Raw genomic sequence first — 122,847 nt, 5'->3', positions numbered from 1 at the left:
AAAACAAGGAGCTATTCCTTGCTAATTTACTTGCGCAATTTTCTACTAATAATAAACAGTTGGAGGAAATCCGTAAACGACGTTTACTGAAGTTGCAAAAAATTATGGCAGCAATATGCATGGGAAATTCTGTATTTTATGATAAGTAATAAGAGGACAAAACGTTTATGGGCTCACGCTTTTTTCTGTAAACTGAATTCATAATGAATAATATGTATTTAACATAAATTTTATTAGAATTATTTTTACAGACCTCTTTTCTTTGCCGGTGTCCATTTCATTTAGTTTTTATTTTGATGTTTCTCTTTGCATTCGTAATAATAATTATCGATATATCAAGGCGAATCTATTAACTCAGGTGACGCCATTAAAAAGCAGTTACTTTATTTCTCGCGATTTTAACAAGTTTGACGTCAGCTGCGGTCGCAATAAAAAACAAACGGACAAAACAAACCAAAGTAGGAGAACTTACATGTTTGTGAAAATTCAGTGAATGGCTTAGTAATATAGTGATTTGTGAGACTTAAACTAATCAAACTAATGAAAACGAAATTCTGTGTGTTAAATTGTGAAAGCAAAAATTAATATAAAGCCTTCAAATGCAGGTTTTCTGCGTTCATTAATTTGCTTAGTTTAAATTCTACAAATAACACTGCTACCAAGCCATTCACTGGATTTTCACAAACAAGCAAGATTTCTTCTTCTTGTATTGGTAAGAGACCTGACGTTAAACTTATAGTTCTCAGTTCGCGTTGTTGTTTCTTGTATTAGGGTTTATTGGGTTTACTTTTTTTCTTCTTTGGATTTGTTTATTCACAATACCGACAATACGACAAATTGAGTAAGCGCAATCATGGGGAAAAGATATGTAAAGGTGTACCACCTAGCAGACCGTTATTTTGAGTGAATTTGACAGATATACTGACGTCATTCGGTTTGTGTTTCACAAAATTCAGGTTTGTGTAATGACAAAAGATAAAAATCATTACAGCCAATGCTCATACCATTGGTTTGTTTACGAATGCCGTGAATACAAATGTGCAAAGTTGCAAATGGTTTTAATTCAAAATGTAATATAGCTTAATAGTTCCAATATAGCTAAATTTAATTAAAAACACTCAACTTTTCACAATTGGCTAACCACGCAGCAGCATTTGCACTTCATTTCGCAGATTTGCTCATTTGTATTCACCGTATTGGTCAACAAACCAATGGTATGAGCGATGGCTGTGATGGTTTTTATCTTTTGTCATTACACAAAGTTGAATTTTGTGAAACACAAACCAAATGACATAGAATCCAAAGTTCCCCTAAACAAATTTTTCTTTCATCATACCTAACGATCAAACTTGGTATCTATCACGAATTAGAGAGAAACAGATTGCGCTTGGATGCAATCTTGTATTCAAGGCGAATCTATTAACACGCTGAGTGCCATGTGAGTCCAGGTTGGTCTCACAGTGCGAAGGGACTTTCAGGCCTCGTGGTGACACTTGGTCTCACGGTATAATGTGTGAGATTTCGGTTTGTGCTGATGCAGCTATTAGTAGTAGTGAATTCACGCCATACTAGAGCCATTGCATTGTTTATGCTGCTTGGCCTATCGGTATGAGACCAATGTGGCATCATATGGCCTATTCAAAAATTCAAATATTCCATTGTATTATGTAAAAAAAAATCGTGGCCGGACGAACCCCATTTTTTTTGTTGTATGGTGGCACTCAACGTGTTAAAGGTGGGGTTGCTAAATCAGCGGAGTTTTTTTTCTTTCGCCGTGTCCATTTGGCTGTCAGCTCAGAATGAAACAAGGCGAATTCATTATTCGTTTTCTAGTTTCGCAATACTTTGCTTTGACAATCAAACTTACAAAACATTGTTATTGATCTAGTGCCACCATCTTTAATGAATGCGCCTTGCTTGTATTCTTGTGTTTTTAGCAGCGAACGAGTTCAGTCATGGGCTTTTAGTAATTGTAAGACTCCTAAATTTGTAAATATTCATCTATATATTGAGAACAGTCACCTCTCTTTAATTGTGCGTGTTTGCGGAATATAATTCTCTAAATTTTGTATATTTTTGCTCTTCCCTTTATTTGTTTATTCACAACACTGACGTTACGGCAAATTGGGTAGGCGCAATCTTGTATTTTATCATTCTTAAGTTTTTAGCAACGAATGAGTTCAGTCATGGGTTTTTAGTAATTGTGGGATTCCTAAATTTGTAAATATTCATCTACACATTATCTATGATCTACACATTGTGAACAGTCATCGCTCTATAATCGTGCGTGTTTGCGGAATATAATTCATTAAATACACAAATATTCTATTTGTCAAAGAATTTAAAAACGTTTGTTAAATAAAACATGGCTGAGTTACCAACGCAGGATTATGTGAGTGCTGCAATATTATATTAAAAATTAAATTAAACTTCATATTTCCTACAGTTGCATCCTTTAACGTTGGAGTCGCAACTATTCATCAACTCTTTGGAAACGTATAGTGGTGTGTACAATCAAATTGATCCTAATCTCTGTAATTCATTGAAAAACGTTGTGCTCGGAATTGAAAAATTTTTGGATCAAAATCCTGTACTTATTGTGTCCACGCATAAAACAAAGTTTGTGCAACTTACACAACTATCTACAATACAAAACATTTATCATTGCACGTTCTGCAAAAAGGATTTGGGCAAATCGGCTGACAAGGCGGCGATTCATTTGGCCGAGCGGCATCGGATGAACACCACCAAAGAAGTAATTACAGAGAGGAGACTTGGAGAAAAGGCACGATCCGAACCTAAGCTGATCAGATTACCCAAGAGTAAGCAAGTTTAAACACATATTACATAAATATTGTTTACTTTTCAATTTGTGTTTATAACATTTTTTAACGGATGCTTTTGTTTATAATTTTTGGATGCGATGTAGAAGCGAAGGCTATTGTTAGGACCGATTTCGCAACATTTTTCGCCAATCAATTACAAGTGGCCGAAAAATTAAAACAAATTCCTGAATATTCTGTTATAGAAGATTCGTTAAGTAATATATTGAAGAAACTGTTTCCAGATAAAACTATCAAACTATATAAATTCGGATCTCGAATAACTGGCATTGGCTCCCGGAACTCAGACTTGGATATCTATGTTGACATCGGTACGTATATTTTCTATCTAGCCTGTTTGTAAATATATATTTTTATTAAATGTTATTCGCAATAGGCGGACGCTTTAATTGTTTTGAGCAAAGTGCTTCGCCCGAAACTCTTAACATATTCGATCAAGTTCATGAAATTGTTAAGAAAAATGCCATCGATTGGCGTCTGAATCGTCCGATACGAGGCGCGCGTGTACCCATACTGCGGATGACTAGTACGAAGACTAATATTGAATGCGATGTTGGATTTTCCAACGGTATAAGTTATTGCAATACAAGACTGCTTGAATATATTTTCCTACAACAACCAATAGGTTTGGTCACCCTTTACTGTAATTTGAAATTAATCATATTTATTTATTGAATTTTTGTTAGCCCGACGGCTGTGTATATTTATGAAGAAATGGTTAGAGCGCACAAGATTGAATAAACATATTACCACGTACTGCATGTCGTTGATGGTAATCTACTTTTTGCAGGTCAAAAATGTCCTGCCATCAATTGAGTTACTTCAGAAAAATATGCTGACCAATGTTTTGATTGGCCGTAAGTAAATCTCACGTTAACTTTTATACTTTTCAAAAACAAACTTATTCTTTGGTTTCGTCGCCTAAAAAATTACTGTTTACTGCACATTGTCTATATTACAGCCTGGATTGGTAACTTCACCGAAATATCCTTGGCTGAATTAAACATGCAAGTTCTTAACGTCACACCACAATACTGCAAACAACACATTAAAGAGTTTTGCGAATTTTACGCAAATTTTAATTATAAATTATATGTAGTTTGTCCCTATTTCGGACGTAAGGATATAGAAATAAAAAATTTTGAAGCCTTGTTGCCGGAACGGTAAATATGATATACCATAGTTTATGAGAGGTAACGAACAATAATTGTTATATACCTTTTCTTGCAGTTATACCAACTTTGTACTGAAAAGTGAGACAAAAAATTGTGGAATACAGTTAAATACACCCATGGTCGTACAAGATCCATTGCAAATGAATCACAACGTCGCAGAGCGTTGCAGTATGACGGATTTTAAGGAGTGGAGAGACTATTTAAAACAGTCAGTCGACATTTTATCTGAACTGAAATAAAATCCATTTCTTTTATTTTATTTTATGACTACATTAATTTTTTTTACGTTTTTATTTGATAATCTTCCGCTACTAGCATGAATTTCATAACGCGGAACCGAAGTGTAGAAAATATTAATTTTTTCACATTAATTTAATACGCTTGGATCATGTATTTAATTCTTATTTGCTGTTATTGTACTCAATAGTAATAAAATAAACATAAAACGAAATAACAAATTTTCCACGAAACGTACTTAAATAACACATTAAAAAATATGAGTACAATATTAATATACATAATAATAGTGCATTACAAATATGATTTATCTTAATTTTCGGTTTGGCATAGGGATCCAATATATAAAACTCTCCGCACTCCAAACACTTATTGGTATTTAGTTTTTTAATTTTTTTTTTGTTTAACCACAATCTTCACAGTAAAAGATTCTTAATTAGTTTTGAAAATATCTACGCGTTTCAATTGCATCAATTGAACCATCATTTCTCGTTGCATTATCAGACATAAAGTAATTGAAGTAACTTTGCAAAGTGGCGTGAAATTAATTATCATTATATTTTGTTTAATAAAATATAAAAACGTATAAATATGACTGATGATGGCGCTATTTGCGAAAATTTAAATCTTCCGTGGGGTGATTAATTTTGCGCCATAATCCAGAATTACAACAGTTATAACTCTTGCATCAAAGCATAAATTTTAAGTTCACCTGAAGTTATAAGTTACACATCGGTCTCACGGACCGAATCGTTGAAAAAGGAATAAAGTACTGGTAGCTGCGATCCATTCACACCGGCAGCAACAAGAGCACTAGTCCTGTTTCCACGACAGCCGGTTCTACAACCCTTATATTCGGCCGAGGAATGTCGCTTCAGCAGCATTCCTCAAACGTTTATGGAGAATGTTTATTCTGTTACATAAACAAGAGCACTAACCAACCGAAAGGTATAAAATAGTGAAAGCTGAACTCTGGCATACAGAAAGCTTTAAGCGTTCAGTCTATGAGATCACATGCTCGTACCGGAAGGTTATCATACATATATGTTATGGTTGTTATATGCAATATCATATTCGTGAAAAATATTTGGTACATCTTTTAATTATGAAGTAAACTTCAAATATTAAAAAAGTACAAATCAGTTTCGTTAAATATTAAATACACATTTGTAAATCGTAAATAAATCGGAATGTTGCTCGCAATAAGTGCTTTATAGGTTTAGTATTTATAATAAAACGTTTAAAAGCAACGTTTTTACAGCTATTATAAGGTAATTCTAATAAAAGTAGTACAAATCTCTCATGTGACTTCCAATTGCACTGCTCTCTTTCGTCAAGAATAAACTGCAGTAAGGAAAACCAAAAAAGTTGTTTTTATTAAGAAATTGAATTTGGAGCCATTTGAAGCAAACATTTTTTCTTTTTAATTAAGACAGCGCGATGAACATCCGCAAAACGCCAGGGTAGGACGTAAAACTACTGTATAGACTACCGTTATTACGGCAGTTTCTAGTTTTTTATGATTTCTATAGTCTTATTTTTTAAATTGCGTTGAATCATTTTTGCTTTGAATCGATGGTTTTATTATTCTTTTAGTGTATTTCGTTTTCATTTGTTAATTTAATTAGTTTGATTTTGCGTATGCTTTTATGTTGTTTTGGAAGTACCTATATTAATGTCATCGGCATTTTCTTGTCATTTCATTTATTTTTGAATTCGTTGCAGTTTCTTTAGATGTATGTATGTATATGTGGTTGTTTATTTTTATTGTACCCGATAGGTCTATGCAACCTTCTAATCGGGGAGCCATTTTGTAACTGCGAAGTAAACATGAAAAAACTTTATGAAATAATAGCAATAGTAAGGCTAAAGCTAACAGTTTTCCTAACAAAAGTAGTCAGAAAGTTGTTATAGCTCGCAAAATTAGACTTCGTTCCAATGACAATTTGGACTATATTTTCGGAACGACTCCAACAAGGACTAAACAGAAGAAACAGCGACAACGACAACAACTCAACTTTTGCTCAATTGTAGTAGGTTAAACTCTTACTTATCCAAAAGTATTCAATATAAGTTCAGCATGTGAAGGCACACCGCACCAGTATTTGCATGCCCTCTGAAACCTACTCACCTAACGCCCCTCTCTCTCTCTGGACCTAACCTTTCGAAACAGCATATTTGCTGGGCCTTCCGTAAGATGAATTAGACGAAGACCTTCGGTGACTATACCGCACCAGCAGGGTTTAGTAAACTGATAAAACAACAAGTCAAAGGTTTTGGAAATTCTGACGGAGCCATAATACTTGTTGGGGCATAGATTCTTGTCCTTCCGGTTTCAAGGACTTTAATTGCTTCTCCAAAGCTAACGTGGATAATCTTTTATTTTCGTTTTAGTTCTTGGCTTTGCAAGGCTTAGGCCAAACCCGATCTTTCATTACTGGCCATTAATTCAAATCAAGAGCGTCAGCAAAAACTCTCTTCCGAACATAAAATTGGGCATCCCTTGCAAAAATCGGTAGAAGAAGATATGGTATATCAGCTGAAATTGTTTAAATAAAAGGCTAAGCTTCTTCAGTACAGAATGAGCGCCTCTTATGTACCCCGGTGTTTCAATTTTTGAGTGTTTGTTATCGAAGACGACCGGTATTATCTATATGCCCATACTATACGCCAATACAACCTTCTCTCTGAACCAACTAAATGATTAACAACATGTTTCTATGTACATAAGTTGTTTACTAAGTAAGGGACATGCACCGCTATAATTGGTGTCTGACATATTCCTCCTTTCCTCGTAAAACTCATTAATAGATTAATGCTTAGTTGGAAATCCCTTATTTTCAATGTCACATCATATGCTTTATGGAGTTTTGTATGTAGAGGCCAAACATACCTTTTTCCATAAGATCCGAAACGGCAGAACTTCGGTTTATTACTCCACCTAAATTTTTTGATTAAATCGTCTACAAATTGTTTTTTTGTGCTCTGGGGCGCGTACCATTTGTCTTAATATGTATCCATGCCCAACAAACTTTGTACTTCTTTGATATTTTCCGGTCTGGTCATTTCGGCTACGGGTTTCACTTTTTCGTGATCTGCTTTAATCCTTTTGACGTTAGCAGGTGCTCGCCTCAGCTCCACTCTTACTTTTTTTTTATTTAGCTAAGTCCTGCTTTTTCTAATGTCTGCAGTGTATTGCGTAGTTTCTTATTGGGGTCTTTTATGACCTCCTCAACTGTTTTCCCTCTACCAAACAGTATACCCTGTAAGACTTCGATTTTACGGTTTTGGTAAATTTCGAAATCGACCGATTATAGTCCGATGTCGTAAGATGACTTGATGGCTCAACTAGTTTTAGCTGCAAAAAGCCCGTTTTTTGCGTCCGAAGATTTAAATATTTTGGTATCTTTGGGCTCGGGCAGTATTTCCACAATGATTGGTACCGGCAAGGGCAGCCCTTTAAGAACTCGAACCTGCGCGTTTCCGTTCCATACCCTGGACATTTATTTTGATTCGCTTTGATGCATGCATACCTCACCAATACTGATATTTAAATTTACTCACAATATTGATGTTTTCTTCCAAATGCAAACTGTCTTTGATTGTTCCTATCTGTACTTTAGCATGCCCTGCGACTTCAAAAATGCTTATCGCTCCCGATAACGTTAGATCTTTAGTGGTAAGCAACTGTTTTCTTACATAATGATATCGTTTTCCATCGCCTCGAATTCGCAAGTCCCTGTGAGTTACTATAAACGGTGAATGAAACGCTCGATTGTCTCGCCTTATTCCTGTTTGTTGTATTTGAAAATAAATCGATCGTAGATAATATTTCTCTAACGGAGCAATGTGAGACTACAGCACGCACAATATGCCTACCAGCTTACAACTTCAACTAATTTAAATTCGAATGGGCCAGTTATTACCAATAGATTGGCGGTTCTCTGCCTTACCTTCTTATCCTCTAGTCCTCATGCAACGTCATAGTTTTCAGAGGTTGGTCTGAAAAATTTTCACTCGACGGCTATATTTGCCACAGTAAGGTTAAGATCGATTGCACACCGTATGTGCAATGCTAAAGCAGCCGTGAGGATAAGAACGTATGAAAATAAAAATTATCTTAGAACCAGGACAATCAGGATTCCAGAAAATGAGCAGTGATAGTGAAAGCGATGATTTGTTGTTTGCAGAAAAGAAAAAAAATAATCGAAATTTTGTTATAATGTATAGTCACACTGATTCGGAATATGAGAAAGACATATGTATGTAAATATGAATATAGAACAGTTAGATGAAACACTTGATGATATTTTTGAGAATATTTGACAATTGACGAACGTGAAACTGACGTTCCCACGACAGTTGGTTTTACGTAACCGGAACGACCCGGATTTATATCCGGCCAAGGACTGTCACTTCAGCAGCATTCCCTGTATATGTATGGGAAATGCTTATGCGACAACGACAACAATAACAACCTGAAACTAAAGTTAGTGAAGTTACTGAGAGATAGGCAGTGATGACGGTAATTACAAAAAATCGCTTTTGTGGGCAAGCCGGATTTCCAAAAGGTATCTAAAATAGGTGACTTTTTTGAACTCTTATTTGATGATACATTTTTCTCTCAAGATATTTTTGTAGTAGTATGTAGTAAACGGGCACTATAAAATGTCCAAGAACTTAAAACAATTGGAGCACAAGCAAACAATTTTAATTTGATTAATTTACCCGTCATATGAGTAGACTAAAATTTCCAAATATCTTAAGACGCTTTCATTTTTCTTTTAATTACGAAAATAATAATCGCCTATGGCAAATAATTCCCGCTATAAATTATTTCAATGTCAAAATGAAAGAGAGACGTCAATAGACGAATCCTTAGTTCCATGGCGAGGAAGATTAATGTTTAGCCAATATAATACTAATAAAAAGCATAAACACAGTATGAAATTATATATTTTATCCGAAAGTTCGGGAACTGTATTGCGTATAAAAGTATATACTGGAAGAGGTGATATTATTACATAAGTTTTAGTTAGTATGAACATTGATTGATTGTAAAACTTACTGTACAGATGTAGGCAGGTAGGAGAAATGGTAGAAGTACTATTTTGGCACACCCGTGTAGCACTAAACCGCCGTTTTGATATCATTATGAGACCTCCAACAGACAGATATCTACAGCCAGCCTGAGCTGTTGATGTAATGGAGAAAATTGATGGGATTTATGTTGGCGCATTGTCCCAGATTGTCGAAGAAAGGAGAATCTAGTGTCCTTAATCGACCAACTGCCAAACCTGGACATATACACAGAAAGTGCTCAACAGTATCCTTCTTTGAAAGGTACTGTACAGAGTCTCTGAGAAAAACAAGGAAGGCAAACAACTGTTAAGTAATAAAAATGAAACTTTTGAAAAATTAAGCGATTTTTCGGAACAAAACTAATGTCATAAAAGGTAAATTTAAAGATAAAAGAGACGTTTTATTCATTTTAAGTGAGTATTAAGCGACTTTGGAAGAATATAAAAGTAAAAGAAAAACAAAAGCTCTAAAACCAATGGCATTACATCGCTACAACGAGTACATGAATGGGATAGATCACAAAGATCAAATCTTATCTTATTATTCATGCACAAGACAACATTAAATGCTTAGTAGACATTTTTAGAGGTCCAGAAGGTTCCAGCAATGTACAACAAGAGTTCTGATGAGATTTGAGTGATGTTTATTGTGTGAAAATTCGTACAGGATTATAACTATTATAATGTGATCAGACAATTTCCCCTGAATGAAAATTTCCTACATTTATACAAACGAATATATGTACAACAAAAAACACATATATAAGTACATTTCAGCAATGCTTGCATCTGTTACATTGACTATTTTTAGAAGGAGTGTTGGAGTGTTGTTGTTATTTTTTTGTACATATGCTTTACTATGCACAGTCCTTCTCAAAATATCCTTTGTAACAGCTGCAAGAATGGAAAACGGCGATTGTTTATTTTGTCCACTGTCCACTATCATTGGTTCATCTACCTCAAGCTCTGCGTAGAGGTAAGAATAGGAAGATGCAAAGAAAGATTTGTCGACAATGCTCTAATGTAGAGTATACACGCTCCAACCATTGTTGTACAACCGAATTAGTGGTTGTACAATGAGTTGGAACATGTATACGCAGATTGTACAACCAATGTTGTTCACATTTTTCTTTTTAGTTATTAACGCAGAAATAAAATTTAAAAAATATAAAAAAAATATGAAAAAGGAAAAAAAAAATAAAAAAAAAAATAAAAAATTTAAAAAATAATAATAAATAATAATAAATAAAATAAAACTTTATCAATTATTCTTATTGAACAAATTTTACATGATTCCTACAAGTTGCGAAATGTTCAACACCACGAATATGAGAATAATGAAGTTGGACAACGCGTTGTAATCATTTTGGAATGGGTATACTAAACAGCCGTCCAACTCATTGTACTCATACAACGTGTTGATACAACGGTTGGAGCGTGTATACTTTGCATAAAGGCGGTAAATAGACGCGCTAATTACTTTTCCATTGCTTGTGTTGGTAACCCTGGATTATATCTGGGAGATTGTTTCAAGCGGTATCATTATGTACAACAAAAGTACGGACCGTCTTACCAGGAAAATTTCTCACCTTGTACAGCTTCTGAAAAATCTATTTTTATTTAGATTTATGGATTATGATTATGCACTACCAAAAATAAAGAAAACGTTTTTTTCTAATAGCGGTCGCCCTTCGGCAGTCAATGGCAAATATTTGCCATTGAAATCATTCGCTTTGTATTTTTTTGTACAAATAGGACCATTGTACACCGTGTGTGTAGGTAGCTTCTCTGAATATTTTTATTACGATGGTCGGATTTAACACTAAGTGTGCAATGTAAAATAAAAATACTTACTAAATTGCATAAAATTTATCCCAATAATTTCGAGGTAACTGAGATTCTTATTTTCAATTCAGTAATGAAGAAATTTATATATATATTATATACATAAACATAGGTATGTATAATTGGCACTTGCACCCTTTTTTCGTGTTTGGCCGAGCTCTTCCTCCTATTTGTGGCGTGGGTCAAATGTAGGGACCTACAGTTTTAAGTCTACTCCGATATTGTTTATGAGGTTTTTAATGGCGGAAATACACTCGGATGTTCGCTGTTGCTTGCCGAGGGGCGACTGCTATTAGAAAACACGTTTTCGTCTTTTCGGTGTTTCACGGCGATTCGAACCTACGTTTTCCGAATGGTAGTCATACACCAACCCATTCAGCTACGGCGATCCCTGACATAGGTACATATATATTTTTTTCCGAATATTGTGCGTATCTATTTAAATGTCGCTACGTTCAGTCCACTTTAGCTGTTGTTGCTATTTAAGTAGCAAAGAGATTCCGCCTACATCCATGCACACACATACATACATACATACATATTATATTATATAATATTTCCGTCAAGCTACCTTCGCAGAGACATGCACTTAAATATCGCAGCAATTGCATTAAGAGAAAAGTGGACGATTGTTAATTAATTTCGTTTCAATTAACACGCGAAACTGTGACACACATGTGACCAACCCTGCCCATATGGTTCTTAAATAGCGGCTAATATAAATTGCCTCCGGAAAACTTTTTACAATCACTGCATTTGGTGTACTGCAGTTTCGGATATTGTTTTATTGTCGCAAAACTAATTTGTCCAGCGCGTGTTTGTGTATGTAAATGCGCATAGTGACGTGGACACTCGCGAGACCAGTTAAGCGGTGTACATGCAGACATATATACTATATTTGTATGCCATTAGGCAGCTGCTAACTTTGCGCTCAAGAGGTATTCCAAAGAATTAAATTGCCGAATATGTACATATGTATATACAGATGTACACGAGTATATACATATGTATATACATATATACTTACTAGGGACCCCAATATTAGCAAAACATTTTTATTAGGGTTAATTTTAAATTCATGCCGGGTTCAGGGAGTAGTTCTGGGACTAACTTTTTTAATATGAGTAAAAATTCACTAACCGAAAGCATTTAAACACCTAAAGCACATAAACTCATTTAGAATTCATATCATAAATAGGAGTGCATATAATTGAAGTCATATTTAACATTTCACGAGTAATCTTCGACGATTCAAGGAACATTGTCCTCTACATTCGCTTGTCACATTGGACTCTCTTTTCTTTTCAGGTAAGGTTTATTATTATTGAAAGCAGGGTGGCAAGATTTTACCTGTGCTACATTTTTATTTAAAAAATCGAAAATAAAAACGACTACGTCGCTATGACGAACTTTTTATTTTTATCTTTAAAATATGCAGAATAAAGCTACCCTTTAAGGGGTACAAACTAAAAAATTTGTATTAATATTGCGCTTAAAATGGGTAAGCAAGAACAGCAATGCATTAAAAGTAGAGTATTCTAATATTGAGTGCAAGCTGTTATAGCATGGACAGACGGCCACATTAATTCGGATTAACGAGGCAGTTGAGCTGATTAAAATCGCAGTGTAACAGACGATTGTTATGTGGATTAGTGAACAGCTGATTTGTTTATTGGATAGTTTTGTCAGTAAGAGATGGAGCACAGACAACAAATACGAGTATTAGCTGCACTGATACGAAGAAATAATTATTTATTTAAAATTGCTAAGGAATATCAAAACAATTAATGTAATTTCGAACGTGTTAGTGCAAATAGTCTTTCTTGTTCTTATTTTTTAAAGTTTGAATTTTTTTTACATTCACCATAGATAATAACTGTTGTTTTTCGGCAGTGTTGCCAGCGAAAATGCTCCTAGTCCGCTTAACCCCTTGAACAGAATTGCAGCGGATCGCGGGTAACAGGTTGACGGGTATCCGCTGTTAAAATTAGTATACATTTATTAGCATGAAAATGCGCAGAATTGCCGCGGAACGGATTCCTTGCCATTGGTTATTTTTACGGCAGCAAAACAATTAGATTAATTTGTATTTTCCCCGACGGGTTAAATACTAAGAATTGCTTTTCTATTTACTTGATGACTATTTGTTTTTTTACAAGCAACAACAGGTAAATAACAAGCAACTAATGTTCGATTTGCACAAGAAAAGCCGCAAAGTATCCATAATTTAGAAATAAGTTGTTCTTTTGTAACAATGAGCTTCAACGAGATGCTTCACAAATATAAAAAACGAAAAGATTTCACTACAAATACAAAATCTCAACTGAAAACCATCCCGTCGCAATAATGTTTTCCGTCCCCGTCGTAATTGTGTTTACCCCAACGAATTTTCTGACAGAAGTAGATCAGCTGATCACCACCACCCGTTAACCGCTGTCCCGCTAAAATTCTGCTTCGACCCTAAATTATGTGAATTAAGTCTAGTCTGCTACGGGAGTAGTTCAACCGGGTCATAAACTAATTTCTGACTCAAATCTCCAGTATATTCTTCGAAATGCGAGTCAATTGCACGGACTGGATTCTACATCTTACAGAAAACATTATGCAGGACTCTGAGCCTGGCAGGTATACAGCCAATTGTCTAGTGCCCCGTTAGTGTTCCCATGAAAAGCAGACGTTTGATTTAGAGAGGCTCAGCAAGCATGCAGTGTTTCTTGTTCTTTGAGCGATAACCAATGTGAGTGTGGTCATATTGGTTCACCTGTTGTTACTGGTAGCTTTAGCCTACTCCGCAACATGTGAAATCATCCTATTGATGCTTGTTTGCTTAGAGTTGGTTTCATAAGCCCAAGCAGGCAAGTGCAAGAGCAAAAGGTCTGAAGCTCTTGCACTTGCCTGCATCCTCATTCCCCAGATTATGATTACGTCCTGCGACCTAGTATAGATTGATAATATGGCAGGCCTGTTCCCATAAAATTTCCCAGAAAATTAAGGCTCTCACCACAAAGTGGAGGAAAGAACGAACAAAAAAGGTACGCACCAGTTATATAACAAAACCGAATAGTCAGCAGAAACGAGGAAGTGAGTCGGTCGATTTGACTTTATTATAGGTTTTTTGTAGGTACCTTTAAGGATATATTGGAGGGACTGAAAAGTAATGCCGTTTCTGTGCATGCCAATGTTTCTTTACCGTTTACGAGTTCATTGCGTAGTTGAAAGTCATGCCAAAAACATTTAAAGTTAAGATTACTTGTTTAGTTGTGAAAACTTAAACCTGCAATTTTCTTCGCCATGTTGAGTGAAATGACTAGCCAAATATCAGAAAAGATTCCTATCTCCTTTGCCCACTTTCAGAGTTTGACAACAGTGGCAGTGCAACAGTTGCTACCAAAAACATTTGCGATGTTTACCCAAGTGCCTTGGATGTTCGTAAATGCCAAAGGTGGTTTTCTCAGTTCAGATCTAGTAATTTCAATCTTTCCGACTCATATCGATCAGGAAGATTAACTTATGAGAGAGATTAAACCATGTCAGTTAATCGAGGATCTGTCAAATACTCTTAACGAACCTTGCTCGACCATTCAAGATTATTTGCAACAAATTGGTAAAACAAACCCAGCAGCTGCTTGAGTTTCGCACAATCTGGATGGAGAAAACACAGCTTATCGATCTACGACATGTAAACTGTTAGTGCAGACCTTTACTGTGAACAATTAGATCGAGTAAATCAATCATTAATTGAAAAGTATCCGGCGATTATCAATAAAAAGGCGTTATTTTGCAACACGATAATGCAAATCCGCACTGCGCTAGAAAATTACTCCAAAAATTTAATAGATTGGAGTGGGAGGTATTTTCTCACCCGCCTTACTCGCCTGGCATTCCGCCATCGCATTTCCATTTATTCCGTTCACTGCAACACCTTTTAACAAATAAAAAATTTCGAAATTTGGTTGATATGAAAAATGCCACTTCCAGATATTTTACTGAAAAACCAATTGATTTTTATCGATCTGGCATCGTTGACTAATAAGAAAAACTTGTGAGAAATTTATTTTTTTCGAATTTACTGTAAAAACAACATTATTTTCCGGTCCACAGTTGTCACTTGGATGATCGACAGGAAACTATTGTAGTTAGGATTTCTAGAGTGAGTAAATTTCCCAGTTTAAGTAAATTTTTACAAGAACCAAAGCGGTTTGACTAACTGGGCTACGGCGGAATTCGGGTATTATCCACGAGAAGTGCAAAGTGATAACAATTTTTTTTCTAATAGCGGGCGCTCCTCGGCAGGCAATGGCAAACGTCCCAGTGTATTTTTGCCATGAAAAAGCTTCTCTTAAAAAACCATTTGCCGTTCGGAGATGGCTTAAAACTGTAGGTTCCTCCATTTGTGGAACAACATCAAGACGCACGCCACAAACAGGAGGAGGCGCTCTACCAAACACCTAACAGAAGTGTACGCGCCAATTTCAATAAATAGTATTACTTACCAAACTTACAGCCCTGAAATTGCTCTACCAAAAATTGAAGATATTTCTAAAAATATGACAGATTTGGTTTTAGATGCATTTATTTTCTTTTTATTTATAATTTTGGTCGTTCGATAATTTATTAATAAATAATTAATAATTTTACAATAATTGCACGCATATAAGGTATGTATGTATTGTACATATTTATTTATATTATAATTACAATAAATTGCACTATTTACAAGACATATAATATTAATGCATGGATGAATGCAGGTTGCGTTTTTTCCTTGTATATGTTAAGTTAAATTGATTTTATTTTAAATTAAGAAAAGAAATAATAAACACACTGGTTTTTTATGCACACGGAATAATAAAATCAATATACACATTATTATTTCTTTAATATTTATAGGCTTTCTTGCAATTAATTTGCATTGTATGCATTTTCTGTTGCTATGGATTTTTTATTATTATAATACTAATGCATACAATTGCTGAATTTTTTTACCATTTCGACTTAATAGTATTTGCACACATTTCCATAAATAACCTTCATTTTATACTTGTAATAGATTTTATTTATTTTATACTTATAAACACCTAGTCTTTTGTTAGTATTGATGTGATTGTTTTTAAAAACAGTTAAAAAAATTAACAACAGATGAATTCAAGTGTTTGCGCATCAACAATCCCAGCCCACGATTGTTCAAGGCATACACCTTAGCTGACACCAATACAAGAGACAACTTTGAAATGAAAAATGAAAAAAAGAGATAAGTTGAATCTGTGTATTACAATAAAGGTACTCACAAGTTAGATTTAAAGTTTAAGTCAGGTTTTTTTTAGTTTTAATCAAGTTTTAACCAAAACATTAAATATTTCTTAGTTTTTTGTGTTTATAGATTTAGTTGTAAATAATTTACATTTTCGCCATGCACCATGGAGTGAATATCCTTATTGAACTTGCCTGTCCAATGTTGGCTCATTGCTGAAATTGTTAGCCTCTTATGCCTTATATGTATTACTTGTGTGTATGTATTGTATACAAATTTAAATGGTGGTGTTGAAAGGAACTTTTATTTTTTGCTTGCTTGCATGAAAACTTAATTTAAGAAAGAAAACTTTTTTGCCGCTAATAGCCTGTTGAAAAAATGTGTAGACCTTTTGAATTTAATTGTGGAAGGCGCTCAAGTCGTTGACAGCTAAAAGTGAAAGAAAAATATGATGCAAAAGAATTTTAGTTATAATTATTATGTACATATAAAAAATAGAAAATCATTTTAAGTATACAAGTACATATTTTAAACGCTTAATCAGCAAGGCGGAATAGAAAATAAAACGCCAGTAACAATAGGCCGAGTGCGACACTTGAGTGAATCTATGAAAAAGGTTAAGCGTCACTCAAACAACGACTGGCTCGCTCACTTAAGACGAGGCTCAAGTGTCAACTCTGTGCTGCGTCCCTCTACATTATTCCGTTTGCTTCTGCTTCTAAATGTAGATATGAATACGTACATACATATGTACGCATATATATTACAATGGGGAGGTATGTGCTAAAATTTTTCCCTCTCTCCGCTAATCCTGCTGTCTATTTGCTTCTAGAAAAAAGTTCAACTCTTTCTATAAATGGAATGCATCAGCCTAGAGTTACATCTGCTACATCTGTATGTATGTGTGTATGTAATTGCAGCTTACGGCATTGATGCAGTTGTTACTGTTACTGGCAGGTATTTGCTCATTATGTACATAAAGCCGGAAGACATTTATTTTCTTCTTTCTTTCTAAGTGAAGTGCCCTTCACAATGGCACACTGTAACTATATTTGTATTTCTGTGCTAAGTATATCTTCGTACATATATAAGTACCTATGTTGCAAATTTACATGCATACATGCGTATGGATGTGCTTGTATGTGTGTGTGTTGTATAATTTGTCGTCGTACATACGTGTCGTATACGTACCCAACTCATACGTCGCGTCTTCCGCTTCCGCCGGCATGGCAATGGCTCGCTTGTCGCGTATGCCGAGCATCGGCATTAAGGACATATTGTTGACATAGTATCTTTGGTGTGTCTCATCGGCGAAAGTGTTGCTATCGCTGTTGGAATCGGCCTTTTTGCCCCGCACCGCAACAAATTTGTTGCTAAAATCGACAAAACGAGACTTGCTGCGCCGATTAACAGACTGGGTGAATATATAATAATACGAAAACATATTAAAATGGCGAAATCACAAATCTTCATTTATTCGTTGTATATGTAAAATTGGTACACAAATTTGAAGAAATGCTACAAAGGCTGTAAGTCAGGGACTTATAGAAAAGGTCGTTGGTATTGTTGAGTGGAAAACTAAGATTTGTACTCTTGCTAAGGGAAGACAATTTTTATTGGGAACTGCTTTCTCATGCGAGTATGTTTTTTAATCGAATGAAATAATATTTCTTGTACGAAAGAAATATGCAGGTTAGTATGAGTTCCTTTCTCCTCCGTTGGGTGACGCGATTGTCCGAATTAGTTTGCATTCGGAATACATATATGAATATTACGTACTACGTAGATGGCGCAGGTATATGTATGTATATATACATTCTGTTAAAAAATATCGGGAATTGTGCTCTGCGATATTTACTATGGATAAAAATATCCAACAAAAAATTTGTCTTAAATTTGGTGTTTTAAACGGGATTTCGTGTGCTGAAAAACTAGGGTCTACGAGTGAATAAGGATTTTGCAAAGGGCCGAGAAGTCGTGGAAGTCTTCAACGGATGAAAACGTCGACAAAGTCAAGGAAATGGTGCTGGAAAATCATAATTTAAGTTTGAGGAGGTAGCTCGTAGCCTTAGCGTGTCTCACGAATCAATTCGCAATATTTTACACCCTCAGTTGGGCATGAAATGCGTGGCTGCTCGACTAGTTCCAAGACAGTTGAATTTCTTTCAAAAAACTCATGCTTGAGCAAGTGATTTCGCACCCAACGTTTATCCAGCGCATCATAACAGGTAATGAGACGTGGGTATATGAGTTTGATATGCAAACCAGTCAACAGGCGACTGAACAGCGCTATCCACATGAACCACGTCAAAGTCGGTCAGAAGTGAAAGTCATGCTACTCGTTTTCTTTGATGATCACTCTTTGATGTGCACTCGGAATTCGTTCCAAATGGTTCTACGGTAATTAAATAATATTATTTGGAAGTTATTCGACGTTTCGGAGAGAATGTGCGTAGGAAACGGCCCAATTTGTGGAAAGAAAACTCATGGATAACGCACCGTCTCACAAGCCTCATATTGCGAACGCTTTTTTGATCAAAACTCGACAAATATCATCGAACAACCACCGTATTCACCGGATTTAGCCGCCTGTGACTTTTTCCTTTCTACAAACCTAAATCGCCACTCCGCGGACGCCGCTTTGAGTCGATAGGGGCCATTTAGGAGAATTCGCTAAAGGAGCTGAAGAAGATCTCTTCAAACGCGTTTTAAAGGTGTTTTGTTGACTATACTAATTGTTGGCATATATGTATTGCTTCGAATGGAGCCTATTTTGAAGTCGACAAAATAAATTTTAATGATTAAACAATTATTTTGCGTTTTATTGAATAATTCCCGGTACTTTTTTGACAGAATACATAAGTGACATGAGAAAAAGAGTTTTATTTCGAGTTTGATAACTTGAGTTTTGTGTTGTACAGTGTAACTAATGTTATAATTTCATTAAGTTTAAGTTCCCTCAATAAAATTATGTGAGTAAATGCTCATAAAGTCAAAGGACTGTCCACTCATGCAGTACACCGACAAGTAATTCTTGTCCCTGTCACTGAGGGTAAGATGTTATATCCTTTGTTAGGTGATGTGGGAGCTCCCCGAATGACAAGTAGTTATGATGAAAAGAAAATATATTCGGAGGTTTTCCATTGGATCCTCCGTAGGGGCAGCTATTGCAAGCAACTTTTTCTATGATTTAATGTTCCATTCCCACAGGGTTTTTCGAACTCGGTGAAACCGAATGATCGTCATGCGAGACAATAAAAACATTATCTTTATTGTAGAGTAAACCAACAAAGCTTCTGTAAAGTTTCCCGCCATCAGTAGAAGATGCATCAAGTGTACTAAAACAGTTATAGGTTTGTACACCTGTAAATACAGTATAGGATTTGAGCGAAATATGTCATTGAAAGACATGCAAAATAATTTCTTCAAGATATTTGTAGAATTGTTTAAGGAAACGAAAGAAGGTCGCTGAAGATAGAATTTCGAAATTTCAGAATTAGATACAAGAAGCGGATCGTGGTTTCATTTCTTTTTCATGTTATTTCGACAGCTAACTTGCGCTGAAAAAAGTGAAAGAATTTCAATACCACGTATCTTACCACGTTTCGCTTTGCGTTTAAACAATATTCCGAAATATTTAAAACTTACGCGGATGTTGTGTTGCCGAAATAGTGCAACAATTAAAAAGGAAGTTGCGATAATATAAAGCGTTTTTCAGTAAGAGCGCTTCAACTTTTTTTTTTGAATAAAACACAAACGGATTGACTTTTTTAACTAATTTTTTTTATTATCGAGTTTGAACATATACATTTAAGGGGTTATATACCTTGTGGTCCGGTGAAATTAGCGAAAGTTGGGTTTTTTTTAAATAATAATTTTATAATATAAAAGTTTTTATTATTGGATATTACAATGTTTAAAGAAAAAAAAAAGGCTTTGTTTGTGTAAAAATATTTAAAAATGGCGGAGTTATGGCGTTTTCCCCCAAGACCCTTTTTTTGGAAGAGGCTTGCGGTGGACGCGATTCAAGTCCACCAAGTCAACTGAAATCAAAAAATCGAAAAGATTTCATTAGTATAGGGTTATATCTTCTTAGTGAACGATCAATATATTAAATATTTTGATTTTTGTGAAAATAGGAACATGTTTTTAAAAAACTCCACTTCTACAGTCCTAAAATTGGCATTAAAAAATTCATATCTGCAAAATAAAAATTTATACATAAAAAGTTGATCGTTCACTAAGAGGCGACATCAATTACGAACAATTTAAAAAAAAATTATAAAAATCGGTTGAATACTTTTTTTGCAATCGCGTCCACCGCAAAAGCATTTTTGGAAAAACACGTTTTTGAGATAATCGCGTTTAAAGTTTCAAGCGCCGCATGAGGCCGTACGCTCAGGACGTGACGACGCACAATTTAAAACGCTGTAACTTTCGATCTATTGCTCAGATCTCTATGAAATTTTTGGAAAATGTTCTCAAGGGATTGTACTTTACGATAAAGAAATAAAATTTATTTTGATTTTTTTGAAAAACACAAGGTATATAACCCCTTAAGTATGAAATTCGATTTTTTTTGCATGACCACCGCGTGCACGTTTTACGAAGTCCAATCGTTGAACCCAATTTTCGACCACTCTTTTGCATAAATCGGCCGAAATTCCAGCAATTTCGCGATCAATATTGGCTCTGAGCTCACAAATCGTCGCCAGCTTGTTACTGTAGACCAATGACTTCACATAACCCCAAAGAAAATAGTCTAGAGGCGTCAAATCACACGAGCGCGGCGGCCATTCGACCGGTCCATTTCTGGAAATAATGTGCTCATCGAACTTACTCTTCAACAAATCAATTGTAGCGTGTGCTGTGTGGCTTGTGGCCCCGTCCTGTTGAAACCACATGTCGTCTAAGTCCATACCATTCAATTGCGGCCAAAAATTATCGATTATCATGTCGCGGTATCGATTTCCATTCACAGTAACGTGGCGATCGTTCTCGTCAACGAAAAAATATGGGCCAATTACGCCGCCGGCATGTAAACCGCACCAAACAGTGATTTTTTCGGGATGCAACGGTGCCTCATGAATCACGTGTGGATTACTTTCTGCCCAGTAACGCATATTTTGCTTGTTGACAAAGCCATTGAGCCAAAAGTGAGCTTCATCACTGAAGATGATTTTTTGGCCGTAATGCTCTTAAAGTAGCAGCAACAGAACGATTATTTTCATAAAAAATTTGCACGATTTGCAATCGTTATTCAAGTGTGTAGCGTTCCATGATGAAATGTATAGTAATGAAGTTTACAAATGACAAGCGAAAAATAAAAAATATTGCGTCGTTCGCCCTCCCTATAGGAAAAAAGTTGAAGCGCACCTATTGAAAAACGCTATACTAATGTGGTCGCCGTAGCCAAATGGACTGGTGCGTGACTACCAGTCGGAATTCACAGAGAGAACGTAGGTTCGAATCTCGGTGAAACACCACAATAAAGAACAAGTTTTTTCTAATAGCGGTCGCCCCTTGGCAGGCAATGGCAAACCTCCGAGTGTATTTCTGCCATGAAAAAGCTCCTCATAAAAAATATCTACCATTCGAAGTCGGCTTGAAACTGTAGGTCCCTCCATTTGTGGAACAACATGAAGACGCACGCCAGAAATAGGAGGAGGAGTTCGGCCAAACACCCAAAAATGATGTACGCGACAATTATATATACATAATGTACCAACTGCACTTGTATGTATAAACAAAATTAGTGAGAAAAGTTCGAGAAATTGGTTTGTTAATTGCCAAGACAAACTGTCCTCGTGTTTGTCAAGTCCGCTCAACCGCTGATGTTGCTACTTTTCCGATGCAAAGAAAAATTCGCTTCCATAACGCTTCTCCACATGATTTTTGAGGCCGCTGGAAACTGACAGCTCAAAAAGTAATTTTAACCATTTTCATCTCGCCGCAAGCAAATTGAAGTATTTGGGGTACGGAAAACTCTGCAATGCACTCTGAGCGCGTGAAATTTTTGTGTGGCTTATGAAATTATGATACATGTAAAAAATTTTCGGAAATTTTTCTTCGAAAACAAAGACGAAAACAACCTTACGGTTAACGAAGAGTGCTACAAAGACGTGATCCTAATTTTTGTTTGGCAGCACAATCGAGGATTGAAGGTTTGGGTATGGGCGAGCTCATCAAGAGGGAACGGCATGCCAAACAGGTCGTCCAAAAACCGAACTTTTGCCCATCAAGTTCGATAATCGCCTCCACGAAGTTAACAAAGTTAGTATTTTTGTATAAACATAACGACATTTTAAGAATTATTCGGCGTTTAAACACAATATGGCTCACTTCCTAACTACTGCATGACCAGCTGCAGTGGATCTTTGAATGAATTTACATTCCATAAGTAATTATGTTGCATAGCAGGTATTGTTCCTTCTAATTCCTCAGTTTTGCGCATTGTTTCATATAGTTGTATAAGTAGTACTTGCGCAAATTAACTCATTGACAATAATAAAGAATGAAGCTTTTAACATCAGGCAGACGGACGGAAATTAAGATCTAACATATAACAAGTGAACATGGTTTTTGCCCGAACTCAAGTTTAAGTCGAGATTTACTATGTCGTTATAGAGATACACGGAATTACCCAAAAACTAGTGGCCCATTTTCCAAAATAATTATTTTAGCATATTTATTTTTTTGTGCTTAACACTTTTACCAAATTTGAATAATTTTCAAGTGAAATTTTTTTTTTTCTTTAAAAACTACCGTTATATTGGAAGTGAGCATGGGTATCGACCGATTTTGGTCTATTTTAACACGAATCCACTTTCGACAATGAGTAATATGAGTACCAAGTTTCATTTAAAAAAATTAATTTTTGCTCGACTTATCGTGCGCAAGGACGACGGACAGACGATTGGACAGACATGGCTAAAGCGACTCCTCTCATCATTCTCTTGCATTATACGCAAATATATGCCTCTATCTATCTCGATTTCCTTGGGCTGTTACCTGTGCTGTTACACAAGTCCGCTGGTATAAAAATATGTGTTCCACTCACCTCTGCCGGCGATCGCTTGAATGTCTGATGGTCTACATCCTTCTTTCCCCGCACACCCACAAACGCATTCACCGGCCCACGTTTCTCATCCAACATATTCAACGGCAGCGTACCATCCTCATCATTATACAAGTAGTTCATTACCCCAGCAGCTGGTCGCTTTCCTCGCATTCCAGTGAAACCAGTTGGCGCTCGTTTTGTGACATCATTCTGTGGTAATGTTTTGCGATTTATCAAGTTATTGAAAAAGTTCTGCATCAGAGCTTCACGCAAATGATCCTCTTCCAGCCGTTGCAAAAGTGAGTCAATGCGATTAAAATCGCTGCCGGAATACTTTTTGCCTCGCACTCCATAAAAAGTACTGGACGCTTTTTTGAAGCGTGGGTCCAGTGTCAACAATCGATCGTATGCATTATTCAGCTCATTTTCATAGGCCACCTGTTGTGTGGGGTCAATGCTCCAATCGGCGTAGTTATCACCATCCACTGCTAGACTATTGGCGTTGCTGTAATCGGTGAACTCATATTCCTTTTTGCCGCGCATACCAATGAAGCCATTCGGTGTACGCTTGACTATGTTCAGTGCTCGCAGCGGATTGCTGAAGAGAATGCGGGAAGGAGAAAAGGGGATAAGATATGAGAGGAAAATTACACTTTAATTGTATTGTAATTAAATTATTAGCTTAGGAACCCGTTGTTTAAATTTAACTTTCGATACACGTTATTCAATAATTAGTTAATTTTACGAAAATAGTACCTGAGAAAATGAAATTGGCGAATAACGGTACACTTAAAACACTTAAAAATATTTGATTAAGGTAGAAAATTCAAAATTTGTTTAAAATTTTCCTTGCCCTGCGCTCTTTTAAATGCCACACTTAATTTAACCTCGCGATGACATTTACTGTTACTTTTTAGGCGAAAATTCAAACCTAGAAGTTTAGGATATGACGGTTTGAGATGTCCTTGCCCGCCTTCAAAAATACTCCATTCTAACACCAGAATATAGGAAATTTATCTATTTCTATCGTGGACTAAAAATAAACAGAATATTTATTTTTTAAATTATATTATCCGATAAAGAATCTCTAATAGCTATTAATTAAAAAAAATTAAAATATTTAAAGCTATAATTTTTTACGCCATGCCCATATTTTTACGCCCTCCACTGTATAATTCAATTGCCTCACGACAAATTGCAATCAAAATATTCTTCGAAATGTAAAAAAAGCACAAAATAATATAATTAAATTTGTTCTGTTTGCGTTCATTGCCGTTAGCACCCATTGCTCATTAATTATTTTCAAACACTTTTCACTCCACTAAAAACGCAAGTTTTCAATTCTCCAGCTTCTCTTAATCATACGCATCTACCCATTCAGTTTTATGCCACTCAATAATTTTCTTTGTATTTCTTACCCGAGATGAAATGGCAAATTATGCTTGTCCTTATCATTGGGTGTATCTTTGTTTTCATTGTTGTAGTTGTCCGCTGGTGTAGTGGTGTCGCCTAATGTTGAAACATCACGTTTGCCCCGTTCGTTTATGACCTTTTAATGTTTGAAGGCATCAAGAAAGCAGCGCGGGAAAATAAAATTTTAGAAAATTGTTCATATTTTTGGCTTAAAGTTACAAAGTCACGTTTAATTTACATACATACATGCATATATTCATATAGTGTGTACTAATACGTTGCAGTGTTTAAATTAGGAACTATCTATTTCACTATTTTGTTTTGAGAGCGGCATTAATATGAGTCAGTTTAATAAAAAGAAGGCAAAAACGGCCAAAATTTGACGGAAACATACATAATTGAAAAAGTGGGCCATTTCGGGCAAAGAGCTCACCTTAAAACCGTGTAATATTCATTTGAGTAAGGAGCTAGAGCTACCTGACCTTGCTAGGCGTCGAGGTTTCTCAAATTTGAGAAAATATAAAATAAAATCCGCCGCTGAAAAAATATTTTTGATTCGGTAGGAGTAATCAGCAGCAGTTAACCCTCTATATTTAGATATATTGTGGCACTGCTAGATCCGACTTTTTTCCAGTTTAATCTATAAATATATATATATTTATATATATATAAATAAATCTTCCTATTTGTGACGTGAGCTTTGATGTTGTTCCACAAATGGAGGGACCTGCACTTTTAAGCTGACTCCGAACGGCAAATGGTTTTTATGAGAGCTTTTTTGTGACAAAAATACACTCGGAGGTTTGCCATTACCTACCGAGGGTCGACCGCTATTAGAAAATATTTTTTCTTCATTTTGATGTTTCACGGATATTTGAACCTACGTCTTCCGCACCAACCCATTCGGCTGTGGCGGCCGAATAGCTAAGATAAATATTTTTGTTAATCTCTCAATGAAATGTTTTCAAAGATATTGCGTCCGAACATTGCAGAACTCTGAGGAGTAGTAGAGAAGGTGCAGAATACACTTTCAATCTTGCCCTGTAATAACTTTGATACTAAGCAGTGTGCTGATAGGATATACCAGGTTGTTGAATAAGTTTTGCGGTTCGATAAGAGAGGGCATTGCTACTAGCCTAAATTTGTTTTTGTTATGTTGGTACACTCTTCATATGAAAGCATGTGTAGTGTGGTTAGCTGCATAACTGGGGTCATGACATTGGTTTATTTCAATTGTGTTGGTGGTATACGAAATACATTAACACAATTTCCGTTCATATTACTTCATTGCCGTGTGAATAACGGCTGATTAGACAAGTGTGTGAATTTGTGTGCGGGCAGAATTATGCTGCCGAGTACCCAGTGACGTGGCAGTCCAAGTTTCTCTCACAATTTTTCTTCGCGTGGTCTAACCTGGTTATTATCATTCTTGACATCTGGTTTGCTTCTAGAGGTATTCTGATTTTATTTAGTCTTATCTCATCTGAGAAACTCTTTCGCTTTGCAGTTTCCGCCTATATATCTGTGACCAGTGACTATTTAGATATTATATAGGGTGGGCACCGAATCTACGAAATCAAGCCCCAAGCTTTTTTAATTTGCACTTTTACATTTGGGTTTCGTATGCCGTATTTATCACAAGAATAGGATTTAGCGCAGTTGGTGACTACCATGACCTAGTGTGATTACGCATAATACACGAGCAGCAGATTCATGCTTCAAACCCGGAACATCAACACGTTTGATCGCACTATGAATATATAAGTATGTACTTATGTCTTATTTTAATGAATTAATTCGGTGTTCGGAGAAAGCTTAAAATTGTCGCATTTGTAAAACAACGTCAAGACGCACACAACAAACTGGATAAGCTTGGCCAAAAATCTAATAAAGGACATATTGGCCCATTTATTATTATTATTGCTATTACTATTACTGCTTAGCTGTAAGTAAGCCCAGATATGATTCCAGAGACGAGACCTTATACCGAAAAGATGGTTGTTTGATGGTGATTCCATGCCGACCTTGTGGTTTCTTTGCTTACGTTAACTAATATTTTACTGTAAAGGGCACCAGTTAACAATAACGTCACCGTATTTTTTCTTTCCAATTGCGTGGGTTCAAAATTTGTGAAATATGGTTCCAGAAAGATGGATCTACATGCTTCAACGCTTATGCACTGCCAACATGTTTTTTACAAAAACGGGCCGGCCAAGTGACTCCTTCGGTTGTATGATTTGAGAGTTTTGGCCTGTTTTTGTTACTGCTATAAGTCACTTTGTCTCTGTTAACAAGCAAGTAACATTAAAATAGCTCCAAGCTAGTGGGTCTTTGCTCCTCCCTGGAACGAAAATTTGCAGTAGTACCCATCGATACATGAGGGTAGAGTAATCGAAGATTAGCTTCGATCGCATTGAGCGCATCCATGAGATGGTATTACACTAAAAAGAAGTGTATAGTTCTTAATGCAAAACCCTTTTCATAAAAACATATGTACATATACAGATGTAAGTATCCCATATATTATATAAAGCAATATTTCCAGACATTTTAGGCAATCTTATTTACTGAACTACTCACATACGTCCATTGCGCAAAGTCGCTATAAAAAGCTTTTTAATTTTCAAGATGTGCCTTTGCACAAACTTTAAAATAACATTTTCTCTTTGAGTCGGTGCTACTTTGTATTTGTCCCATAGATAGTTTCGAGTTTTGTTGTTGTTGTAAGGCATTTCTTGTGATCAACTTACCTTTGGGTAATTAAGCTCCTCATGCGTCGGCGACACATTTCCGGTGCCATTTGCCGCTACTACCGCATTCCAAAGTAAAAACAATAGCAACAGCTTGCAGCAGTACACAGTGGTGTATTTCAGAATTTGCACAGCCATTTAAAGTTTGTTTGAAAAGAGGAGAATGCGGCGATTATAGTGGTAATGGAAAGGATATCTGAAATGGGAAAAATTGAGAAAATTTGCATATGGGTAAAGTATTTTATGTTATAACATTTACTTATGTCAAGGAAATTTTCAATGAAAAATGCCATGATCCATTCAAAGGGATGTCACTGGAGCAGTTTATTTTGTTATTTTGTGTCTTGATTGTCGAAGTTTGCTTCCCGTATATTTTTCTTATTTTTGTTGAAACTCAGATAGTCGGTCTCAGTTCCAACTCACCGAAAAAATTCCGTAGGCATTTCAACATTTTATATTTTTATTTGATTTTGATTTTTATTTTATATTTTAGGCCCCTCATTTGGAAATGCTGGCTCCTTCATGGAAACATCTTGTAACGCTTCAAGAAAAGTTTTTTATACCTAATCAAATGGAAACAATGGACCGTTTAACGTCCATGAGAACTCAGAAGTCAATATTTTCAATGGCATTTCGCACACAAAGAGCAATGTTGAACTACTAAGCGGAAATTAAATACTTACGCAGCCTAAAGAAGACCTATCAAAGAACGATAGGATTATATGTCGCTACAGTTGACACCAGCTGAGACCTCTAAGCAAGAAAGATGGGTTTTAGAATACTCAATGAGAAAACTCTGTGGCCAAATGAAAAACTGGAGCACTTTGAAGAACTCTAGAACTCTAGCTTACTGAAAATGCGTTCAATCGCGGCAGACGGCGGAGCAGATGAAGATGTCAACTGCAGGCTAAACAAAGCATGGGTGGCATTCGGACGAATGCATACAGTATGGTCGAGCTAGCAAATCTCCAGGCGCTCTAAACTGCGAATATTCAGGTAATGTGTGAAGACAGTACTGTTGCATGCAAGTGAACCATTGCTGGTCTCTAACACCATCGCACAGAGGCTCCAGAAATGCCTCCAAATCTTCTATAGAATATTCCATCAACAACGACGCGGTGTGGGGATCAACGAATGAGGAGCTCATCCTATGGCAAATCAAACGTAGATAGTGGCGATGGATAGGCTACATCCGCAAGGGCGCAACACCACATGGCACGGGGCAAAAACAAACAGCCCAGAACCGTATGATGTAAGAGTCTTGTCGATACTCTTTGTTCCCGAATGGAGTGAACAAGGGGGTAAAAATAAATAAATAGAATTTGCGCGTAGGTTTTTCTTATCTTCGAATGGCAGATGTTTTTATGAAAAATATTTTCATTGCGAAAATACATTCAGAGGATTATTATTGTCTGTCGAGGGGCAACCGCTTTTAGAAAAAACGTTTACTTGCACCCACTATAAGATGGTCTCGCACAAAACTCATTCCGATCCGGCGGCCTGTGGCCTTAGTTGGTCTTCTTATAAATAACACTATGCAAGATCAAAGTTTGGCGAAAGGCTTTGGTAGTTCATCTGACTTCTTTAATACTTTCTAAATTCAATTATCTTCGTCAATTTAGTTTCAGTTTACGAGATAATGGTGTTTGAGAATTTCTCTCGCGCTCGTTGAGAGCTATACATTCTGTCAAAAAAGTAACGGGAATTGTTCATTAAAACGCCAAATAATTGTTGAATCATCAAATTTGTCGCTTTCAAAATAGGCTCGAAAAAATACACATATGCCATCGATTAGTTCAGTCATCAAAGCATCTTTTAAATGCGTTTGAAGATATCTTCTTCAGCTCCTTCAGCGAATTCTCCTTAATGTAAAAGCCTTATTCCTCTCATAGAGCCGTGTTTTTCACTCGCCCTATGGCTTTCTGCAACATTTTCAACGATTCGACACACAAAATCCCGTTCAAAACACCAAATTTAAGACACATTCTTTGTTCGATATTTTTTCCATAGTGAAAATCGCAGAGCACACCTGCGATTGACTGATATAATTAATTGCTAAAAACAAGTAATTGACTGACCACGCTCAAACTCTGCTACACTATAGAGGACATTTGTACCACCGTTCTAGCAAAAAAATGTAGACATATGTGCAACGCGCGCTTTTTAAATGAACAACTCCTGATATTTTTTTGACAGAATGTATTTGAAAGCGTATGGATGCCTGGTTTGGTGGGAAGCTCTTCGGAAGGGCTATAATATCACTAAACTGGGGAGGGTGCAAAGGACTGCATGCATTGGCGTTACTGGAGCATGTAAAACTTGCCCCAGTGCTGCCCTGAATGTCCTTTTGCACGTTATTTCCATCGCAGCGCAAAGTGCAATTACGCTAAAGGAGGTTGGCCTCTGGAGGCAATCTCTCAAGGGACATGGTAGCATTTTCGGACAGTTAAGACTGTGATTTCTCCGAACTTCGAACAGATCTCTTTATCCGCAAACTAGAGTTTGAGGGTCGTGTTAGGGCAATCTTTCCAAATAGGCAAGATTGGATCGAGGGGAAAATCTGCACCGAAGCTTGCCCCTCTGTCTTCCCTTGCCCTTCTGTCTTCGGAAAGTCCTTTGGACTCTTCGCCATTCAATTTCCAAACTCGTAGCTGTGGAAAGGAGGAAGGGAGTTGGGTTCAAAGCGTCTCAGACAGACAAATCTCAATAGCTATCTCTCTGACATGAATGGTATTAATTTGAGGCACAATATCAAGATGCATAGCGGAAATTGGCGAAGAATCTCGATAAATCACCTAACAAAGGCTGTTACACAGGGAAAGAAGTAGATGTATCATCTTTTTAGGTTAGACTGCCACATGCAACAAATTTAGCGGAGGAGGAGTGCGAATTGATACGGAGCTTAAATGAAGATGGTACAAAAATTAGCGATATAGCTGCTAGAGTGAATCAACAAAGAAATAATTGTTATAAATCGCTATACTTTTTAGAAAATCAAGCACCTATGTAGTTCGTCTAAATTAGACGAATGGCATAAGCTTAAAATCCGGGGTCTAGCTGTGCGGTCTAAAGACCAAGACTCATTTAGATCTCAACATATCCAGAAGAAAAGTCCATCAAATCTTAACCGAAAGTAAATTAATTAGTTGTATGAGTTCCGAGAGGCTGTACCCAATTTATTGTAACGCCACATAAATAAATGTTTAGCATTTGCTGAAAAACTTAAACTTTGGATCGACTAGTCTTGTTGTAAGTATTAGCGCGAAGTGCGAAAATCCCGCCAAATGTGCGGCAATGGAGATTCTTTTATTATGTGTGCAATACAAAGAAGCTTCTTTCACCCAGAAAGGAACTAAACAAAATTGAAAACTTCCTATTGATTTTTGACAATTTTTTTCCTTGACAGGGTTGCGCAAAACATAAACATGTCGTACATTTGTTATATGGGGCAAATGTGCAACTCAGCAAAGGAAATAAATTATCAAAAATCAATGAGAATGTTGATCTACTTCACACTTACACTTTGGTACACAAAAATTGAATGGACTATAAACTGCATACCATACAAAAATTTCTCAATTTCTTCCTTTATAAGTTTACTCAATGCATTATCGCCCTACGCTCTTCGATTAAGTGCCAGGTATCAGACGAGAGCTACTGTTTGCGTCGAGTGTGACCAAGAGTTTCTGAGCATATAGTATATCATGCAATTGGCGTTTAATACTGCTCCAGATGGCGTTTGTATTTTTATTGTTATCAGGACTTTGGACTCTATCCAATCTATTGCATATGGTAACACGGGTACTTTTGCTTGCTATTTTGCAGACGTGGAATTTTTTACGTCTATTTATTTTAGTATTACATATCGCAAACAAATCGAGTTTAGCTTCGGCAACTAACAGGTGGTGATCGCGGCCGATATCCATGCTGCATTTATTTCGAACGTCATGATGGCATTCAAAATTATCCATTTACTCATTATCATTATGTCACTCGTTTTATATCAATCGTATACCCCGCACCTATTCTGTTGTAAAAAGCATTGCACCCAACGGAAGGTTAATAAATTGAACTCAAAACTCATTGCTTTGACATCTGTTAGTTACCAGGCAGATAAATACGTCATAGGTTTAAATTTATGGGCAAACTCTCTTCTAAGTGCATACATATTCATAAAAACTAAAGACTGGTTTATTTTTGTAGTGATAATTTTCCGCAAACGATAAAAAGACTAACAAGAATATTAACAATAACAATAGCAATCAGATTACAAATAAAATTAAATCAATAATCAGAAACCGAATAAAATAAAAAAGGCCATCTGCTGTTATAGAAAGAAAATATGTCGATCGTGCGAGTGAACTCACTGACGTGCCATTGTCCAACCGCCAAATTACTTAATCGATTTTAACAAGCCAGAACGAGTTTCTATGCATTTCTTTAATAGTGGAAACAGGTATTTAGTTTTTTAGATAGCACACCAATTTTATTCAAATTATTTATAGTTAAACAATTTTTTAATATATCTTTTTGTATACATACATTAACCCTCCGTTGGGTACCTGGGTCTGCTCAGAATTTTTCGACTTTGGACGTGAATTTAACATATTTTTATTATAGCCAACTATGGTTTATAACTATGTTTGTATATTCAGATTTAACTTTCCAGCACTTTTGCTTTAATTTGATTCTTATACGAGTATATAAGAGTGACATTCTTATCTGAGTATTTTTTATAATTAGTTGCATTTTGTTCTATTTTATACACTCATCATTGTTCTAACTCAACTCAATTGACTACCATTTGGGAGTGCGTTCGAATCTTCATGCATGACACAGCAAAATGAACGAAAAAGTTTCTTCTAATACCGGTCGCCCCTCAGCAGGCAATGGCAAGCCTCCGAGTGTATTTCTGCCATGAAAAAGCTCCTCATAAAAAATATCTGCCGTTCGGAGTCGGCTTGAAACTGTAGGTCGCTCTATTTGTGGAACAACATCAAAACGCACACCACAAATAGGAGAAGGAGTTCGGTCAAATACCTAATAGAAGTGTACGCGCCAATTATTTATTTATTTTATTTTTGTTTTATATATTTGTACGAACATATACGCAAATACAAAAATCGCTCTCCATATATACGTTTCTTGGCATGCGTTTGGGTTTGATAGAATATTTATGTCTTGCCTGAGGCAATAATGCATGGACGAATAAATAAATTGAGCTTTCAACAACGATATGCACACAGAAATTTACATACATTTTTATGAAATTATATTTATCATGTCGGCATACGTATAACCACAAAACCAAGACTGGGCAAAGTTGGTTGAAAGCGAGGCTTACACCAAAGCCAATCGAACTTTAAGAGTGCATTAAAAAATGGAAATGATTGCGTATGTACATACTCAATGAAATGTAATGGAACGAGGATAGACTATATGGATAGGATACGTATGAGTGTGTGAAAAAATTCAAAACATACGCATATAAGTAAAAATTAAATCATCTCGTGAAGTAAAAAGTTCGTATGCGGTGTGCCCAAATGAGAATATTTAATGCTAAATAAATATAAGTAGAGGGTGAGCCGTGGGCTCATCGGTAAGAATACCGTACTGGAAGATATATATACAAGTATACATATAATTGGCGCGTATACCTTTTTTGGGTGTTTGGCCGAGCTCCTCCTCCTATTTGTGGCGTGCGTCTTGATGTTGTTCCACAAATGGAGGGACCTACAGTTTCAAGCCGTCTCCAACTGCAAATATTTTTTATGAAAAGCTTTTTCATGGCAGAAATACACTCGAAGGTTTGCCATTGCCTGCGAAGGGGCGACCGCTATTAGAAAAATCTTTTTCTTAATTTTGGTGTTTCACCGCGATGTGAACCTACGTTCTCTCTGAATTCCGAATGGTAGTCACATACCAAGATATTCGGCTACAGCCGATTTCACCGAATCGGCCCCACAAATGCAGAATATAACCTTTGCCAGGGTTCGCTTCAAGAGCGCTCCTACTACTCACGAAAAGTTCTTTTGCTAATTAGGAATTCACTGTAAGTCTCGGACTTCAGCCACATTTTTCTTCGCAAGGAAGCAGGAAAATCAAAACTTTCCGCAAGTAGAGAGAATTTAACACAAAAACAGAATGAGAATATGACTACCATGTTTCCGACCTCGGCGAAGTCGATCAGCCTCTGTCCGTTACCGGATGTTTCGTTGTGCAGGCTGAATTTTCCGACTTTGGAACCAAACATTCCCTCCTTGCCCACCCAAGCACGATTTTTATATCGTGGCGGGGGCAGCGCTCAAAGGAACGTTCCAAGCGCTCATAGAAGGAATCGTTGGTCGCATCGTCCTTCTCTTCCATCGGGGCATGGGCGCAAATTAGCGATATGTTAAAGAAACGGGCTTTGATGCAGATTGTTGCGAGACGCTCGTCCACCGCAGTGAACGAAAGTACTTGGCGGCGAAGCCTCTCTCCCACAACAAATCCGACACCGAATTTGCGCTCCTTTACATGGCAGCTGTAGTAGACGTCGCTCCTATGGTTTTCTTTCCTTGCCCCGTCCATCGCATCTCTTGGATGGCAGTGATGTCAGCCTTTACTCTCACGAGGACATCAACCAGCCGGCAGAGGCACCTTCCCCATTAAGAGACCGGACATTCCAGGTGCATGCCCTCAAATCATAGTCCTTAGTTCGATGGCAGGGGTCGTCATCAGTGTTGGAAGTTCTCATCCGAGGCTTTGTGTATATTTCCATGGGGGGCTTTAAGTGGCGGGTCCCAAACCCAGCGCACAACCAGCTATCCTGGAATGTTTCGCCGTCTCACTTTAGCTCATTTCCGAACGGGTGTTCGGAAGCTACCCAGAGGATACTTGGGCTAATCGCGGGAGTTGTGAGCTGCTGGAATCATATGCAGAAGAATCGTCCTGGCCACTCCCAAGTGAATGGCGATCAGTAACTTTCCCCACTTGCGTGGACTTCTACATATCGAACCATCCTCCAGATAGATATTGCTTATTGTAAAAACAGACTGCAATAACTAAAATAAATTGAAAACAAAAATATTTACTTATATTTACAAACAAGTCATCATTCTTGATTTAGCTCAGTTAACAACGTAAGGGTATACGGTTTTTTCTCAAAACATATTTATTTATTCATCAATTTCTATTTTATTTCCTTCAAGGTAGTGCCCCTCAGATATAATACACATGTGCAGTTCTGATATGCACTGTTTGGAATGTCCTTGAGCTCTCTCCGCGATTTGGTTTTTATCTCCTCAATCGTCGTAAAACGCCGTCCTTTCATGGGTCTCTTCAATCTTGGGAACAGTAAAAAGTCGCCGGGGGCCAAATCTAGTGAAAACGGTGGCTCAGGCACGATAACGGTGTTGTTTTTGGCCAAATAATCTCTCACAAGCAAAAATGAGTAAGAAGGTGCATTATTATGATGCAAAAGTCATGATATTTTTTTCAAAATTCCGGGCGTTTTTTTCACGGCGCATAACTTCCAGGTTATACTTCTTATTTACCGTACGACCTTGTGGTAAGAACTCCTGATGCACTACGCCATGGTAATCGATGAAAACAGTAAGCAAAATCTTGACATTTGATCAACTTGGCGTGATTTTTTTCGTCTTGGCTCTCCTGGACTCTTTTATTGTAACGATTGGGCTTTGGTTTCGATGTCATAACTATATACCCATGATTCGGCACCAGTTATGACCCTTTTAAGCAAATCTGGATGAACATTGACGTCATTCAACAATTCCTGAACGATGCTCATGCGACGTTGTTTTTGGTCAAAATTCAGCAATTTTGGAACGAACTTCGCTCATGCCCAAAATTTCCGTTAAGATTGTATGGAATGAGCCAACCGACATGCCGACATCCTCAGCAACATCTCTAATTATTATTCGACGATTCTCCATAACAATTTTTTTCACTTTTTCAACATTTTCATCAGTTGTTGATGTGCTGAGGCGTCTTGAGCGAGCGTCGTCATTCACCTTCTGTGAAAAGCTTGTACCACTTGTTAACATTTTCTTTCCTCAGAGTACTCTCACCGTATGCCATTGTCAACATTTCAAGTGTTTTTGAGGACTTAATTCCATTTTTTACACAAAATTGATCCAACTTCTTTGATCCTTTTTTTGATAGCAGAAAATCGTCGAACACGCAAAACACTTGTATTATTTATGCCTTTCACAAACAAACTAAACATGCTACTTTGCTAAAACCGTGAACATATCTTCGAGACGAGTGTACCAACAAAAAAATAATAATAATCGAAAATCGAATGTACGTAGCCCGCGAAATTTGAAAAGTCACCTTATTTTCTGAACAAACCTGGTATGTGGTTATTACAAATAACTAGTTACGCCTACTTCTGAGATTAAATCGTATTTTTAAAAGAAATAGTGTACGATAATCCTCAGTGAGATTACCTGCTCTTTAACGCCTTAGGACCACTTAAACGTATTTAGCTTTAAGAAAGCTTTAGAAAAATCACTCATACAATCAAAACAAACTCATGCGCATAAGTAAATATATATATACATATGTAGGACACTATCCAAAACAATGCAAATGCCATTTTTCACGAACATCTCATTTGCAAATATGTAAAACACACCATCTGGATATCCGCAAGCTATCACCAACAGAGAATTCTAATTGCTTGAATGGCGGCGTTATAGTTAATAATTTTATTGAGTCAATAAATATGCGAGTAAATATGCTTGAAAATGCCGCTTAAGGATATGTACATCCCTGCATACATACATATTTATATATATGAATGCGTTGGGATTCCTTTATATGTATGTGCCCGGATATGCGCCACTTAAACGCTTGTGCTTGCTTGAATATCCCTCAATCCGCACTCCAATTCCCATACCCATTGTTCTTATTATTTCTGTCGGCTCAATTGCGAACATCGACCCTTTAGTGTAGTTTGTGCGAAAGTCCCGCATACATACACACATATACCCTACCCACTAGTGCATGAATGTGTTGGTTTGTGCGGCCTCCGGTAACGGAATTCAAATCAAGTCAATTTGATCAATCAACACAACTAACAAACAGTCGTGGCTAGAAAAGTCACATTGCTGCGGGTCAAAGAAAAAGTCGGTTGTGGTTTGTGTGCGAAAATCAACCTTTTGAGGCAGCGACGATGGTGCGAATATACAAATGCAGATACTAAAGCGTTTTTCAATAGGTGCGCTTCAACTTTTTTCCGATAGGGAGGGCGAACGACGCAATATTTTTTATTTTTCGCTTGTCATTTGTAAACTTCATTAGTATACATTTCATCATGGAACGCTAAACACTTGAGCAACGATTGCAAATTGTGCAAATTTTTTATGAAAATAATCGTTCAAATTTTTTATGAAAATTTATAAATTTTCCAAAAAATCATCTTCAGTGATGAAGCTCACTTTTGGCTCAATGGCTTTGTCAACAAGCAAAATATGCGTTACTGGGCAGAAAGCAATCCACACGTGATTCATGAGGCACCGTTGCATCCCGAAAAAATCACTGTTTGGTGCGGTTTACATGTCGGCGACGTAATTGGCCCATATTTTTTCGTTGACGAGAACGATCGCCATGTTACTGTGAATGGAAATCGATACCGCGACATGATAAACGATTATTTTTGGCCGCAATTGAATGGTATAGACTTAGACGACATGTGGTTTCAACAGGACGGGGCCACAAACCACACAGCACTCGCTACAATTGATTTGTTGAAGAGTAAGTTCGATGAGCGCATTATTTCCAGAAATGGACCGGTCGAATGGCCGCCGCGCTCGTGTGATTTGACGCCTCTAGACTATTTTCTTTGGGGTTATGTGAAGTCATTGGTCTACAGTAACAAGCTGGCGACGATTTGTGAGCTCAGAGCCAATATTGAACGCGAAATTGCTGGAATTTCGGCCGATTTATGCAAAAGAGTGGTCGAAAATTGGGTTCAACGATTGGATTTCGTAAAACGTGCACGCGGTGGTCATGCTAAAGAAATCGAATTTCATACTTAAATGTATATGTTCAAACTCGATAATAAAAAAAAAATTAGTTAAAAAAGTCAAACCGTTTGTGTTTTATTCAAAAAAAAAGTTGAAGCGCTCTTACTGAAAAACGCTTTACATACATAGGTACATGAATACGCATATAGAAATAAAAGGCGAATCAGTGATCCGGGCCTGACGCATTGTTGCTTTGTTTACTTAAAAATTCAGTTTCCCTTCGCTTTTGGCTCTCTTTACTTTCGGTCTCACTTGCTTTGAAAAGTGTTCGTTTGTTTTTGCCTTTTGTTTGTGACATTGTTGCGTTACGCATTTTTATTACAGTATTTTCAAGTTCCTGTTTCGTGGGTGGAATGTTCTGTTTAATGTATACCATTTCGTTGTACGTGGAGATTATTGTGCTTCTAGGCGTTTTAGATGTGTGTAAGTATGTACACGTTTACCTATTTAAACTCACTTTAAACTCGCTATCCTTATGTATGTTTGTACACACATTATTTTACAATAACAACAGTAATGTACATATTAAATGCACATTTTCAGCCACTCAACACTCCCTGGTGTCTAAAATTAAGCTTTAAGCTTTCAGCATTAACAGCATCATTTTGCCGCTTAATATCACTGATTTGACATTTCACCACCGCAAATGTGTCCCTTTGCGGTTGCTGGATATATATAATTGTGGATATTCGTACATGTATTTGTTTTAAGCACTCCATGCCTATGATGAGCCCGCTAATTTGTGTGATTGTTTGTCTTGCAGTGATTGTTTGTGTTAGTAATTAGTAAATTTGTTAGCAGCTTATTTGGGGCTTTTGTTCTTGATGCGAGCACTTTGTCGAAGTTGCCTAATTTCAGATGCTATTTCAGTTTATATTTCCGTGATTAAATCAACAGTTAATACTTATAAGGAAGTCAAGAGTGTAAGTTATAAAAGTGATATTATATTTCTATAAATATTTTTGTATAATTTTAATCATTTAATGGAAAGGGGCTAACTAGTAATTTCTTAATACTTAAATAAGTAATTAAAGCCATGACGGCCACCTCAGCCGATTGAATTTGTGCGTCACTACCATTTAGCTGGTCTGAAGTTCGATTCGCACTGCATGCATAAGCGATGTTAAGTTCAAGACTGAGTTTTTTAACCATGAAATATCTTATCAACAAAAAAAAAAGAGAACAAAAAAAAAATCAACATAAAATATGGTAGGAAACTAAGGGCCCTGCTAATTATGGGACATCATCAAGACACACACCTCGGATTGAAAGAGAAGCTCGTGCAATAAATAGCAAAAGATATATGGGACAATTATAACTATACTTGGAGTAGCAAAAAGTTCTGATAGTCTCCGACTAACATTTAGCGAAACGTTTGCATTTCGTTCCTCATATCGGAAAATGGAATTTGCCCTACAACATAAAATTGGTAGATGTACAGTTCTACGAGCGAGACAGTATCGACTGCGTTATTGGATTAGCGCTACTTTATGATTTGCTTCTGGTCGGTCAAATCAAGCTACGCAATAATTCACCGGTTTTGCAAAAAACTAAGCTTGGTTGGACAGTTTCTAGCATCGCTGTACAAATAGCTTGACGTCATCGGCATATAAAACTTTTCTCACCATGTCTGTTAAGATTTTTTCGAAACAACTACAACCAGATGTTCAAAAACCGAGCTGACCGTTCAAAGAAGGCCCCAGCAGCCTAGATAATACTACGCCGCTGCTTTCAAAAGGTTAGTCTCTCTTAATTATACATTCTCTCGTAATTCTACACTCCTCAGCACCTCCTCAGCATTCTTTGTCATTTTTCATTTTATTTCAAACTATCGGATTGTAAGTACGTGTGGCCACATTGGCCTTCGGCTTACCCATCTTAGCGTACAATAGATTCCCACTTCTACTGGAAAGCCCATCTTACAAAAGAGAAAAAAAATTTACCAAAAATGCCGAAGCGCTTTTTCCATAACAATTTTCCAAAAGAAAAATCGAAATTTTAATACTATTACAGCAAGCAACCCAAACAGGCCGTTATCTTCCGACTCATGCTTAGCAGTTCAGCCTTCATTAAACAATATTAGAACCAAATGGTGTAGTAGCGGTTTTTCCAACAAGAACTTTGTTTTCCAATAAGGACAAAGTCTAATGTCATAACAGTTTTGGAATTCGATTTTTAGATATATTCAAAATATAATCTTCAGCCATTTTAAAAATTAACTCCATTTCGCTCGAACATCTAAAACTAATAATAATTCGCTATGAAAATGGTTGATCTGCAAAAGTTACATTTCGTAAAATTCGGGAAATTTTTGGTCAACATAATGATGCTTCTGAGAGAGCTATTTAGAATTTGGTCAATAAGTTTGAGTCGTTTTTTGGTGCGCTTTGTCGTCTGGAACTATGATTGGGCCTTTTTTGATCGAAAATTAGACTGGAAATGCGGTGCGATCAGTTTATTAGGCTATTTAGAGCTGTAAACAACTGCATTGGATTATTATTGATGCTAAGATATCTAGCCTCAAAAGATGGCGAGAGTGTTGAATCTCAAGCTCAACTAAACTAAGGCATGACTTTTTGATATGCTCTAAGCTTAGAATTTATATTGTCCTGTTTCTATTTTCAGGATATTATCCTAAAATAAAGAAGAAGAAGAAGTTATATATAATGACCCTATTGATGGATACCACTGATATGTGACTTCATGAGTATGGTGCCAAAATGAATTTACAACCAGCCAAATTTCCCGCTGGCTTAACTTCACGAAATTCAGCCGCTCCCATTATGTATTTAACAACACTGAATTGCTTTTTGTGGGGCTATGTTGAAGATAGAGGCTATACGGAGCCAACCGAATCGATTGCAGCCTTAAAACTCAGAATCCGTGACGTGAGTAACGAAATAAACCCGCCATTTTACCAAAAAGTTATTGAAAATTTTAATTTGAAATCAACATCTGTAATCGTGGTCGAAGTGGACATCTTAATCTCTGGACCGACAAAATTTTTCATTTGTATTTACCAAACTTTACTCTTTCTATTATTTTCATCTGAATTCTTTGCTTTAAGTTGTTTTGAAAAAACAAAGTTCTTCTTGTGAGAAAATACCTACCTTACTTGGCATCTTACCTTTTACTAATGCATTCACTTTTATCTCTTTGTTTTCGTCACTGTTACTAACTTTCTGAAGACAGTAAATTTTATTGTAATTTGTGAAAGAATCAAAATCAAAGCAATGAATTAATACGAAACGACACTAACGGCAGTTTCTCAAAATTAAATTGTCTTTATAATTGTCTGGATGCCTGGGCTACCTTTTCGACAGGTAATACGCATTTTCAATTGTCCCAAGGTTAGAAGTCTAAATATAAAATATTTGTCTAAATTATTCAAATTTTCTTTAAATCTAATTTCCAAAGAAAGTTACAAATAGCATCAAAATTCCATTATTATTTGTCTGTTGATAAAATTAAAAAAAAAAAAAAAAATACAGGCTTAGACTGGACTTAGGCTTAAACTTTTGTATCATCTGAGGTGATTTTTTCTAAAATATTTAAAAACTAAATTTATTGAATATATAAAAATTCGATTTTCGAATCCGTCCAACTCACATAAACTTTAAAACTTTTCCGAAATATTTTGGCCGAATCTTACAATATAATAAATGAATCCCGGTATGATCCCGGTGAAAAAGCTTATATCTTTTTGCTTAAGTATCCTAATGTATGTATCCACATATTTTTCATCATAGGTTGGCCAAAAAGTTTTGCGGTATTTTTATTGAATTTTCAATTGTTCATAAAATTGGTTATAATAATGCGATTTAAGTCAAATATGCGCCGTTTTGTTCGATGACGAGTTCCCAACGAGATGCCAACTTCATAATGCCCCTCTTATAGAAGCTCGCTTCCCTATTGTCAAAAAACTCGGAGAGCCAATTTTCACAATACTCTCTTGTGGACAACTTCCGACTACCAAGCTCGTTCGCCATGGACAGAAATAGGTGGTAATCAGTTGGTGCGAGATCCGGACTATACGGTGGATGCAAAAGAACCTCCCATCCGAGCTCCCGGAGCTTCTGGCGCGTCACCAAAGATGTGTGTGGCCTGGCGTTGTCCTGATGGAAGACAATTCGGCCTCTGTTGATCAGAGATGGCCTCTTCTGCATGAGTGCTGCATTCAAGCGGTCCAGTTGTTGGCAGTACAGGTCCGAATTGAGCGTTTGGCCATAGGGGAGCAGCTCATAGTGGATGATTCCCTGCCAATCCCACCAAACACACAGAAGAACCTTCCTGGCCGTCAATCCAGGCTTGGCCACCGTCTGGGCAGCTTCACCGCTTTTCGACCACGACCGTTTGCGCTTCACGTTGTCGTAAGTGACCCACTTTTCATCGCCAGTCACCATCCGCTTCAAAAACGGGTCGATTTTGTTGCGATTCAGAAGCGATTCGCATGCATCCATACGGGCAAAAATGTTTTTTTGCGTCAAGTCATGTGGCACCCATACATCGAGCTTCTTTTTTAATCCAAGCTTCTTCAAATGGTTTATAACGGTTTGATGACTCATGCCCAGCTCTTGGCCGATTTTATCGCAATTTTCGACGACAGGCCTTCCGGACCGTGGCGCATCTTCGATCACCTCTGCGCCAGAACGAAAACGTTGAAACCATCGTTGTGCGGTGGAAATGGAAACTGTATCGGGTCGATAAACTGCACAAATTTTATTGGCAGCATGAGATGCATTTTTGCCTTTATCGTAGTAGTACTGTAAAATATGCCGTATTTTCTCTTTATTTTGCTCCATGTTTGCGACGCTATAACTCACGAACGACTAAAAGCAAACAACAATTAATCAAACACGTGTTAGCACGTGAAAAGAGCTTTCCAAAAAGCTCTAGCGTGAACCGATGCGACGAATACAACTAGAACTACGCGCTTGCAAGGAGAAGCTTGCGGAAATACCGCAAGACTTCTTGTCCAACCTATAAATAAAAGACTACCCTTTATTTAACAAACCTTATATGCATGGGGTTTTTATTGGAATTGATTATGGCAGTACGAAATTTCGATGTGAAAAATAAAATAGGGTAGGGTTTCAGTGGTAGGCTTGCCAAGCAAGCTTATGCTGCATATAGAACATTTTTTTAACTTTGCTCAAATTTGTTACCTAATTTTTTAACAATCCATTATATCGAGAGTTTTTCTGTGTGAATTAATACTGTTAATGTTTTCTTATTCTCCTCAGTGTACGAGGTGTGGTCAAAAAGTATCGCGAATTTTGTGTTTTTGTCTCCTTCAAAGTAATCCCAATGAGATATTATGCACTTGTGCCAACGTTTTTTCCAATCTTTGAAGCACTTCAAAAAATAATTTTTTTTATCTTGTTCAGCTCCTCCTTCGATGCCGTCTTTATCTCGTCAATCGTAGCGTAGCGTCGTCCTTTCAAGGGCCCCTTCAGTTTCGGGAACAAGAAAAAGTCACAGGGAGTCAGATCTGGGGAATACGGTAGCTGTGGCATCATTAGTGTGTTGTTTTTGGCCAAAAAGTCGCGGACAAGCAACGATGTATGAGCAGTGGCGTTATCGTGATGCAAGAGCCAATTTTTGTTCTTCCACAAATCGGGGCGTTTCTAGCGGATTGCTTCGCGCAAATTGTGCATAACTTGCAGGTAATATTCCTTATTGACCGTTTTTCCCTGTGGCAAGAACTCATGATGCACAACGCCCTTGCAATCGAAGAAAAGGGTAAGCAAAACTTTTACATTCGACCGAACTTGGCACGCTTTTTTCGGTCTTGGTTTCCACGTTATAACAATAAACCCACGATTCGTCCCCAGTTAAGACCCTCTGGAGCAAATTTGGGTCGTCGCGGACAGAGTCCAACATCTCATTAGCAATGTTCATGCGATGCTGCTTTTGGTCGAAATTGAGCAGTTTTGGTTCGAATTTTGTGGCGATCCGTCTCATGCCCAAATCATTAAAAAAATCGAATGGCACGAGCCAATCGATATGTCTAGGTCCTCGGCAACTTCTCTAACGGTGATTCGACGATTGGCCAATACCATTTTCTTCCCTTCATTAATTTTTTCGTCTGTTGTTGAAGTGCTCGGGCGTCCGGCACGCTTTTCGACGATCATATCTTCTCGGCCTTCTGAGAACATTTTGTATCACCGATAAACGTTGCTTTGGAATAGGTAAAAATCGAAAACGAGCCGAAACATGTGCAAGCGAAGCAGCTTTCAACAATTGAATGACAATCAAATGAATCAAATGAACATTCAAAATGACCGAACTCGTCGGCATGAGTGAGAGACATGAGTACCAACATATCGCCACAAAAAAAACGAAATTCGAATATAGGTAACCTGCGAAAATTCAAAATTCGCGATACTTTTTGAACACACCTCGTATGTAAATAACTTCCAATTAGAAATTAACTTCTATAATTTACCGCAACAACATTCATGTGCATTGTTTGTACATTCCCTTTTTAACGGCGCCTCTCGTGTATTTCTGACACTGCGCTAAAGTTGACTTCGGCACATCTTCAATAATATTTCAATACTCAGTAATAAATAAAATTATCTATCATTGCGTCTCTGTCTATGTATCGCAATGATGCAGTGAACTGTGTGTGCATTCAACCAATCAGTCAAATTGTCAGTCAATGAGTAGCTCAGTCTTCTTCGACGTTTGTCTGTGACTTAGGTAAGTTACCTCTTTATTGCTGCTACTTGTGGTTGTTTGCGTGCCATAGTGCAGGCTTGTATTCGTTTTATTTTTATGTTTGTATGGGTACACATTGGCGATGTCAACATCGGGACCACGGGAGTCCGACCTTTTTTCAATTTTGAAAATCAAGGGATTGTTGAATATACTTTTTTTACATCACATGCAATTAGTAAAATTTTCATCACAAAAATCCTCCTTTGTGAGTAAAGGAGAGCTTTATTTGCAACATTCGTTGAGCTTTAATATTATATTTAAAATTTCCTAACATCACAGTTTAACCAAAACAAACAGTAATTTAATTTAAAAATGTGATTCGCTACCCTATTTGAAATACACCAAACTTTATACTTGGTTTACTACGTCAATTTCTAGTAACTGTCAAACTCTTGATAAACTGTGTGGCCATATTTAGGTAAATAATTTGGTTTTAATTTCAGTTTTTAATACTCTTTTTATTAGAAAATTAGATTTAAAATAATTTTAGGCAACCAATTGCTGCTGTTCCAAGTATATTTATACTTTTAATAAAAAAAAATTGTTATAAAATACTGAAGACTTAAGCTTTACGAGTATGTTTTTTTTCTTGTTTATAAATGAATTTAATTTATTGTTTCAATAAATATATGAATTACAAAAAACTATGGCACATAAACATACTCAAGTTAAAGCCGGTTCTAAATTAGTTCAACCTTTCTTTAATTAAAACTGTTCCTTAGCTTAGTCATAGTCGAGTAAGAGTCGACTTTTTCGCTCAGATCCAGCACTAAAGTTAGAGTGACGAAAAGTTGTTACTTTAGCTGCTCCTAAAATTCTTAAATCAAACGAAAATTCAAATTCTGCGTGTGTTTGTGGCGTTTTAATTGATGAATTTGAGAGAAAAGTAATAATGAAAATTGAAAAGAGAATAAGTAATAATTAATAATTTGGAACACTTTTTATAACTCACAATTATTAAGAATGCAAAATCATGCTTTCTCGAGTTATTTATACAAAGTGGCGCAAAATTAATTACCCTTTCGGAAAACTTATAATTTTTGCAAATGGTGTCGTGTGTCAGACATATTTGACACTTGTGGACTAAACAGCCGCAGTATACAAACATACAAGCAATGGAGCGCATAGAGGTCAATAAAAGATTTTCATGATTCAAAATTATCTCTTTTATTCAGTAGATTCAAAAACAAAATTGGATGATTAATTTTGCGCCACCTTGTACAATACTTGTTATCCAGATGACCGCGATCTAAAGATTACGTTAAAATTATAATGCACCGTCCGACTTGGTTAGTTCTGAAATATTCGTTTTGCATTGTTTTTGCAGGAACATACATATGTATGTAAAATACCGTGGAAAAAGAGAGTATTTTAGTCTTATTAATACAAAAACTTTGTACTCTGTTGCAAGAGTGTCATAATATAAAAATTAAAATGCCGAGAAAACCCGCTTCAAAGTTTTCAATTTACTATACCTCTCTAATAATAGGTTCTCATATATATTTAAAAAGCGAAGTTACCCATACGAAATTTCTCTTCCGAAATCCGAGGTTATGTGTTTCCTGTGTTATCGATAATTATTATTACGAATGTAAAGAGAAATGACAAAGTAAAAACTAAATAAAATGAATGCCGGAAAACAAAATAAATTTGAAGTCACATTGTCCTGTTATTGCTTTACAAAATGTGCTTTTAATATCGAATTATGTTAAAACGCTAGAGGAAAAGCGCGCCACAAATAGGAGGATCTCAACTAAACACCCAAAAAAAGTGAAAGCGCCAACTATAATATATATTCATATATATATACAATATATAATATGTATGTTGAATCTTCTACCATCGATATGTAACGATTCACCGGTGGATACACTATTCTGAATTACACTTCGTTACCGACACACACTTATCTTTCAATCCCCAAAACTCTAATGATCCAAAGTGTACTTTGGAATATTAATTTATCAGACGCCTTGTACTTTTCATAGCCTACTTCTTACATTTCGCTTTCATAGCTTCTCATGTTTTTACATTACATAATTCCATAACTTTCTACATTTCTAACTTTTTAATATTACTTTAACTGAAGTGGACTATGATTATGCCTCTATATTTCTTCGCAATAATATTTTGAATTAAAACACGGTGTACTCTCTCCTCCCTCCGGACAAATCTCTTAAGCCGACACCTCTCATAATCAGCCAATTTTTCAGTACGTATAACAAATCCTTAAGAATTTCTTAAAATAATTTTCTCTTGAGCAGATAGCCCTGCCATAACATTAGCTTGTTTTTGCATTTTCTCATAAGCGTACATTTCCCATAAGCAATCAAATCTTTTAGTCCCTTAGGTGTCCGCTTAAGAGAGAGTACACTATACCATAATACGGGGAATGACATAAAGTCCCGCAAATCTCGGGATGTAAAAAATAAAACCCGAGAATGTCCGGATCAGTGAATCTCGAAATTCCATAGTGAACATGTACCTCCCAGTATATTCGCGTGCGCACAAGTGTATGAAAAATGTGCAACAACCTGTTGATTATATTCAATTGAATTGATTGACACCAATGATTACAACAACAATAACAAAATATACAACAAATTGACGATTGCATGAAGACGTTGAAAAGTTGACAGCGGCAGTAGCATCAGCATCAGCATTTGTAGCAAATGCAAAAATAAAACAAAAAGTGCAAGTAAATGGCAACATTTGCATTGCGGTTGATGTCAATTGAATTTGGTCTTCCTCATCGTTATCGTTTTTTCTTCATCTCCTTTAGTGGAGTAATCAACTTGGTTGCGGCGCTCCGTATGCTTTGCGCCAAATGCTTCAGGAAGAAGACACCAGCCACTTTTGGAATGTTTGCTGTTTTGTGTTAACTTGTGCATGCACAGTGCGGTGGCAATATCCGTTATGCCAAAAAAAAAATAAAAATAAAAGAAACACAAATGTTGGCTTGGCCGTAAAGGCCGCGCTTTCAATGTACCATTGAACACTTTGCATGAATACGAGTTAACTTAGGTAGCAATGGCTTGCAACAGCCGTTGCCATCAACCAATCGACTAAAGTAGTAACAGGAAATGTTGTTTTGTATTTAATTTAACGGCGCAGTTATTTCTACTTGCTTAATCCCATCGTACAGCAATAGCGGAGTAGTTGCTAATTAGTTTGTAACGCTTTTCTATTTCTATGATAATTCATGATAAAACTATAATTTATTACTTGTAATTTATTTGCGGTCGCCGTAGCCGAATGGTTGGTGCGTGACTATCATTCGGAATTCACAGAGAGAACATAGGTTCGAATCTCGGTGAAACACCAAAATTAAGAAGAACAGTTTTCTAATAGCGGACGCCCCTCGGCAGGCAATGGCAAACCTCCAGGTGTATTTCTGCCATGAAAAAGCTCCTCATAAAAATATCTGCCATTCGGAGTCGGCTTTAAACTGTAGGCCCCTCCATTTGTGGAACAACATCAAGACGCACACCACAAATAGGAGGAGGAGCTCGGCCAACCACCCAAAAATGGTATATGCGCCAATATATTTTATTTTATTTAATTTATTTGATATTACGCGGTTGTAAAATAAAATTTTGAAAACAGTTTTTCGGTTGAGTGAAGTTGGGTGTAACATACTTGAGGATGTTCCTGGGTTCAATTACCATCGTGGATAAAATAAAAAAAAATATTGTGCCACTTGGCAGACAATGACAGGCCTCTGAGAATATTTTTGTTTTTCATTTAGTGACAGTTTAAAAATAAAGGATCTTCCCCTCGTAAGAAAACTTTAAAACCATTTTTCAACGATGCCAGCAACATCCCAATATTATATAAAGGGGTTCGGCTGCGTTAGCGACGGAAAATAATAGGACTATGAATAAGTTCGTGCGGTTTTACAACAGATGGCGTAACTTGATTATTATTCCATCGATCCACATTTCCAAACATTCATTGGAGAGCTACTGTCGTAAGGCACAAACGTCAGTATAAGTTTTTTATTTGAAGCGTAAACAACAATATTTTTACCACACTTGAAAATGTCGAATTTCGTGCCAAATAATGTGTTTTTGCGGGGAATTCTTCTTCATTATTTTAATATGAAGAAAAAAGCAGCCGAAAGTCATCGTATCTTGGTGGAAGTTTATGGTGAGCATGCTCTATCTGAGCGAACGTGCCAGAAGTGGTTTGCACGCTTTAAAAGTGGTGATTTTGGCTTGGAAGACGAAGAACGCGAGGGTGCGCCGCCAAAGTTCATGGATACCGAATTGGAGGAATTGCTCGATCAAGATCCGGCTCAAACGCAAGAAGAGGTTGCAAAAACTTTGGGAGTTGATCAATCAACCATTTCCAAACGTTTAAAAGCCATGGGAATGATCCGAAAGGTAGGCCATTGGGTGCCGTATGAATTGAAGCCAAGAGACGTTGAACGCCGTTTTATGGCATGCGAACAACTGCTTCAACGGCACAAAAGAAAGGGTTTTTTGCATCGAATTGTGACTGGCGATGAAAAGTGGGTCCATTACGACAATCCAAAACGTCGGGCAACGTATGGATACCCTGGCCATGCTTCAACATCGACGTCGGCGCAGAATATTCATGGCCTGAAGGTTATGCTGTGTATCTGGTGGGACCAGCTGGGTGTTGTGTATTATGAGCTACTGAAACCGAATGAAACGATTACGGGGGATGTCTACCGACGACAATTGATGCGTTTGAGCCGAGCACTGCGAGAAAAACGGCCGCAATACGCCGATAGACACGACAAAGTTATTTTGCAACATGACAATGCTCGGCCACATGTTGCACAAGTGGTCAAAACATACTTAGAAACGCTCAAATGGGATGTCCTACCCCACCCGCCGTATAGTCCAGACCTTGCGCCATCCGATTACTATCTCTTCCGATCGATGCAACATGGCCTGGCTGACCAGCACTTCCGTAATTACGATGAAGTCAAAAAATGGATCGATTCGTGGATTGCGGCAAAACCGACCGAATTTTTCACAAAGGGAATCCGTGAATTGCCAGAAAGATGGGAAAAAGTAGTAGTAAGCGATGGACAATATTTTGAATATTAAATTTGTAACCATTTTACGTCAATAAAGTTTCAAATTTCGAAAAAAAAAAAAACCGCACGAACTTATTCATAGTCCTATTATAATGGAATGTTTTTCAGCGAAACAGTGGAGAAATTAAATTTCTGAAAATAGTGTTTCATTGCATTTTCAAAAAGTAATGTGAAAGAACTGGCGACTGCAGCCAAACCATCTGTAACTTTCCGTTTACAGTAAACAAAAAAATGTTTTTTGTAAACGTGTAAAATCATTATAATTGGCGCTAACACTCTTCTGTGTCCGGGATTTCGACCCTGTGCACCAACCCATTCGAGGGCCCACTTGCACGATATAAAGATTTCAAAATTGTTGAAGCACCGGACTTGCACTTGCAAAGTAGCACCAAAGCGTCCTTTTGATAAACAGTCAACAACAAGCGGCCCCTCATCTAAGTACTATCTGCGCCCGACGCTGCTTACTGACGGGACGAGAACCAATGTTTTCAGCGTAGTAGATAAAACTTTTAGTTAACGCACAATTTCCAGAGATTTAGTTATATGACTTAAATTTCCTTGCTAAGACAAAAGGGCTTAGCAAACTACTCATCTTTATTCTGAGTATTTTGTCGTTGTGCTATTATATATATCTCCTTTAGTAAGATAATTAGGCTAATCCATTTTAAGGCCTCTTTTTTTCGTCAAGCGCTTGCAAGTGGCGAATAGATGAAGGAACTGGTAGAAATAAACATATCTTGGCAGTGCTGAAATTCAGCTGCCTAAAATTTAATTTATTTGTAAAATAGTGAGTTATAGTAGTTTTGTGAGGTATAACCATACTCGTTAGCGGCGAATCTTGCTCGATAACTAAAGCAGGCTTACACATGTTAATTTTTCGTTGAGTGAGTCGAGGAGAGAAGTGGCGAATAGAAGAGGCTTTTAGTATTCCCTATTTTCCAAGTAATAAGGAAATATTGCAACTTCAAGCAAGAATGTCAAACATGTGACCTATGCGTAGTACATATATGTATGTGTATGTCACTTTAAAAGTTATTGTTTTAAGCCTATAAATTACGATCTATCATAGAAATGTCAGTATTTTATTCAACTTTTGTTGAAAAGGCTACTCGAGCTACGGTTATTTATTAATAAAGATTTTCGCAAAAACCACACGCATTTAGAAAAAGTTCAAAATTTTGAAAATAATGGTTCGAATATTGTTAAGAAACTACATGTCTATACTATAAAGGTGAATGTCCGTACGTTGTCAGCGCATCACTACGAAACGACAACACCAAATGACGTAAAACTTTTTATACATTCATATTTTCACCCAATGAAGGTTATAGGCATGTTTTTATGATGGAACTCCATTCCCACAGCCCCCAGACCCCACCACCACTCTCATTTGTCACTAATAATCGAATATTTGCTTAAATTTAATCTAAAAAATCTTAGTTTTTCCTATTTCCCACAATTTATAGCACACTCTAGACTTCATAATCCGCCTAAGCTGTTCAACTATGACCCAAATGCAAAGTTGAAAAACGGTTTGAGATAGAAAATTAAAAAAAATAATTTTGCTTGATATTTTTCTGATTGGTTGTTTTGATTTTATTCAACGAGGCATAACAACGGATGCCGTGTATTGTAATACTATGGTTATTAATAAAAAATTATTTTTTATGAAATAATTGTTTGTAATTCTTTTATATACATATCCTAAATCGCTCAAAACTACTCCTACGCAAGCGGGGCCGCGGGTTAAAGCTAGTATACTATATCGGAAAAATTTGTCTGTATTCCATTTAGAATTGGAAAAACGGTTAACATTTGAATCTGTTAAGATTTGTTCACGAAAAATCATTGCTAGTGATTGAACGATTTTTTCTTATCACAACTATTTACATTGTCTTGGTATAATGTATTTTCGCGGTGTAATGTATACCAAAAATATAATCTTTTTGTACACCACCCTGACAAATACGATATTCTTATATGGATTTTTTTTTTCGCCCAAGCACGAACTATGCATATCTACCAACAGAATTAGATATAATTTAGAATTTATAAAAACTTTATGCTATCCCATCAAAGTTCCTTGTTTCAGGAACACGTAATATTATTGTTAGAGATTTGCATATGGGCATTTCTCCAATGTCGAATGCGACATTCGTACGCATTCAAACTGAAAAAAAACATATACCAATACATTATTTTATTTTGACAAAAGGCGAAAGCTATAGCACTTGATTAGCACTATGATTGGTGCCAAGGTTGATTTTGGGAAATTGTTCGTTTTCAAGATAATTACTAAAAATCAAGCCATTCGCATGCGACAAAAACAGAAGTCGCTTTCAAAGCAAAAAAATCAAACACTTTTTTCAGCGAAACCTGAAGAAATATATTAATGCGACTAATTTTTAAATGTTATGCATTGATGTATCTTAATAATGCTTTTTATTTTATTCAAAAATATTAAGTAGTTTATTTTTTATTTAATTTTAATCACTGTCGCACGTGACATGTCGCATGCGACATTTTGTTCCATCATACTTTTTATGTTTATTTTTTTACTTTTTATGTAATTAGACATGCAAAAGATGATTATAAATGATTTTTAATATATTCAATATATTTATTTTAACAACCAAAATTATAAACTTAACAAAATATCTTCAATAAAGAAAAACAAAAATAAGTATATTAATCTTATATACTATGTAAAAGCAAAGAACGGAAACTAACTTAACTGAGAATAGTATTACTAATGTCAAATAAAGTTCTTTTAATGGAATATGCACTCCTAGCTGCTTCTAACTATTGGCCATCGCAACAAAACGAATGCAACTAGGATATACCTAGAATATTTTTCACTTCCTTCCATTTTTCGTCCAACTTATAATGAAGAGACAAATTTTCAATTTGAGCAGATGGCATAAAATACATTTTAATTCCATTTGTGTTGTTTTGTGCACATTGATAAAACGATAGTGCATCTGGTAAAACAACGTTTTTAGATTTTGTTATTTGCCACACTTTTCTTTTAATGACGGCTCCAACTCCATCAACGGCTCCCTTTCCGTGAGAACTGGCATTACTAGTCATTAACATAAAGCGCTTAGCTACTAATTTGCCTTCAATTATAATGGCGTCTTTCTTTCCTGAAGCTTGCACACTAATATTATCATTCTGATAAGAAGCATTGATGGCATTAATTAGGCTTTCTGGTACGGTTCTGTTGGATTGGTTAACGTTTTTCTTTTCTTCAAACTGCTTATATTTTTTTACCAAGACTTCAAGAACTTTTAGCCTTCTGTGCATGTCTTTTGGCATCGCTTTCTCTACTTTTTTAACAGCTTTCGCCAAGGTTTGTCTACATTCGTAGATGCGTTTCGGCGCATTATGCGATTATATTTCCGTTTTTCTTGAATTATATCTTCTTTGCCTTCAGCCAGTGCTCTCCACGTTTGTCTAGCTTTCCGCATTCTTTCCTTGTTTCTTAATTTATAGTTTTGTAATTTTGTTTCATCATCCTTTAACCTTTCTCTCCACCGTTTACAGTTCGCCTTATTTTTCTCGCCACCGTTTTTACTCATCTACATTCAAAAATTTTATATTTTGTATTTACATATACTAATAAAGATATTTTCGAACGAAAATTTATTTTGAATCTGTACATTTTACACTTACGATGTCGCACGCTACAAGTTTTAAATAAGTTAAAAGAGCAAAGGGCTGATTATTTTCCAGCAAAGTTTTGTTTCTTTGCAATAAAAATATCTATTTGCTACTAATATTTGATGCAAATTGTACAACTGCCTTCGACTCACTGATAACAAATGTTCTTTTTCAATGTCGCACGCGACATCGAGTTATACGGTAAATCAAAGAAAAAATTTACCATAATTGGCAATCGCATCGTTCCTTTTACATTTTTCTTACATTCTTTACATATAAACCGAGATTTAGAAAAGTAAATGTCACGGCATAATATATCTTATCAAGATCATTAATCAAAACAAAACATGCAACAGAAATGTTTAAAATGGAACTTTTGCACTGGTTCGACTTTGCATTCGAATATTTCAAAATGTGGTTTGTACAAATGTAAAATTTGTTTACATTAGTTACACTTGATAGATTCCCTATAAAAATATGTTAAAACAACATAATTTTATAGACTTTGAATTTTTTGGCTTCGGTTGACATTTCTGTGGAAATGCCCATATATGAATATTTATTCCAGTACCTGTTTAGATTATTCCAATGGAATAATTTTAATTGGCCATTAAAGAGAAATAGAGAAGAGCATCAAAAGCATTAAGCTCACTATCATACTCAAATTTACACCGGCCGAGATCACCTTTAACAAAGCAAAAAGAGATTCAATGCCGTTGTATGACTGATATAAATAATAGCTGAGTACATATCAGCATATCAGCAAACAATAATAAGTTCACTGCTCGGCGCATATTATCGCCAGAGGCCATCAATGGAATGCGAGCAGACGAGCTTAAGTTCAGAACGTGCTTGATGCGCACGCGATTGATTTGGTTAAAAAATGTAAACATAAATGAAGGTATTTGTATGTAGATACATATGTTTACTTAAATACCGATGAGGGTAAGAGTGAGTATTTGTAGAGGTACAAATATGCATGAAAGCATATAACATTTCACGATAAATCTCCCAGAGAGGTTCTCTGCAGCCCGAGAACCGACAAAAGAAATATAAAATGCATAATTTTGGCCAACGACTTCGGGCAACAAGGAAACATATTGATTATGTTGCATACGATCAGTCAGGTAAACCATTTTATTCCACTCACATTTCGTTCACTGAATACATAATTCGACTCCTGATCTCGTTTTTTGGGTTGGCAATACAAATAGAGGCGGTGAACAGCTGAAAACTCGAAAACTGAGGTCATACATTGACATTTTTCTTTATAATTTACTCTATAATGTCAAAATGTGTTCATCTTTTTTTTGAAATCTTAGAGTACAAAACTAATAACAAAATGTACACAGTTTGCTGATTTTGCTCGGCTGCTTTACATGTTTAATACATGAGTACATACTTATAAAAAAGTAGTCCACATAATAGTTCTACAACAATTTTTTACGGATATTGACATATTTGTAAAAAACTCATACATCTTTTACAATGTAGATTTTTTCTTTTTATTATTTCCTTTGATTCTTTCTTTGCTTATCTTTTGTTTAAAATTTTGTATAAAACAATTGAATAATAGTTTATTTACTGTAACTGATAGCTTGATTTTGCTAGATGTCATAATTCCAGCATAACTCCATTGAGTTAACACTTACCAAAACCATTGAGTGGGATTGTCTTTTTTTATCACGGTAACAACATCAAAATATAACCTAAATGTGTAATTTGTTTGCGTTTTATAAATAAAAAATGGACTTAGAAAAAAAGGAAATCTGAATTATCACCTGAAGCCCTAGGGCTTACTATCACGAATGCACTACTCGAAGCGAAGGATCAAACCTATTGAAATAATGCGAACACCAAAATGTCTATAGCATTGCAAAAATTAGACAAAAAGTATTCTCTATTAAACTTATTAATTACTATTATTATTAAAATTATTCTTATTATTTTGTTTTTTTTTATTATTATAGAGTTACTCCATCTCGGTAGGGTTCGCAACTACCGGAGATAACATGTGTCCCGGATATCGGTATCAAGGGACAATGCTCTGTTGTTTTGTGTTAAGAGTGTTGCAAGAGTGCGAAATTTTAATAGATCTGGTTTAGAAAGGACCTTACTATATTACAAGTTTTCAGTATAACAGCTTTTTGTATTTGTGCGTGTGTTTTTTCGTTTATATTTATTGATTTTAGGTTTTGTATGAAAGTGTTGTGTAATATTCCTGTTGCTGAAATAATAAATGGTACTATTTTCACTTCATTTTGTTTCCATATGTTTTTGATTTCTTGCGCAAGCTCTATGTATTTTTCAATTTTTTCTGTATATTTGCTGTGTATATTAACGTCATTAGGGACACTTATTTCTATGAACTGTGTGGTTTTTTCTTTCTTATCTATTATTGTTATATCTGGTCTATTGCATATTATTGTCTTGTCAGTGTATATGGTTCTGTCCCAGTATAGTTTAAAGTCTTCATTTTCTAGTATGGTTTCAGGTGTATATTCATAATGTGGTGCTGTGTCATTGGTTAAGTTGAGAAATGTGGCTATTTCCTTGTGGATGATTTTGGCTACTGTATTGTGTCTTTGTGTGCATTTTGTCCCACCGAGCATTGGGCATCCTGCTGTTATGTGGTCTATAGGTGCTGTGTATATGTTACATTTACGGCATCTGTCGGATGTGATGGTTGAATCTTTTATTATTTATTTTCTGTAGTTTTTTGTGGCTATGATTTGGTCCTGTATTCCAATGATGAATCCTTCTGTTTCTGCTTGTCGATCTCCTTTTCTTAGCCACGTATATGTGTTTTGCTGATCTATGTTGACATTGTTAACTATATGTGGATGTTTTCCGTGTATTTGATTTTGTTTCCATGCTGCTAGGGTTTCTTCTATTGTATGTTTTGGTAGAATAAGGCTTTGGTTGTTGAGGTTAAGGGGCGTTAGTTCTTTGTCTGCTAGTACTATTGCTTTATGAAGGGATGTGTCTTGGTTGTAGAAGTATGTTCTTAAGTTATTTATTTGGTTGTTGTGCAGCTGATGGATATCAGTAAGTCCCCTTCCTCCATTTTTTCTGGGTATTGTTATACGCTCTTTACATGAATGTGGGTGATGTTTATTATGTTTTGTTAATTTCGTTCTTGTGGCTATCTTTAGATTTTCGATATCTGTATTACTCCACTTGATTACTCCAAAAGAATATGTTAACAATGGTATCGCATATGTATTCATGGTTTTAAAAAGGTTTTTCGAGTTCAAGTAGCTTTTCAGGATCTTATTTGTACGCGCTAGATAATTCTTTTTTTGTTGTTGTATGGTCTATTTTTATATTTTGTTTAAAACCTAGGTATTTATAAAACTCATTTTCTTCCATATTTAGGAGAGTTTCATTATTTAGTGTTTCTATTGTGTTTCTGTCCGTCCATTGTCCGCGTTCTATATGTTGGGTTTTGCATTTATCTATTCCAAATTCCATTTTTATGTCTATAGTAAATTTCTCAGTTATTTTTATTAATCTTTGTAGTTCTTGTTGATTTTTCGCATATAGTTTTATATCGTCCATGTATAATAGGTGATTTATTTTGTGAATATTTTGTTTTTGACTTTTTATATCGAATCTATATTTTGTTTTATTGAGTATGTTTGAGAGTAGATTCAGACATATGCAAAACCAGAGCGCACTTAGTGCATCTCTTTGAAATATTCCGGTTTTTATTTTAATTGCATCTATTGTTATATTTATGGATGGGGTTTGTAAAAGTATTTTTGTTGTCCAGTTTTCCATATTTATTTTAAGGAATTGTATATATTTTGGGTGTATTTTATATATTTTTAGAACTTGTAACAGCCAGCTATGTGGAATTTTGTCGAACGCTTTTTTGTAGTCAATATAACATGTATGTAATATAGATTTCGTTGTTCTTTAATGGCTTGTTGTGTGATTGTTTGGTCTATTATTATTTGTTCTTTACAGCCTTGACTTTGTTTTCTACATCCTTTTTGTTCATTTGTTAAAATGTTATTGTCTATTAGGTGCGTGTATATTTTTTGGGACATTAATGATGTGATAATTTTGTAAAGAGTGGGTAAGCATGTGATTGGTCTGTAATTTGCTGGATTATTGGTATGATCATTCTTTGGTTTAATAAATGTTGATCCTTGAGTAAGAAAAGCTGGTAAAGTGTTTGATTGGTTTATTGTATGTATCGATGTTATTGTTTTGTACCAATAGTTGTGGATGTGGTCTATTCCGGGATATTTCCAATTGTGTGTGTTTTTGATAGTTCTTGTAAATTCTGGTAGGGTTATTGTGATGTTTTCTTGTGTTGGGATAGTACTGTGTGTTTCTTCTTGTTTTATCCATGTGTTATTGTTATTATATTCTTCATATTTGGACCATATATCTTGCCAGTATGTTTGTATTTGCTGTTTTGTTGGAGGACTTATGTTTAATTGATGATTGTTTTCTGTTAGAGTTTTATAAAAGGTTTTTTCGTTGTACTTAAATATTCTATTTTGTTTCTTCCGTTCGTTTGATTCTTTATATTTACGTAGCCTATATGCGTATACTTTTAATTTTTGTTTCAGCGTATCCAGCGTGATTGGGAGGGATTCGCTCTTCCCTGTCAACCGCTTCAAGTGTTTGGTGACTTTCTTCGATGTATTTCCTCTATTGTATTGTGTGATTATTACTATGTCTTTTCTTAATTTATTGATTTTTGTATTTAAGCGAGTTTGCCATTTTGGGGCTCGTTTTCTGGTTATTGTGTGTTTATTGTTGGATATTGTTTGTTGATTTAGTTCTATTACTGTTGTTGCGACTGTGTATATCAATGTTTGGTATTCTTCCAGGTTCTGTGTTTCTTCTAAATATGTTTGGTTGTCCGTTAGATATCGATTTATATAACATATATATGTGTTCGTATGTTCTTTAAAAATTAATTTTGGAAGTGAAGGTCTGGTTGTTGGGTCCGTATTTTTCCATTTTATTGTGTTTGTCATTAGTTTGTTTTCTATTTCTTCTACTGTGTGGTGTGTGTTTGGGAGCGGGATAGTACACTGTGTGGGACCGGCCATTGATGTGTTGTTATTATTATATGTTACTTCGATTGTTCCGTGTTGCTCTGTTGATATTGCATGTGTTTGTGTTGGTTGTGTGTTTAGGTGTGTTGTTGCCTGTGGTTCATCTAATAGAGACTGAGTTTGTGTTGATGGTGGCTTAAAGTGTGCTACTACTATTTGTTTGATGTTTTCAATTTCAATATCTGATAAACGCTTGTTTACAATAATGGTCCTTTTCTGATCTACTAGTCTCTGTGAGGTGATTACGTCTTCAAATTGTGGGTATATTTGAAGAAATAAGTTCCGCATTTCGTCTTTGTACCCTATTTTATTGGATTCCATTTTTGTTGCTTGATAGTAGCATCGCATAACTGTGGTGTTCATTTCTGTTGTCCATGCTAAGCGCTGCCGGGGCTTTCCAGCTTTTGTGGTTGCAGGTTGACCATGCAAAACACTTTGTGCTGGTTGATTTTGGGTTATCCGGTTGTCTTCTTGATCGGGCTGTTGGTTCCCGCACCGATCCCGATCATTGCGGTGCTCGTCCGAGGCTTGTGTTCTTCTTCTTGGAACTATTTTCACGTCTAGTGGGTAGTTGGCCCATCAAGACGGTTGACTATGGTACCGTGGGGGCGTCGCTCCCCATTACATCTCTTTCGATCTACTCCTTGCGGCTAAAATTGGTTTACAGTTTTCCTTCTGGGTTCACAGTATCCTTCAGACATACATTTTACTAGCCTGCATGTTTGGCATTCAGACGGTAGGTTTGTTGTTCTCTCGTCCGGACTAGGGACCGCGGGGTTGTCACACCCGTCACACCTCTTTGGGTATGCCCTGCGGGGGCATTTATTATTATTATTATTATTATTATTACATTAATGCATCAAACTCCGCTGACTATAGGAAATTAACAAAAACATCTGCTCGCAAACACACTCTTCAAAAAACTGCATCAATAAGTAATAAACCAACGTACTCCCAAATAATAATAGGGGATAATCCTCCGGAAGATGAAAAACTCACAAAGCAAAATGATTTCACGCTGGCGCTTGAAAAGAAGCTACTAAATCTTAAAAAAACCTTATATCAAGCTAAATGGTGCCATGCAACCGACTTTTTGAAATATTCCTAAATATTGGAGAAATCGACATCTGTTTGATTACGGAAACACATTTTACCACGGAATCATATTTTAGATTAACAAATTTTGTGACATCCAAATAACTGCGAACTCGGAGGTACTGGAATCTTTATACAAAACACTCTCTACAGATAAATTTCAAGCAATTACCACTTCGATTAATAGCGTTAAAAATTTATTACTTACAGCAGTTTATAGCCTATCTTGGAGGGTCACGTGTGATCAATACCTACGGTTAATCAATAGCCATAGAAATGGATTCATAATGGGCGGAGATTTTGACGTTAAATATATCCATTGTGGGTCGAGAATTATCACAACAAAAAGCAGAGAATCATACAAAGCGCTCCAAAAAACAAAATGCAGTGCACTTTCTACTGGATCACCAATGTATTCGCCAACAGATCCACAAAAGATTCCTGACCTTATAGATTTTTTCCTAAACACAAATTTTTCTTCGGGGTATATGCCCATAGGCGGCCGCCATAGCCGAATGGGTAGGTGCGTGACTACCATTTGGAATCCAGAGAGAATGCAGGTTCGAATATCGGTGAAAGACTAAAATGAAGAAAAAAGTTTTTCCTAATAGCGGTCGCCCCTCGACAGGCAATGACAAACCCCTGAGCGTATTTCTGCCATGAAAAATCTCTTCATAAAAAATATGCACCGTTCGGCGTCGGTATGAAATTGTAGGTACCTACATTTGTGGAACAACATCAAGACGCACGCCACAAGAAGGAGGAGCTCGGCCAAACACCCAAAAAAGGGTGTTCGCGCCAATCATATATATAGGTATATATGCGCGTAGAAAGCGGACTAAATTTAATCTCCGATGATTGCCCAACATATCTAACAATACACAAATACATGAAAGTGTAATTACCATGAAACCACAATTTATGTTAACGAATAAATACACCGACTGGGATTACTTTAGAAAGATATATGGGGTGTTTTTTTTCAGAGCTTGAGAACTTAAAATGATAATACAAAACAGATATATTGTTGAAATTAGTTTGGTAGATAATTTCGTAGCATTTATTTTTTGTAAATGATATCTGGCATATGTATGAAATTCGCGGGAACAAGTTTCATGTCCCCTTCGATCAGTCCAATTTTCGACTATTTTTTCCAATAAATCTGGCCGTATGGCGTCAATGGTGACTTGAATATTGCAATAAATGGATTGTTCAGCCTGCTGTATGGCAAGCTGCGCCGCCTTGTTGAAACCTAATGCCGTCGATGTTTATTGATTGGATTGATTGATTAATTTTTGGAAACAAGAATTCAGTCAGAATGGCTCGATAGCCGTCACCATTTACCACAACGGCAGTTAATTCCTAATTTCGAAAGAAATAAGGACAGATGGTGCCGCCAGTGCTCTATGAACTTCGCGAATAGATTTATTTTTTTCTCCTAGTAAATTTTCACAACTTGGAAATTGTGATGTTAAATGATTCATGATGACTTGCCAAACTTTACTGAACATAAATGCCAATACAGTTTGCTTTTCCCAGCTGTCAAACCATAGTTTTCGATATCGGTAGTTCTCATGCAACTAAAAAAATACACGATGGAATTTATATAAACTCGATATATTCACGATTAAAATTGATATATTAACGCATATAAATAAATGATAACCGTCACAATGGGTCCTTCGCAGCAACGAATTTGACTGCCAACAAAATAGAATATGTTTTTGTGAGCCGAAGGCGCCACATAAGTGCCGTACGCCATGTCGAAATGCACAAAAACTGGTAACTTTTTACTTTTCCCATACGGCAAGTGCGAAGAAAATGACAAGCTGGACATTTTTATCGATTGTGATTTTTATTATACAAATTAAATGCAGAAAGTAAATGGAGTCAATTCAAATGCACCCTAACATTTTTGATGAAGTATTGAAAAGAGTAGGGAAAAGGCCAGAGAAAAGACATAACCAAGTTGTGCGGAAAAATGAATGTGCATTCCGATCTCGAAATTATGGTCGCACCCACCGTCTATGCCTACCATAAATTATATTCAAATCCTCTTTCGCTTGAATAAGCATTGCTGTTATAATATATTTCATAACCAAAAAAGAACCTGTTTATACACAACGAAATATAATATTTGCTTTCACGACAAGAACATCTGTTGTTTTTTTGTTTATATGCGGCAATAATTTCATTGCGGCACCACGGTACGTTTTACATGTCACGCCTGTCAAATGCGTTGTCGCAACGGGCCCATTCTGATATCACTATTATTTGCTTTCGTTCTTTCGATAGGACAATATAACCCACATTTTTTTATCTATGAGTTGGTGGACTTGGAATATTTGCATTCAGTGTAAGTAAGAATATTTTTCTCCGCACCGTAGGGTATTCCCAGTTATCAGCTAATTAAACACCAATTAGTTAAAGTAAGATTATTTCTCATGCACTTAAGTGCAAAATTCGTCATATATCAATCTTTAAATGTTTACAGTTTCGAAGCAAGCTGCTGATTACGAGTATACTCGTATGTAATATATATGTAGTATTTAGTTATTGCAGGTGATGCACGAGAATGACGGTGAGTAGAAATTTTCCAGATGTACATTTTATGTAAATATTTGAAATATTTTTGTTTTGTTTTTGTTCTGCTCCCTCAGATATTACGACTATCGTGAGACACTAAGTAATTATTGTATTATTAAGTTACATGGAAGATTGCTACAAATTTAGGAACATTGAACTACAGTATATGTAGAGGTAGGGTCCATGAACTTTACTAAACATAAAAACCAAGCAATCGAATTATACAATATAAATTAAGAACATTAAAAAGTTTTCTATAAAAACAATATCTAAATATTTATTAACTGCGATAAAATGTTTCAGCCTCCGTTGATTTCAGCCTGGTCATTTCATTCCCACCAATGTTTCTATAATAAAAAATAACAGAGAATTGATTAAATTCTCAGTTATGAGAAAGATTAGAGAAAGAATGCGCTCAGCCCGTTTATGTAGCGCGAAGCATCCGATGAGACTATGCCACATTTACCATGTAAAACCTTCGGTGGGAAGCCAACATGAGGACTTGCTGGGTCTCTACTCAATATACAAACGAGGGGCATGCCAACGGTGCACTGAAAATAAGTACACCACACTGCACATCAATGACGAAAAGATTCCTCGCTCATCAGCGACTAGATGAGTCCGACCATAGCGCCAGCAAATCACAAATGAAGACACGAAATATTTGTTCTAATCATAAAGAAGCTGAGGTGACAGATTCCGGACACTAGGCTTTACAGATCCTGGTTGCACGGTAGAACAAACGGTAGACTGGCGTATGGTGAAATTCGAAGCCGGAGTACGTTCGCACTCGGTATGAGCTCTTTTTGACGCTTGCACCTCGACGACCATTATTTCAGCACATCTTGCGCGACAGTTACGACAAGAGGCAACCCAGCAGAGGGGTTAGACGAGCTGTACTGTGCACATGAAGGATAAAACTTAACTCAACAAAGGAGAACTCAACATGACCGCAGTTCTACCTAATTAACGACACGTTAGTCTGATCAGCAAAGTCCACCCAATGCACAGTGGTTCCGCCATAGGACATTGGATGAAAATAGTCATGTTAAAATTATGCAACATTGTTTAGCTAAATGTTAGTTCATTAGTCATAGTAACTTAGAGTACAAAAGAAATTTCAACTGCACAAACAATTCACTTATAATTGTGCCTCTAAAGTAAGAGAAGTGATAGTTAGCGTGGTCTCCGCTCCGGGAAGTGTTTTTTTCTAAGCATTACTGTGTTTATGACCTGTTGTACAATGGAAATTGTTTTTTTTTGTTTGTTTTGTTATCTTTTTTAATTATTATTTAATAGGTTTTCAGACCGTACGAAATACGTACTTTAAATTTTGCCGTTTATTTTTTTTATAAAAAGTTTGTAAACTAACTAAGTTCGCACGAATCTGCACAAATGAAACATACATTAAAATATTCTTACGTATGTCCTCTTTAAGGAAAAATATTTCCAGCTGCGATTACCTGCGATTGCGCTTGATATAGGGTCTAATCTGTACCTATGTGTAGGATTTTGAAAAATGTGATTCTACCAAGATTGCTAATAAAGATTTTTTTTTTGTTTTGTGTTGTGGTTATGTTACAATAGCATTAAAAATGATGTTGATAGATGTCGCCACGTACTGAAGAACATAATTCAAGCTTTACCAAACTCTGAGAATTTAACCTTAGAAGACGTTGAAAATCGTGTTTCTTGATCTGTTCACGGATTTCTCGATACTGGAAAAAAGTGCAAAGATCAAAAACAAGGCTAATTGCCAAGTACAGTAATTGGTTAACTGAAACCGAATTGTTGAAAAAGCGGGAGTCGGGCGAGGTGACAAACTCTACGAATCCTTCTCCGAGCGAACACAGGCAGAGACACAGAAAAGATTTTGAGGATTGCAGCAAGAGGACAAAGCGTCGCAGGTTATCCGATCTAGCTAATGTTGATAGTTCCGCTATTCATGCAATACTAAGTAATTCAAAGCAATCAATTTCAAATTCTTTAGAATTCAATACGGACGAAGTTTTGTCTCTATTTAATGAGGCAAAACTCACCAAACATCAGTATTTGTTATTAAGAGACTTGATTCATTCAAAATTGCGTAACGCTTTACCATCTTACAAAAAAGTTCTTGACGCAAAAAAACGGTGTTACCCAACAGCAATTGGCGTTACAGAATCATCTGCCTAAATAAATTTACAATGTTTGTTGGACCACACTTGCTCTCGAATTCTCGAATCTCAAAAACCAGTATTGGTAAATATATCTGAATCAAGTTGCACTGAGTATGAATTATTAGGTTCGATGGCAGCACTGGAAAGAGCGAATACTTAGTGACGCATATACGAGTAAATGTTATATTTGTGGTGCGACACCTAAAGAAATGAATGACTTAGAAAAGTGTAGAAACAAACAAATAAACTCCCGTAGATTTGAATTTAGTTTATCACCCCTACATTCTTGGATTAGATCTTTTGAATACTTTATTCATGTTTCTTATAGAATCGAATTTAAAAGGTGGCAAGCACGTTCATCTGAGGAAAAAGCACTTTTAGCTAAGAGAAAGGAATTTGTTCAGAGGGAGTTTAGAGAACAATTAGGCTTGATAGTTGACAAACCGCGTAGTGGAGGAAGTGGCACCTCTAATGATGGAAATACAGCACGAAAATGTTTCCTTCATTCAACCATATCATCCGAAATCACAGGAATAGACAAACACGATATAGACAGATGTAGTTATCTCCTACAATGTCTTTCATCTGGTTTTAAAATTAATTCGAATAAATTCAAAATATACGCACTAGACACTGCTAAAATTCTAATTAGTAAATATTCATGGTATAATTTACCTGCATCAGTTCATAAAGTGCTCATTCATGGGTCGGAGGTGATCGATCATTGTTTATTATCAATTGGAGAATTATCAGAGGAGGCAGCTGAATCATGTAAGAAATTTTGAAACAATTCAGACGTGACAATACCAGAAAGCACTCAAGAACTATAACTAACACGGATCTTTTGCACAGGCTTCTTCTTAATTCCGATCCATTTATATCTAGTATACGAAAATAAGCATGTAAAAAGAAATATATGATGTCCAGAGAAGTGTTAGATTTATTGAGTTAAAATTTTTGTATTTCTAAGTACATTAACTTTTTTGGAAGTGAATATTTTATTGTTTTCATAAATAAGAATAAGTTAATTGGCATCAAAGTATACTTTATGCTCATCCTTTCGGAATTTAATGTTTTTTTTCTTTTATTGTTTATAATTTAAGATTTATGCAAAGCTTTAAACGAAACAAAAAAATTTTATATAACAAATGTGTGTACCTAATTTTCCTTTGACTTTTTATATTAATTATATATTACTTATTATATATTATTATTGTTATATCTTATATATATTCTTATTATATATATATTACTTTTTATATGTCTTAATGTTTTTTTAACAAATAAAAACATTTCTCAACTTAAAAACGTACTAAAAAGTCATTTATCACGCCAAAAGTTCTTATGACCGCTCTTCCTACGCTGCGGGAATGTGCAATGGCGCACGTCCACCTAGCAAACCCAAACTTTTACGGGTAAACTCCAACAATACTGGTGCTCGGTGTTAATGTGTACTTGGATATCATAATGCCGAGGATATCTTGCCCAGTGCACTATTTTCGGCTGGAACTTGCCCAGAAATATGATATAACAAGTTAGATTTTGTAGCTTTGTCTTTTTCTTCATCTATCTTTTCCACCGAACAATTCAGATGGAGGAAGACGTTTTGTAAATTTTGCAAATTTTTCGAAAAAAAAAATTGTTTAAATTGTCTTGGCATTCTTTTTTCATTTGATATCCATTTGGCTAAGCCTTATGATTTTATAGAATTGGGATAATTTTTTAATGCAGGTTTTGAATTGAAGAAAGTTTCAGGTCCTGACGTGGTGTTGGAAAACCAACAACACAAAATGACTACCATTAAGTTATCGATTGTCTTGATTGGTTTACCACCACTTGATGCTTTCATCCGAGGAGAGGCCCTGAAGGCCATCTGCAGACTGAAACACAGTGGGAACTGGTACGGTCCTTGTCCGGCATTGGAACACAGAGAAGGCATGGACATCGATCCAACGATTCTCTCCATGCCCCTTGACTCAATGCCATCAAGAGTCGTACTTGAAAAGAGATACAGTGTAGTGCTACCAGAGGCACAGTTGTGGGGAGACTCAGAAAATGAGCCCGGCAAACACTGTTTTCGCATTTTTACGGATGGCTCCAGGACCGAGCATGGCTCCGGCTCTGGGGTCTACGTGGAATCCAGCGGGACAAAACTGCACTTTGCTCTTGGAATGCATGCATCTGTGTTTCAAGCGGAGGTGTATGCAGTTCAAGAAGCGATGAACTTTGTTGTGGAAAAACGATGGAGAGGCAGATCTATATGTGTCTGCAGCGACAGCCAAGCAGCGCTTATGGCCTTAGACAGCCCTCAAACCACATCAGGAGTAGTGAAGTCCTGTAAATCCAGGCTGAACTATGTCGGCAGACATAATAGCCTGATGCTAACATGGGTCCCGGGACACGTGGGTATCGCGGGTAACGAGACCTCTGACTCCTTAGCTAAGATGGGCTCTGAAGCCAACTTCTTTGGCCCAGAGCCCGCTTTGCCACTCCCCTCTGCGGCCATCACGGCCACGGTTAGCAAATGGGTAACTACTACCCACAAGCGAGCTTGGCAGGCTGAGAGAGGCTGCAGATGGACAAAACTGATGTTACCTGTCATGTCCGATCGACTGTCGCAAACCCTTCTGTCATTAAGCAGAGGGGAGTGCAGACGGCTGGTTGGACTGATGACGGGCCACTTTCTGTGGGCAAAGCACATGGAAAGGTTGGGCATCTCAGACAGTGTACTCTGCCCAGCTTGTGAAGAGGAGGATGAGACGGCGGACCACTTCCTGTGTGTCTGCCCCGCCTTCGCCCGAATCAGGTTTGAGGTCTTTGGCACTGATGTGTTAAGAAGCGACCATCTTGGCTCCTTGGCACCACAAGATCTACTCAGATTTCTTCGGAGATCGGGTAGATTTAAAGAAAATTAAAAGGGAATCCAAGTGTAGTACAATGGACTCAATTAATGTCTGAGTGCTGCACTTGCTAGTTGTCCCGACAAAAAAAAAAAAAAAAAAAAAAAAAAAAAAAGTTATCGATTTTCTCAAGTCTGGAAAAAAGTAAAAATGTGTCATACTGCCAATTCAATCGGCTTACTGCTTAAACCACCTGACAAATGCCAAGTCTGTTACTTTTTCCATAATTTTCAATTCGTCTGCACAAAAGTTGTTAATTTATTTCATTTGTGGCACCCATTAACCTCTACTAAGGGATGGCAATGATTGGATGCCGTATGTCTGAGAAGTAGATGTTGGGCACACAGCATTCGAGCAAACAAGAAGTAAATACAGAATTGAAAAACCTATAGTAATTTTACTATAAAAAAGTCAAACCTGAGGTGAATACCCTATTAATGTTAAACACACGTTTTTATTTTTATTTTATTTACTTACCATAAAAAAAAAAAATAATAATTGGCGCGTACTCTTCTGTTAGGTGCTTGGCCGAGCTCCTCCTCCTATTTGTGGTGTGCGTGTTGATGTTGTTCCACAACCAAAAATTTAAATAATACTAAATGTCATTGCAAAGAATTTTATAATAATAGAAATAATTTTATAATAATAATAAAAGAAAATATTCGTTTGAAGTTAAAAGTAAAAAAAAAAAATTAATAAAAAAGATCTATACAAATACAAGCGTTTCGAAAAAAAATTAATAAGAAAAGTGCTTTAGTTACAATATTTCGTTCAACGTAAGGAGTACAATGTTGACCTTATAAAATAAACAACGATTTATAATGACTTCCAAGAGGAGTTCAACAATTTGCACGACATATACGCACTAAAACTTTTAAAGTGAGACGCTCGCGAAGGTGGAACCTGTATAAGTACAGATGAAAGTAAATTTTTGCGCAAATTGAAAATTTTTGATGGAAAGCTTTTCAAGTAGCCAGGTTTAACAAAAATATGTTTAGAACTTTAAAACAATTAACTGCCTGCAAGGAATTTTAGAGTTTTCTAAAAATTGAATTGTTACGATGGGTGAAAGTTCACTATCGCCCTAGCAAATGATACCATATTGTATAATAGCTTTGACTGAAATATATAGCATAGTAAACCATTATGGCCATTGGAAGCAAAATTGTGAGAATAACTTCGGCTGCGACATCATTGGGTATTCGGCAGTAGAATACTGTCCGCTCATTTCACACATATTCACTCACTTGTCCAATCAGTTGTTGTTCAGATGGGCAACGAAGTAACATGAGCAGAGATTATGGTATCGTTTATGGTTTGGTTTATCACCAACATAACCTCAGTTTTTTCGTAAACAAACCGCTGAAATAACCTTGGTTACGTCAGCAAATTAGCCGATTCCTTCAAAATCGCGGAGGGCCGATTAAGGGTCCGATGTTGGTCACACCTCTACATTCTATACATCGTGATTTTTAGTGTGGGCATGGAACACAACTTTTAAAGGCGGAAGAAACAGTGGATATTATAAAGAAAATATTGTTTTAATTATTATTAACCCTAACCCTATTAACAGTGTCAATCTTGAAGCAGTTGTCTCTGCATTTGACTTGGAAGAGAAAAACACTTGTGAGGCATTCAAAGAACACGCAATAATATGCAAGTTAAAACGAAGCCATTCTGAGAAATGAAATAGGTAAGGTTAGGTTAGGTTTGGCAGCCGCATCGCACATAGAGACAGCGATGCCACTTAGACCACGAAATGGGAGTAATGAAATACTTGGAGATTCCTTAGCGTATGGCTAAAACACATAAGCTTAGTTTTACTACTAACAAACAGTTTGCGTAAAGCAAACAAAGTTCTCAGCAAATGTGTGCCGTACATCGAAGTAACCCATGCACAAAAGTAACCCATTGCTTTTCAATGTACGCGAAGAAGTGAGTGAGTGAGTAAACTAGTATTAATATTGGTCGGAGAACTGAACCTTGGGTACACCCGGGTGAACGAATTGTAAGCTATTCTAGTTGTTTATCACTTTTAGTTGTTGTGATATGTTGGTGCGATAGGATTTAAACCATTTGTGATCAAAAAGTTCCTAATAGGACTATGAATAAGTTCGTGCGGTTTTTTTTCGAAATTTGAAACTATATTGACGTAAAATGGTTACAAATTTAATATTCAAAATATTGTCCATCGCTTACTACTACTTTTTCCCATCTTTCTGGCAATTCACGGATTCCCTTTGTGAAAAATTCGGTCGGTTTTGCCGCAATCCACGAATCGATCCATTTTTTGACTTCATCGTAATTACGGAAGTGCTGGTCAGCCAGGCCATGTTGCATCGATCGGAAGAGATAGTAATCGGATGGCGCAAGGTCTGGACTATACAGCGGGTGGGGTAGGACATCCCATTTGAGCGTTTCTAAGTATGTTTTGACCACTTGTGCAACATGTGGCCGAGCATTGTCATGTTGCAAAATAACTTTGTCGTGTCTATCGGCGTATTGCGGCCGTTTTTCTCGCAGTGCTCGGCTCAAACGCATCAATTGTCGTCGGTAGACATCCCCCGTAATCGTTTCATTCGGTTTCAGTAGCTCATAATACACAACACCCAGCTGGTCCCACCAGATACACAGCATAACCTTCAGGCCATGAATATTCTGCGCCGACGTCGATGTTGAAGCATGGCCAGGGTATCCATACGTTGCCCGACGTTTTGGATTGTCGTAATGGACCCACTTTTCATCGCCAGTCACAATTCGATGCAAAAAACCCTTTCTTTTGTGCCGTTGAAGCAGTTGTTCGCATGCCATAAAACGGCGTTCAACGTCTCTTGGCTTCAATTCATACGGCACCCAATGGCCTACCTTTCGGATCATTCCCATGGCTTTTAAACGTTTGGAAATGGTTGATTGATCAACTCCCAAAGTTTTTGCAACCTCTTCTTGCGTTTGAGCCGGATCTTGATCGAGCAATTCCTCCAATTCGGTATCCATGAACTTTGGCGGCGCACCCTCGCGTTCTTCGTCTTCCAAGCCAAAATCACCACTTTTAAAGCGTGCAAACCACTTCTGGCACGTTCGCTCAGATAGAGCATGCTCACCATAAACTTCCACCAAGATACGATGACTTTCGGCTGCTTTTTTCTTCATATTAAAATAATGAAGAAGAATTCCCCGCAAAAACACATTATTTGGCACGAAATTCGACATTTTCAAGTGTGGTAAAAATATTGTTGTTTACGCTTCAAATAAAAAACTTATACTGACGTTTGTGCCTTACGACAGTAGCTCTCCAATGAATGTTTGGAAATGTGGATCGATGGAATAATAATCAAGTTACGCCATCTGTTGTAAAACCGTAACGAACTTATTCATAGTCCTATTAGAATATAATCAGAAAATTCAAAATACAAGTTTATTCCTCAAAAGTGAAGTTATTGCCTTCAAAGTACTCCCGTCAACTAAAACACTCGAATGCCAGCGTTTAGTCAAGTTTTCGAAACATTTCTGGAACTCTATTTTCGGTATAGCAATCAGAGTCGTCGTCATGTTCGCTTTTTCCACTTCTTCCTTTCGGCTGCTAAAATGCGTTCCATGTAGTGATTTTTTGCCTCCATCAAACAGCAACACATCGCAGGAAGCCATGGCAGGTCAATTCGATGGCTCTTCGGTATTTAAATCGTATTCGTTTCGTTCTTGGTCAAAAATTCACGGATAATGGTGTTACTGTGTGACGGTGCGTTATCATAGTACAAAATCATAGTACACATCATTCGGAGCTCTCCACTCACTCGCCTGATTATGGATTGCGTGTCTTACTCATAAACCCTCCAGTCTCCCTCCAGTAATGCTGCGTTTGATGAATGTTGCGGTGGGATTGAGTATTGGAAACCATGTCTTTGGCGATATCAACGCGGTGGCTATTTTGCATGAAATTTAGATCCTTTGGGACCAACTTTGCAGCAACACGGCGCAATGCCCAAATCATAACTACAAACCCCTGAATGGATCCATAAGCAACATTCAAGTCCTCTGCCGATTCTCTGTTGGTTAATGTGCGATTATTGGTCAACTTTTCTTTCACTTCATTGATGTTTTCATCAGTTTTCAATGTCGACGGTCTGCCACTACTTTTTCTCGGAGCTTTTTAATTAATGTGGTATTTCTCTATCCAGCTTATCAAAAGCTTTTCTAGTGTTGGCAAAGAGTCCGCAACAATTCCTTTTACCATCTAAGGCTTTGTAGTTATACTAAAGGAAACTTAATCTATCAAAATTAATCCAACAAAATTTGTGGTTCCGTTTTTAATGGCTCATTCAAATACTTTTGATATCGTTTCCCCTTCATTTGCCATAAATTTACAAAAATAAGTACGGATCGCCTCTCATGCTTAGAGCATATACTTCCAATTCAACTCTTAAAGAGAAATACAGGGAAGAGCACTGAAAAAAATTTAACTCACTACCACTCTCAAGCTCTCTGTTGGAGATCACCTTTTTCAAAGCGAGAAAAAATTGAATACCGTTGCATGACTGATATGATAAATGATAGCCGAGTGCATATCAGCATATCAACAAACTAAAATAAGTTCACTGCTCGGCATACAACAGCTGGCGTATGCTATCGCGTGCATTTTGCCGCGGCCGTTGTGCCAGGGGAATGCGAGCAGACGAGTCTAAGCTAGAACGTGCTTGACGTATACGCGATGAATTTGGTTGAAACATACAAACAGGAATCAAGCGGCTTTTGTATAAATATTCATTCTTATAGGTATGGTTGTAAGCGTGAGTAACTGCAGAGGTACAAATATGCTAAAAACATATGACATATTTACATTAAGAGTATGCAGATCGCAATTGGGTTGGCTTCTGGCGGATCGGTGGCAATGTTCCTGATTCACGGCACACTGCTCGTGCGATCGACGGTTGAGTATTCAGTTGCGTTTTGAAAGCGAGAAAGTGTAGTCGTTTCAATTTTGCTGCAAACAAGAAATTGAAACGGCCATAGCGCGCTAGAACATTTAAATAGTAAAAGGCGAAAGCACAACAATCGATATACAAGTGAAGCGATACAAATGAATGAATAAAAACTGTTAAATATTCAAAATTGTATTATTATTGCTTATGTAAAATTGCTGGACTGATAGGAGATCATTTGCATTTCGTTCTTCGTTTTTCATAATTGTGTTGTCGGAGGATTAACTCACATAATTGGATAGAAAGACAAAAGCACACAATTTTCTATCTATTTAGCGGTGCACTTGGACTTTTTTGCATTCATTGTAAGTAAAAATGTATTTCACTGTACTGTAGGGTATTCCCAGTTATCAGTTAATTACATCAATTCGTTCGAGTAGCGCTAAGATTATTTCACATGCACTTAAGTGCAACGTTCATCGTATAGCCATCTTTAAATGTTTGGAATTTCGAAACAAGCTGCTGATTATATTCGTTAGTAATTGCAAGTGATGCCCTCACAAGTACGTTCGTGTGAATAGAAATTTCCCAGATTTGCATTCTATGTAAATATTTAAAGTATTTTGCGAATTTAGCGCTAGAAGTATCCAAGGTGCATCAATTACATTGCGACTTGATATGAGTAACAGCAACCAAGCGAATATATGAAACGATTTCCGCGGTCTCCTCGTCATTTCGACTATCAACGTATCGAAATATTATTTGCGAGCATTTAAAAAATTATTATTTTGAAATATGGGTATTACTCACTCCTTAGACTATTTCTCTGATCGTGGTACTATAGACCAGGAGCCCATATAATGTGGCGAAAATTGACCCAAATGAAGATATGAAAGTGGCTAAATGGAGCAGAATATCTTATTATATATAAATAAGGGTATATATAAATCGCCAAACACGCAAAACACTTGTCCTATTTATGCCACTCACAAACAAACTAAGTATGCTTTTTTGCTAAACCGTGAACATATGATATCTTCGAGAAGAGTGTACCAACATAAACAATTATATATTAATAATCGAAAGTCGAATGTACGTAAAAAAGAGATGAACATTAATATTTAATTAAGAATATAAAGTAAGGGAGAATGGGGAGTTTTGAGACGGGTTTTGTTTTTGGACCCGTATTACTCAAAATCTTAATATTCTGCATATGTCAACGATGGAATCTTTAGTCAATGAATACTGGAAGCTATTGGTATGGCCTATTTAACAAAACTACAATTTTCCTTAAAATTAAAATTGTATATAATCATATAAAATATAATATTGTACAAAATACAAAAATGTGGGGAGTTGTGAGACACCATGGTTTAAATCAATAAAAATGACTTATTTTAGTTGTTAGTTCTTTATTAAGATGAAAAATAAAAAAGAAAAGACAATTGTTATAAAAAAGTGTATAAAAAATGCAATGCCATCAATCTGATGATTCGCAGTGAGAACATGTATAATAACCAGTTCGTAAATTGGCGCACTTTAGGTGCACAGCTCGATCGCATACATTGCAATGAATGGAGTTGTTTCTGCTTAACTTAAAACAATAAAAACTCAAATTTAACCAAAAAATTCATGATATATATACAAACAATGCATGAATATTGCGAGGTACTTATGAAAGATGCGTTAAAACGTCGAAAAAAATGGTGTCTCACAACTCCCCACATTTGTTGTCTTACAACTCCCCAAATCGTTTTTTTATAAATGGCCGCGTAGTTATAAACACATCGAACGTTCATGCCCAAGTGAATGTGTAAATTCAAAGCTAATAGGACAATTAATAATTTGTATATATTAACATTTGCAATTCGCTTCAACAACTGATCGAATGTATCGCAAAACAAATGATGAAAAAAACTTACCGAGAAGTTCCAAAACACAGTAACTGGAGAGACGCGTCGAATGCGTGTAAATATGACCAATGCTAGCTGAAAAGTGAGATCGCATCGAGAACACTTGTTGACACTTAAAATCGAATGTAAACAAATGAATAATGCCGAAAGGTAACAATGTCTCACAACTCCCTGTGTCTCACAACTCCCCATTTTCCCCTAATAATTATCACTTTGGGCATCTTCTTTCTAGTTCTTCCTTCGACTGTTGCAGTTGGCAATCATTTTCTTTTTAGTTTGGTTATCAACTTTATCATTATACAGTGATAGAATACTGTTTGTAGACATAAATACAGCAAGTGATGACTAAACATGGTTATAGAAGCTTTAAAAATGTTTGCGTTAACTTTTTCGTACTCTTTTAGAAGCGCAAATCTTGATTAGGTGCTTTGTGCATTCGAGCCAGGCTTTAATATTCAACATCACTACAAATAAATAAACATCTTGTAGAGCCTTTTTATCTTTCGCAGTCAATCTGCATTGTGACTGAAGTAAACATATTTTTAAGGAACAGATCGCGTGCCTGATGCATTAAATTTCAAAAACTTTGCCTACTTCTGCCTTATAAAATATTAAGAAAGCTTGAATGGCTGTCTCGGCTACTCGTTTTTTTATGAAATTAAGAGATTGGTTCAATGTTACTAGAATTGATGTTTTTCCAATTTTCCCTAAACTTTTTGAACATCGAAATATCTGTGCTACAACAGCTTTTAGGACTGATTCATAAATATGATGACGACAGGCGAAAATCAGCAATTCTGCAACGGCTAGTATTGGAAGCTGTTGTGTCACATTATTTGTACTTTATCGTAAAGATTCCACTCAAAGAGAACTGTTGAGCCAGCCTTAGCTTGATGTTTTCCAGAAGAACTTTCTGTTAAGCTGTCAAACGAAGCAATAACTGGCAAACGTTCTTCTTTTCAACTTCGTACATCCAACCCGGGTAATAGTTTTCTATCCCAATGGACTGTGACTACTTCGGGTACATTGTTTTGGAAGTCAGATTTTATTGCTCCTGCCCTTGATTTTCCAGTTCAGTACGAATTCGCTGAATCGAGGATTTATTAATAGGGAAATCATCGCTACTCAGACCAAGCGCTTCTACCCTCACATTAAGAATGTAAACGGAGTCTCTAATGCTTAACGGGCATCGATCTAAAGCTGCAACTAGTTGAGGTGTTATGAGATTCTTTCTACCTATTTTTGATCTTTGTTCATGGCAGGGAACATCCGGCAAGCTGAGTTCAGAATTCAAGATCTGCTCTTCGTCAGATTCTTCTATATTTTCTAAGTTATTTGTGTTGAAAGTAGATGCAACAGCCAGTGATTCTCTTTGTCTTACAATCCTGTCCTCTTCTTCCAGTCGTTGTCGTCTAGATCTTTCTCTTTTTCCGCCAATTTTTTATCTACACCATCTTGGGCGACCTGGCCCTCTCTGTTTCATTAAAAGTAATTTATCTTCTTCAATATTCACTCTCTCAAAAGCATCAGCAAGTGCAATATCAAACAAATAATCAAAATCAATTTTGAAATTGTTCATACGGCCATTGAACGTAACCTGAGTTTTCTTACAATTTTTTGTGATTCTCTCCAAATATGATATAAATCAACAAGTTTCTTCACGCAGTTGAGAAATGCCCTAGTTGGAACTCTTGCTTTTTCCCACCATATGAAGCACTCCCTAATAAAGAGATTTACACTTTCACAGTCAGTTAAACCTGTCGAATATTGTATTGTATTTAAAATAAGACTGAGCGAACTTGTCGATTAGATGGTAATTTTGCACCATTTATTTGATAGCTAGGCAATCCGGTAAGGAAAATATTTTGTTTGTCACTCCGTAATTCCACCGACATGTTTACGCACTAATAATCTCAAAATTCACGTAGGAAATGACAAGCGCAGTACTCATGCAACTTGTATGAAGAAATTTAAATCGCAAGTCGGCACGGGTTATAGTTCATAAATCTAGATAATATTGGGTTATTACGAAACTTTTAACAACGTATGCGTAAAAAATATTTAACTTGAAATTCAAGGGACACTCTATCCTACACTTATCCAAATGTAAAAAAATGTTTGTTGGCGAATATTCACTAGTTGTGATTACTTATGTGCATGTCTTTCCCATTTTTTTCATAACTTCATTAACTTTTTCAGACATTGGTGGACAAGAGGTTGTTCGAAAACAAGAAATTTTGCTGTTGTTTTTATTGGCTTCGTATTGTGCATATACATACGTAAACATCACAAAATATTTTTTGGCAGCGCGCCGTATTCTTATATTTTTGCATTAAAAGCATACACATACTATAATATGCGTATGTGAATATGTATAAAATATGCTCCCGTATTCAATTAAAAATTAGTAACCACCAGCTGTTCCAGCACCTGTTTTTCAAAAATAACCAAACAAAAATTCTTTTTTTTTAATTTTTTTTACAAAAAGTAAAAGATATTCCAAAACCAAATTTTTATGGGATACTTTATCATAAAAAAAGAAGTAAAAATTGTTTTATGTTAAAAACACCTGATTTTCAAAAATAAAAAATAAAAAAGATTTAAATGCGATGTTCTTTCCTAAAAAATTGAAAACATCGTTTTTTTAATGTATAAAAAACTCAATACTAAAATTTTTACCATTTAATATATCTCAAAATTATTAACTTTTTTTTTAATGTTTTAAGTTTCCATCTTATTAGTTATACTCAAGCCCAGAAATTAACCAATTTTCAGAAAAATTCACGGGAATTTCCAAAATACTTGAATCATTTTCAAATTTGATAATTTAGGGAGCTGTTTTTCTAGCTATTTGAAAACAATAAATTACATTTTTCAGGACTTAGATTCGCTGGAAAAAATGTCCAATATGTGCTTATTTCTCAGCCGCTTTAGTGTCTTACCCCTTAATCACACGCACAAACATATCTATTATTTGACATAATTCCTTAATCAATTTTTTGCTGCTGTGCATATTTTTAGGAATGGTAAATTTACCGATTTTGTCATTGAATTTTCCGTAGCCTTTATTTTTTTGTTTATTCTTAATTAATTTTTTATTTCTAATACAAATCGTTGGACTATTGAATAAATTAATTAAATCGACTTAGCACTTTACGCCTGCCAAACTCTAAATTCTTGGGTTCTAATGAGATATTCAGGTTATCAATCAGTGATAGTTGTTGAAAATTTAAACAACGGAAATTTAAACAAATGTTGAATTTGTCTGTGAAATGTAGATCTAAAACCAAAAATTTACAAGGTCAATAAATTATTTCGTAAAAAGCTCACAAATACAAGTACATGTATTATATATTTGTGCACATACATATATATTTTAGTAATTTGCGATCGCAAATTAAATAGTTTGACATTTGTGGCCCAAAAATTGCGTATGCAGATCATTTTTAATTGAAGTGGGTCAAATGATTAATTCAGTTTGAAAGCAAGGAAGAAGAAGAATACACAATATGCAAGAATGAAAATTAAAAAAATACTTGAATTATGTGGCGTTTTTCAGCTGTTCAACCGGCATTTATCATTAATTTATGCATTTGTTGTTTTGGGGTATTTTCTTTGGTCTTAATTTATTCGCCGCATGGAATTTAAAGTTCATTGTGAAGGCCTTTTTAATTAAATAAATATCTATGGGTGGGTTAAACACACAACGTAGATAGAAATAAATACGAAGTGATATGCAAAAAAATATAAAAAAATACAAAGAAAAATTAGCAAGCCAAGAATTTTTAAACATTCAACCAATAATACCAAATTAATTATAGGCTTAAAACAAAATATCATAAATCCAAATACAGATTATCAAAGCTGGTATACATATAATAAATTATGTATCCATAACTTATTTGGCTTTTTGCCCTTAGGTCAATGAATGCTGATCTTTCGTAAGCAACTTTAGTTTTTTCATTTAAATTTTGCTAAGATGAATTCTTCATAATTTATAAATTTTCTTCTTCATTGCCGCAGTAATCAGTTATACCAAGGAAATGAAATTACCGGTGAATTGGCCAACTGTGGATCAGCGGTTCCTCCACAGAGAGCCAATAATCGGAATCAGTTATGCAGTTTCTGTACAGAAAATTGTCGAATTTTCTTTTAAAATTTGGTAGAAAAGACATTCACTTGGTGGTCGGTATTATTACAGGACACAACCCATTTTTCCTACCCTGCTTAGAGGAGCCAAATAACTCTGAGCATTTTCTCTGTGAGTGTCCTGCTTTTGCTAGAGGAAGATATGAATTTTGAGTTCTATCTTTGACTTTGTCTCTATTCTATCATATTTCTTTCTCTCTGTCACTTCTCTCCTTACCTCTTCTATTAAGGGAGCTTTGTAGAGACCTGAATTTTGGGAGTACCCTATGATCTGAAAGTACCGGGAATGTTTAAATAACACTAACCAGAGTTAAATTTTAGGCAAAGTTATTTTATCTCCTTCAAAATATGACCCGTCTGAAGCAACACACATGTGCCAACGTTTAATCCAGTTCTCCATGCACCCCTGGTAGGCCGACGAAGGAATGGCCTTCAGCTCCTTCGTCGCATTCTATCGACTGAAATCTCCTTTCATGAAGTGATAACTTCAACTTGGGAAACAAAAAGAAGTCGCACGGGGCCATGCTTCCACGATGGTATTTACTTGGTGTTTAGTCAAATAATCCACCACAATTTGGACCCGGTGCGATAGCGCATTATCATCATGCATAATCCAAGAATAGTTTGCCCACATTTCCGGCCGGCCAGGCAGACACTAATGATCCGATGGCGCTAAAAAGTGACTGATGTGTGTCTTACCAACGTCCTACCAACATAAAACAAAAATATCAACCGGTTCCCACGTGCGCGGTTCGTTTAAATTAAACATTCCCGGTATTTTCTGGTCATAGGGTATAAAGTCCTGACTATAATAACTAATTTCAAAATCTCTAAGCCAAGTGATTTTAGCTTCGTTTACATGGTCAGAAACGTATATGGGTTGGTCTTCTCATGACGCAACACGGTTATTGCTTCTGACCACACATATATGAGTATATGTATCTGTGTACTTATATGTACATATCGGCATCGACCGATCGGATATAAAATTATATACAGTTACTTGTGTATTGGGAAAGAAGAGCTACATATCGATGTATGTATATACAAATACAGGGTTTTCCAATAACAGGTGTTATTTTGAATAGCCCGCTATTTCGGTAGATGCCACTTTTGAAGCTGTCATTTTTTGATATTTGACAAGTAGAAACTACACCATTAATAAAAATGGAACGATACATCCTTAAACAACGCATTAAAATTATTAAAATTTACTATAAAAATGGTGAAAATTTGGCAGAGACGGTTCGTAAAACTCGAAAATTTTTGGGTCATCGTGAAGCACCTTGTCGGACCGCAATACAGAAATTGGTGAAAAAATTCGAGCTGTTGGGACAAGTTAGTGATGTGAAGAATAAATCCCGTGCACGTCGCTCAAGAAGAGCCGAAAATATTGCGGAAAGTGTTGAAGAAACCCCCGTTTGTCCATTCCTCGTCGTTCTTTGGAATTAGGCATTCCACAAACGTCATTACACCGTATTTTGTATAAAAATTTGGGTCTTAAGGCTCATAAAGTTCAGTTAACACAAGAAAAGAACTCAAGCCGGTCGATCATCAACAACGTTGTGTCTTTGCTGATTCGGTCGTTGAAATGCATGAAAATGATCCGGAACTCCATCGAAAAATCATCTTGAGCGATGAGGCCCATTACCATCTCGGTGGCTTCGTCAACAAGCAAAATTGTCGGATCTGGGGCTCAGAAAATCCAAGAGTTATTGTTGAAAAGCCTCTCTATCCTCAACGTGTGACTGTTTGGTGCGGTTTATGGGCCGGCGGCGCTATCGAGAGATGATTAGCGATTTCTTATGGCCGAGATTGGATGGTATTGATCTTGACAACGTTTATTTTCAACAAGACAGTGCTACGTGCCACACAAGCAACGAAACCATTGATTGAATATCAAAATAACACCTCTTATTGGAAATCCCTTTATAATCGAACAAGTAAAAATATATGAAAATAACAGTGCAGCTATATGGAAGTGTATGAAAAAACTTGAAACCTTACACAATTTGTTTATTGTTATTTGTAATTTAATCACCGTGGAGCTCCGACTTTTCGGCCTTTCGTAATAAGTAGAAAGAAAAATGTATAACAAGTAATTTGTTCTTTGTTTGCATTGCAAGTATTAATTGTCGCAATTTATTACCATATAATATTTCGTATATTTATTACCTACAAAATTTAATTATTTCTACAATTTAAAAAATAATAAAATATGCAATATATAAAGAGTTATTTTATTTTTATTAATTAGATATATTTATATATATATATATATATATATTTGTATTTAAACTACCCTGTATACATCATTATATTTATATATTGTACATAAATATAAATTATTTTCCTATATATACATTATATTATATATATATTTTATTTTTAGAAAAAAAATAAAAAAAATATAATGAGTTTAATTATGTATACAGGGTGGTTCAAATACGAGCTCTCTTTCCTTTGCCTCGACCTGAAAACTACGTGCTCCCAATGTTAGGCAATGTTGTAAAAAGCTTTGTTGACTGTTTCGTCACTTTTCCTACTATTAATACCTCAGTAGTGAATTATTAAACGACCTGTAATGGAATTTACAACTACAAAATGTAATTATTTTCAAGTTCTCAGTATTGTCTTTTATATATAGCAATAATAAAAAAAGCCAAAATCACGTTTGCAATTTGGGCACCAAAGTGGATAAAATTTTCCATAGAGTTTCAGTGAAATCTAGTCATGTATTTTCACCGAACCTAATCCGCATCACTGGACAACACTGGTCGGGACTTCGCCTGCTGCAGCATATGACTAGAATGGTCTCGCTTTCATGCCTGCGACCTCCATGCCCAAAATCGACATACATCTACGTCCTCATCTACACCATCAATCTATCTAACTGGCGGCGGCTCCTTCTTCTATGTCTGTGCACTTTCCAAAGAGTATTGGGGGTGGGTAATCGGTATTAGTCCATGGTATATATCCTGCCCATCTCAATCTATTGAACACTATTGTGGTTATTACAGACGGCTACCGGTGCAGTTTTTCGAGTTTATGATTGTAGCGTACCATTCGCCATTTTCACATATTGCGCCAAAGACTTTTCGCAAATCTCTCCTTTCAAAGATCAGATGCTTCTGTTTATCCGTATACCGGAGTGACTAGGTTATTTTTTAGTATCAATGCAGCTAATACGGGTAGCTTAACAACCGTCTGTCACACTACAATTTTAATCTGATTAGCTGCGCCCGCCGCTAATCCGGATTAACGCCGCCGTCTGTCAATTCTATAAAACTGTTGATGTCCGATACTGATACTCGTAAACGGTGTTCCCGTTTTGACCCGTATATAGTACTTCAAAACTGATATTTTTTTGGCATTTTGTGACAGATACTTCATTTTTTCACTCATTTCGCGAGATACTTTAATTTTCTACGTAGTATATTGTAATTTTTGATACATTTCAAAGCACAACAAGTTAAAATTTACATATTTTTGATTTTAAAATTTGTGGCAAATATCAGTCTATCAAATAAGCCTAAAGAGAATGCATTAAACGTAACTCAGCTGACTGCATACATTTTTAATTTACCATGTTTGCCTCGCCGTGTCAGCTCGCCAGCTGCAGAACGTATATTTTCGAATTTGGAATTAATTTGTGGTTTGTTTTTTCATCGTTATAAATAATAAAAAGCACGATAATATCGTTGAAAACAGCCAAATATAATTTTTTAAATTTTGATAGTCTTCTTCTAAACTCATATTTTGATATCTAAAAAAAATTCAAGTGATACATTTGATGCATTTTTTGTTTTCTTTTCAATGATAAATTGGTTTTTTAGAACTAAGCTGAGTTAACTGTGCTAGCCGAACAGAAGGGCTAAATGTAAACATTTTTTCACTTATGGCGAAGACAAAGCTGTAACTGCAAGCAAAACAAAGATCATTGGTTCCAATTTATTTGGCACAATTTTGGCGCGGAATCGAATTCTCAATAATTATAGAGAAAACTCCCTTTTGTGAACACTCACCGTCAGTCAAGGGAAACTTTTAGAACTTTAAGAACTTATTAATTTTTTAATTAATTTAATAATATTTCTACGGCGGCCGCTAGGCGAATTGGTTGGTGCGTGATTACCATTCGGAATTCACAGAGAGAACGTTGGTTCGAATCTCGGTGAAACACCAAAATTAAGAAAAACATTTTTCTAATAGCGGTCGCCCCTCGGCAGGCAATGGCAAACCGCCAGGTGTATTTCTGCCATGAAAAAGCTCCTCATAAAAATATCTGCCATTCGTAGTCGGCTTGAAACTCTAGGCCCCTCCATTTGTGGAACAACATCAAGACGCACACCATAAATAGGAGGAGGAGCTGGGCCAAACACCCAAAAAGGGTGACGCGCCAATTATGTATATATATATATATATATAAATATATTTCAATAACGAAAATAAAAATAAATATTATATTTCAGTCAACAAACTGCAAAAATTCGGAAATGGCCGATTGACGTAATTTTTTATTTTTATTTTTTCAAAAGGTAACTATTTTGCAGATAATTTCCTTAACAATTCGAAAGCAGTAAAGCCATTGTCCCCACACATCCGTTTTGACTTCATAATCTTTTTATTTTTGACGATGAGCGCAGCCTGAATTTTTCCAATTTCGAACCTAATAAGGAAAATCGGACTTATATCTTTTAAAATTTCATACCGAGACTCAGTGATGACATTATACCAAATTTACTGAATTAATTATTTTTTATTTGGAAAAATTATATTTGCAAGATTTGATTAGTAAAACTGGTTAATGCCCGGACAGAAGAATTGTTTTCCCCGTAAGATTTATAAAATCACTGCACAATCCAAAATAATTTGGTGCATGAAAAAACGCCACTCTTTATCCGGAAAGTCCCCTTTTTTATTCCCCATTTAGCAAATATGTACCATATGTAAGTAAAACGGCTCACTGACATTTTTTATATGTAGGGAGTTCGCGTCCCTGTGAGGAGTTTGCGTCCACTGAACAGAGATTTTTTGTTTTTAATTTGTTATGAAAATCTTATTTTTAGTAATTTTATGAAAAATAACTGTCCGCGTCCGCCCGGCCAAGAGAGTCTTCGCTTAACGAGAGTAATTTGTTCCTAAAACTTGGTATATTAAAAAATGTCCGCCCAAGCGTAAATGAATAAAAATCATAATAAAATAAATCATAAATTGCAAGCAGCGCTATAATTTCTTGTTCTGATTTCATGATGTTCGCTCACTTTTCGCCCGCTGACTTCAACGGGCATAACGGAATTGTGTTTGAGAACTTGCATGCGACCTAGCATGTAAATACTTCTGAATGCCTACTATATGTCTGCCATATTCTGAATTAACTTTCTTGCCGTGGAAACGTTTAACATTTTTGAAACTTAACAGAGCTCTTAACTGCATTTAAGTTCTTGGCGGAAATAGATCATGAAAGTTTTCTTTTCCAACACAAAATTTATTGTTTAAGTGTGAACACCATAAACATATGTACATATGTAGCAAAGGAGTTCCTGGAGCGTAGAGGGAAAATTTGGAACATTTGAACAATATGGTCAACCAACTGTGTCAATTTCTCATGCGTTCTGAAACATTTTCTAGCTCAATGTAAATTCCAGTGCTTAGATATACAAACATATTTAAAATTAAACTATCCATACGATTTTTGAGTTGTGTTCTTGTTCTTGCCTTGCATTACTCTTCGCTGTCAGAATTAATTAATTCCAATAAAATTAGTAGAGTGGAACACATGATAACTGGCACTGTTATCGGTAGCATGCGCTGCGTTAATTAACATGCACTACATAAGTATTTACATACATACCTATATGTATTTTGCGTATCATCACTGACTTCTAAGCCAAGATATGCAAATATTCACCTTGCACTAAATTGTCAAATTTGCCTGTAAAGAAAATAATTGCGACCATTGTCTGTTATTCACGCCTACTGATAGGTCAGCATTGATAGCGAATGTAGGATTTGACTTCCGTGCCTATTTAAGCGCACGGTTCCGGTGAAAGCTCATACATAAACGTATACTTAAACACACACATATATATGTACGTATTCACCGCTAATCTAATCTAGTTCAATCTAATTTGTCATGAGCAGTTGTATAGATCTTGACACTCTCTGACTACGCTAAAGCATTATTTAATTACAATAACACTTATGGAAATGCAGCATCTTCAAACACATTTGAGGTCATTCATAAGTGCTCGCACTAAGTTTGCATTCATTCACTTCCTACATACATAAATGCAAGTATAGCTTAGTAAAGGCTCGTACTTATAGCTTAGTTGCTGTCTTATTGTGCTCTCTTCGTTTATTTATTCTTCCTATATTATAGGAAATGCAAATCTTAGGGATATGCTTACTAGCATTGCTGGGCGTGCATCACCTCTATGCGCTTGACAACTATGCGTCGCGAAATATCACAGTTGACTGGAATAATGATCGTTTCCTAAAGGATGGTCAACCATTTCGATTCATAGCTGGTTCGCTTCATTACTTTCGCGCACATCCAGACAGTTGGCAACGCAAATTACAGACGCTGCGAGCGTCCGGCGTAAATGCGGTTACGACGTGAGTTAAAATACACGTAACTACAACCAAAAAATATCCAATTTATATTATTTTTCATGCCTCATTAGGTACGTTGAATGGTCACTGCATAATCCCAAAAATGGCTCCTATGTTTGGACTGGAATTGCAGATTTGGAGAAATTCATCAAACTGGCCGATGAAGTGGGTCTACTTGTGATACTGCGACCTGGACCTTATATCTGTGCGGAGCGTGATTTTGTAAGTACGAAAATTTAAAAAATTTTTTTTGAATTTTGATAACGAGTTTAAAACTTCGATTTATATTGTTTAAAACCTACAAAACGTTCAAAGTTAAACAACTTAATGAAAAAATGTGCCACGAAAAAATTGTGAATATAAAGGGTGGTTAAATTTGGAGGGTAAAATTTGAATGTGAACCACACCTAAACGTCAACGACACCGTTGGACTTCTTTCCTTGGGGTTATTTGAAAGAAGAGGTGTACGTCGATAAGCCAGCAACAATTGAAGAGCTAAAAGATGAGATAATTCGGCACATTAACGGCATAGAACCTCAATTATGCCTCACCGTCATCGAAAATTTGGACCATCAGATGGATAAAAGAGAAATGACAAAAATTTCCTAAAAAAATTGTATTTTATTCAAAATCAACACCGGCCCTTGAAACTTAACCTCCCTTTAAAAAAAATTATGTATGTTTTTCGGTTCGTTCCTAGTTGGAAGATCGGGTCTCAATAAAAAAATTAAAATTATATTTGTTTAAAGCTAGGAATTTCACTTGCCACTAAGAGTGGCCTGCTTGCAGCGTTTCTGCTTCTGGTCTGCCACTTCCAGCGACTTCCTTGCAGGTTTCAGCTGCTTTGGTGATGCCTTCGTTGGGTTTCCGTAGAGTATGGCCAATCCATTTCCATTTCCTATGCCGAATTTGAAGATGACCAGGCATTTGTTTTGTCATAGCCCAGAGATTTAGGCGAAAAAATATGTACTTTGAATAAAATGTTGTATGCGTTGGGAAAGAGAGCAAACGAGAAGGTATGATCTGAAATTTTTACAATAGTTTATTTATAATCGGAATTGATGCGCTCTCAATACTTATACCAAACCCCAGCTTGACCTTTTTGTAGTGTAAGTTTACGCAATGAAAATGCGTGTGGAAGAAATCCCGCAAGAGACATATTCTCGAATTATACCGGACAGCATTACTACATAGTACACATAAGAACGATCATTAATAACTTGAAGAATAATAGCAAGAAAAGATAAATAAATAAATAAAATAATTAACCGTTAGTGCCAAAATATGTAGAAACAAAGGTGTTGTCCATCAAAAAGCAACCAAATAAACTTCTTAATTCAGGCAAAGTGTACAAATGAATTCTCATTACGAACTAAGCGGGGCACTGCTAAGACTAAATTTATGTGACTATCCCCAGTTAACCTTTGGGAAAAAATGATTACGAGGTTGAAAATGATAATTGGTAGCAATGCCGTCAAGCAAGATTTTTGGAAAAGTTGAATTGTCGAGGGGCTTTCTGGAAATAACAAGCACTTGAGACTTCTTACGGCTAAGAGTTATTGCATATATAAATTTTGCTTGATTTTAAGAACGCAGTCATTTATATTATTGATCTTACAAGATCGATAAATATGGACATTATCTGCATACAAGTGCGAATGCATTTCGGTAAAAATTGCTGGAAGGTCTTTAATGTACAAAGAAAAGAGAAAAAGACCAAGAATAGAACCTTGCGAAACTCCCCTCTGTAATTCTAAAACAGATGATATCCGTGGCCCACCGCAGACAGCTTCTGAACTATTTTTAAGAAAAGAGGCAATTAACTGTATAGAAGTAGGGGTAACCTCAAAAAATTTGTAGAGTTTTACAATAAGATGCTGTGATTAACTGAATCGAATGCTTTTGAGTGGTCAAGCAGGGTAAGGATTCAGGAATATCTTTAATAAATAAATAAGTCAATAAGGGCAGTTATACAATTATGTCTGTTTCGAAAACCGGATTATCATTTGTGTAAAAGAGAGTTCTTAGAAATAAAAGCGTTCAACTGTCTATACCTGACGAATACCTTTGAAAGATAGGGTAAAATTGCGATTGGTCTGAGTTCACCTTCGGCTTTAAGGATGGGCAAAATTTGAGCGATTTTCAATACACGAAAAACTAAATTTCAGATCATTTGGTAGAGGTCAAAATAAATGTATTGTATGTTAATGTTCGTAACTGCCGAAATATTTAAAATTATTCATTTATAGAGTCAAGCTCTACCAAACTTTGACTAGTTTTCACTTTGCTTTTAACAAGACCAATGGTTGTTTTCAAAATATTTAGATTTGGTTTTCCTTTTTCGTTAGATTTTACAATGTGATCGGCGCCACAGAAGATTAGGCAAAATACAGGTCCCGAAGCCTTCGGTATACCCCTACAAGCCAGTTGTATGTAGAAAGCCATTTGTTCTGCATAATTAACGGAACCGGCCAAGTCTTTTATGTAATACCCATTTGCCTAGACGCTGCTTTCGAAAGCTTGTAAATAAAGTATCTCTAATTTGCAGTAAGAGTGTCAACACCTTAAGTGCTTCTATATTTTTGATAAGTAAGCAGGAATGACGCAAACTCTTTTTTTATACTGTACTAGCGGACCCTCTGCCTGCTTCGCTAGGCATATCAAAATTAGAAATGAATAATGAACACTCGATTTAAATTCACTCTATGTGTATTTATTCTTTTTTTACAATATTAAATTAATGTTAATTTTAAACTTAAACTAACGCAAAGCATTTTCGTAAACTACATTTTTTGTTTCGCCCTGAGTTGTGGTATAAATAAACAGAACTGATGGCTTTCCTACACGTGAACATGATACATATAATTGTCCGTGGGAGAAGCATGGATATTCTAAGTCAATTCCGCATAATTCCAGCGATTGTCCTTGTGCTTTGTTTATTGTCATTGCAAATGCAAGACATATTGGAAATTGCAATCTTTTGAAGTCAAAAGCTAAATCTGGTGGAATCAGCGGAATACGCGGAATCAATACGTATTCACCTTTGAATTTTCCTTTTAAAATTGTTGCTTCAATAAGATTATTCATGACCTTTTTGACTGCTAATCTTGTTCCGTTACACAATCGTGGCTGATTTAAATTTCTAAGTAAGGTATCAATTGATTTAAATGTTACAATCTCACCAGGCACATCATTTAAAATATTCGCATTCAATTGACCAACATCCTTATTTTTCGCAGCCAATATTGCTCCTTCAGCTAACCAATTGTGATTTTGATAATTTTGCGCAATATTAGGAAAAACACTTGAAACTAATTCTTGTTTTGTGTGTGCGAAATTACAAAAATTATCTGGCAAAGTGATTAAGCCAGTAGCAGCATCAATAGGAATTTGTCCATTTCCTATCTTCAGAAGTTGTCTTGAAAATTCGTCAGCCGATGCATAATTTTGCAAATAAACTCGCAGATTTGTTTTCAAAGTCAAAGTTTTTACGTGCCTCCATAAATGAGATGTCTTTAAACATGCTTTTAATTCATCTGCTGGTGTTGAACGGGGAATTACTGGCAAAGTTTGACGAAAATCACCAAACAATAATATTAAAGCGCCACCAAATATTTCTTGATTATTACGTAAATCTTTCAAAGTTCTATCCAATGCTTCCACTGATTTTTTATGTGCCATTATACATTCATCCCACACAATTAATTTGCATTGTTGCAAAACTCTTCCCATTCAAGAATTTTTTGAAATGTTACATGTTGGATTTTCATTAATTTGCATATTCAATGGTAATTTAAGTGCGGAATGCGCTGTACGGCCACCATCTAATAATGTAGCAGCTATTCCAGACGATGCAAGCGCTAATGCTACATATATTGTTTTGTGATCTTAGACTTTCACCACAAAAAAATTACGCAAACCCACGAACAAAGTTATACTAATAGAAACCTGATCTTAATACTCGAGCTACCATCAAATTAACACATTTTATTTTTTAAAAGAACATTTATGGCGCCTGTCGATCCATATTGATGGATTTCAAAAAATATATATATGGATTCAACCGCTGAATAATTTCGTATATTTTAAATCCATCTAAACTTTTACATTTGCGCATATATATATATGCATTTAACATTTAATTTAAGTAAACGTTTCAATATTTGTCCAAAAACTTTGAACTTCGAAAAATACAGGCTTATGGTTATTAATGGAATCAAATATATGTAACGAATTTTCATTTAATCTAAATCATAAAACGTTCAAATGAAGCTCAAAATATTTTTCCAGTTTAAAAAAGAGCAATGTGCTTTGATGCCGTGTCACGCATGCATAAAAAGGAAAGAAAAGAGAGGGCAACTATTGCGTTACGAATAATACAGTCGCATACGTCACTCGACATCGAAACAATGTTATTCATGTCTGTGTATATTATATTGTACAATATTTTATTCATTTGCGTGTATTCTCATTCCGTATACGTAATGTCCGTATAAGGGAAACACGCAAATATTGTATTTTTCACACTTACACAACGCACGCATACTTTTACCGATTTCTTTAAAACTTCACATAAACCATATATAGACCAATACCAATGATCTGTGAAAGTTTGATTGAAATCGGTGAATGCGTTTAGGCGTGAATCGGCGACTAACGAACACAAAAAAACGTCTCCATTTTTATATATAAGATAGAAAAATGCATGACAATATTAATTAACAGTCTCTCATTAGACGAAAATATGACTTTACTTTTACTTAGAGAGGAAAATTCAAATTTAGACATTTTTTCTATATTGGCTTATTGGGTTAAGATATTCTTGTAGCATATGCGCGAAATGTTCTAATGGAATGCTGGCATTGGTACCACTTAGTTTGGCTTTGAAGGTGTCACGTGACAACAAATTCGAATCCTTTAAGTGTAACTAGTTTCTTTGCCACTATAACATCTTGTACTTTTATTCCTACTGATTTTTTTTTGTTGTTTAACTTTAATAAAACAATTTTTTATTTTTTCTGATAAATTTTCAGGGGGGTTTCCCTTACTGGTTGCTCACCAAGTATCCCAATATAAAGCTGCGTACATCTGATATAAGTAAGTAATAGTCAAGAGAATGGTGCTTATATCCTTTAAAAGTATTTAGACGAAGCTTTTCCTCCAATTTTTCTTGTACGTCTTGGTGCTGTGTCACAAATGAACTATTCAAATATTTGATATCGTTTCCGAATAGCAGACAGTTGTATGAGAAGATCTGCCTTTTCGCCAAGCGGTGCAGAGCCATTGCGAGGCAAAACTTTTCTTAATATTTCGCGACCGCATTGGAAATCGAACACTCGGTTACTGTGTCAGGAGTTGTATTTCTATTCCAATCACAATATCATTTTCTTTCACTTTGTAGACTACTTGTTCGAAGTGCGCACGTGGTACAATGTGCTATTCAATCAGCTGAAATCTTACCTCTACGGGAATGGAGGTCCTATTATTATGGTACAGGTGGAAAATGAGTACGGTTCCTATTATGCCTGTGATAAAAAATATCGTACTTGGTTGCGAGATGAGACACTCACACATGTCCAAGACAAAGCCGTGCTCTTCACCAACGACGGCCCGAGCGTACTGAGGTGTGGTCACATTGAAGGCGTGCTGGCCACTATGGACTTTGGTGCAACCAACGACATAAGCAGTTATTGGGAGCGCTTGCGGCAGATACAACCTAAAGGTCCACTGGTAAATGCGGAATTCTATCCAGGTTGGCTGACACATTGGTCAGAACCAATGGCACGTGTGCGCACCGAGGCGATAACGAAAGCATTTGTGTACGTGTAAAAATGTTGTATACTTGAGTAGTTAAAGCTGGTCTCCCTCACTAATCTAGTGCATTGTTCTCTATCTCTCATTTTAGTGAAATGTTGGATGCTGGTGCTAGCGTCAACTTTTACATGATGTTTGGTGGCACGAACTTTGGCTTCACCGCTGGCGCTAACGATGGCGGTCCCGGTCGCTATCAACCGGATATTACTTCCTATGACTACGATGCACCTATGGATGAGGCTGGCGATGCGACTTCGAAATATTATAAATTACGCGAAATTATTGCGCGCTATCTACCACTTCCCAATATACCAATACCCCCGCCTTTACCAAAGAAACACTATGGCACTATTCGACTTAATCCCTGCTGTACATTACTTTCAGCAAAGGGTAGAGAAATACTCTCAACTGGTGCTGTGTTCAATAACAAACCGTTGACTTTCGAAGCACTTGATCAGTACTCAGGTTTTGTGCTCTACGAAACTTTGCTGCCGACCTTCAAACGCGATCCAAGTATTTTGCGTGCCAGCGGTGTGCATGATCGCGCTTATGTATACATTGACGATCAGCTCGTGGGCATACTTTCACGCGAGACGCCCATACTTGAGCTTCCAATTAGTCCCAGTTACGGCAAGCGTTTGCAATTGCTGGTGGAAAATCAGGGACGCATCAATTATGGACCAGTCACTGATTTTAAGGGCATCACCAGTAATGTAGTGCTCGAGAAAGATGTGCTGTCCAATTGGACCATGACCAAGTATCCACTAGAATCCATTGAGGACATTGAAACTCTTATATCACTGGTGAATGCTGATTATATTAATAGTGTTGGTTTCTACGAAGAAAAAGGAGGTTCGGTGTTGCGGAATGGACCAAAAATATACCATGGCCAACTATCGATTGCGGAAGGCCAACTAGGTGATACGTACTTAGATACTAAAGGTTGGGGTAAGGGGCTGGTGTTTGTGAACGGTGAAAATTTGGGTCGCTATTGGCCAATGGCAGGCCCACAGATGACGCTCTATGTGCCACGCGAAGTACTTAAAAGCGGTGACAATCGCATTGTACTCATCGAGTATCAACGCGCAGCTCCAGCAAATGAAATCACATTCACCAACACACCAAATTTGGATGGTCGCTAGCAGCGAAGTGAAATTGAAATTGAAATAAGGCTTAATAGTTTGTATGCTTGTTTTACGAGTAATGGTGACAATAAATAGATTATAGAAAAGGAGATCAAATGAAGGAATTGGTTTTTAATGTTTGCGAAATATTTGTATGTATGAGTGTATGTACTTTAAATAAATCGTGCAATTTGAATCATATTTTGAGAGGCTGAGTATTTGTGTTTTACGCATATTTAAATACGGTTTAACTCATACGCTTTAATTCAATATTTGAACATGAATTTAAATACTTTATCCGAAGTTGAATCAGGAATATTAGGAAAAAATTTCCTAGAGCAATTTTAAGACAAAATTTAAGGTTTGTAGATTTGTTTCAATTGTATTGTATTTTCTTTAGATATTTTTTTTTTTTTGTTTTTGGAAAGAATAATTTAATTTTTAACAAGTATTAAAACAAAAAATTCGGGTAGTGTATCTGAGATTTTGTTGGAATTACAGAAGAAGTATTTATAAAAACAGAATTTATCTTTAATATATAATCGAAAAATCCTAAAAAATTCATGTTTGTAGACTTTCTTTAATTTTATTTTCACTGTAAATTTGTGTTTTTAGTTTTGGTAGGAGAAATTTTATTTTTTTAATAAAAAAAAAAAAAAAAAAAAAAATGCATAGTGTATTTGAGGTTTAGGTAGAATTATAAAAGAAATATTTCCAAAAAAAATGTCCTGCAAAATTGTAAAGCAGAATATAATATATAATATAAATAACCTGCCGAAAATTCCGAAAAATGATAATACAATAATAAAATCGGAAATTTGGATTTCAAAATTTATTCGCCAAAAGTTCTCAAAAGTAAAGCCTCCCGATCAACCAGTTTTGACCGAGAAACAGCTATATGAAAAATCATTCCAAATTGCGATATTTTTTCTTTTATCCCATAATTTTGTTTAGAGTTATTCGAATTGGAGGCCGAATTTTGACGCATATAATTTTTGTTGACGTCGTGCGCAGCACAATCCTCAGGTGGAGGAAAAATTACCTCCGCATAAGGTTACAATCACGGGCGGCAGTCAGGTTTGAAGTGGCTGAATCGTTTGCTAAGCTTTCAGTGTATGATGGATGACAACTAATGATGGACAACTAACGTATGTGCCTTGTATTTGAATAGGGAAGAACTTTAGTTATCAGCAAGAAGGTCGTTAATTGCGAAGCCAATTGGCCGTTACGAAACTGCGATTGAATTTGTAATAATTTTCTTAGCAGGACACTCTAAAATATTGATGTGATACCCACAATTCCCCTATAATTCAGTGGCTTAAGGGGAATATCGACTGGATCTTAAAAAACTCGGTTGACCAGATGCGCTATTGCGAATCCAGATGAGTTGAACGAAATCGCATTCCATAAATAATGGGAAATAGATAGATTGCCATGTTTGGCCTACATGTTATTGAGGAAAACGAAATTGAGTGAGTAACTCCGGTAGCCACGTTTTAAGGTACCCGGCAGCCGAATTCTTCCCGCTCCTTTCACACTTATTCACACACTCTTCCAATCAGTCGTTGTTCAGAAGGCAGTGAAGCAGTGTGGGCGAATACTCTGTGGATTTTTTCGTTTCTCACAATCTCAGCTTTAAAAAAAAAAAAACCGCTTTCATGACTCCGGTGACGTTCGCCAACCAGCTGTTTCTTTTAAATTCGCTGGGAACCGGTTAACGTTCGGATTATGGCCACACCTTCTAAATTCTTTTCAAGATGAATAGAATACCGGAAAAAATATAATCGTCTAAACGATTGCTTCAGAAATGAAATTGCTGCAGTAAAAAATGCAAAAAAAAAATCAATTTTCTTGACGCTTTATAAATTTACTTTTTTGAACTTATTCGATTAAATGTTCATACCTTCAGGCATATTGTCTTAATTTTAAAATTTAACCATTGAATCTTCAGTGCTCCATTTTCTTAAAGGGCAGAAAACTTCTAATGACTTTACAGTCATTTTTAAAGCAACATATGTAGATACGGTAGTGGGCGCAATTTTATAACTGTTCCTCTTTCATTAAACGTAAAAAAACGGTATAATATCTGCGTACTTTGTTAAAAGTAGACTTTATGTGTCTATGTGTGGCGGCGGGTGCAGAGGGTTAGCGGATGAATCATGGGCTGCGAAATAAAATTACAACCAGCAAGTAAAAATGAGAAAAGCTCCAGGTACATTTATACACAATCATACTTATGCACGTGCATATGTTGGCACATACAGTTGCGGTCAGAAAAAAAGTAGTGCCTCTTATAACAAAAAAAACTAACATTATTTATTAAGATTAAATGGAATAAAAAGAGTATTATACTTAATAAATACTGAAGTTCTAACAGCCAGAGCCTTCGACATATAACTTTTATAAGTATTACATTAGCAGAATATTATTAGAATAGATAATTTCAAATTTATTTATTTATTTATTAACTTATATGAAATCAATAAACAATTGTTCTTACGTACTACTTGCTAGAAGAGTATTATTAACAAAAAGTTAAGTTAAATTGCAATACACAGCTTAATTGAGCTGAAAACCGTAGTTTAGATAAACTAAAACCAAACTCAATTCATGAAGGGAAGGAGCAATTGGGATACCGCAGGCATAATTTGTTCTGAACTTATTCAAATGGAATTGATATTTATTACGTAAAGCCCAAGTAAAGACAGAGAAGTTGATCCTTTCGAAAAGAGAGGAACAGTCAATTTCACCTTTGAAATTATTAAACAAAAAAGATAGAACGACAAAATCGATATTCTACTTTCTACTTTCTTTTGTTTACGACAATTAAAAGTAACCGGGATTCATTTGACAGAACAGGATCAGAAAATTTCAGGGAAGAGAGCGCATGGATGGTTGGTTGATGTGGAGATTATCCAAGAATCCAATTAGTTCTTCCGCACCATTTTGTTGCTACATCCCCGCTACCAACAAGTTTTACGGGTTATTCCTTTACGACTATATCCAGTCTGTGCGATTGGGAAACCTACTAAGGTTGCTTATATCTATACCAGCCAGCTCTTCGAGGTTTTAAAAGCGGATTGTGAAGGGTTAAAATCCTCGACCTGACAAAAGCATTTGATAAGGTTTTGCTGAAAGATGTAATTAAAATTCTCGGAAAACGAAATTTTGACAACAATGTTCTGGCAGTAATTAGAAATCTCAACGCCGAAAACACCACTTCCGTCAAGACTAATAATGAAATATCAACCTCAATACCGGTGACATCAGGGATAAGCCAAGGCGACAGCCTAAGCCCTATCTAAATAGCAAAAAATCACGAGATAATAAAAAATCACGTGCTACGCATGACGCACGCAACAAATATGAGGACTAGCTTGGCCAAAAACCTAAAAACGGTGTACGCGCCAATTATATATATATTTAATCCAAATAAATTGTATCTTAGTACAAAAATTGTTGAAGAACCAGATTTAATCCTATAATATAAAGAAGAAGAATACAAAGCCTTCCATAGGGCAGGACATTCACAGAGGAAGTGGAAGATAGTTTCCTTTTTTCCGGTTGATTACAACTAAGACAGTATAAATTTTAAGGGATACCCATTTTGGCTGCTTGCTCTCTCACTGTCGTGAGTCTGCAGGCATCGTTTCATATTTATCAATTTTGACGTTTGTTTGTGGTTATAGGTGGGCCGTAACATTCTGTTAATTTTGCATGCGCCTGACCTTTCCATCTACAATCCGCAATTCGAAAGTAATTTGAGGAGATTGCATTATTGATTGCATCTAGTGGTGCGAATACCGATTCTGCAATAATGTTATTCATGGCAGATCCCCCTCTTGTCAGTTCATCTGCTTTATCATTTCCGTCAATTATCAATTTCGTTTCCCTTATTGCCAATACTTCCGCTTGGAAGATCTGTAGTAATTAGGAAGACGCGCAGATTTTTGATTTCTAAGCCTATGACAATATATACCTGCTCCTACACTGCAATCTATTTTTGAACCATCTGGTGTACTGAGTTTGTCCCAATAATATACTGGCATGACCAAACGTTTTTTCTTTCCAGTAATCCTCTTCATTTAACCTAAAGGGTTTTCCAATAAGAGATGTTATTTTGATATTCAATCAATGGTTTCGTTGCTTGTGTGGCACGTAGCGTCGTCTTGTTGAAAATAAACGTTGTCCAGATCAATACCAACCAATTCCGGCCATAAAAAATTATTAATCATCTCTCGATAGCGCAATCCATTCACCGTAACTGTTGCTCCAGCTTCATTTTCGAAAAAGTAAGGTCCAATGACTCCGCCGGACCATAAACCGCACCAAACAGTCACACGTTGAGGATAGAGAGGCTTTTCAACAATAACTCTTGGATTTTCTGAGCCCCAGATCCGACAATTTTGCTTGTTGACGAAGCCACCGAGATGGAAATGGGCATCGCTCGAGATGATTTTTCGATGGAGTTCCGGATCATTTTCATGCATTTCAACGACCCAATCAGCAAAGACACAACGTTGTTGATGATCGACCGGCTTGAGTTCTTGTGTTAACTGGACTTTATAAGCCTTAAGACCCAAATCTTTATACAAAATACTGTGTAATGACGTTTGTGGAATGCCTAATTCCAAAGAACGACCAGGAATGGACAAACCTGGGGTTTCTTCAACACTTTCGGCTACAACAGCAATATTTTCGGCTGTTCTTGAGCGACGTGCACGGGATTTACTCTTCACACCACTAACTTGTTCCAACAGCTCGAATTTTTTCACCAATTTCTGTATTGCGGTCCGACAAGGGGCTTCACGATGTTCCAAAATACATTTTGAGCATCTGTAGTCCTAGATCTGATGGTTCCGACCGTTATTGCACAAGCTGATCTTTGTATTCTGTTCCTAGAGCTTTCCTCCAAACCACCGATTCATGTGATAAAATTGGTCGTATAACTGCCTTATACAACAATAAAGTTTCTGCTTTCCTCACCCATTCTACTGAGCATTGGAGTCCACCTAAGTTTGGAGTCCAAGATTTCCCCAAAGATTTTTTTACTCTTTGAATTCTATCAGTAGAGAATCGATAGGAAGGTCTGTAAGTAAACATGGCCCTGTTCTAAAGCATATTAGATAAAAGCAATAAATAGCATCTTAAAAGTACGAGGGTCTGCAAAGTTCGAGCCATTTAGCGCTACAACAATTTAGTCTCTTTATAGTCTCTCCATGTTTCCATTTTATGCTTATTTACGTCTTCTTTCAGCGTGTTGGTTCATCTCGATCTCAGTCCAACTTTTTTTATGCTCTCAGCGAGTTCATTCTTTTTTAGGCTTATGACATACAACAATATGACACTTACGATACCCTTGTGAATACTCCATTCATCAATTATGTTCTCATACGCCCATGAAAAAGCGAATATCACAATAAGCAAAAACCGGCTCTGTTGGGGTAATTTCTAATAAAAGTGAGTCAAATATGTGCTAATTGTACCTTATGTTAGATTAACAGTGTTGATATTAAACAAGAGTATCCACTGGGTAACCAAAGATGCTCATTTTTGTACCTAAGAAGCATTGCTCAAGTCCCATCCCCATGTTTTTACGGATATAATAAGCTTCTTCAGTTGGGACCGTACCTGACAGAACTGGCACAGGCTACTTGGTGACATAGAAATCTTAAGGGCATTCCACCGCTCCGAACAATGAAAGTTTCACTATTAGGATTAGTTAGGTTAAGTAGGGGTATTTTTATTGGATAGCAAAACCTCGTTTATTAAATTAAAAGAAGTTTGATAAAGAAGATTCATAGATTCATACTTACTGAAAGTAGGCAGTGATAAGTTTGCCGATTTGGGGCAAATTTGTTTAACTAAATGCTGAAGTATCGAATATTTGTATTAGAAAAAAATACCCGTTTTACTCGTATTTAACACCAATCTACCTTAGGCCAAGGGTAGTATATGTATGAACTAATTTTTGTTCAGCTGAGTCAGTTTTCCCGCCAGTTCTATTGTGCACCGACAGACTAGGGCGGACAGGCATAAAAAAAATAAATAAATAATTGGCGCGTACACTTCTGTTAGGTGTTTGGCCGAGCTCCTCCTCCTATTTGTGGTGTGCGTCTTGATGTTGTTCCACAAATGGAGGGACCTACAGTTTCAAGCCGACTCCGAATGGCAGATATTTTTATGAGGAGCTTTTTCATGGCAGAAATACTCTCGGAGGTTTGCCATTGCCTGCCGAGGGGCGACCGCTATTTAGAAAAATGTTTTTTATTAAATTTGCTTTCACCGAGATTCGAACCAACGACCTCTCTGTGAATTCCGAATGGTAATCACGCACCAAACCATTCGGCTACGGCGGCCGCCGGCGGACAGGCATACTGTGCACAATTTTAGGCGCATTGTCTGGGGCGAAACTTAGGTTAAACGTTTTTTGGCAATGTAGTAAAATCTCCTAAAGTTTTTTGCATTTCTTAGTATAATTTTCATAGTTTAATTAATTATTAAATTATATGACCGAACGATTTTCGAAAAAGTGGAAAAAACTGTTAAAATAATATACTTGTCCGAGTGAAATGCGAAATATAGAGTAGAATTTCACAAGGAATATTTTTATGGAATAATTTAACTTATTTGTTCTAAATAAAGGCATTTTGACCCTTATTGGAAGAAGTTTGAAAAGCAATGCAATTGTAAGGCCGCTAGTGGGTTAGAATGTTCTACAATATTATTTCCCGGAAAATTCTACTAAAGGTCCTCTCAGGCAAAATCTATATAAAAAACGTAAAAGGTGACCGAAACTAAAATAGCAAATATTTCCAGAATTCTCCTTAGATATGCAGCACTTTCATAGGCATTTACATTGAGAAAGAACAAAGCCACTACCTGTATCGGTAATTGAATTGTTTAGTGCCTTGGTTTGTCACTAACAACTTGTGTAGGATGAAAGCTAAATAATTTAAAACTCGACCTGATAAGCCTTTGATAAGGTTTTGCTGAAAGATGTAATTAAAATTCTCGGTAAACGCAATATTGACCACAATGTTCTGGCAGTAATTAGAAAATTTCAACGCCGAAAACTCCATTGCCGTCAAGACTAATAATGAAATATTAACCCCAATACGGGTGGCATTAGGGATAACCCAAGGCGACAGCTTAGGCCCTATCTAAATAGCAAGATAATAAAAAATCACGTGCTACACATGACGCACGCCACAAATATGAGGAATAGCTCGAGTGTACGCACCAATTATGTATATATATATCTAATCCCAAAAATTGTATTTTTTTTCGGGACAACTAGCAAGTGCAGCACTCAGACATTAATTAAGTCCATTGTACTACACTTGGATTCCCTTTTAATTTTCTTTAAATCTACCCGATCTCCGAAAAAATCTAAGTAGATCTTGTGGTGTCAAGGAGCCAAGGTGGTCGCTTCTTAACACATCAGTGCCAAAGACGCATGCCACAAATAGGAGAGGAGCTCGACCACACATCCATAAAGGGTGTAACCGCCATATATGTATGTACATATATATTTTTGTATCGATTTTATTTACAAACGGTCACCCGGTTACCCAAATATAAAAATTGTTAAAATAATTTGGAAAAATTATATCGAATAAAAAAAAAATCTGCAAAAATGGATGTTGCTTCCATTTGCTGCATTGATTTTCCACTTGGTAAACCGTTATTTTGACTGCAGCTGTATGTATTGCATGTAATAAGTAGCAACCACGGCAGGATGTCCTTAGGCCTTCGTGTATGTAGCCGTATTAAGTAATTGTCTGCTTACAGTGTCCAAGAGCTAAGTATGTATGTATGTGAAGATCCCCGCAAGCAAGGCCACATGTGTTCTCGTTGGTACATATATGTATATACATGCACTTATATATTTATTGTAAATGTCATGTACACTTGACTCAGAATACGAGCATCCAGACACTACAATTTTAAACTAATTAGACGTACGCTGGGGCATCTTATGGCTTCGTTTGAGATCTGGAACACTCAAATGCTATCATAAATGCGTGTAAGCCAATTTTGTGGTCATTTCAAAATCAGAAATATTGTACCGTTCATCTGAATTTCGTTTCACCTTTATATGCATGTATGTATTATTTATTATTTGCAATATATCTTTTGTGTAGTTAAAGCATTTGAACATTTTTTGTAATAATTGTAATATCACAAACTCACTACTCTTACCCAAGCTGCCATGTTAGCTCACTCTACATGCAGGTAAGTTTGCTCGTGTATATGTGCATGTGTTGTAAATGTATCATGAGAGCCACACACATCTACAATATGTTTTCTGACTCTCCCCGGTGATTTTTGACCATTACTCCGCTAACTCATTTATGACTTCAAAATTACTTTCTAAAAGGCCTTACCTCTGCTTGAATCTTCTGAAAGGTTACACACGTCGGCACCTGGCTTTAGTAAAGGCTTTTATTTAGTGTCAGGAGAATCATTTCACATCTTCCGCCTTGACTTTATGAGAAAGTGGAATTGTAATTTTCACTTAATTCATATAATCGCATAAGTAATGATCATATCCCACATACGCACGCATCTAAAGAGCTTTATGAATGTGCTAAGCATAAATTTGCTTACGTCAGCAATTTTGCTTTGTTTTTTTTTTAACTTTTTAAATGCCGCAAATGCTACAAATAATAACTGAAGGTAGGTGTATTTGATTACCAATGACTTTGCAACTCAATTTACGTATTAAGTACAATGGTATGCAAATCGGGTAGGGAACCATTTGTAAGTGTAAGATTACACGTATGAGGTTTGTTAATTTTCAGTTGATTACGAAGTACTTAAGCAGGCTTCCTCTTCAAAAAGCGAAGTGTTTACTTAGAGCGTGGGAGAGATCAGCAAAAAGTCACGCCGAGCCATGAACGGAGAATCCAAAACTTTATACAGTGTGTTAATGTTGTTTTTGATCAAATAGTTGCGTGCAAAATGTATGAGTCGGTTCATTGCCATGGTGAAGAAAAAACCACTTGTGACAATTATTCTCGCTGTACATTTCAGCACGCTTATTTATGCTTGGTTTGACGTTTGGAATTCGGAGTCAAGCACCCCACGGCAATCAAAAGAAAGTGTCCACAAAACTTGATTTTTGATAGTCTTTAATGTGGGAATTTGGGATTTTGCTTCGCCTGAGAATGATCATTTCGATTATATCTGGTTTCGTTAAGTTGTTATATTCATAGACCTCTCTCATCAACTGCAGAATGGTGCACTTTTAACTATTTATTTCTTCTGCTCGTACATTCAAGTCCATTAACATTTTCAATGTCTCTGCGCAACACGTTTTGTTAGGTTAGGTTGAATCTGGACACATTCAGGCTCACTCTGTTGTCGCATGGGGAACTTGTCCTTAATTATAAAATTTTATAAAATCCCTGATTTCCACAGTACTGAGATCTTCCAATTCATTAAAAAATTGTCTACCTAAAATGGTAAGTCTACGTCTGAATAGAACAGCATAATGGCACAATAGGTGTACGATTGGCTCCTCCTCTTCTTTATCTAGACGACTTCTGCAGCAGTCATGTGCTTGCACGCCCATTTTCTGGACGTGTCTGCCTATTAAGCAGCGCCCCGTTATAACGGAAATCAACGAGCGAATATATGCGTTTTTTGACTTAGCAGATATTCTGTACGTTTAACATTGAGAATCGGTCACAATTGTTTTGCGATTCTGCGGGTGGTTTCATTACGTCATTTGCTGCTCTCAGGAACAGAAACATTCAGAAGTGGCGCTGAAGCAACTGACACATGCACCGAGCAGTGGTGATATTCAAAATTTTACTAAGTCGCCGAAAAAAATTTACTTGACTGAGAAAATCAGGTATTTCTGATCAGAAGATAAATAGGCTCGCATCCCATGCGTATAAAATGCCCACTTTTGGATTTGTATAGGTACTTTACAACCCTTTACACTAGAAGTTAATGTCCAAATAGCTCGAAGAAAGTGTGAAAGGAAGGTATAAAGCCTCAATATTGGTTTCAAAATGAGCATCGCCTGTTGTTCCACGCGTTATTTGAGATAAGATACGTACCTAACTTGCCTCTCTGAGATTAAAAACATAGTTCGCCTAGCCCACATAAAGACAGACAGACCCTCGTTACCTTCTAAACATGACGGATTGCAATATTCATTAAAATTTGACGGAGTTATCGTTATGGATGAAACTAGAGTAAGTATGCCTCTAATTTCCAAATATTTAATTTCGATCTCCCATCGAAAAATTAAAAAACTGTTTTTTGAATGGATTCTAGCTTATCTATGTAAATCTGGTAATGCAAGTCTCAAACTACAGTTGTAAAATGGGCTTTAGTAGCATAAGTATGTATTATGGAACTCTTTAATGACTAATGACTAAATTTAAATTATCCTTAGTCTTTTCTAAGGAAGTGATCCTGAAAAGAAATAAACCGAATCAAGCAGTTCGGCCTTCTAAATCGTTTGAAGATTCTAGTGAGAGAAGTAGAAGAAGAAAAACCGAAGACATCGATTATTGCAAGGTGATGATGTAATCGCTTATGTCGCTCATCCAACATTAAAAGCTGAAGGAAAAAAGGACGCTTATTATAAGAAATACTAATGACCCTTTTATCCATGTTACGAGCTATTATTAAAACAAACAAAAATAATGTTAACTGCCCAAAAATTGTATAAAGGTTAGAAGCATCTTTACAAGATAGCACAAAAATTGATATAGGATTTAGATGATATTAGATAGAGTCCTTTGTTACTTAAAAGACAATACAGAAATTCTCTGAAAATTATTCGCGAATGAGCGTGTGATGAATCCCAATAGACCACGTATACTTCCCGCGGGTTAAATTCCAATTTGACATAGGCAATAGACAGTTATTGAAATCAGATCTCGTTTCAAGCTGTCAAAAAAGGCACCGAATTAAAACCGTTCTCTACTGAGGCAATGGGAAAGTTATTAACGGATGATCGGAATGTCGAATACGATATTTTAGCCGTTGATAAAGATATTTTTTTAATTGTACAGGAGTCTAACGAAATTATCTACAAAGCTTGAGTCGATAACGCTATCTCCCTTCACAATAAAATTGGGTGTAATGGGGGACTTTAATTTTTATCATACCTGACTTGGCTGTCCAGCTCCTTAGAGGCTTATTTTGTAGACAATCTTTCATAAAAACTTAACCGCCCTTAAGACCCTACAATTTTAACCCAAAATGTTAAATTAAATTAGTAATCTTAGCCAAACATGCATCACATGCAATAAAACTCGAAATTGAATTGTTCGAATATTTTGATCGCCGAAATGTAACTCATAAAATCTCTTCTATTTATACATTTTATAATTTTTATGTGCTTGGCATTGTTGATGCTGCTTCTTGTTACAATGAATTTAAAAACTCCATATTCTTTATCGTATAAGCTCCCCTCCAGAGCTTCTAAAGCATCGAAAGAACATGAAAAATAAGTTTTAAAAAAGTTTAGCTTAACTAAGGATCTAAATTATTACAATATATTTATTTGTTTACTTAGCCTATGAGCTCAAGCTTTATGCACCTAAAGAATAGAGTATAAAGTGCTTGAAATTAAACTTTTCGGAGATGAAACTTCTCTTTGGATAGAACCAGAGATTAAATTAGAGTCACTCAAGGTTTGAACAAGAGGAGTATTACGTGAATACTGTGTTTTACATTTAAGCCCATAGAAAGGTATAGATAGCTACGAATATTACGCTCTGGCATACGCAGGAATTGAACCGACCAAGCTCAGTGAACGTTGAGCGTATTTAAGAAAAATTTGTGGACCAGTTAAATTCTGTTTATCTAGAATTGGTCTCCCAATAAAAATCGAATATTTCAACGCAGACGCATGGATTTTCTGCGGAAGAAAAATATGAACGCATGTGCTACAAGCATGGGTAGTTGGCTATTAACATCTCGTCAATGTGCAACATGATCGAAATGTTTTAATTGCCGTCGGCCAAGAATGCGGTTGGAAATTCGTAGAAAGCCAAATCATGCACAGCTTTCCCTTTTACTTGTAAATGTAGTTATAATACTTATATATGTGGTTATGGTATGTGGCAAGTATACATACACATTATGGCGCATATACGACATATGAACTATTTGTCATTGTGGTTAAATTAAAATGAATGAATTAAATTTAACGATATTTATTTTAATATAAATGTTGGTGAAGGAAAGAATTTTTTTTTAAACCGCGCTATTTTCTGTGAAAAAAATTCAATATTTTTTCAGTTTCCATTTCATAAAAATCGTTTTAAAATAAAATGTTCACCTAAAGATAAAAAAAAGAGGTTGTCTGTAAAGTCGGTTTACTGACGATAGTTTAACGTGACAACGTCATAAGAAAATATTGATGGAATGGTTGCAATTTTCAAAACAAAATTTTAATTTTATTTGTTTGATAGATATTTTGTATGGATATAGAGGAGGAGGTAAATGGAATTGCAATGGAATAGGTCAAGTTACATTTACACAAACGTGAAAAATGACGAAACATTTATCAAATTCATGAAAGATATGTTTAATTTCGATTGTGCATCAGACGTTAATAAGTCAACAACACTAAGAGGCACCATGCCGATTTGCCTTTTTCAAGACACTTTACACTCAAAACACTCCCTTTCATTTCCTACTTTTTCTATCATCGTCCTATTCTCAACAGAGAAATGGTTCATTACCATGCACACAGGAAGAAGGCATATGCAAATACAAGTATGTGAATTTATATACAAATGCGCATATACATACATATATATGCTCACTCAAGTAGGACAGAGCCAGATGTCGAACGTTGTCGAACGCGGGGGCCGATTGTGCTCTTTGTCGTTCGTTCCGCGCTCTCGCTTGCAGTTCAAGCACATTAGCCTACATTTGCTTGCGTACGGAATAGATTCGTATATTTGATATGTCCATATGATTTGTATGCATCTTTACATATAGATTTGTTCTTTTTGAAAATTGCGCGAAATTGTATATGTATATGCATGTTTATATACATATGTATATTAGTATACAACATATCTTATAAGGTATATGGTAAATATTACCATACATTTTTTCCTTCATATATAACAAAAAAATTAATAATAATAACATTGAAACAACAGGTATTATTAACAAACTTGGTTTTATTTTAAATTCTTCAAGTAAATCAAATTAATAATAATCAATAAGAAGGCATATGCAAATACAAATACGTGAATTTATATATGTACATATGCTCATATACATACATATATACGCTCACTTAAGTAGGAGAGAGCAAGATGTCGAACGTTGCCGTTCGTTTGCTTTGTTCGTTCCGCGCTTTCGCTTGCAGTTCATTCAAGGTAACGACAATGAGCAAGGCAACGACAAATGAGCAAGGTAACGACAAATGAGCAAGGTAACGACACATTTTTTCGTGCGTGCAGCCGGCTAAATCGAATTATAAGACGTTATCACGTCAAAAATTATTTTTATAAATACTCTTTTTATATGAAATACACTTTTATTATTAGTAATTATTTTTAAATTTAGTTTTAATTGTTAATTCTGCCATAACACACTCTATAAAAATAGTCATATATACATAAGTATGTACATATTATAGTTCATTTGAGAATAGTGAGTACGATTGTTTCAGCAGTGCTGGTATACTTTTGTCCAATGTCCGTTTTCGCCTGAACAAACCTCTTGTGAAATTTTTTGAAAAATATTTCTATAGAACATTTAAACCCTCCAACCTTAATATTTCATAGATTTGTAAAAACAAGGGTCTAAATTACCCACACGGGTAAGAAATATTGTTAAACGTTAAACAAAAATATGCGCCAATAAATTGTATTGTGGGCTGTTAATGGTAAATATAATTTTTAACGAGTTTTTCTTTAAATAATACGATCTACTTTAAACCAAATTAGGAAATCATCAATACAGTGTATTGCGACGTTTGGAGACAAATCGGCAGGTGTCCCACTATTCTACAGCTCTTTTTCTTTCATAATTGCCATACAGAATTCTTGTGTGGTTTTGGCTACGGCACAGTGAAATTTAATCTATACATCGTCGCATATCAGTAAAATTTGATAGTTTATATTTAAGTAGTTTTAAAATTAAGGTGAACCCCAAATGGTTATTTCCATCTAACTCAAACCACAAGCGTATCAAAAATTTGTTTTCCGATGAATGAACCTTTGCTTTTATAACGAAAATATTATATAAACCGCTGGGTAGCTTTAACGTCAGGACATTTCATTAAATCGCAGTCGTATTTATGATCCATTTTGATTCATATGCAGAACAATTCCACGAACTTTGCCCGTTAGGTGGTGCTAGCGGAAATATTCGGAGAACTGTATTAGCGATTTGCTTTGGTTAAAATTGGCAAAGAATATATTTGGCAGATGTTGCTGGAACTTAGTATAAGTAATTTCGAAAACTCTAGGAAGTTACATCAGCCATGCACAATGTCGTCAAGTGAGCTTTTTAAGCGAAATTTGTGTAATAATTTCAGATATCGCGAGCGATTTCTCGGGAGTGCCTTCTAATATGGCTTGAAGGCCGTATATTAAAGTTAGCACGTTTTGAGGCAACGTATATTGAATGTGAAAATGTCATGCATTATCTTGTAAAATCAAAATCTCACGAATACAATACTTATGCACACTTGCTTTTTTTCTCCCTATTAACTTTTTAAGGAATTTTAAACAATTTTCATTAGTTAATCAACAATTTCAGCCAGCACAAATTTATTCAGCTTCAATCTCTTATTTTGCCTTTAGTCGTGCACGCATTTATTAGTAGCTGATAACAGGTTCAATATTTTCAGTTCATTAGATGGCAAAGAAATATCGAACACCAGTTGCGCAAATTTTGTGAACAAATGCTGGAATGAATGTTTGGACTTGAGTAAGCCGGAAAAATAGGCATGATTTTCCAAGCACTCAGCCATGTGAGCCATTTTACTTTCACTTTTACCGACTCCTTAGTAAAACTGATCGCTCGCGGCGTAGAGACTGTAAAAGTACACTATCTTAGTTTAAAAAAGCTCGGCAAAAGCGTTCTTTGTTTCCCTCATACAGCAAAATACTATATTAGGTTGTCGATGATTTCTATGCCATTCATATGTTCTCCCCATCATCTGTGGCGTGTATTTAGTTCTGAAAGTGAACGTAACTCTTTCATTTTCAAGAAACGTTTATTCAATTTGCCTAGTAGCAGGTGCATAAGTTGCACCAACAGATCCTGGCTGTCTCTGCAAGTTCTGATCTGGTACTCGTGTAATGTGCCTGACCTACACTTGGCGCCTATCGTTCGCAGCGACGGCATATTTATTAGTGTACTTGGCGACACATGCGGAACATTCGTATTGACTAGCACTGCGACTTAGCACCACAAGATCAGATTAACAACCGTCCATATGTGGGTCATATTAACATTGATCATTCAGGTTCAAGTACAATTATGTATATACCCCGAAGTAGGTAATACAGGGTGTAGCCATAATTTGATTGGTTACTCATAGAAATAAGAAATTAAAAGGTATAAAATACACCTTTGAGCTGCAATGAAATAATTCTAAACTCAAGGCTTTAAACAATTTGCGTTTTATTTCCAGAATCATCAATTCGTGTATTTTAATGTTTGGCAAATATTCGGTTGGAGAATTTAATAGTTATTTATTCCTTAAAGCAATTCAAAGTAATACTTCAATAATTAGTTACAATACAAGATTCACCCAATTTTATTTGGCTTTAATTTTTTTTTAGCATCTAGTCACATTGTCCGTGATTGCGATTATTGTTGTTGTTCTTCTCCTTCCAGCAGTCAAATCTCTCTCCCCCTACGTCAGTGTTGCCTAGCTTTGGATATAAAAACGCACTAAAATGCCCATTTAAAAAAAATAAACTACCAAATTTTTATTGAATTACTTAAAAAACTTTATATGCGTCATAAATTGTCTTTAAAATGTGTGTTTTTTTTAAATAAATGTGTTATGGTTACGCACAATTGAAGTTATGAGTTGTTTGCTAAAATTTTGTTTTGTTAAGAGAACGACTTTTTTGTCATATAAGATAAGGTACTCTTTTTGTAAAAATGTCGTTATGGTTTCTTCAGTATTTTCTGGTATTTTTTTTGCTTATTTTTACTATGAATACATCCCTAGATGCCCTATGTCTAAGAATTGAGGAACAGAAGAAGCGATTACACCTCTATGGTTTTAATTCGTATTCAGTAAATTAAAACGCTTTTTAAAATGTGTAAAAAGGTTTTCAATTTTGAGAAGAGTTGAGAGAAGAAGATTTAATATTCTTGCATAACCTTAAAAGGAGCAAAAAATTTAATTTGCGTTTTGAAATATCAAATTTTATAAGGATTAGCAAATATTCATTAGAACTAAAATCTTCTCATAACGAGCTTTTTTAAAATTTTTTTTGTTTACTAATACAGATTTTTTTTTAACTTACTGTTTCGGTAGCTTTTAATTAAAAAAAAAGAAACAAACACCAAACTTAAAAATTTCGCATTTTGGCTATAAAGAAGCACTAAATTTATTGTGAAGAGCAAATGGTTGGCAACACTGCACAACTCAGCTAATGTGACATGACGCACACTCTGATGGGCGCACTCTTGTTTAGATCATTCGCGGTTAAAGTGTGTAGTTCTAAATTGGTGCACAAATTAAAAATATTACAGAGCATAGGGTGGAGATTAGCCTCTTCCAACGTCTGCAGTCGTATGCATAACCCCTTATTTGACGCCACCAACCACAACTCTCATTTTTAGTACGCACTGCTCGCCCCCACGTCATATTTGTTCGACCACGCGCTCTTTTCCCTTGTGGATTCCACTCGAATGCCATTTTCGTTACATTGGTATTGTCATTTCGAAGCGTGTGGTCAATCCAGCTCGGTTCTCTCCTTTTCAATTCTGAGTTGATGGGCATACTGTTAGCCTTAATAATAGCCTTAATAGCTAAATAATAGTCGCATTTAATTTTTCTTCAATAAACTGGCCTGAATATTGTAAATATTTCAAACGGTTAAAGCTTTCGCCCAAATGCTCGTAGTAAAATGTCTGTCTTGGCGCCGTCTTGGGAACAGTTAATAAACATCCAGCAAAGCCATTGAACTGGAGATTATAAATAGAGCTAAATATCTGGTGTTTTTTATACCTGCATAAGAACTATCAATGAGAATAAGAATGGTCTGAGAATGGCACTAAAGTTTGGCATGTCATCTTGAATCGTTTAACATCACAATTTCCAAATTTTAAAAATTTACTTTGAAAAAAAAAAAATAAAGTTCGTAGACCACTTATGCAGCCAATCCTTATTTCTTTCGAAATTAGAAAGGAGTTGTCATTACGGTGAATGGTGAATGCTATGGAGCCATTCTGACTGAATTTTTGCTTCCAAAAATTAATCAGTTTCAACAAGGCGGACCAATTCGTCATGCAGCGCAATTTCGATCCGATCGATTTATTTCAATATTCAAGCCACTAAGCCACCATTGACGGCCACATTTATTGGAAAAAGTGGTAAAAGATTGGATTGATCGAATGGACCATGTAACTCGTAGTCGCGGTGGACATACGCCGGATATCATATTAAAAAAATAAATGCCATGAAATTATCTACCAGATTATCATAAAAAATATTTCTGTTTGTATTATCATTTCCTTTCAATTGTCTTTTTCATTTTCATTTTCATTTTTGCTCAAGCTCTTAAAAAACACCCGACAAAATCATTATACGCACTGTGTTAAGAACTAAAGCACCCGTTAACCAGTTTCTATAAGCGTTTAATTGTCCATTTTAAGTTGCCAAATCAACGATTCAAGTGATGCCATCCGAACTGCGAATAAAAACAAAAACAATTCCAAGGAGGTGGAGAGCATATTACTGTTTGGAGAGTTACATATGGCTTGGTATGGATACTCTGCCCTATGTATTGGTGACGTCATGATTAATTTTTAAAAATACGTCGAAACTCTTCATAATTTCTTGATGCAAAGGAAAATATTTCAACAATACAAGACTGCAGATGGCGCATTAACTGCTGATGGGTTAAAGTCGAAACATTAAAATTCTGGAGTAGTTACCATTGAGTCTGGATCATAATATTGTTGAGAATTCCAGGAAAGTTTTGCAGGATTGCGTTACTGCCTGAAATCTGTCAACATTTCGAACTTAAACATTTTTTTTTATGCATTTTTTTCTCCAAAGACAAAGACATAGTATCCATTTTTTCTGATTTCGAATACCTGCGAAAAAAGAATACACTCTTTCTATTTTTATTAAGTAGTAGTAGTTTTGAATATGATACACATTTTATGTATTATTACGAACTCTACCAAACTTTATGAGGGCTATATAAACCACAGTGGTCTTAAACTTTTGCGCAAATCTGTATATTTCGTAGATTTTTTTCCAATCTAAATATTCGATTTTTTAAGCTTTCCAGCCCTAAGTCTAAATTTTATTATATGTTAAAAATGGAAGCTCTCTTAGATACTTAGATATTACGTTAGACAGTGGCAAATAGAACCACTTCAGGAATTAATTCTGCACAATTTTATGACTAAAATTGGCGTTCACAAAATTTGTTTAAATTAAATTATTTTTATAAAACTAAAACTTAAATTTTGTTTGAATTTCTGGTAGATACTCAGTCAGTTACATTTCCGACGAAATATAGGTGATTTGTCTATACTCGCTTAGTTCGGTGGTAGGGCCGTTACCTTCGTCCTTCTTTGATGAGAGATGACGAAAGAGCTACTTATATTTCCTTCAGAAAACAGATGTCTGAACATGGTTATACTGCCATCTTGCCAGCTGCTTAACCCACAAAATAAGAATTTTTGAAGCTTGTATAAAATCAGTTTTACTCTATGTGGGCGAAACATGGCACTTAAAACAGAATCGGCAAGAAACCTGCAGTCATTTGTAAATAGATTTTATCGGCATTTGCTGCCCACGAACCATTTCTAACCATTGAAAAGTAAATTATGCGTATAAAGCACAGATGGATCGGACACACGCTTCGGAAAAACCCCGGCGAAATAGCTCATTCAACTCTGCAGTAGAATCCAAGAGGCGCTAGAAATAGTGGCCGGCCTAAATTGATTTGGAGAAGGTGAATGAATAATGAGGCCAGCAAATTATTCATCGAACTAAAATATGGAACAAGAAACCGTGATTTGTGAAAATCTTTTGTCGATAGACTAAGTTCTTAGTGACGATGTGGATTGTAATATTGACAGTCTTAAGTCCCAGCAGTGTAGAGCAGCTGGAAATGTGTACTGCTCGTGACGCGTAAATAAACCGAACTCACTAGACAATTTACAAAATTTCATTTGGATTTCAAATATGCTATTTAAAAATGATTGATGTGTATTAAATAACTTTTTTCTGCAATGTAAATTTTCGAGTGACGAAAGCCAAATTACAAACAAAAAACTATGAAATCAGTTTCATAACGAAAATTACACGCAACTGCTCCTCTGCATTTAAAAACGGAGCGGAATTTTTTATACGTTTTTATGAATTATTGCGAAAATTGTTCTTATTTCGTTTTGTATTTCTAGCAATAGACGCAATTTCGTCACGTTCTGTATGAATAAAAGCATTGCCTTTCGCATTTGAAAAAGCTGTACAATAAATATATGGCTTTTGTGTAAAAAAATCGCTCTACCGAATGAAATATATTGATATTCATATTTAAATTAAATATTTTTCCGCTATTTCGCCTTTTAGCGCCACTCAGAAAACTGCATTTAAATGATTTTCATACATTTTTATTGAAATAAATCAACCTATAATTACCAACAATCAACCCACCACCTACCTGTTGATAAACACCAACAAATGTGGCTCAAAAATTGTATTTATATTCGCACTTTTATTTTATTACACTGCACTTGCGAAATCAGTTAAATTTTTAATTTGCTTCAATTCCAATATTTTTGCACACTATCACAAAACATTGGCAAATAAAAATTACAAATTGTGATTGCTAAATACAACTGATTTCCAAAAAAAAACAAAAACGAATGCAAACTTTTAAATTAATTGTTAGATTGACTAACCAATAAACTGGCTGTCCGTTTGCCACATGCGAGTCAGACACAGACTATTATTACTTTATTATATTTGGTCGCTTATTTGGTGGAGCAAATACGTGAACACGCCGAAAAGTATGCAACAACTGAGTGCCAGATCACATGGAACAGGATGTTAAATATCTGCGGCAAATGGACAAAGTCAGTGAGTAACAGTGAGCGCCAGCAGTGCGTCGACGTTGACGTCGACGGAGGCAGAACGGTAGCGGTGCTAAACGAGGCGCAGATATACACTTTGAATGCGTTAAATGTTGACTGTTGCTCGTTGAATGGTGCAGTGCTCGGCCTGTGAGTTGAGTGATGGGGCTTGTGGGTGTTCGTGAATGCGCGCATTCGCTGCTAGCCGGTCTCGTTGGCGCATACAAACGCGAATGGTCACAAATGAATCGGTTGTTCTTTTGCTTCGTAGGCTCTTTTGATAGCGGCACCAAAGGAGATGCACAGCTTCATAAATACTTATACAGGGTGGGCCATATAGCGTTTGCTTTTTGAACCACCTATTTTTTTGAGAATGGTAACACAAATGACATGTCAAATGTGTTCATAATTTACTTAAAGGTTTGACATTTACGAAATGGGACGCTATACGCTTGAACAAAATTGGGAAATATTGAAACCCTATTTTCTAATAGCGATCGCCCCTCGGCAGGCAATGGAAAACCTCCGAGTGTATTTCTGCCATGAAAAAGCTCCTCATAAAAATATCTGCCGTTCGGAGTCTGCTTGAAACTGTAGGTCCCTCCTTTTGTGGAACAACATCAAGACGCACACCACAAATAGGAGGGGGAGCTCGGCCAAACACCTAACAGAAGTGTACGCGCCAATTATTTATTTTTTTACTTTTTATTTCCAAAGTGGTGAGTCTTCTTCTTCTTCTGCGGTTACAGTAAATGGCGAGCGTTACCGTGACATGCTCAACGAGTTTTTGTTTCCAAAAATTGAAGAGGACGACATGGACGACATTTGGTTTCAACAGGACGGTGCAACTTGTCACACTACCAAAGTTACACTCGAACTTTTGGATACCGTTTTTGAATTCCGATATCAATTGGCCGCCTCAGAGCTGTGATTTAAGCCCGTTGGACTATTTTTTGTTCGGACCCGTTAAGGACAAATACTATGCGAACCATCCAGAGACGATTGATGCTTTAAAACACGAAATCGAAGTTGCCATTCATGAAATTGGAGCCCAAACAATTGAAAATGTGCTTAAAAATTGGGTTGATCGAATGGCCTACTGTAAAGCCAGTGGTGGCAGTCATTTGAACGATATTATTTTTCATTCATAAATTACAATGTTCAATTTTCAAAATAAAAAAAAAAAATGTTGAAATAATATTGATTAGTTTTTTTATAGCCGATTCAACAAGCAAATTTTACATGGCCCACCCTATATATACCTAGTTCGACTACCTATATGGATAAAACAAAATCATGCTTAGCATGCCATGGCGTTGTAGGAATAAACCTGTGAAGAGATTTTACCATAAAAGCTTATGAAGCGACTTGTTGGCGTTCACTGTCACTGTTGCTAGACAATATCAACAATAGGCAGTATGAATCATAAAACGTTGTATTTAACAACCAACTAACGCCTAAAGCCATGCAACACTGTTGAGATTTCGCTAACCGCATATCTAGCGTTCATTTTCAGCTTTGCGATTACTGTGTACATATGTATGTAGGAGTATATATGTGTGAGTACAAAAGAAATGGAAAAGGCAATTATCATAGTTTACATACAATTTTAAAAGTAAATGCTACAACGTCATATAAGTTATTGATAGAGTATGGATTTGTAATTGGAACAGCGCCCACTTTCTGCTCTCTTCACTTATTGGGTAGGAGGTTTTACGTTGCTTCCGAGCTTATGAATGAAATTGTACGAGCATGCGTAGTGGTATACTACAAGAATTTCAAACGAAAAAAATTAATATTTGATGTGGTAGAATAAAAGATGCAAAACTCTTCACAACTTCATACAATTGGTATGTATGTGCACAGTTTTTAGTTGTGTTTTCTTCTTGTACGCAGTTAACTTTTTGGAAGTTGTAATTTTGAGTGAACTTTTTTGTATGAGTGCACACGTGTTTTCTATTTTTAATTTTTTACGCAGCTGAAGCATGCAACAATTACCCCTGATTTCGAATATGAATATATTAAGGTAAACTTTCTTCCTTTTTTTATTTTGTGAACTCAAGGCTGGGACCAGGCACAACCAAGAGTTCCTGAAGATGACTTTTAATTGAGTGCAAAATCTCGACAAATAAATGAAAGGACTTGAGAGCCGGTGCTTTGTCCTGGTAGAAGGGGCTTTTCCGTTTTTTTTTAATTCGGCCGTATTTGACTCAAAGAGGTATCGAATCGGTTCTGGAACTAAATGTCAATAAGTATTAGTGCAAAACTGGAATCACAGATTCATAAGATAATAGTATATGCCCTTAAATTTCGCCCAACTTCACTCACCGATCATCCGAATGTAGGGAATTTAATTCACCATTTTTGGCTTGATGACCTCAATTAGTTGGGCAATGGTAATGATTCTTATCGTTGGTGAACAGGCAAAACTGTGCCAGGAATAAAAGCTCTAAAAAATCTATTCTATGTATAACGGGGAATAAAGAAGTTTGATTTGGCTCGAAATGGGTTAAAAAGGACTTGTAAAATGCAAAAAAGTGGCCCGTTAATAAATTAAAACTATTTTTAAACTAGTTGACATAAGGAGTGTGCAAAGGAAAGTGGTTAAAAGAGAGCCTGGGGAATCGACTTCAAACATACAAGCCCCACTGGTTTTTTCTCTTTTCACAAGTTAACGGGAAGGCTAAAGCAGCTAATAACAGTAAGTAAATCAATCTGAGCACCTGTATTGAATTAGTTTTAAAGGTTTTTTTCGAAGATTTGGGGCTTTATTCTGAAAAAACGGTACAAAATATTTTATTCGAAGTATTGGCCATCGCACAACTTTCGCCCATCTTTCGGGCAATTTCCGGATGCCGTTTCTCCAAAATTCTGGCCGCTGCTTGGCTATCCATGACTCAACTCATATTTTGGTAGCCTCGTACGAGGAGAACCGCTGGTCCGCCAAATCGAGACTCATATGCCGAAACAAATGATAATCGGAGGGAGCTATGTCTGGACTATACGGCGGGTGGGGTAACACTTCCCAGCCAAGCGTTCCAAGGTATTTTTTGACAGGTTGAGCAACATGCGGCCGAGCGTTGTCATGTTGCAAAATAACCTTGTCGTGCCTTTTTACCGTTTCCGGCCGTTTTTCTTTCAATGCCCGGCTTAAACGCATCAATTGCAGTCGGTAACGATCCCCCGTGATTGTTTCGCCCGGTTGGAGCAGCTCAAAATATACGACGCCGACCTGATCCCACCAAATGCAGAGCATGATTTTCTTGCCGTGAATATTCTGCTTGGCCGTCGACGTTGATGCGTGGCCGGGTAAACCCCATGATTTTTTGCGTTTTGGGTTATCGTAGTGGATCCATTTTTCGTCGCCAGTCACCACCCGATGCAAAAAACCCTTCCGATTTTGTCGCTCGATCAGCAATTCGCACGTAAAAAGTCGCCGTTCGACGTCGCGCAGCTTCAACTCGTACGGGACCCAATGTCCTTGCTTTTGGATCATTCCCATCGCTTTTAGACGCTTGCAAACGGTTGATTTATCAACGCCCAATGATTCAGCAAGCTCTTCTTGGGTTTGGCACGAGTCCTCGTTTACCAATTCCCCCAATTCCGCGTCCTCGAACTTTTTGGGCTGGCCAAGACGCTCCTTGTCTTCGGTGTGAAAATCACCACGTTTGAATCGTCGAAACCAGTACTCACATGTTGAAATCGACGGAGTATGGTCTGGGTAGGCCTCCTGCAGCAATTCACGGGCTTGGGCTCTATTTTTTTTTCAAATTGAAGCAGAAAAGCAAAGCTTCCCGCAAATTGCGTTTCGACGGCACGAAAGTTGGCATACTCGGAGCACGAAAACACTGCGTTGTTTATACTTCAGCGAAATGACAGATACTGATAAACAAAGCCTAGGGATGAGGCTTTGTCATGAATATATATTCAGTATTGCCAACGCGATAAAGTGATAAATAGCGCCATCTGTGTGTCACCTTTAAAACTAATTCAACCTCCCAATAATATACGACAACTGAAGAATACCAGACTTCCTCAGACCCTCAAACCCGAGTGTATATAAATACCAACAGGACACTGCAATACGAGTATTGGTCAAATCCCGTCACGGTCGAGGAACAGCATAACGATTTCTGAAGAAGCTTTATTTAATTTCTTTATCAAGCCTATGATAACAAAACCTTACAGAATAGAAAAACAGGAAAATTCAGTCCAGGTTTCTTAAAAAATCAGGCGAAGTTGAGTAAGGTGCTGATGAATGCATTCCATTTGGGGAACAACATCAGGGCGCACACCACAAATAAGACGGCCGAACAACAAAAAAGGGTGTAAGCGACAATGATATATATACGTATATATGTGTATTATATGCGGCTGGACTCCGTAATTGGGGGTGTCACAGAGGCGAGTGAAGTCTTTTTTTAGAGCAGTTAGTAATTAGCCAAAGTATTCCAAGTTTACACAACAATAAACTTCTATCGATTATTCCACCTGTCCCCAGAAATACCACCACACTTGTTTCTCAAACGCGATGCCATACCCAGCTAAAGAAGTAAAATATCAACCTGGTAGGTCGGAAGAGAGGCGCATATGCTCAACTTGGCCTAGCAAAAAGAACTGAGTCTGAATGAGGTATTGTGAAGAGTAGATGGCATGTTGGAAGCTCGAAGTGCTAACCTCTACCTATCCCTCATCATGTTGATCTCCTTGCCGCGGGGATGAGGCTTAAGTAGACCTTTGGCTTATTGCCAACCAGGCTAACCTAACTTAACCTATCTATCTATTAAACTACCTTACGAAATTCACTCTTGTTTGATCATACAACATTTTTTACTAAATGTGTTACGAAAAAATAAAGTGGTGTTGGGAACCATCGAGTACTTCCGAGAATTGTGTACTTTTGTATCGATCCTTTTGAAATTCAAATATTTTTAAAAGTATTGGGTAAATAATTGAGTTAAAACATACAATTAGCATTTTACTAAAAGAGTTGCTATTTATATTTCTGGCCTTGGACAACTCTAGTGTTCTCAGGAGTCATCTGAGGTTCTATTGGAAAGCTTCACATGTCTTACTATAAACTTACTCAGAACATTTTGGTGTATGAACCATAAGAATGCTGCTTACAGTGTCTTTCAAAATTAATCTCGCCAAAAAAATGGAATTAAACCGCTAATATTTTTTGCGAATACTTTTTATGGATGGATTACGGTATGGATTAAGAAGACATGAATTCATCGCTGACCTAAAATCATTGAAAGGCAAGCAAGCACCATTCTTTAGCATCGTTAAAACTACTAAAATTAATTTTCTAGAGGCCGCTGACGATAAATTCCGAGAGGTTGTCCATAATCCGTTGTTGTGCCAGAAAAGATCGATGATGCGCGCATAATGATTAGGCAATCATGCCACATATCGGCATCCTTGGGCATTAGTATGATGAGCATCAATAAGATTTTGCATAATCACACAAAATTAAAAAAAATACCATGAAAACGCGACTGGTCAAAGTGCTTCGAAAATTGGTTCAAACGAAGCCACGGTATATTGGTCATCAATAAAATATTTTGAAAAACAATAAAACTATTTTCCGTCACGAATGTTAATTTTTCCATTATTAGGGAAGAAATATAAATAGCAACGCTCATATAACCTACTCCTGCAGCACTTAATTTCTTAAAAGCAGCCTTTAATTAGGAAGACCAGAAATACGACCACCAAGAATGCTATACAAAATGTCAAATAAATTGAGTACCACTTTCTCCAATCAACATGTGGCAATAATAACTTTATAGTTTTTAGTTGAAATATTACTTTAAAATATCAAACAATGTTTGCAAGTAATAAAAAAAATTCTGTACTTGGTAGCGGAAATTGCTGAATGAATCTGTGCGACTGCCATTCGATTGATTCCGGAGACATAAAATTATGAATATGTACTCGTTCATTTGAGGGCTCGCCTTTTGACGTTAGATCGCCTCAAACGAGTGTTTGATTGCTACTTATTGGATAATTGACCAAAGTCGGTAATTGTGAGCTACTTGAGCTGTAGGCGAAATAAATATTTCCAGCCACTCTCAGCTAGAGCTACTCTTTAAGTATTTTATACAAAATGTTCAGTTGCAACCAAACTTAAATTTCTGCACTTGTTCTCCGTTGAAAGCTTTAAGACAAACCCTATAATTAATGATTTTCATGAAAATACAATTGTTTATACCAACTAGGTGGCTGCACTAAAGTACTTATACCAAATCTGTAAGAACAACATCGTCAACTGAAGAACAAGGAAAAAGCCGAGCAACAAAAAACGAGATGACGTTGTCAACTTTCTAAGCTTCAAATTTCTAAGTGGCCAGCTATCTAACTTTTAACTGAATACATTTCATTTACGTCAGGGTGCTAGTATTTACATATATTTACATACAAGTATGCGCCATGTAGGCTTGTTGGCTGTGAGGCATTCACGCACACCAAACTCACCAAGGGAACAAAGCAGTCCCTTTGACTCGCATGCTTGGATTCAAGTAGGCATTAGGCTGCAAGCAAGGCCAATCTAAATAATAATGAATTTTATATGTGTTTCCACACATGTAAAAAGCCTTTTTGTTGTTTTACTTTCGCCATTTGCATGTGTGCAAAGGAAAATAGAAAAATTTAATTTTACGCTACATTCAAGCTTTATTTAATTTTTTCTGATCAAAGTTGGAAAAGTTAACATTTTATTATTATTGAACCGCGATTATTCGTCCGAAGTCGACCAACGCTGTAGGAAGTTCCGACGTTTCCAGGAAATGGAATTTGCACACACATATTTACATGCATACAAAGGCAATGTATGTGCATTGAAAATTTCGATGGAGCCAGTAAAATCTGTTATCTTATAGCAAAAATAGCTTCACAGTGAAAAAATAATGACACTTTTAAACGCCCATGCTAGAGGTTTTCTCTTTAAGGGAAGTAGAAAAAGTGAAAATGAGTGTTTAAATAAAAAGCTGCTACAACACATACTTAATATACACACAAAGATATTTCACTGCATCAGCAATATGCATTATAGCGATTCCTCGATACTTGCACTTGCGAGTACAATTTTGACCGATAACTATTCCTCTCGTGTTTTCTATTATGCTTAACCCATTCGAACTCAACTTTATCAGAGAGCAACTTTGTTTGCTTGTTTCTAGGCGTATCTCTAGGCTTACGAGCAGCCTTCTTTTTTGCTTTTGCTCGATGAACTGTAATGATACGTTAGTCATATGTGGTTGCACAAAGTGTGAATCATTGGGTAATATATTTTCAAGAGACTGCTATATTTTCAAGATAGCAAAGTTTCTGCCATGAAAACATGAAAAATCTGCTCATAAAAATAATCTATAGAACTGTGTCGGTAAAAGATCAGGTTCCTTCATTTGTAGATTAACACGAAGATGCACACTATAAATTGGTGAAGAAGCTCAGCTACACGTCTAATAAAAGATGAATTTGCCTATTGTATGTATGGGGTATTTTACTCGTATCAACTCTTGTTATAATTATCCAGCCACTGAAGCCAAGGCACACCATGACAATCTCTACGAAATAACAAAAAATTATTACGTCCTATTCGAAGATACAATTTTCTCTCTTGACCATTAACATCTTTCGAATTAACCCCGCTAGATTTTTTCCTGTTTGGTTTCTGAAGTCGCAGGCCTGTGCAGTCAGTTAAAAGATGAGATGACCTTCTGTTGAGAACATAATAAATCGTGCACAAAATGAAAATAGGTTGGAGTTAAAATCTGCAAGTGGATGGCCATGGAAAATAACTAACCGCGACGAACGCATTTTGTTGAGTAAAGTATAAATCTTGCTAGTGAGCTTAGAAACCAGCGTGGGGTCACAGTTTTTCATGAAACAGTTCGCCAAGTTTTGCACGACTTGCTCGAAAGAAGCCTTTGCCTTCTGCACAGTGCCACCTTAATTAAAAAGTTCCCGTAACAACCGGCAGACGGCCTTCTAAGTCAACGGATTTGAGTTCCATTTCCTTTTGTTAGGTTGCCACATCTGTGATTAACATTCTCACCAAAATTGTACCGCCATTGCTGGACATTTGCAAAAGTTACGCCTTCTTGAGAAAATCTACTTCTGCGCGTGTTTTCGATCGATTTTTTTAATTTGAGCTTGAATTTGAAACAACTTTAAAAAACTTAAAAAACAACAGTCATTTACATTGAATGAACGCTTCAGAAGACATCGTGAGTCCATCGAGGATAACGAACGTAGTGGCAGGCCGTCGACATCGAAAACTGATGAAGACATCTATAAAGGGAAAGAAAAGTTGATCAATAACCGCAAATAAACATCAGAGAGCTGGCAGAGGACTTGAACATTGATTATGGATCCATTCAGATTTTGTATTTAATGATTTGGGTTTGCGCCGTGTTGCTACAGTTGCTACAAAGTTGGTCCCGAAGGATCTAAATTTCATGCAAAAAAGAGGCTGCATTGATAGCAAAGTAATGATTTCTAATGCAGAACCCGACCCAACATTTATCAAACACATCATTAATGGAGACGAGACGTGGATTTATAAGTACGATACGCAATCCAGACATTAGGCGCATAAGTGAAGAGCTCCTAATGGACCAGGACCAAAAAAACCACGTCGTTTTCAGTCAAAGAAAGCGATGCTCACTATTTTTATGGATTACAACTGTATTGTAGAGCACGAATATTTGTCAGAAGGTCAGACAGTTAAGAAGGATGGTATTATTTGGGCGTTATGAGACGTTTACGTGAAGCAAAGGATTTGTGGGAAAACAACTCTTGGATTTTGCACCATAATAACGCACCGTCGCACAGTGCCATCATTATCCGTGAATTTTTCACCAAGAACGAAACGCCGAACAGCCATCGAATCACCTGATATCGCTCCCTGTGATTTTTTTCTGTTTGATCGAGTCCAAAAACCACTATGGGAAACGCGTTTTAACACCCCAAAGTAAGTAAGCCGATAGCTATACCGAATATGGAGTTCCAGAAATGTTTCGAGTGCTGGATGAATCGTTGGCATAAGTACATTGCAGTTGACGGGGAGTACTTTGAAATCGATAATATTTCTTTTAAGGAATAAACTTGTATTTTGAATTTTCTGCATATATGCCGGAAACTTTTAGACCAAGGTTGTATATTAAAGCGGTTATATTCCGCTAGAACGCCCTAGCTCAACCAGATAGCTACTAGGTTGATGAGATATTCTGCGATGTGACTAAAATAATGCTGTATTACAACGATGCACGCAAATATAGTGTGGAAGCAACCATTAAAAGCACTGGATAAGCGTTTTTAGGGATGTATATCCGGTAAGGGAATGGATGATTTGATGTTTATAGACGATAGATGAATACGCGACTATGCAATGCCATTTGACAAATAATGCAACCAAATTCAATTTTAATAGTTGACAACAAATCTCAGTTTAAATTCTACTAGGACAACAATTCAAGACATAAAGCTCATATGGTTTCTTGAATGGGGTTTCTTTATTGCAGTAAAGTATGAATATACCAGCCGAAGGCCATACCGCAGCGGGGAAAAGAGGCTACTAAAATCCGGCAGGAGAGCAAGGGTCTCGGCTGAAAAGGCCTCTTATACCCAGAGTACCTCCAGCGGCAGGGCTGTAAAGCTCATCAGGATCGAGACCAGTAAGATCCTGATTATAGTATACTGGAAAAATTATTCAGATTAAACTGTCTAAGGGCTGGTGAAAGTAGTATTCTATCACCTCAGTACAGGAGGGTGACACCTCCCCGGAATAGCTGATAGGTTAATGCTCCAATCGCATCCATCTCATTAAAACCCTGGCAGGACTTCAAGTACGTTCTATGCTACGTCACCATTAAATTGGTGGTACAGATTCAGTTGAGACTGACAAGTGTCTGATTCTGGCTCTGAACACAAGCTCCGTGGCCTCCCGGCACTTGCATAGACAATCTCGAGAATTACTTTTAAGACAAATGTACATCGTCGGAGATAGCGGCTTGAAAATGAGACCCAAAAATGAGATACAAAAATGGGAAATAAACAACAACAACAAAAGCAACAAAAGCAACAAAAACAGATCAAGAAAACGCCGATGAGAGAAGCGTGTTCAAAAGGAGCAGCAGAGTACTACTATCTCCTGTACTGAGCGCGCCTCAACCATCAAAAAAGACAAAGGAGTCTTCCGAAGAGAGGCCTAGAAAAACGATAGTAGAAACCCAAATCGAAACACCGAAGTAGACAACACAGTGCGCCCATTCTACACAAACCGGACTACTGTCGTACTATCACAGTCCTCCAAAACAGGAGTTCATACAAAAAATGAGAGCAGCCGAAAAAGAATCACTTACGAAATGTGATAAATAAAATGAAGCTTGAACTACTAAAGCAGAAGAACGTCAGCATGGATATAAAAGATGGTGTATCGGAATTGGAAGAAATGGTCGACGCAATTGGCAGCTGTCGGCGAAATTGGATGACGGCAGAGAAAGAAACAAAAAATAATGCCGCAAAAAGTGTGACTGAAGATATACGAGCTACCATTGTGGCCACACCTAGCACATACCAGGCGAAACGACTGACCTCCAGTCCCCAACACACGCTCGCCAAACATAGATAGCGAATTGCAAATTGTTGGCGAAAAAATGAGGTGAACTAGAAGTGATGCTGAAGCAGGCTCAAGACTGGCCCTAAACAACACAGAAAAATTAAATAAACCGTTAAACTTAAGCCATAATCAGAAGCTCTCCTAATCAAGCCCACAGAAGGACACAGCTACGCGGATGCTTTAAGAAACCTCCGTAGCAAAATAAATCCTGGCGACGCGGCCAAAATAAAAGCCGTTCGAAAAACAAGAACGGGAGCGATATTGGTCGAGCTAGATAAAGAAGAGCAGATCAAGCCCTCCTTTTGCGAGGCACTAAAAACTGCACCACAGGGATGGGCTATTATAACAGACCTTAAACCAAAAACTACGGTAGAGATACGACACTTAAATTCTCTTACTACAACTGTGGAAGTGGTAGAGACTCTAAAGACAACCCTCAGTATAA

At 36.3% G+C, this 122,847-nt stretch overlaps 3 protein-coding genes across 6 annotated transcripts; 2 read left to right on the top strand and 1 right to left on the bottom strand.

Moving 5' to 3' along the window:
- Positions 1-1,890: 1,890 nt before the first annotated feature.
- LOC128871715 (terminal uridylyltransferase Tailor) lies at positions 1,891-4,476 on the top strand. The gene is made up of 8 exons (XM_054113693.1): positions 1,891-1,972; positions 2,133-2,392; positions 2,447-2,822; positions 2,930-3,154; positions 3,220-3,468; positions 3,530-3,700; positions 3,805-4,006; positions 4,074-4,476. Exons 2-8 carry the CDS (start codon positions 2,366-2,368, stop codon positions 4,255-4,257), a joined length of 1,434 nt encoding a protein of 477 aa, XP_053969668.1. The 5' UTR covers positions 1,891-1,972; positions 2,133-2,365; the 3' UTR covers positions 4,258-4,476.
- Positions 4,477-15,808: 11,332 nt separating this feature from the next.
- LOC128871714 (tachykinins) lies at positions 15,809-111,709 on the bottom strand. Of its 3 annotated transcripts, XR_008456059.1 has the most exons (7): positions 111,364-111,709; positions 27,656-27,851; positions 24,911-25,041; positions 23,493-24,090; positions 17,624-17,846; positions 16,470-16,861; positions 15,809-16,405 (listed from the first exon to the last, which is right to left on the bottom strand). XR_008456059.1 is itself a non-coding variant. In XM_054113691.1 (6 exons), exons 2-6 carry the CDS (start codon positions 27,791-27,793, stop codon positions 16,830-16,832), a joined length of 1,122 nt encoding a protein of 373 aa, XP_053969666.1. In that variant the 5' UTR covers positions 27,794-27,851; positions 111,364-111,709; the 3' UTR covers positions 15,810-16,829. The 3 variants fall into 3 exon arrangements, 2 of the variants coding, with proteins under 2 accessions (XP_053969666.1, XP_053969667.1); XM_054113691.1 differs by having other exon boundaries at positions 15,810-16,861; XM_054113692.1 differs by having other exon boundaries at positions 15,810-16,861; positions 111,605-111,709.
- Positions 71,572-91,613, top strand: LOC128871713 (beta-galactosidase). 2 transcript variants are annotated; one of them, XM_054113690.1, is made up of 7 exons: positions 71,572-71,734; positions 71,805-72,245; positions 84,322-84,557; positions 84,626-84,776; positions 89,588-89,651; positions 89,956-90,373; positions 90,460-91,613. In XM_054113690.1, exons 3-7 carry the CDS (start codon positions 84,325-84,327, stop codon positions 91,508-91,510), a joined length of 1,917 nt encoding a protein of 638 aa, XP_053969665.1. In that variant the 5' UTR covers positions 71,572-71,734; positions 71,805-72,245; positions 84,322-84,324; the 3' UTR covers positions 91,511-91,613. The 2 variants fall into 2 exon arrangements, with proteins under 2 accessions (XP_053969665.1, XP_053969664.1); XM_054113689.1 differs by having other exon boundaries at positions 71,572-72,245.
- Positions 111,710-122,847: the final 11,138 nt, after the last annotated feature.

The sequence above is a fragment of the Anastrepha ludens genome, chromosome 2 (genome assembly GCF_028408465.1).
Source record: "Anastrepha ludens isolate Willacy chromosome 2, idAnaLude1.1, whole genome shotgun sequence".
Classification (NCBI taxonomy): Eukaryota; Metazoa; Arthropoda; class Insecta; order Diptera; family Tephritidae; genus Anastrepha; species Anastrepha ludens.
The sequence above is the reverse complement of the archived record's forward strand: the minus strand, read 5'-3'. Positions and strand labels throughout refer to the sequence as shown.

Coding starts and splice junctions, on each gene's coding strand:
- LOC128871715 (XM_054113693.1), top strand. CDS start 2,366: ATGGCTGAGTTACCAACGCAGGATTAT. Junction 2,823..2,929: donor GCTGATCAGATTACCCAAGA/GTAAGCAAGTTT, acceptor GATGCGATGTAG/AAGCGAAGGCTATTGTTAGG. Junction 3,155..3,219: donor GGATATCTATGTTGACATCG/GTACGTATATTT, acceptor TATTCGCAATAG/GCGGACGCTTTAATTGTTTT.
- LOC128871714 (XM_054113691.1), bottom strand. CDS start 27,793: ATGGCTGTGCAAATTCTGAAATACACCACTGTGTACTGCTGCAAGCTG. Junction 25,042..27,655: donor AGGAGCTTAATTACCCAAAG/GTAAGTTGATCA, acceptor AAACATTAAAAG/GTCATAAACGAACGGGGCAA. Junction 24,091..24,910: donor AATTTGCCATTTCATCTCGG/GTAAGAAATACA, acceptor CATTCTCTTCAG/CAATCCGCTGCGAGCACTGA.
- LOC128871713 (XM_054113690.1), top strand. CDS start 84,325: ATGCAAATCTTAGGGATATGCTTACTAGCATTGCTGGGCGTGCATCAC. Junction 84,777..89,587: donor TCTGTGCGGAGCGTGATTTT/GTAAGTACGAAA, acceptor ATAAATTTTCAG/GGGGGTTTCCCTTACTGGTT. Junction 90,374..90,459: donor GCGATAACGAAAGCATTTGT/GTACGTGTAAAA, acceptor CTCTCATTTTAG/TGAAATGTTGGATGCTGGTG.